This window comes from Coturnix japonica, chromosome 4 (assembly GCF_054131305.1).
Source record: "Coturnix japonica strain WE chromosome 4, WE-NBRP24, whole genome shotgun sequence".
NCBI lineage: Eukaryota > Metazoa > Chordata > Aves > Galliformes > Phasianidae > Coturnix > Coturnix japonica.
This window is the reverse complement of record NC_140666.1, coordinates 69217068-69361246: the sequence shown is the minus strand read 5'-3', so window position 1 is coordinate 69361246 and position 144179 is coordinate 69217068. Positions and strand designations below refer to the sequence as shown.

Here is a 144179-nt window from a genome sequence, read left to right as displayed (position 1 = left end):
TTGATAGTATAGATATCATAGAATTTACACAAGCAGACACAAAACGATTTGCATCACAACATTGTAAGGTGAATACCTGATAGGCCTCAAACAATCTAGTGATGAAATAGAGAAGTACACTGGCATCCAAATCTCCAAGTACTAGGAGGAAATGTCAAGGCTATTACTATCTCATTGGCTTTTTCAGCTCAGATAGTAAGGGAAGAAAGAGGGGAGAAATAGCAGAATTATTTACTGACAGAATTTTTCATCATTTCTTGATTTGCTCATTCCTACTTTGCGTCACATCTCTTAGAAACAAAAGTAACAAGTCAGTAACAGAGGTTTCAGAGGCATACATATCTCAGCACAGTTCTGTTTCAGGAAGATTTTTATTCCACTAGAAAACAGGGGGAGACTTAGAGATGAATTGCAGCACATCATCTCTTACATCAGGTGGAGAATGATTTCAGAAGCAAATCAGTAATGGGGGTGGAGGGTGAGTAATCTAAAAAGAGTTGTTAAATCCTCTATCTGACTTTGGATGTAGTTTTCTCTTCTCAATTCCACTCTTCGTTAATAAATGATTTTTCTCATAGGGTAACAAAGGAGGAGAGTACAGAAAGGAGAGAAGATGTAGGGAGTATAAGCCCAAATTGTTTATTTTTGGATATCAAAATTTGAGCATCTCAGCAGCTGGTGCTTTTCACCTAATAAAATAGACAATTATGACTGCAGTTCAACAGAGATTTTGTTTTCTGATTTGCAAATCTGTTTTAAGACATCTCAAAAAAATATATATTCAATGATTACTTTTGTAGATGTGATTCACATCTGTACTTTTCAGCAGATTGCCTCTTATTCACTGCTGCTTCACAAAGAAATGCTCTGTTATTTCTATAGAGACTTTCCTTTTTCAGGGTCTTAAGGAGACCACATATATCTGGAAGACAGCAAGATAGATGGTATTTGACTCCACTGAAATATAGGCATTTGTTATCCTACGCGTAGCCAAGGCCAGGAAAGCCATTCTTTCACTGGGTGCTTAGTCCTACATTTTGTTTGACTGTTCCTCATTTTCATTCACTTCCCCTGTAGTTTTTATTTATTTCTTTTCCCCCTTCTCAGAAATCTCTGCAGGACTCTGTTAACTAGAACATAGTGTCACTGACCAGGTTGAAAACATTTCTTATATAACATGATATATTGTTTGCTTTCAAATGTATTTCTTACCACCCCTTTTCAATGAACACTCCATAAATCCAGCTGAGGGCAGGCAAGATCCATGTAGCTCTGATAAAATGGGTAAACCTAATTTACTGAAGATTCATGAGTTGTTTCCTCACACCCTGCCAGCATTATGCCCAAGTATAGCATATCTGATAGAATTACTCTGAATGTGAAATAGTGTTTCTACTGCAACTGAATTTGAGAAAGATCATCACTAGTCTCAAAAGAAATAGAAATGCTGCCTCTTAATTTACAATAAAATATATAAGTTTTTGTATATGAGTATATGACAGCTTTATTTCTTCAAAGATGATGTTGCATTCCAGCCTTGCATGCTCTGTGTCCATTTGCATACAACATAATGCATTCCCTGCGTGCTCAAAACACAGAGTGCATGCAAAGCAAATCAGATCTGAATAAAATGGGGAAAACTGGTTCTGTTCCACTGGATTTGTCAGTGCTGATTTTGCAGCCATCTAAATTTGCAAGGTTTGTTGTACCTTTTTCCTTCCTTTTTTTAATTCTTCTTCTTCTTCTTCTTCTTTTTTTTTTTGTTTGTTTGTTTGTTTGATTTTGTTTCTTTTTTCTTTTAATGAGAAGTGCCTTGGTTTTCAGGTCCCAGCAGCTACAGAAGAGCAGTGCAGCCATATTTGCATGTATTGTGCATCCAGCTTGCCCTCTTCATTCCCACAAGGCAATCCGTGTCCATCCTCCTGCTGGTGTTGGAGGAAGTGGCCTGGTTATGCCATCTTTTCCTTGCTCAGATCTGTTTCGTTATTGCATTAAGAAGCATGTGTATCGGACCAGAAAAAGCAGCAGCATCCCTGTAAGTCAGTCAAGGGTATTTTCCTTTACTTTCTGTATTATATGGGATAGTGATAGAGGCAGGAGAGATGCTGACGAAGGAAAAAGTGAAGAATTCATCCTCTTCCTTTTACTGAGTTTAACACATCAACCACACAAGTTTCCCTGCTGTTTCTTACTTACTATTACATTCACTTTGAATCTGCATCAGATGTTAAGAAAACAGATATTGACAAATTATATTAACAAACATCAGTCTGGAGGAAAGCTAGATAAACTTTGATGGGAACATACTTAGTGATTTAAAATGGCATTATTTATGTGGGGGCTTGGGCTAAGAACAATGTTCTATGAATTGTGATCTCAAGCAAACAAGTCTTTTCAAGTGGATTCAGGGCACTCAGGTGGTTTGTATAAGAAATGTTGGCTACTCAACTGAAGAGAGGAATGTAGTGAGCTACAGCATAGGGTTCTGTCCGTTTCTGTATTTGTTTTGCGTATCCTTGGTGGATGAATACAAGGAATGAAATGTAGCTTTATAAATAGGTCTCTCTGGGAAACAAAGATGTTGGCCTCATTAAGTGGTTGCTGAACAGCTCTGCTATTGTTTTGACGGATGGAAGATGACTTTCCTTCTCTTCTTTTTCTTGAGGAACCCTCTGCCCCTCTTCCCTGTTTCAGTGCATAGCCCTATGACTCAGGCTATGCTGAAAGATAATTCACTGGCCCCACAAGGCTAGGTAATAGTTCTTGTGTACGCTGTACTGTTTCAGTCCTCTTAACACGGAATGATAGCTCCTATGGGGAAAAAGGGTGTTGATATTAAGTTAGCTTTCTTTAACAAGCCATTGGTCCAATCCAATATAAAAATCAATGTTTTTCAGAGCTTCACAATGAAGAAGTATAATGTATTTTTTATTGGTTCTTGCCCTGAGCTGTCTTGTCAAAAGTCAGCAAAATATTGTTCAAAATGTCTTATCTAATCAGAGGCTTATGAGTTTCACATGATGTTTTCCAAATACTGGGGAAGCTAAATGATTAAAAAAAAAAAAAAAAAAAAAATCTCTGAAAGAAAGAAAACAGTTTTTATTGTTTGTTTGTTTGTTTTGTTGTGGTTTTTTTTTTAAATCTTCATTGTTCATCTCTGGAAGTGGACAGGATTTTCCACAAACAAAGCTAACAACTAATAATATCAAATAAACTTAATGCTTTCCACAGATCAAGACAGGTTTATCTGTCATACTGGGAGAAGTAGTGAAAAATGTTTGCATGATTTAGGTCTGAGATTGTTTATTGTATTTATTAAAATACATTGTTTTAACCTCTGTCTCATGTTAAAATCTCTGTATGATTTTAACACCATCCCAAACAGAAGGGAACATATTTCCCTTGAAAGACTGAAGTTCTTTTAGGTTAGTTTGTTTTGGCTTGTTTCATGTACAGTTTTGGTCTGTTTTTTTTTTGTTGTTTTTTTTTGTTGTTTGTTTGTTTGTTTGTTTGTTTTTCTTCACCAGCTGGGAATTAAAATGTTATTTGGTGAGCATTTTTCTCTCAATTCAGGCTAAATAATTCAAGTTTGGATTCTTATTGAGGTAATTTCACTATTCCTTGCCCACTAAGACATCTTATCCTCAGATTTTTCAGTCAGTTAGTTATTCTGAGCAGTTTGGGAATAGCTGTAGCTATGAGGTGCTCTGTTGTCACTTCAGCCATCTAGAAAACTTGATATGCCATCTAGCAAACATGCTGGGTGATCAGAGTTGGAAAAGCAAATCTTCATTATTTTAGTTGAAAATCTGCTCAGAATTTTAAAATGGCATTGATTTTTGGTTGAATAATGTCTTTAAGTTTTGCACAAGTCCATCTTGTCATCTTTATTTCACTGTTCTTTTCTTTCTTTTTTCCATTGTAGCACAGCAAACTTTGCACTTGATTCCCAAACCTTCTTTGTATGTATCTTGGTGGACTCAGAACTAATGTACTTCTGTGTATTTTAAGAAAAACAACATAGTTTTGGGTCCAGTCCCTTAGCATGTCATTCTATGATTCTAATGTGAAATCTGATTGCCTTCAGTGAGACTCTGCTTTTCACCTAAAAATGCCTGCTTCTGGAAATACAGAAAACACAAATTAATGGCTTTTCAGTGCCATTTCAATATTTGTTTAAAAATAAAGTAAAAAACCTAAACACTTATTATGCTATAAACTCTTTCTACCTAATTACAAAAGAAATTTTCTTTCATAGGGTATTCTATTGAACAGATTCAGAAATTTCAGTCTTCCTGATGTCAGGTGATATTTCTGTAGCATTCCTTGACTAAATCACATAACCAGATATCTTCAAAGACACATTTCACAAAGGAAATGGAAACACCTCAAGAACTCTAGATGCCCAGTGGCAGTATTTCCTAATCCAAACAGGAATTTGGATTTTTCAGGCTGTCTTGTAATGACAAAATCAAGGTGGTTCTATTTACAACTGAAACAAATATTTGACAAAACTAGAAACAATGAAGAAAATTATCACTTCTGATGGATTAAAAACGCGAACTACATTTCAATCTGACTAAAATGACATGGAATCAATGAAAATCAATGGAATACACCGGATAGCTTTTTTCTATACAGACATTTATATGATTATCTCGTCTTTCACCTTGTTTTTTTAATGTGAATCTAAAATCTCATCTTCAGCTTACAAAATGTCATTTCCTGTTGCATTAAAATGGGATCTCTTACTCAATCATAACCTGTTTTCTTCTTTTGGGCTTATTATTTCAGACCAAATACATTTATTTTATGTAACTTCAAAAGTTTGATTATTTTGGGGATGTTGTTTTTATGTGATGTAGCTCAGTCAGATCAGAGAGACACTGTGTTCTTACTCCCAGACTTGAGTATACACAGTGGTCATTCCCCAAGTTGAACAAAATCTGCTGCTCTAAAACTACTTATGTTCTTCACAGGCAGACTGCTGCCTTTGGACACAGTTTCTTGCTACCAGAAGATTTCTGTGCGGGGACAGCAAATCTCTGTTCTGATCACAGTAAATAACTGTTGGTCTGGAAGATATGGAAAAGATGTGAGCTAAAATGGGAAAAGTGGGGAAAAATAATTAATTAAATAAATAAACAAATAGAAAAAAGTTGTATGCTCTTTTTTTTTTAAAACAAAAATCTTCATGTCTTTAAGAGCTTTTTGGTCACTCTTTGGCAACAGATTTCTTTAATTAAGAAACAGAATTTCTTTTGGCTTTGTGAAGCAGGATTTTTTAACAACATAAAATGTAATGCTAACATTTTCAGTAATCTACCAGTGAATAAATTGAAGTACAGTTTTGATTAACTCTAGAAATCATAATATTATCTTGTCTATTTTCATGCTCAGTAGAAGGCTTTAAAATGGTAGGATCAATTAGTTTTGATTTCCATACCAATCAGTCCAGATGGTTCCCATTATTTTCTGAGGATAGATGCAAATTGAATTTTTTGAGCCTAGAATTCACATTATGAATAAGGTGATATTTTTTGTGCAATAATCAGAACTGAAGACAAACTAAGCTCCTGATTTTTCAGACTTGAAAGCAAGTTTGAAATGTAACATTGACTAATTCAGAGAAATGAAAACTTTCTTTTGCATTCTTTTCAGGGGAGGTGGAAAAAGGTTTCTTTTGATAATTTTGTATATGATGTACATGCCATGTTTTTCCAAGGTATTAGAAATGATGGCAGATGATGAGTATCCTACTGTAAGATAAGCAATAATTTGGGCCATGAGATGTTAGCAATGCTCCAAATATATTTACATAGCTGAACACAATCTACTGTCTGATTACTGTTCATAGAATCATTTGAGTTGGCAGGGACTTTAAAGGCCATCTAGTTCCAGTACCTTGCAGCAAACAGAGATACCTACAGCTATATCAGTTTGCTCAGAGCCCCATCCAGCCTGACCTTGAGTGTATCCAGGGATGTTGGATTTAACCACCTTTTCAGGCAACCAGTTGTGGGGGTAGATTTAACTGTGAGCAAGTCACCAAAGAGCTTATCAGACTCTTTGGTAGACCTTATCACTGTGAAACCCTGGAAGATCAGAGTGTGAGACAAGAACAAGCAGTGTCTGTTTGCTTCTAAGGATGGACAGGACGTTCCACTGATATGCATTGTTAATCATGTTATTCTTAAGAAACCTTTCATCCCCTATCACCTTTGTTTGAGAGAAGCTGGGACCAATTAACTGATTAGAGGAACTGTTTGAGGAACAGGAATGTCTTGCTTGTAAGTGAATGGTATATAAATGAATGTGAAACACAATAAAGACACACTACCCTGATGCTACAAGAAACTAAGAGAGCTCTCTGACTCGACTGAGCACCGACACCAGTTCCAGTGCCTCACTACTTTTATTGTGGGGGGAAAAAATAATAAAATTCTTATATCCAGTCACTGTTATTTTTAGCATGTCAAAAACACCTGCACGTCTGCTAATGATATCAGATGAGAATTTTCTGAATATACATGAGAGGATCCCCCCAAATCCACCATGATGCTGTGATTTGCCTGAATAGCATTTAATAATAAATATAAAATTCAAACAGTTTTTTAGAGTATCTGGGTCTTAAATAGCTGCTTTATTTCATGTATTTATCTTTGATCCATGAATAATACAAATTTCAGCCCTCATAGAAGCCTATATGCATCAGTTTGGCCTGTGTCTGGTGTTGCAATCTTGATTGTATGTTACACTGTTACCCTTGGGAAATAGAAAATGCGAGAAGTGCATATGCACTCTTACTGTATATAGATGCATATTGAATATATACATATATTATCCTTGTATATATCTTCAGAATATATCTACATATAATATCTACAAATGTACCTTTATATTCCCATGAAAGGCTACTTGAAGTTTCTGCCTTTAAGTAGTTTATGAGCTGTCTGGAATTTTCATGGAGTTTTTCACAATCAGAACGTCAAAGCAATAGATATAGGAATGTGATCTGTCCTAGCTAAATAACTGTTGAATAGTAAGATAACGTTTAGGCAGTGATAGATATTAGCCATTATTCTGTGTATCTTTTAAAATCCATTTTAGAAATGTTTGAAGCATTAATCTTATAATTTGTATAACTTTGAGTTTGAAGCATCCTCAGCTGTCTTGCAGGAGACCAAAAGAATGGGAATTTCAAAGGATAGTAAAGCTAGCTAGCATTGGGCTTTGTGGTATTTGGCTTCTGGTAGCAAGTTTATCTTTGCACTCCAGTTAACTGTCAGGCATTTATTCCTCTTTTACTAATGTATGCTTTCCCAGTTCCATGATCCTTAGCCTGATTTTCTATGAAAACATGAGTTCTATGATTATATTGTCAGCCTAACTTTTTCTTTCTCTCTAATAATTGAATCCTCTGGCTAATTGCAATCCAAAATAGCTAGATGGATAGAGGTTTCAAAAATAATTAAATTCTTACAATCTCTGTGAAAGTTAACAGCCAAGGAGAAGGGTACAGAATCTGTGTGTTCCTGGAAGAAGGGAATGGCAGCTGTGAGTGTGCAGCTAATTAGACACTGGCAAGCCCACAGCAGTGAGGTATAAATGTCTTCGTGGCTGAAAAAAAGGTTCTGCAGGATCTTGTACCTTCTCAGACACCAAAATAATTGCAGCCCTATAAGTAGGAAATAGAGCTTGTTTTCTTGGAACTTGGGAAGACTGAACTATCTAGCCGTTATCATTAGAAGTACTTGGGTACCAGATGCTGTTCTTATAGTTGATTTTTACAAATTCCTTTGAGAAAACAACTATTAGTTGAAAAATCAGCTGCTGAAATCCAACTGTTTATTATGCTTCACAAAGTTTTACATCTGGATACTTCTGCTTAGGGGAAGCTATGAAGTAAATGAGATTTAGTGGAAAGACTAATTGAGCCCGTCAGAGACTGTCAGACCTGAGACCTAATAAACACCTCGTGATGTCAGTAGAGGTAATTGGCCTGCAGCTACTGAAGACTCTGGGAGATGGCTGAATTTTATGGGAAAAAGAAAAGATCAATATGCTTTGACCAAAGATCAAAATGTCTTGGGCGTGAATTATTGGGACCAGGTCATGTTATCAGGTACCTTTGCTTGAAGAGTGATAGATGACAGAAAACTTTCTAGAAAATTAAAAATGAAGGTTTGTATAGAAATAAGATATTATAAAATCTTAGCTGTGTGTAGGGCAGATAGAAAAGACCTTGTTTTGCAAAACTTTATTCATATTTAATTATTATGTGATAAACACAATAAAAACAAGTTACACACAATTTCATTCTGATACCTCACAATTAGGGTCATCCTTATAATTGCAACTCATCTGAAATACAATGTCCTGGAAAAATACAGGAGAACTGTGAAACAAATAGTATTATGAATTCCTGTCTCTCACGATAGTGCTGCAGTAGCTAACAGCTGCAGGGTTCTATGGCTCAGAGGTCAACGTGAGCAGAGTAGCCTACAGCCACTGGTGGCCGTCGGTTTAGGTAGCACAGTGTGAAGAATCCACCTCCCACCTGAACCAGGCAGAGTCAACCTTAAAGGACTTTTATTCTCCAAGGCAAACAAACCTCTTGCACTGATTTTTTTGGAGGATTCCTCTGAATTATATAGTGTAACTTCCAAAGGTATGAAGTATCCTGTAACTTCTGTAGTGCCCTTGTGTTTTTATTTAATTCCTGATGGTTGCTTCTCCTCTTTTACCTTAGGAAACAATGCTGCAGTTGAAAGCTATTGGATATTCAGGGTAATTAATACTCCTCGTATTTTACTTATGTAAACCAGAGCCAGGAGAATGCTTACAATAAATCAGCCTCTTTTGTAGTAGACATAAACAGGGCTTGCATGCCAGCAGATCTCTGGTATAAAATCAGTCACGCTGTGCCCTAGAGCTGCAGAGGTTTCTTGGGCTGAGCTGTGCAGAGCACAGCCTTACTTACATAAGAGCTACTGTTCCCAAGTGCAGGCGTGCTTCTACAGCAGCTGAAGTGCAGTAGCAACTTGCCCACTGTGTCCTTAGAAAGGGAATTTAGAGAAGAGCTGCAATCGCAGTTGATGCATAAGTGCCTACTTTTAGGTAATGTGTGTCACAGGGCACTGTACTGGCACAGCCAGCCTCTTCAACCCTTACTGGGGCATGGAGAAGAGAAATGAACTCTGGACACTTTTTGCATTCCCTCTCAGCTCTCTTCAGAGCCTCAGGGAAGACTGAGAATCCTGTCATAAGATGAATGTTTATTACAGTATAGTATAATAAGGGGCCTCATTACAGTTGGTTAAGTTTTTCATAGGTTGTCACTGCTCATGATGTAAAGCTGTAAATGTCTGAAGAATGCCTACCTGTACACCTGTGATGGACAGTGAGAAAATGGAAGACAGTGAAGAAGGTGGTGGGACATGAGGGGAAGAGTGAGACCAAAATCCTTAGCTCTATTTTTGGGTTTTATGTGCCAAAAAAATAACCCCCCAAAAAACAAAACAGTGAAAGGTAGTGAGTAATGGAGAGTAAAGCAATGATAATCTGTTCTTATTAACTCTGTGGCTCACTGTCTCTTCAGTGTTTTTTCAGGCAAAATTACTTCTCTCAGAACCTCAGTCTGAGGGTTGCTGTGTGGGAGTAAGACCTGTGCCTCATGCAGTGAGGAGTCTTGTACTTACTGGGACTCAGAGGAGAGGTAGATGCTGCAACAAGTAGGAGTGGATGAGGACAAGAACATAAGATCTAGGTGTAAAAGGTCTACCTTGGTGTAACACCTTAACACCGTGGTGTTAAGCAGTGAGAAACTGACATCTGAGGAACAACTAATAATTATTTAGAAAAATGTTATATTGTCATATGAGATTTTTTAGACTTCATGTCTTTGCCTGGTAATCTGGTTTGGACTGTTAGTATTGATTCTTGGATATCTGGGTCTAGGACTATCTGTAGCATGTACAGCAGTGAGTGACAGATGGTGAATGTCTGTAGAGGAAATAGGGACAATGAATGTTCTTTCTTTATCAACAATCCTTGCATTTCATAGTTCATTATTCTATTTTGCCAGTTGAATTGATTTGGTAGGTCTGTGGTTTAATAAAGCCAGATCTTTATCATAGAAGTTCATTTTATTCCAACAATTGAGATTATATTTTGTTTACTCTGAGTGCATAGCTGAAAACTTGGAGAGAAAATGTGAGATAAACTTTAGAAGTGCAATAAAACACTGAAAATATAACCTTGTCTTGTGTATTCTACACAGACTCATATGAGTTCACATTATTCACATTTGAGTATTAATTTATTCACTTCCTGTACAAGGTATTTCTACACATGAACTGTATTTGTTGTCAGTTCACAAATTATTGGCATTCTTTTTGTCCTCAGATACTGTGGTTCCTACATAAATATTTGTTCCTATTTGTACAATCTGTCCTTGAGTACCACTGAAATAGAATGTTTAAATGTCTAACTTTCTCTTCTGCTTTATCTGGAGACTATAAAAAGAATATAAACACGTATTTATGCATGATCTGTAATAAGTTAATTTTCATCATCCACAAAGTTAGAAAGTTTAGCTGATAGAAACTTGAACAAAAAGATAAATTATCCCTCAGTTTTAAATATAAAACCTTATGTGTAATAGATTATAAGAGCTCCTGAAGATGTTTTTGACCTGATCACTTTCAAGGAAACTCAAATGCATGAATCTTTGATGCTGAATAGAAAGAACATCAATCTGATTCACTAGAGTAGGAAATGATTTTACAAAGTAGCACTACTGTGATCTGAATGGAAGGGCTCAAAATAATGTGCACATGAATAGTAAACAAACAGTATTTTAGCACTATCAAATTGTATTATATATGTTATAGTCTTTTACTACCTATTCCATTGTATTTTGGCACTCATAGGCGCTAAACAAATGTTTAACTGCCTTACCAAAGCAGCAATAAAATTAAGCTACACTGCAAGTATTGACACTGCACATTTTCTGAGAAATCAATCAGTCTGACAAACTGAATATGCCAACTGGTTTAGCAGCCACATCCCTGTGGCCAAGGCAATGAACACAAAATAGAATGCATTTCTAATAGATGAATGTAGTCAGTTTTTCAGTCCATACCTTTATCTTATTTTATTTTAATAAATAAATACAGAGGAGGGAAATAGTCCCATATTCTGATGAACTGTATTATATTTCATTTTCACAGATCACAGCTATCACAATTTACACATCATTACTACAACCGAGAAGCACCTGGCAGGACTACTCATTAACCTTTGGTTCAGAAGTGATGAACACATGTTGTTCTGTAAGTAGGATGAGGTCAAGAACAATACTCTCCATTTAAGAAAGTAAATGAAACCTGCGTCTTTCCCTATAGGATGCAAATAAAACTGAGACCAACTGTGATACTTGAACAGCTCATGATTTCAAAGGTCAGGAAATTTGGAGCATTCTCTGCAAGCTTTGGAATTTGTGTTCTCAACTCTCAAACTGAATTTGACCTTTAGAGGACTAAAAAAGCCTTGTCTCTTGAAAACAGAGAGACTCCTGATGCCCAAGCACTTCCAACCTCTACCAGAGTTAATGGAGCAAATATTTGCTCATGGATGTAATCTGCTGCTGATTTAGGACTGCTTCTAGTATATACCCTCAGATGAAAGTTAATCATATTATGGTTGACTCATATGGATAGAATTAAAGTAAATAAGTTTTAAAAGGTCTATGGGAATGTCAGAGAATTCGAGAATGAAGTATATAGACTTGCTGGAAATATGCCTGATTTGATGCTTCTCTGAATTTTTCCCATAAGTGATAGTAAATTGTATTGATATTTTCCCCAGAACTCTTTGAAAGGAGATACTTTTCTTGTAATAAATATATATAGCCGTATTAAAAAATGCAATCTCTTTTGCAATTTAGGTAAATCTCATGGAGAACTTAACCTTATGTTATATACAATTTTTAAAGATCCTATTTCTCCTATTTCAGCAATATGATTTTGTCTACTTAAAGCTCCATAGGAATCAACTGAGTTGGAGGTCAGCTTGCTGTCATTCTGAATTTCTTCACCAGAACATGCACATTTCAATTCTGACAGAGGCAGAGTACCTCCATCTCTTTAAGACTTCTCAAATGTTGCTTCAGATTTCAGTTCTGCCATGTTCTATGCAGGCTTTGAAAGTGCAACTTGTTGCCCATTTTCTGAATCCTATCACATTTTGGCTGAAGTTCATTATTAATATATAAAAATAAAAACATGAACTCCATTACTGCTGTTTATCCTCCTTGAAGAGTCATATGTGGTAATTCTGTTAGAAGAACAAATTTCTCACACCAATAAAGAATAAGCCTATCCAATAAGGTGTTCTGAAGTATTTAATTTGATCAATACAAACACCAGTCTCTAACTTTGTTGTTCAGTGTGAAAGAGTAAGTTAATGGTAAGAAAACATTATTGCTGGCTGGCTTCATTTTAAAAGTCACTTTTCTGGTTGGAATTATCATCAGTTAAATATCAAAAGTGTATTTGTTTAGGAAAGTTGTTTTAGAACTAGGGAGAAATATTACATTACTTGCATCCAAACAGCTGAGAAACTTTGTTTCATATTACCATAGTTTGCTTTATATAGACAATTAAACACTTCAGTACTGATCTACAGAGGCTTAAGGAATTATTGCTTTCTCTGTATCATATACCAGAAGTGGTTAGGGATGTTTAATTTCTCAGATACTAATTTAGGTCCTTGGTTTGTATTAGTGATTTGAGATTAGAATATGGCTTTCTTCAACATAACATTTCATTTTTGTTTGTAATCTCTGACTGGAGCAGGAATAGTCTTTAGTTTTTTTAGACAAAATTCATGACTACCCTATCCTATTTAATTTTTCCTATTTCTGTGGAAAGCTTAGAATTTGTAAAACACATTTTTCTCACTGAAAACAATTACTTTGTAAAAATTATTTCAAATGGGGACTTGGGTAGCTGATAAAACAAAATTGATTAATAAATCAAAGGAAAATATGACTTGAAGTGGATAGCAATTTTCTTTCTATTTAGTTCAGGAGCCACCAAAAAGGGACAGTTGTAACTTGATGCATGTTTTGAATATGAGAATAGTGTTGTGATAGTATCTTTGATGTAAAACTGAAATAATTACATTTTAAGAATTATTAAAGTCCTGAATTGAAGCACGGAAACCTTACTCTAGGGAAGAACAAAGAGGCTGAAAAGAGAAAACTGTTGTATTATGTACTGTCACCAAACCCAGTCTTACTGGAAAGCAATATAGCTTAACAAATTGGCTCTGAGGCAGGGAATGAGAAAACCTAGTTTCTGCTCTCAACACTGCTGATGACTAACGGACTGACCCTACTAAGTCATTTCAAATCACTGTGTCTCTAGTTTCAGACTTGGGCTGGAAATGCTTTTGGGAAGTGACTGTCTTTTTCATTTCATAAGGTCTGCATAGTACCAGAACAAATCTGGGGATTCTGTGGTAATACTCTGAGATAAATCCTTTCCTAAAAATTGAGATGACCCTGAGCTAAATATTCTAAGAGAATCGCAAACATTATGAAGAAATCTTGTCCTTTTTTTCACTTTGTGCCCTTACAGACTGTTATTCCTGCCTCCATGTAGGAACAGAACTTTAGGCTTCAAAATGCCTCAGCAGATGCTGTCGTCACTATAGCTGTTCCTCTGCAATTTTGCACCCTAGTATATTTCAGTCTTCCGGATTTTGAGGTCTTTAATTACATGCTGTCACTGAAGTAAACGTCTGAATCTTTTTATTTTAGTTTAAGTGGGAAGTTTAAAAAAAAAAAAAGGTAAGGCAACTGTCGTGTATGGTTTTCCTGTTTCTGTCCAGAAATCACAGCAGTTCCATGATTTTTATTTTTATTTTTATTTTTTTAGATTATTAAACACTGAGTTCAAAATGCTATTTCTTCAGAGGCTTGTCTACCTTCAGAAATGCTGAGAGGCATTTCTCACTTTAGAAACATTTCCTCTTCAAATGCAAGATATTACACAATAAGCGCACAGAAAATTTAATTTCAGACAGTGAAAGGGTTTATCTGACTTAAGTTAGCAGGAGATATAAACATGACAGGGAAAAAGTGATGCTTATCTCATTTGATAACACTGCTACTGCTCTGCAAGTGGCTTGCAGTCTCTTATAGTTAAACCTCTGGCCAGAAAAAAAAGGAGAAAATAAAACCCTTGATAAGTTAAGGTTAGTCATACACAGCAGTGAATTCAGGATAAGAACACTATAACATCATTAACAAGAAGTCATTCTTAAAAGTCCAAAAATTTAAATTCCTTTGAAATCTGGAGAGAAAAAATGAAAGTTTCTACAACTTTCTTTTCCTCAGGTCTTAATGATTATATGATGCTATGAAATATATACTCCCTAGGAGTTGATTGAGGCTCTTCTGAATACTCATGAAACTCAGGGGACTTGCTCAGCTTTCTCCTGGCACCTTGCATGCCTGCTTGGGAGTATGATAGCACACAGTACTTAAACTGTTTTTACAAGGCTTCCTGGGACATCCCCAAACATCTACCCGTCCCTGCTGTGCTGTAAAGGAGATTGTTATTTCACACCCTTCTGGCTAAGGAGTTCTTTCAGTTCATTTTTACTGTATTTTTAAAAACCTTCGTGGTTTTGCCAAATTCCATCTCTTTCTTTGCTAAGCTGTTGGAAATGTTCAAATATACTCAAAATGATTGTGTCAGAAACAATGATTTCAGCGGGAATCCAAATGATCCAATTGAATCTCAGTAAACATGAAAACCACCACAAATTTACAATTTCTCCATAAGAAAAGGTATGAAGATTTTTTGTCTTAATATTCTGAGATATCAAGGAGTTCATATAAATATTTTGAATTGACTGAACGTTTGCAGGGACCGGACAGTGAAGTCCATACAGATTTTTACAAGTGCGGCATGCAGGTTCTTCTACATTGCCGGTGAAAATACGTAGCAAATAGTGGTAACTATGAAGAAAAATAGTGTTTTGTAGATGAGAATTTGCTCAGTCAAGCAGTGTTATTGTGCTTTTTGTATATGTTGTAGTTTCCATGGAAATATATAGGTCATATTACTTTTGGAGCACCCTACATACGTACCTCCATTGTTTTTTCTTTCCACCTCTCACTTACTCTCACATATATGTATCTGCTTGTTTCATCTTAGGTCCACTTACATTGCTTCTTAGCAGCCCCTCTTTTTGAGAAAATCAGCTGTAGTGAACACAGAAATTTAGGAATTTAGTTTATCAAATACATTAAAACAGATATTTTCATGTACATGTATATAATATGACACTGCATGCTTTTCTAACCGATGATTTACAAATAAAAGGGTTTCTGCTTTATAAGCAAGCATTGATTGACAAATATCTCAATTTTTAAATGCATCATGCTTACAAAAACCTGAAACAAATGTGATCATTAAGTAACGGCCCTCTATAGTTTATAAGATATTCTTGAATTCCTTGTATACATTGATTGTTTGCTCACATTTTCACTAGTGCAGGTTTTGTACTTTCTGCGGTTCAGTCCCATTAAATAGACATGCCAACACAAAAGTAATCCAACTATATGACATCCAGTTTTTCAAAACAGAGTTTTTAAATTGAGTAGTCTCTTTTTTTCCTTGGAAAAAAAAAATAATAATCTGAGTGAACAAATGGTGTTAGAAAGGAGATGTCACATTTCGTCTTAGAGATTTGGCTTTGGTTTAGTGCTTGTCACACGATGCCTAAGATTCTGTTTTGCCTAACTTTCTTCTACTTTTATTTCCACAGGCAGGCTTTTGACAGCATCATTTATAATAATGGGGAAGAACTCAACTAATTGGATAAAACTCTGCAAGTCTGTTAACAGCACTTGCATTACAGAAAAAGATCATTCAAAGACAAAGTGGTCTGTTTTGCAAGTCATATATACACTGAGAGCTTATCAGCACTTCAGGGCTACATTACACAGGAATATGTATTTTTAAATGTGATTTAATAATTCTAGCTATGCAGTTCAAAAACTCTGCAAATAAGTAGAATTGTGATGAACTGATGGAGCTGAAAAGTAATGCATCTAAAATCAGCTGATTAGAGTGTGGATATTCTTGCAGAGTACAGATCTCAACGTAGCAAAGTAACATATGGAGAAATGGAGAAACAGTAGTTTTTTGTTTTTTGTTTTTTTTCTCAGGGTGGTTGTTTAATTTACCTAATTTTGGAAAGGTCCTGTTTCTGCTTACTCTTTGAGAGAACATCTACCTGCTGGGGGAAGGCTGCCTCTTCACAGGTGGTTTCTACTGATACTTCTTCCACTTCCACTGCAGATTTTTTTTTAAACTCTCACATGTACCCATACCATATTACAAGGCTCTTCCTAAAATCTATCCCTTTAATTAGGTCTTCCCCGATTTCTTCTTCATTATGCTGTAAATTTGTCTCATTTTGTATACATTTGCTAGGAACTCCACAATATAAACTTATTTTACCTGTGATTACCCCCTCTTCTGTTAACTTTGACTTGATTTCCTAGTTGCCTCATGAATTGCACTAATTGTTGTTTAAATATTGTTTATCTACATTTCCAGTAGGTCATGACCATTTCTTAGTAATACATCTTAAATAGTGTCTTACAGTCCAAGCAGGAGAAACACAGATCCTTTGAATTAACAGTAGACGTACACATTCTAGTCACTGAAGTAATCCTGGGAGGAGGCTGGCTATAAAAACAGGTAACTTGCAGCCATGGTCAGAACTACAGAAAAGTCTCTCAGGATTCCTAGAAACCATGTTCCTCACTCTGTTCTTCACTGATTTATCCATAAATCCAAGAAGCTAATAGACAAAATCTATTCCAAAAGCTCCATACAGTCATGACTGATCAAAAAAGCAGAATTTGTTTTAAAATGAAGAATGTTTCCCACTGTATAAGCTTCCTCCAGTCTCTTATGGATCAACAAACTCGTTATTTCCCCTCACTTATCCTCTGTCTAATGAATTAAAGTAATTAAACTTGTCTAAAAGACTGTGCTTTCTGCATTTTGAGAATAATTTATTTATACCTTGAAGCTATTTTTACACAGTGTAATATTCGCCTCTGAGAACTTGTTCTGTACATTCATAACTGATTACTTGGTCCTGCTATGAGTATAGTCTACCACAATTATCTTAATTTATTTTATGTAGAAATATTTTTAAAGGTTGAGATTTAAATTGCCTTTTCTGTGTCTTGCTCCTCAGACACTGTTGTGTTGTCCCAGAAAGATTATTTAGTGGAAACAGTTAAGCTTGTCCACGACTTCTCTGGGCACTACCACAGACTACAGCATGTGGAACAAGTTACCACCCCCTTTTCTATTATATTTGCTCTGTGGAAGCCTATCTGTCTGTCACTGTAGATCTCCAGCCCTGCCTTTCCTTTTGAGGATAAGGGAAAATGACTGGGCCTCTTTGCTGCCAAAGCAGTTCTGACTCCAGCTGCTGTGGAGAACCTTTGAGATTTACTAAACTAGTACTAGTAATTACTAGTACTGTACGCCTTTGTTAATTCTGAAGAAGAGAAGGTGATGTACTTAAATGGGCATCTTTACAGAATGCATTTGGTATAGTTTAATAAACAGTGCATGCATTAGTTAGTACATGCATTTATTTTTAATTCAATAGTACTCATATCTGGAAATAGAAAAATTTGCACAATATTTAAATGGGGTCACTACCAATAACCTTGAAATAATTACAAAACATTAACTATAGGTATCAGTGGTTGATTGTCCAAGATTTTAACTAGGGAGTACTTTATCCATTTAGACCATTGGTCTTATTTACTGTTTATGTTGTCTTAGTGTTTATAGGCTTATATCATGTCTGTGCACTCCCGAAACTAACTAGGACTTAAGTTCTGTGACAAATGGATTTGGACAAGACATTTCTCACTGCAAATTCTCTGTATTGAACTCTGAAACTGTTGAGCTTTTTTTTTTTCCCTAAAATTTTCTTCCTACCCAACTTTGGAACTTAGAAAACTGACTTTCATATCCTTTAAAAATGTATCTCTCTTTGTTCCATGACAGGCTCTGAAGTATGACTTCTTTCACCATGGTTTTCCCTTTTATATTGATATATCTTAAAAAACATCAGTCATAGATGGCTCCCCGTGGCATACAGTAGTGTATATGGGATATAAGAACATGAAGTCACTTTGGGCTTTAGTTTAGACATCAGGACCTGCAAAGCTATTTTGAAATGCTACTTTTCTACAGGTTTATCTGCACGAACCATGTAAGTTCTTCATCACCATTACACCATCTTTTAGTACGCAGGGTCAAGGTTCTGAGTAAAGAACTATGTACTCTTCTGCCATGCTTGCCAAGATATGACTTGATTCTCAGTCTTTTGATTCCAGAAGTCTTTTGGAAACTTTTGAATTCTTTCTTTTTTTCTTTTTTTTTTTTTTTTGGTAACGTCTTATTTCTCTACATGCACAAAAATAAATATATGCTGATGGACACACAAGGAATATCTTCTACTGTCATCTGAATAAGTACACTCTCTCAATTTTTTAGTGGTTCTCTACAAGTCAAAAGGTGATCCATAAAGGTATAATAACACTCAGATTACAGGTATGGTTTAGTGCACACATATAATCTTTTTGGTTTATAGTTTACACTCCCCTACTTATGATATTGGTATTAAATGAGTTTGGATCAGAGACTGGTATTTTGTTTTAGTTTTTGTTTTCTAGCTTATAGTAAATCTTTAGAAATTTTATCCTCCCCAGTTCACATCCAGATTTGGTTCCAAACTTTGGGGCAAAAAGGAAATATAATTAGTTGCAAGTATTTTCAGACTGTGATCTGGTAAAACAAGAAATGTTCTTAAGTGTCCCTTTTTGTATGTATTATCAACCACATTCTTTGTTTGTGTTGTCTACACTGTCAAGAACAACTTACAGGCCTTTGCATTTATGAAGCATCTTTTCTTAAATGGACAAGATCACTTCCAGTTCAAAATAGCTTCTGTGACTGACATGTCTTCTGGCCATCTGAAAGACAGCTGCCAAGATGTGTCATCATCCCAAAAGTCCTCTTCTTCACAGCAGGGAGCAATGTTACCTCTCTGTCTGAGAGCAGAATCTCTCAATTGTTTTAGACCCTCAAGACTGAAGTAACACTGATGAGTATTTTAGTTTTTTATTGTCCATTTCAATCAGCAATGAAACCAAAATGATTAAGATCTTTATGTCATTTTATGTTATTAAGATAAAGCCTGAGTTTCTTCCAGTTGTACTAGTTAAAGGGTACCTTCATTAATGAGTGATGAAAGAGTAGTGCAAATAAAGTGTTTTAAAGGAAAGAAGGATGTCTGTAACTGTCACTCCCTAATTGTTTACACATATGCTGGAGAACCTCTGTGAATCATTTGAAAGGCGCTGGAATATTTTTCAAGCACTATAAACTACTTGTAAAATAGCTGTGGTTCAAAACTCAACTCCACAGTAACTTGATTTTCTAATGAATCACAAATACATAGAGATTAAAGAGATTTTATTAAGAATTTCCCTTAGTCATTAACAACTTTCTGAACCTCCAATTTTATTTGGTTCAAAAGATAGATCATCTGGTGTCTTCTAAAAAGTATAGGCCTAAGAACCAAAGTTTAATATGAGACATGTCTGATAACTGTGCCTTTAGGTCAAGTTTATATAATATAAGATGTAGATAAAATTAATTTTTCAGTACGGTTGAACTCAGTTGACATATGAACTGGCCAGAGGTAAAATTAATTCTTGAAAAATGTGTCCATGTAATTCAATTTTTGATGCAAAATATAACAGCGAGTGAAAAAAATATTTGAATATTCTACAGTTATGGAATTTTTTCCTCGCTGAATCTATTTCAAATTAGATTGAAAAACTCTATTATGTCATGATGTTGTGATATAAGAAACATTTTAGCACTTTATATAATTCCATGTGGTCAGATGTCAGCTTTGAATCAATAACTGGCTACAATCTGAGAATGCATTCTCCTGTATCTATGGGGATGGAGATGTCAGAGACAGGTTCTTCACACTATTGCACAGTGTGAAAAAGAGAGACAAGAGAACTTAACTGGAAAAATAAAAAATAAAAATAAAAATCAGACTGGATATTATGAAAAGCTTTTACTCTGTAAAGACAGTTCTGCAGCACAGTAGGATGCACCGAGAAGTTGTGCAGTGTCCATCTCTCAAGGTCTTCAAGACCTAGATAGGCCAGTTCCTCATGGAGCTTGACTGATCTTGGAGCTGATTCTGCACTGAGCAGAAGCATTGACTAGACACACTCTGTGGTCTTTTCCAACCTGAATTATCCTATGTTCCAATGAACCCACTTGCTCTCACACATAACACAGAACAGTTTTTTTTAAATACGTTATGTATTATTTTTATCCCATTTGTCAGTTGTACTTAAATTACATTGTAAGGACTTCTAGGACCTTGGAATCAGAAAAGACCAATAAGTCCTATGTTTGTCAACAGTGATGTCTGCTGGAAGGTCTGTGAGATCTCCCATTCAAAGTTATAATAGTGTAAGACAGTTTAACACCTTGATAGTTATGTGTTTTTTTCCACCTCTGATCGCTGTAGGCACACAAAGCTGAAAACACAGTTTGTAGCCCTAAAGGGATAAGAAAGTACCTTGGAGCTAAATATTTAATACTGAGAAGTTTAAGACAGGATCTTGGTCTGCTAGCTGAGCTTGAAGCAATGATATGAATTTCCGAACTGAATACTGTTCCTTAGAATTTGAATCATTTTCCATTGAGTACGGTTCATGGCAGATAGTCTATTTGAATGTTCTCCCAGCTCTTTAATCCAAAAGCATAAAGCTGATCCTACAGCACAAAAACTAGCTCTCTCCTCCTGAGATAAATTGAATTTCTAAGAGGAAAAATAAGAAGAGCTTTTGAGTTTATGATTTGCACCAGTCCTCAAGATGGATCCACACTTTAAGACATTGCTCTGTGAAAACTCTTAAAAAATTATGGGGCACAAATTGAATATATCTCAAGAACTTTTCCCTGCATGGATTGTATATGTTATGAATATACATGTGTATATGTATACACATATATACACTATATATATCTTCATATATGTATGTGTGTTATATACATGTGTATATTTATAAACATATATATGACAATTATATATTTGCCTTCCAATGAGTTTTATACAATTGTCCATACAAAAACTGCTTACAACATTGATTTAGAAATCATCACCACAAATATGCCTCTAAGTTAATTAATTTGTCTGAAATTGTTACTATACCTCAAATTCTGCATTAATGGGCAATGTACAACCTGAGCAATACTCAAAGCAATTGCTAGATAAAGTGTTAAACAGCAAGAAAGCTCATTTAGTTAAAAAAACTAAGACTTATGTGAACTTGGGTCAAAGTTACGATATTGCCATAGGCATCCTGTTTAATTACTTTTTGTTTCAATTAGCAAGCTGTAAACTGAGAATCATAGTAATATCTGCTTTCCTGCATATGAAGTCTTTGTTTTGATGAGTTTATCAGCTAAATAGGAAGACAGAAAGCTTTTTAACACAAGTGTTGCTGGACTACTAGGCATCACTGTGATAATCATTGCAAATAAGCAAATAACAACCACATTGAACATAACTGTCTAATTCTGCAGCTGGACTCATTTATCATAATTATGGGAAATCATGTAGGCATGCACCCCATTGGGAGTATCTTTGGAGGTTCAACTTCTAAAACTTCAGCAGTCATGTGAAAGTATGTCACACAATCTTCTCAATTGCTGGATAAATAAAATTTCTTTTTTCACAGTTAAGAAGATTAAGAAACATAACTATTTCTTTTGAACAGTTTGAATAATGAGGTGATTTCATAATGGATCTATGTAAATTGGTGCAGACCGGTTTACCTATGTACATGTTAAGAGTACATATACTGAGTAGAAGAACCTTAAAACATACAGTCACCTACTGCAGTATGAATATGTAAGCTGATAACTGGTTCATTACAGTTTCTTACAGAAAGGATTTTGAATACTCCAGCACTTTTTTAGATTGTTATTTGCCACCAGCACCCAGTGGCTCCAGGGATTAGACATGCAGCTTGAACTTTCAATTACAATTAGTCTGTCTTTCAAAAACATCCTTTTCTGCAGTCAAAAGCTAAGGGTACAAAGGTTTCTCTTCAGTCAGTGATTTTCAGTATCAAATTCATCTTTTGGTACACCTGAAATAAACAGTGTTATACTAATAATTATTAAAAGGCAATGCAATTTTGAATGTTTTAGTTTGATTCTGTGCTCAGTATAAAAGAATTGTTATTAATAGACATTATTGTCTTCGTACTTATCAGTTTGCACTATTTATGTTCAGAGGATAAATAGCCAATTCTATGGCATTCAATCAACAGCTTTGGAGGCTGAACTTCTTCATTTAGGCACAGACTATATGTGAAATGAGCAGCAGCTGCACAAGGACTGCAGTACTACCCTGCCAAAGTGGCATACATCTGGCCAAAGGGAAAATCCATTTAAAAGTCCATTTGATGAACATTATGAACAGAAGGCATTTGTCTTAAGGTACCTGGAAAGGTTCTGTGTTCCATTTTAGACCTAAGAAACTGCTTACAGTAGTCTTTGGTGTTGAGAGCATTTTCAAGGAAAGAGAGAATGTCTGTACCTTTTTTTTTTTTTTTCTTTCTCATGTGAAGTAGAATGATAAGATGATGAAAAGTGTTCAAAATGTATTGTCTTAGAGATGCTTAGTGTCATCTCATGACAATTTCAGTCTTTGAGATATTTCTGTTCAAAGGCTGTGACTGGCTGAGAATGGAAGTGTCTTCTCAACTTCTGAACTATTCAATTGTGTGAATATCTGTATCTGTACACAGAAAACCTGTATAATATAAATTTCCCAAAAGATGTCTTAAATATCTTCTCCACTCATTGTATAATCTTGTCTAAAAATACCTCATAGCACATTTTATTTTCAGAAAGGATCAAAATGTCAAATCTAGGAACAATTTTAGTACAGATACTATTGTTTCTCTTAAATTAAAAAGAAATGCAAAGGTCTCTGAATAAATTAGAACAGTTACCATAGAAACATACTGGGAAAGAAATATTTATAGTTGCTGCAAGAAATGATTTTGCAGTTTAATACTTTAAAATGTCAAGCAACACATAATCTCTAAGACAAAATAAAATGGGTTTGATTTGTTGTTTTTTAGTCCTTATATTCAAAATTTTCTTTTATAATATATTTTCATTTCTTGTCTTGAGGAACATAAAGAAACAAGAAAACAAATCCTGTATTTCCTCATTGGCTAAAAGCATTTCAACTGTAAAGACAAAAAATATCTTTCCAGACTTAAGACTGCTGTTATACATATGTGATATTGAAGCCAACAACTGTAGATTTTTCAAAGTTAATTAAGTTAATTTTTTTTTTTCAAGTATCTAAGCTCTAATGTTGATTGCTACTGCCAAAATGTACATTTCTTATTCACAAATGGAAGTTATCTAGTATCTGATACTTCTACTAATGAATGTTATTCCTGAACTTTAAATTTGAATAGTAAGCTAAAATAGCAGGAAACAACGGAAAAATAAGGAAGAAAAACGTTGATGCACTTCAAAGTAACACAGACGTTTGCACAAATGAAAATATGTCCTTAAAATAAATATTCAGTTCCTGTCCTGTGCACTATTCCAGCATAGTCTTTTAAATGGTAATGTGTTTTCAACTTTGACTTATTTAAATATTTGAGCAACTACCATACAGGTTCTGCATTCAAGTGAATCCTACCTTGGCACATCACTAACTATATGCACACTTGCATATGGATATCTCTATGGAAATCAGAAGGGGGTTAAGAAGATAGATGGAAGGGAAAGACTACAAAATAAAGACAAATAGTTTTTACTAAATTCCATGAATGAGAAATGAATCCCTATTAAATCAAGAGGGATTCTTTCCTTATATTGTTTGAACAGGGGCTAAAAGCTGAATTAATCTTACCTGTCACAAATAGTGATACAAATAGTGTGAAAGAACAGAAATAATCCAGCCATTTACTTTTGATGTACACTCATTTATTTTCAGGGATTCTCATTGCAGATAACTGCAAAATGATGTCAATCATAGCAGCAAATCATTTCTAGGAATGATGAAAGCATAACAATTGCATTGGATAGACCCATTTACATTTAAAGAAGGTCACTCCTTCCTAAAGTTCATCTCATCCTACTTAGCAATGCAGAACTTGAAGCATTAAGAGCATTAAATATAGGCAAATCATTTAGCAGGAGGAAGAGCTCATGTTTTCTTCTTTCAGTGAAATGTGTTTCTTCATATGACCATGTATGATTTTACTGCCAATAACATCAGGATCTGCTGTCTGCCTTGTTTTCCAAATTGGAAATGATTTTTTTCATTATTTATTTAACACCCAAGGAGAAGAATGGAGTTGATGTTTCTGCTTATACATTGAAAGTGAAACAGCTGAGTGCTACATTTGGATATAACAAGAAATTTTCTGTTAAAAGATTTGGATTTCTCAATTGTTTTAACTGTGATCTAAGTTGATTTAGAAGATTTTCTTATTTATGTCACATTCTTCATCTTGAAAACTATTGGTTTGCTCTGTCTTTTCCTGTGAGACAACTGTTTGCATATATTTGGAAGACGTGCCTGTAACATGATTTCTTTTGTTTTTTCAGTTCAAGAATATATTTAATTCAATTTTTCTAGAAATAAACAGATCTCTCCAGCAGTCTGCTAAATATTTAAGCTCTATGTTATCACCCATGATGAAATGTGTAGTTTTAATTGCCACTGCCATACACTATATTCTTAGGCATATCTTTTTTCTAATGGATGAAATTATTTAATGTATATATAATTGATATTATAATGTGTTGCATGTCAGCAGTGTATTACAAATGCATAGTGTCACTGATGATTAAGTGAATTGAAATATTTTTCAGTGCAGCAGCAAGTACAAAAATAATTAAATGTATTCAAGAAAGAACATCACAGATTTTTTTATTATTATTATTTTATAATAAATTTCACATTAAGCAGTGTGCTGTGAAGCAAAGAGAAGAATGAAAAATATGCAGCTTTGTCTCACTTATTCCAAATAATCTACACTAGGAAATACTGTCTCACACTTATTTACATGTCAGCCTCCAGCAGGATGCAGCTTGACCTCATGTTGACTCCACAGTCACAAGCTAAAAGGAACAGTTATGCAACTCAGAGTGGCTAGAATTAACCATACAAAACCCCAGAAGGCTGGAGTGATGGTACCCAGAAATCACTGAAGTTTAAGGAATTATGTTTGCTTGTTTCATTGAAAGAACTGGCTTGCATTATTGCAGCATCCATCTTTACTGTGCTTACAGACCATTATCTTTCAATTTATTGGCATAATTTTCTATTTGCCAGCTCATTTGTTGTAAAATACAATAATATTCCCTTCAGATGTAAGATGTTTAGTCAAGGCCCAGGAGCACTTCTTCCATTTAAGCAGAGAGACAGAGAGAGAGAGAGAGAGAGAGAGAGAGAGAGAGAGAGGGAAAGCGAGAGAGGGGAATAAAAAGACATAAAAATTCAACTGGAATTGTTCTTTAAAAATTCCAACTTTTTAATTATTATCAGTATTCTGCACTATTTCTCCAATGAAGGAACACAGATTCCTAATCAGGCAAAAAACCTCAGAGGCCATAAATGAGAGGAAGAGCAGGTCCTCCTATTGGTGACCAGTGTAAAGTGGGATATGGTAGAGCTATTGCTCCCAAGTACCACTTAGAAAAGTGAGACTTCTTCCCAAAGTGTCTGTCTTCATAATGAATAAAGATACTGAGAAATTCCAGCAGGTTGTTTCGAGACCCACAGCATCTCCTGAGATTCCCTGTGAGTACTGGCCTTAGAGAGCAGAAAATCAGAATTCTTATGTTAGAAAACAGAGTTAATTAGCAAGTAATCCAGAACAAACCCAAAAGGCTAGTCTGTCAATCTCTACTTTTAGATACCACTGCAAGGACATGCAACAGAATTTGGCAAGGTTTAGGTACGATTGCCAAAAATATACCTTTGGTCTCATGCCCCAGTTGTGGTACTGAGATCCATCCTGAGAGTCCTAAAGTTTTGCTACCATGGGAAAATAAAACCTTCTGAAAATGTTTGGCAAGAAAGAAAGACAGGAAAGACACCAGTGCTACCTGCTTCCTTGTCCTAAATAACACCTGGACCACGGGCCTTATGTTATTTCAGTCAGATCCTTGGATGCCCTTTCTCCACCAGTTTTTCTTCCCTCCTTCTTTCATCTTCTGTTAAATAAAAGTCAGGCTTATCAATTTAAGCTGCCATCTTTTGCTGTTTCTCTGTACCTCTGTACTACAGTAAAGGTACTGCAAGAAAAAGTACAATGCTGTAGCACACAGCTGGTGCTCCACAAGAGATGTTCTGTTAAAGCTGGTAATGACTTGTGCTGTATTTGCATGACTCCAGCACTGAGGTTCAAAGTAAGGGTCAGCTTTAGAAAAATAAACTATGTTTTCTATATTTGCAATACTTATATGTGTATATCTGCAGTGAGAGTGCAGTTGTTGAGATTGATGATAAGAAAGAGAACTATTATTCCAGGTCATTTTAGCTATTTCTTTCATTCCACCCTCAGGAGCAATAACAATTACTTTTAGGATCACAAGCAAGACATTCAACAAAAGCACTCTTCTATAAAACCTGCAGAGAAAGGTTCAAACATTTACAATGGAAAGCTTAATTATTTAAACTTAAAATACCTAACTTTTGGTTAGTTGGTTGGCTGGAGGGTTTTTTGTTTCATTTGTTATGGTTTGTATTTTGCATTTTGCTTGTTTCCAAGAAGTCTAAAAAAATTTGTAATGGTCATTATCTGCCAAGAGACTTAAAAAGTCTATCTCTATAACCAAAACTTCAAATACTTAATAATGTAGAATAAAAAGTTCATATAGACTGTTTTCTGAAAGGCAAATACTTCTTGGAAAATGAATATCATCTAGGGATATTAGCAAGCTGAAATTCACTAAATCTCTGACAGCAGACATTTGTTCTGGCATAGAGAATTATTAATTTACTGAACTTCTGACAGCGAATTAATGTTTTGTTTAAAATACACAGTACATCTGAAACCCAGAGAGTGAAAATTATACAGACTGATGGGAAAAAAATCAGTGAGACACTTTACAATATAATTTGGAGTTTAATATCAGCATATAAAAAACTTTGAGTTTTTTCTTTTTTGCTAGTAATGCAGTTAAACCTTCCCAGGCTCTCAATTTTAAGCATTTGTAAAGCTAGAGTATATACCTAAAAAAGAAACAGGAGTCCAATTCAAAATTAAATCATGATCAGTTTTCATACTCCAAGGAAATTGTTGGTAAGACTTATTCCACACTAAGAATTTCTTCAACAGACTTTTTATTAAACTGTTGTCTGCCTAGAAGTGCTGACTACAGTATCACAGCTAAAAAAAGAAATCTACCGAAGTCATGCTGTAGTAGTATTGTGCTAAGAAGTCCCACACATCAGTGGAAAACACCAGGAGCTTATTCTTTCTTCACTGATATCCTAAATGAACTTATATTTGGCATCATGCAAAAAAAGGTGCTGAGAAATTGCATTGTGCATTATCTTTTTGAAGATACATTATTATTATTACTATTATTATTTTTCCTTTTCTCTTTTTTCTCTGTCTCAGTAAAGAGTTGCCTTGTTTTATTTGTCTGTTTGTTTTAATCTCAACATTTTTAAATCTCCTTTGTTGCTTTTTTCCTGATTATCTCCCCTCCCTCATCACTCTCCCTTCAGGATGGGGGAGTGAGCAAATGGCTGTGTTTGTTTTGCTGCCCTCTGGATTAAATTACAACACCTACACACATATCTTTTTAGAAACAGTAGTAGACGTCTTCCAAGACAAACATTCAAACTTCTTTATTTTTATTATTCATTATTTTTTATGATTATGAAGAAAAGGCAAGAGTTTATTCGAATACTTTTTTTCTATCTAGGTAGAATATGTGCATGCAATAAAATAAAAAATATATGTGCAAGAAATAAAGTAAAAGTTATTAAGGGAATTTTATGACTTCACATACTTAATAGAAAATATTTGATAAAATGCTCTTTATTGCTGTATTAGAAGAAAGTAATACTTTTTGACTGAAAAGCTGTCCTTTTATTTTCTGTGCATTTTGCCATCACCATCAAGGCTTTGTAGAGTAATGAAACTCAAATTTTACAATCTTAACTATCAGAAGATTTGAACCGTCTGGGGGAAAATTGCCAATTAGGACACTAAGAAAATCTGCTTTTTTGGTGTGGTTGTGTATGTATATATCTGTATGTATATTTATGAGTTTGTATATGTGGGCAGTGGGTGTGATTGTAGCACTTGAGCTGGCAGCATCCCCTTTTAAGATATCTGGCATTCTTTCAAACAGCTTATGACTTTGCCAAAACTGAAATGTTTGGATTGAAATTTTCCACTGTAGGTTTCTGCATCAGGCAGTATCTTATTCAAAACAGTCAGACAAAATAGCTCAGCTATTTCAGAGAATGAGATTAGGCAAAGTATGTTGTTTTATCAGTGTTAAAGAATATTAGAAAACAATGCCTTGCAAAAGCTGGAATAGAACCCAGAAGCTGTTAGTTATGCCACTCATTCTGGCAGCATAGAAGCAAAGCCAGATGCTGACTCAGTGTCTGCTTTGCTTTCCAGTTCACAGAGAGGAAAGCAGAAAGATTTTGTTACCACTCTACCTAAGGCAGTCACTACAGGTTCATTACCTGAATGTTTTGATTGTGCCCCTTAACTACTGAATTTCCTTTTAAATGCGAGTTAGGAGAAAATGCAGAGAAGATGGAGCCAGTGCCTCTCTGCTAGAATGTAGTTCATGTTGCAAATTACAGAGAAGAGTAAATAGTGGATTTTATTATTTTCCTGCATTATATTTTTCTTATTATTTTTCTTTTTTTTTCTCCTTTCCCAACAATTGCTGTTTAATCCACTAATCAATTAGCTGTTGAAAATCCTAAATACTTATTCTCTTAATTATGTAATGGAAAAACTTTGGAAGACTTCCTCTATTAGATGACTTTTCAAAACTGTCTAAGGGAGATATATGAATTTGAAGAATATTCTTATTCAATAATGGAAGTCTTGACCAAATCAAAAGAGCAGATATTTCTGCCAAATGCATTCTAACCACTTTGTAGCACATTTCTGGTGATATTTCTCACAGGAGGACTTGGGGGCCATGGTAGTGATTGATATTGAGAATCTGTTCTGGTTTCAGTTGAGACAGTTAATAGCACACCTGGGGCTAGGCCAAGCTGCTCTGCAGGAAAGAGCTGCTGCCATGATGGTGCAGCATAGAGTTCTGGGTAGAGCCAGGACAGGTATCCTTAATGTGGCAGTATTCCATACCACCTGACATCATGCAGAATTCAACAGAGCTGAGGGGGCAGTCCTTTTTTAGGGATTGGCTAGGCATCCATCAGCAGATGATGAGACAGTGTTTTGCTAGTAGGGAATTGACTGGTGGCTGGCAAGTAATTGTATGGTGGGTGTTTGTATATATTGTTATCATTGCATTTTGGTTTTCATTTTCTGCTTTAGCAAGTGATTTCTATCTCAACCCACATGCTCTGTCCTGTTTCCAGTTCTCTTCCTCCATCTACTGGGTGGGGAGAAGTGATTGAACAGCTGTGTGGTACAGCTTCTTGCTTGATTAAACTATAATGAAGTCACACAGATTAGTTTTAGCGAGATCTATCACTTGCTGTAGCTTGGGACTTGGCTGCTCTGCAGTTGTTGCTATACTTTCTATCACATTACAGACATGTATGTGAGACAGCCCTAACCCTGGAAATGTTCAAGACCAGAGTGAATGGGGCTTTGGGAAGTCTAACGGAGTTGAAGTTGTCCCAGGCTATGGCAGGAACCAGATGAGATTTAAAATTCTTTTCCAACTCAAATCATTCTATGATGATTCTGATGAATTCTCTTCCAGATGTTTTAACATCACTCATTGTCTCTAAGTTTGAAGCTGGTTGACAAATCTGTTTCTGGCAGTCTAAGCAATGCTAGGGCTCAGGAGAAGCCATGTGTATTGCTGCCTCTGTTTGCAGAACACTATGTCCTAATTAGTTCATGGAGGGTTGGTTAAGCAGTCTGTCAAAGTCATTAACAAAAAGTGGGTGTATCTGTGTTTCAGACAATATCTCCTCTTTTAATGACTCTGCCTCCAACCAGGCAAGGTGGCAGCACTCAGTAAACTTGCATTTATCAGTAAAGCAAAGTATTTCTAAAATTTATTTGGCACCTTATGAGGTAGGTATGATTTCACTGGATAATGTTTTAATACCAAGATAATAGACAGTATAAAATGTTGTCAGCCAGGTTCCGATAATCAGTACTTGCAACTGCTACACAAAGCCTGCTGGTGTTTACTCTTTTTTTTTTTTTTTTTTTTTTTTCCTGCTTTGTTTTTAACTCCTTTTTAAAAACAGCTTCTTTTGAACTAAAAGTATAATTGATGGCTAATAAAAGAACATATTAAATTCTTCATGGTGCAAAATGTTATGGCACAAATGAACTGAGCAGTTTCAAGTAAGATTCAGCCATGAGCTTAATGGAATAGTAAAAAATGTCAGCAGACCACATCCAAAGAAACTCTGATAATATCAAAATAACTGAAAATTCATAAGTGAATAATATAAATTACTTTGCTATCTATACAGTTTGATCTGATAGGAAGAAAAGATAATGTATGTAAATATAGAGGACACTTCTCACTGGAAGCAGAACTGGTGCTTTATTTTATTCCTGTATGCTATTCAGATTGTTTAATTGGATTCAAGTTCTTTTCTATTTCTATTTTACATCTGATGTATTCCCTAATCCAAATCTTTTACCATTTTTATTTACTGACACTATGAATTGTATTGTACTTTTAAAATAAGATTGCTGTTAAATTTTAGCTTTGTATGTGTTTGGAATTAAACCTTATCCTCATCCCGTAGCATTTTGTATATAATAGATACTTAAACAGTGGCACAGTACTTCTCTTAGTGTCTGCAACATTTGACGATAAGAAAGTGGCAATTGATTCCTTCACTTCGTGAAAACAAAAAGAAGGCAAAGGCCTTGCTGAACATTTACAGACTTTGTTCTTCCAGAGCCTCAACTGCTTTAAAAAAGTCTGCCTCAGGTTGCTTGATAGCTCTTTCCTGACTTAGATAAATAGCTGACAGGAGATGGGATCCACTTGACCCAGTGGAGTAATAGCGCATTTGCAAAGAATCTTGCCATCCTGGTGAGGGTGCTTTAACTTTGGCATGCTGATAGCATTTTGCAATTAGGTGAGTTAAGAGAGATCAGTGGTAGAAAATTCACGAGGCAGAATAATGAAAGACACAGATCCCTCTGGATGAACAAAAGAAGTGGAAAAGGCTCACCTTTAATGTCTGTACATATGCAGCCTAAGAAACAAAAAGTAAAGCTGAGACTTTGTACGTAGGACTGACACTGCCAAAAGAACTGAGAAGTGGTGGGGTAGGTTTCATAATAGGAAGACTGTGGTGGGTTCTGGGGCTTTATAGGTTGCGGGTTGCCATTTACATAAAAGTATGGAGCTGAGTGATGAGAGATAGGAACTGGTCTTATTCATGCCTCTTCTGTTATGTACTGGGTTCCTTATGCTTTTCTGTAAAAATCTTTCCTCAGTGCTTTGAAACAGTCAATGTAATATTCACCAACAGCCTGCAGTGAAAATCTGTACATAATAGGATATGAAATAAATTAACACTGATGTGCTTCTGAAGATGATGTTGTTATCGCATCATAAAACCTCCCTGTGGTAATCATGTGGTGTTTGGGATTGCAGCCTGACATAACGTTTAAAAAAAAAAAAAAAAAAAAAAAAAGTAGAATAAAAAATTGCAGCAATAAATTTGTTATCTACGTATACATTTTTAAAGTTATGTTTTAAATGTATAACCTTCTCCTTTTCCTTCTGTTTGTAGAGCTCAAAAAAAAAATTGTGACTTAGGTAAGAACAAAATTGGATCAACTTCCTCCAGGGTGAATGAACCTTTAATCTTCTACTACTATTTTTATTCTTGTTAGAGGTTTTCTTTTTTCTTTTTATCCCTCCAGCCTCCTGTGATTTTTATTTAATAATTTATTCCAGCAGGTTTTTGTTTCAAAGACATGGATCTCTGAGAGAAAGTTATCTAATAAGCTATTTTTATTTAAGACAGTGAAAATATTACCAGTAAACTTAGATGTACTGCATGATATTTCCTTATCTCCAATGAATCGTGTAAAAATTTAAGATACTACTGCAAAGCTTATTTCAGTTCATAACTAGTACTTAATAGCATTTATAATCTTGTTTTAGGATAAGACAATGATAACAGTTGCAACTACTGCTAATACTAAGAGCAGTAGCAAGAACAGTAATAAGTGGTAACAGTAATACTACTGCTCCTATTACTACCACTATAACTGATAATACTAATACTGGCCATCATGTTTTTGTTAAGTCAGAAAGTAATTGAATTGTCAGTTCCGCTTATTTCAGAACCACTCTGTTTTGTGTTTTTTGTTTTTGTTTTTTTTTACTAGATGCGGATGTGTCCCAAAATTTCACAATCATATCCAAGTTCTTCTGTCTATGCACTTTTGAATGGTACTTTTCACTGAACTCAGCAATACCACTTAGCAGGAGTAAAAGCTGCAGAGCAAACTTCTGACATTGTTTTAATATTAGGCAAATGCCTTTGACTTGTCTGCTGTGTATCTCTAAATCTGGCATAATGTCTATTTCCTGCATTTTAATAAAAGTAAAATACATACTGAATTGGCAAAAAAAAAATTACATTAGAGCAATAAAGATATCACGGTACAGTACTGCATTATGAGACCTTTGATTCTGCTGTCTTTCACAGTAATGTAAAAACAGCTAATGAATTAAATAGTATGACATTACCTTATCATAAATTTAACTAAAAATAAAATCATGCTGCAAGAACAAAAATGTGTCATGTGTTATAAAGTATAAAATCATGGCATCTTTTCATTGTCTGTAAGTGAAAAGACAGCATTATATTAATGGTGGAAATAGAAACAAATTACACATAAGCAAGCGTGATGTAAATGTAGAAGAGTACATGGCAGGGGGGAAGAAAAATTTCTAAAGCAGTTTAAATGGTTTTGGTTCTCTTTCCTACAAGATAAAGATATATTTCTCACTCTACTTAAATTCTTAAATTTAGATCAATGTAAGCCCTAGATTTTATTTTTTAACAGTGGATAAAATCACTTCTTTTTTTTTTTAAATTTTTTTTATTTTTTTAAGCCTGGTAAGTTTTCACATAGTATTGTTTGCATGAAGAGTCTTCTTTATGAGTTTCTAAATTACATATTCTGATGCTCTTTGGAAGTCTGGTGTTAATACAGTGATATTAATGTTGTGTTGCGAATGAACAGTATGTGGCATTCAGCACTGAATCTCATTCCAAGTGTTTTCCTCAAGGCATTACTGACTGATGCTAAACTCTGGGCTAAAATCACCTTCTTCCTACTGAAGTAATTGAAAGAGGGAAACAATCAGCACATCACGGATAGAAAACCACTAAGAGTCCGTCTTTTGTAAGATATGTGAACTCTGAATTGTTACTGCAAGTTGTACTGTCCAAGTGCCTGGGGTGGAAAATACATGCGTGTCAGTCTATTTGTGTTCTATTCCAAGATGACATGTACGTGCACAAAGCTGTATAAATACACGTGCACAGCAGTTGGGAGACCGAGCTATGGAATCCCTGAAATATTCTTTGAACAAAGTACTGATATTCAGAGAACTGCATACAGAAATAAACAAATGCTGTTGATCCATTATTCTTACAGAAAATATAAGCTAACTACTTGAGCTAAAATTTAAGCCAATTTACCCTTTCATTTTTCAGTGACAGTCAAGGATTTGGGGTGAGTTTCGCACTGTCTTAGGTTTTTCTTACACTTGCAAATTGACTACGTAACAGTAAATGAGTCCAAACTAATAGATGTCCCTGGAGAATAGGAGTTACACTGCTTTCTTCTCACAAAATTTTATAGTTCACCAGCAAGCAGTTGTACTCAGCTGCTAGGAGAGTGGTTTTAGGAGAATGGTTAGGCCCTGGAACAGGCTGCCCTGGGAGGTTGTGGATGCCCCGTTCTTGGAGGTGTTCAAGGCCAGGTTGGACGCGACCCTGGGCAACCTGATCTAGTAAATGTGTATGTTTGATGGCCCTGCTACTCAGGGGGGTTGGAACTACGTGATCCTTGAGGTCCCTTCCAACCCGGGTCATTCTATGATTCTGTGTGATTCTGCAATCATCTGCATTCATTTTCTAGATATTTCTAGCAAATATCTTTTGATATTTGCTATTACATCTTCTGGATTTCATGTTATGTTGCTGACCTTTATAAGATCTTAGTACCTTCAAAGGCAGAGCTCCAGTGGTTAATCATGTGAGGTGTTTCCAGTTCTTAGCATTGGTTTTGCAAGCTTCCCAATCTACTGACATATCTTTATCTATTATAGAAAAAGATGAACTGAAGTTGTTTAGCTGCTTTCTCGGTAATGATCCAGTTGCTCTGCATTTTCTATAAGTTAAACAGTGTCTTTTCAGTCTCTGTTTCTAGAAGAAACTTCCCATGTAGCTATTTTCTTATAATTATGTCAGAAAGAAGGTCAGTGGTCTGAATGAAATCATTCCTTGGAATGATTTGGTTAAGTGGACCAGTATTAGCTAAGAAGGAGAGATAATAAATTGAGATACATAGTTTATATATTTAAAAACAATATTTCCTTTTCTGCTGTTTTCAACATTCTTCTAATTGCAATATAAGCTAAATAATAAAAATAATTTGTATTTATTTATTATTATTTTTTTATCTCAAAAAGATCAAGCCTAAGGAGAAATTATGTTAAAAAAAGTGCTTTGGTCTTGTCTGGGAAATTGGTAATCACAGCCTGAACCTCTGATTAATCAGCTGAGGCAAGTGTTGGGTCAGCTGTGGGAGCACAGGTGAGGGTAATTCAGCTGTGCTCCCGGAAGGGGTGGAGCCTGACTCCACCTCCTCTAGACCTTATTTAAGGGCTGACCAGCACTGAAGGAGCATCTCTTTGAGGTTGCTCCTTGGTGGAGATTACTTCAGTGTTTTCCAGCATACTGAAGGTCTCTATTGGGTGAGTCTTTCCTTAAAATAAACTTTTGAATACTTATCATCATCTCTCTTGTACCATCTTTGCATTATTGTCACTATACATCACTGTACAGGTCTAGAGGAACACTTACTCCTGCTTTTAGCTCAAAGTCATTTTGTCTTGTGTTTGACAGTAGAAATGAAGAGTTTATTGTGATTTTTTCACATGTGGCTTTGAAACTGACTATAGTAAAAGTTAAGACTGGGCTTTATAAGTGACGAAAAACTCATCATTTAAAACTTTTTGTGATTAAAAATACCCTTCAGTTTTAAGGACAAAATGAGACTTGCATAGCTTTTAAAACTTAGATATCCTATGGACATACTAAATGACTGTGCAGTTTAGCCTGAATTTCAGTCTGACTAAAATGTACTCATCTATCAAATTAGGTATTTCTAATACAGAATTGCTGTTCCTATCAAATTACTTACAATGAACTATCAAATTACTTATGAACTATCTATATCTTGAGTATATTGAAAACTCCCTATCATTATTTAAAACACAAGCTATGGAATGATATTCTACCTCTCTCATGAGGTGATTAGATTAGAAAAGGTATATGGAAAACTCAAGAGAAATATAACTCTATAATACAGTTCTTATAATGTAATATGTGGTTTGTCAAATAGAACTTCCTTGACGCTATAAACTAGATTTTTAAGTCCTCTGATTATGTCATTAAAGGATTATTTTTCCTGGTAGTTCCTGGTGGATACTGGAAGCTTCATACTGGTAAAACAGTCTTGGTTCAGAAGCTATTTTGTGAAATTGTTGTGAAGGTCAAACTACACAGTCATAAAGGTCCCCTTTTCAATTTAAAAAAAAAAAAAAAACTGTTAAAAATAGGTAGATTCAGATAAATCCCACCACTTATGTTTGACAGTACATGCAGTGATTTCCACATATTTTCTATAAATGCCCATTAATTCTTTGCTTATCCAAGAGTGTTTGTGAAGAGGAAATAAACAGTGGGTGGGAAGTGGCCATAGAAGAATACAGGTCCCAAGATGGACCCCTTGTCACTGGCCTTCATCTGAACACAGAGCCATTTACCACAACCTCCTGGCTCTGGCCCTCCAAATAATTCCTTATCCACTGAAAGAAGTCCCCACTTCAAATCTGTATTTTTCCAATTTAGAAATAAGGATGTGTTATGAGACCTTGTCAGAGAACCTTGCAGAAGTCCAGGTAGATGACATTAGTCATCCTTCCATTTATCTACCTTCACTCCATTGTAGAAGGTCACCAGACTGGTCAGGCAGATCTACACTTTGTGAAGCAGTTCTGATTGTCACAGATCACTTCCTAGTCTTGTGTGTGCCTGTCTATATATCTGTTCTTTGATCTTCCCAGACAGAGCGGCAAGGTTCACTGCCCTATAGATCCCCACGTCTTCCTTTCTCTGTTTCTTAAAAATGGGAATGATGCTTCTTTTTTTTCTTACTCTTTCAAAAAGAACAAATACTCAAAATTACCACTGCAGTGAGGAATTTTTAAAAGAAGAAATAATAGTAATAATAAATGTGACGTGCCTCTGCAAAAGAGTTGCAGAATAAATTTCAGTAAAGTATAATCCTGAAAAATAAAAACTTCTGTTAACTGCTTCCCTAAACAGAAGACTGTGATGGATGCACTTGTTAAATTACCAACTGTTTCATAGCATAGCAACTTGTTGAGCATTTAAAATAATATTAAAAATGTATTCCTCCTTCTACTGATAGAATTCTAAGAAAAATGGTGTCAAAGGCTTGGAATCCTTCAGCTGTTTAGAAATACAAAGAAAGTCTACAGAATCTTAAGTAAGGAAATTCTGAGAGACTTGTGAGGCAATATAACAGCTTGCCCAGTGAAGCTCTAGATGCCCAATCTCTGGAGGTGTTCAAAGACAGGTTGGATGGGGCCCTGGGCAGCCTGATCTAGTGTGTAGCAGCTATGCCCATGGCAGGGGAAGATGGAATCGGTGGGCTTTGGGATCCCTTCCAACTGAAGACATTCTATGATAGTGGAGCAAACAGGAACTGTCCACTATGCACTCCAATAGAAAAGCAAGGGCCATCATATAATGCCAGTAGATGGAACAGCCTGTCAGGCTTTAAAGTTTGGATTCCCATGCAACTGGCCAGAGACTTGCAGGACTTTGCAAAAAGATGTTGAAGATGTAAAAAGTATACAAAATTTCAAGGGGAGATTGGAAAAATATTTTGAAGAGCAATCTGTTGCCACTAAATGTGAAAATCATTTCAGGCTCTTTATCTCCCTTCAGCAGAGAGTTGTTAAATACTCAGGGATGTGACATATCTGCTTGACTATTTTTATTCCTTATCCAGTGCCTACTTCTATTGACAATATTTTACAATATTTTATCTTTAGTGGATAATTTTTTTATTTTTTTTTTCCCCTGGATGGCTGATCTCGTGTTCTATGATGCCCGGTTTTTTGATATCTGGTTAATATCAGGCAAGCTACCAGCTAAGGAGTCACATCGGTTCTTAGGAATACCATCATTTGTCTGTGTTTACAAAGGAAATTGTAGAGCTCTCACTGCTGATTTATTGTGTTTTTTGTTTGTTTTCACGGAGGGAAAAGAACAAAAGATCTAATAGCGTTTGAAGAACTGGAATGCACCTTAGAAATTCTCCTGTATTAAATGAATACATATATAGAGTGTATGTACCCCTGACATTCCTTCTGTCCGTGTCTGTAATCAGATGATTAATACTCAAGAAACAAAATCTAGTCTTCAGAGATTAGATGATTCAAACGATATATGTGCTAATGAGTAATATAAGCAGATTGTTTTTCTAAATTCTGCATAAGACAGTGTCACACGCTACTGTGTCTCCAGTTTATCTTCCTCATTTTGGAGGTTAACAGTGACTTTTGTTTCTGTTCAACTTTGAAGCTCTGAACTGATGGAAAAAATACAGTTTAGAATGTTTAGTTAGCTAACATTTGTGCACTAGTTTTGAAAATAGGCATCAGTCTAAACACACTACCTGAATTCACATTTCTTTCTTTTTAGTTTTTTATTATCTTAATAACACTGAAGACAGAGTGATGATGCTTTCTCAAAAATACATACTATAGCATGTAGTTTGGTAGGATTTTTGGATCCATCTCATACAACTCACTAGCATGTCATGCATTGCATTACATGTGCTACTGTATTTTAATTTGAGGAGGTTCTTCAAAATGTAGAATATAAGTAAATAATTTGCAACAAATATCCTTAAAGTAGTGCATTTTGTTTTATATGTTGATGCTTGTGTCACATATCTAAATTTAATATAAACTTCATGGAATAATACTTCTGATTGAAATACCAATGTTTTAACATCCTAAGATCTGTATTTTCTAATATTTATTCAGAGTCTAGTTTTTATAAACATTACTCAGCTGACTTATTTAGAGTAAATGTAGCTCTTCGTTATGCCACATGATCAGTTAAAATGAGTAATTTCTTTAAATGAATATTAATAAAGAGTATTTTCTTCCAACTGAATCCACAGTAACTAAAAGACTTAGGAACAGTAAGTAGGAACTCAGGAACAACTAACATACAAATTCAGGTATTACATCCTGTGTAAGGAACACCAGTCACATAATCCAGGTTATCCAACTGCTGTAACCAAAATCTGATTTTAAACATATGATAGTCTTTAAAATAAGAGTCAGAAGGAGTCATAAAGAAAATCTTCCCATGAGTTTATCTAAAAATATTATTGCTAAAAGTGGAAAAACTGTTCTGTCCTACAAAGCCAAGTCACCTTTGGAATTTGTCCTTTTCTTATGAAGGACAAAAGAAGATGGGAATAGCTTGTTTTGAAATCCTATATTAGATAAGCTTCTCGGAAATTTTCAAGTCAAATTACAATAACAGTAATGACAACACTAGTGCATACTGCTCTGACTTAATCATTCTTCAGGAATAATTCAGTTTAGTTTCCCAAAACAACTGTCTGGAAAGTGTAAGTGACATTGCTAGTTTTTTATTTTTTTATTTTTTTCCTGAGGAAATGCAGGGAATACAGTAAGAAAGAAGTGTTGGCAGTGAAGCTCTCCTATTGCGGTGGAAATTACAGCTGACTGTTTTTACTTGTTCACATCTGGATTTTTCAATTCAAGTAGATATAAGTGTAATTTCTTGGGTGTTCTCAGTGTTCAGACCTATTTTTCACCCACAAACAGATAAACAAGACTTAGGTGGGGGAAAAAAAAAGCTACTTTCTTTGTTCAAAGTGTTTTTTATCTGCAAGGCCCAGATTTATTTCCTAAGAGCTCTAACTTATGCCTTCCCTTCAGCATCAAAACAAACAAAACAAAACAAAGCTCAGCCTGCAATGCCTTTTTGCCTTTTTCTTCTAATTCTTTTTCTGTTTTTCTAATTCTTTTTTTTAAATGTCACAGTTTAAATGACTGATAATTTCATTATGTCATCTCTCTGTCTCTCTCTTTTTTTTTTTTTTCTTTCTTTTTTTTTTTAAAGTAAAATTCATTCAATTTACAATATCCATGAGATTCTTCAGATTCATTAGGTTTATTTGTCTTCGGCAATGAGTACCTATAGGAAATTCGGTATTTCAGTTGAGGTCTCTCAAAAACTTTTTATTCCTTAATATTTCTGTCATAATATCAATTCAGGATCAGTTATTTAATCTATTACTTCTTAGCCTGGTTTGAGGGAGCTGCACTGTTAGATCATCAGTTATAACTTGGCAAGAAATTATTCCTCAAGAAATTGAAATACAAGCAATACTGAGATTCTGACAGCTGTAGCAGCATCAGTTACAGCAAGAGAGAGTAGTGTATGCATTCACTTCTGCAGGGAGCATAGTGGCACCTGCCTTCCTCTCAATCTGTTCTTATGTGGCTCAATAAGATAATGTCATGACCTTGCTACAAGTATGTATGAATAGTTCTCCCTCAGTGGATTTTTTTTTTCTGACTTCTATTCAGGTTTTCTACTAAACAAAACCAACACAGTTTCATTAGTTTACAGTGTCAATGGTAAAAATTCTATGTACAATGGGATGTGTAAGATGTTATAAACTGGCTAAAGAAAACATTTTGAAGTTATATCAGTACAATTCATAAGTGAACTATGCATAGAAAATTATTTTTAAGGGTGTTATGCCATGGTTTAGGATGGAGAAAATAGCGGAAGGGTGGGAGGGAACAGCAGATTAGGGGCTAGATAAATTTTCATATGTAAATACAATTCCAAGAGGATTCTCTCATGTTACCAAGAGAGACAGCACAGTTTGTGTCCATCATCTATGAAAAGTCATGATACCCAAGGTCTCCAATAACTGGAAAAAAAAAACAAAACAATCCCAAAAACACTAATGTTGCTACAGTGGAAAAAAAATGTATAAGAACTCAAGGAAGCCTCTCCACAGTCTCTTATAAAGAAATATAACCTTTTAGAATTAATTTCCAAGCAAGAAGAAAATCAAACTACTTACCAAGAATTTTCCGGGGCAAATTTTTCTTGACATGCCTGCTTGCCTTTATGAACACAAGAGATGTGTGTGAGAGGAGAGCAGGGTACTGTATGTTTACTAGTAAGGCTTTTGACACCTGCTTTTATGCAATCTTATTGGAAAAGAGAGGAACTGTGGGCTGTGCAATAGGACTGTTACAGTGGTTGTAGACCATCTGGATTGCCAACATGCCAAGGTCATAGTGCAGTAATCAACAGCTTGATGTTCATTTGGCAGGTGTAACCGTACCCTGGGGTCAGTACTGAAGCTGGTATTACTCAATATCTTTATCAGCTGCCTGGATGACAAGGTAGAATTTACTCTCTACAAATTTATGATGTTACATCAGGAGGAAAAGGTAACTGACAGACATGCCAAATGGCAGATTTTCAATATAGTAGAACTTTAGTGATACAGAAAAATGGACCAACAGGAGTCTGATGTTCAGTATGAAGAATGCAAATGCCTCAGTCTAGATACAAATAACTGTATAAATCAGCACAGACTGGAAACTGACTAGTTGAGAAGCAATCCTGCTGAAGATGACCTGCGTGGTCAGAGTGGATGACAGACTGAAAATCAACTAGTATTGTGGTCTTATTTCAGTTAAAATAAACTGCACAAACCAAGTAAAATAAGTTATGTTAGGAAAAGCACAAGCAATGGATCAAATTTATCACCCTTGCTGTTTCCCTTTTCTTGTTACTGGTGAGATTACACTGGAAATTCATACTATTCCAGGCCCACTTTTCAAGAAGGATGTTGAAAAAAACCAGAAGACTGTCAAATACAGTGCTGTTAAGATGGTCAGAGACCCAGAAGAGAGACCTAGGAAAAGATATATCAATTTATCATGACTGTCAATAAATCTGTAGCTTAGTATAACAATGTTTATAGCCAATGCATATAGTTTAATTTACCCATGTTTAGAACGTGTATTTGAAGGTCTTATAATGCATATTTTATTTTCCATATTAAAGATATGATTTAAATATCTGTATTATGTTGGAAGGGACCTTAAAAACTACCTGGTTCCAAGTCCTCTGCCATAAGCAGGGTTGTCACCCAATGTATGAGGCTGCTCAGCCTGATCATGTAATCAGGTATCACATCAGGTGTCTTACCTTATTATTATACCTTGTTAGTGCCTTGTCTCCAATGCAGTGCTTTTGGTAATCACAATAGTCAATCAGCAAAGCAATGACCTGGTTTAGATAAAAAGCCATTTCCAACTGTACAGAACGCTACCAAATCTGGGTCTTAGTTTTACCATCTCAGTATAGCATACAGAAGAAAACAATATAGTCATGCTGAGAGTGGCCTACTTTGCAATGTGTTTAGGTACTGAAAGTGTTCAGCAGTGCCATTTAAATGCTGTGATTCACTTCTCACTGAAGTGAATGATCTCGGTGTGCAATGTGAAGATGATAACTATAGACTTTACAGTTATTGCTGTGACATTTGGACCACTAATTGTATTACCATCAGAGCAGGCACCGAACTGAGTTCTAAGTGGTCTGTAAGCCAAATTGGGACTCTCTGTGCATCTAGAATGTAGCTTTATATATTAATTCTACTCTTGTCATTGGTCATTATGTTTTCAATTGTCATTATGGACATAATGCTCTTATATTCTTCTTGTCTGAACACCTTGTTCTCTTAGTCTCATTCTTTGTTTTCATCCAATTTCAGAGGATCACGGAGTCACAGAACATCCTGAGTTGGAAGGGACTCACAAAGAAGTCCAACTCCTGGCTCCACGCAGGATCACCATTCAAACCTGTTGTCCAAACACGGTTTGAACTCCAGCAGCTTGGTGCCATGACCACTGCGCTGGAAAGCCAGTTCCATGCTCACTGTCCTCTTGAGAATAATCTTTTCCTAACACATAATTTGACCCTCCTCTGATGCAAGTATACACTGTTCCCTCTAGACCTATCACTGTTACCAAAAAGCAGATCTTAGTGCTGCCCTCCCCTTGTGAGGAGGTTGGGGCCACCACGTGACCTCCCCAGAGCCTGCTCTGTTCTGGACTGGGCAAAGCCAGGGGACTCAGCAGCTCTTCACCTATTTTTCACTCTAGACCCATTGTCACCTTTGAAGCCCTCCTTTGGATGCTCTCTAATAGTTTTGCACCCTTTTTTGTACTCTGACACCCAAATACACGTGCAGTGCTGGAGATATGGTTGCACTTGTTGGGAAATCAGTCAAAGGTGCTAATACTCTCCTTTTGGGATTTAATATGCTCTGGCAACATTGCCCAGGCTGTATGCAGCTCTACAAAGGACTTCAGTCTTTTAGAGGCTTATAAAAGTAGTCTGGCTGGTTTTCTCTCAAAGGACTTTGACAACAAAGTAGCTACCTGAGCAATCTGAGAAGGGAGATTTCTTGCTCTTACAGAAGCCTGAAGTATACTTGATGTTGGCCTCTGGCACAGAGCATCTGTTTTCCATCCCTTTTCTCTATTTCATTAATGATTCTAATACTCTTCAGCAAGCAGCCTCTTATCAGGGAATTAACAATTCATGTGACCACTTCAGCAATGAGCATTTCTTGGAATTGCTGTTTGTTATTTGGACCAAATCTGCAATGGCTGTCTGTAAGATATTTCTCTATACATGTGAAAGTGTCCTAATTTCTTCTGCAGAAGAAATAGACATGCATATGCAAAACAACTACCAAAGAGATCGGGAGGAGAAGGTAATGGTTTCAAATGGTTTTAAACCATTTAAACATATTTTTGTAAATAATTTTAAACCAGAACTTTGGAAAAGGCATTATTATATCTTAGTTCTTTGGTTTTATGTCCTCTCTGTATTCTAGAAAGCTAAAGGAATTACTTTTTGAGTATGGATGAGAAGAAAATGTGAAGGTTGTTATTTAAACTACAGAACAGTGTTTTTAGTTAGAACCATATGATTTTTAAACAAGGGAATATGGTCAACTGAATTGCTCTATGCTGCTTCTAATAGGTAGTTGAAAATTGACAAACACCTTGTAGCGCTATTCTGAGAGAGAAAGAGGCCTTCTAACAGTTTCTTTCTTTCAGGATTTTTGATAGTACATAAAATGCAAAATTTATTTTAAAAATGTATTATTCCTGAAGAAGAAACCATTAATGAAGTCAGCCTGCTGACTTGTATCTATATTATTTATAAACAAAGAATAATGGAAAAAAAAGAAGAAAAAAAAAAAAAAAAGGAAGATCTTACACCTGAGCAGATTAGACCCTTTATTTATTCCATAATGTATTCCGTGGTTTGCTTAGAACTAGTGCTAATAAAGCCATTACTACCATATTATTGGCCATATTATTTAAAAGCAAATAAGAACTGACTTGGAAAATACTTATAAAATGCATAATATATTAATATACGTATTATATAGAGTAATATGCATTTTAAGACAGAAATCTCTGATAGATGTGTCGCCAATCATAAATCTCTCTATATATGTTTTCCAATTCAGAGCTGTTAAATATTTTCCATTCTGATGGTTCTGCCTCCCTGCCTTTGCCAGAAAGCTCTTGTTTCATCAGCAGCCATCTCTTCCTCGTGCCATGAAAGGACTTATTTCAAGAGAGATCATCCTTGTCAGATTATTTTGTTCATATTTCCAAATAAAACTTAAAGAATTAAAGGTCCTTTTTTTCTTAAGCATTCATTTAGATTGGAATTCAAGAGTTCATATACTGTAATAGGCTATTTCACTGAACAGGATTATCTGCCCAGGGAAGTTGTGGATGCCCCATCACTGGAGCTGTTCAACACCAATTTGGATGGGGTCTTGTGAAACCAGATCTAGTGGGCAGTAACCCTGCTCATTGCTCTTGAGCTGAACAGGGTGATTTTTAAGGTCCCTTCCCACCTGAATTATCCTATGATTCTGTGATCTTCAGTTTAGAAACTTCAAAAGGCAATTTGATAAACTTTTCCAACATATTTCCTATCAGATAGCTTAAAAGTTCCTTGTTTCCAATTCCTGTCCAGAGCTCATCTCCCTTACTATGTACACTGTTTGCTCCTGTGTTCTCTTTTGATGTGAACTTATTGGAGGCTGAAAGATAAAATCCACATGTGTTTCTGCAGATAGTTTTGTCCTATGATTTTCCACAACTGGAGATACAATCAAGATTGCAGTCAGCTACCTGGAGAAGCTTATGTTTTCAAACTACTCCACACATCCTTTAGTCATACCACTGGACACATGATAGAGACCTTTACTGCCATATTACCAAAACAGCACTGTTTCTCTGAACAATGGCTCTCCTATAACTTCACATAAAGAACTCTGGCCAAATGCTGTGCAGCATGCAAGTGGCCCACCTGCTGCAAAAAGAAGTCACTGTGAGGGCCTGCCTAGAACCAGACATCATAGAACTCTTATCTAGATGGATATAAGTTAAGAATTTCTTATGGGAGGGTGATCAAAAATTGAATCAGGCCTCCTTAGAGGTCTGATTAATGCCCTGTGCCTTGTGTTCAAGAGGCATTTAGATAATATCCTCATTAATGTGCTGTGACTTTTGGTTAGTCCTTAAGTAGTCAGGCAGTTGGATTAGTTGACCTCTGATGATCCCTTTCAATTGAACTATTATTTCTATTCTAGACAGACTTCCAGAGCTTATAAACACTAGAACTTAAAATGTCTGAAAGGCTAGATTCAAGCATCAAATTACTCATAGTTGTTACATCTTTGAAAGGAAAATTAAATGCATGCTCAGAAGACTTTATCTTTTCATTTTATCCCTAGAATCATAATTCAAAAAACAAGCTCAGTACAGCTGCTGAAGTCATAGCTGGCTAAGGGTAGAATGGTATGTTTCTGGAAGCAATAATTATTGTATATTTGGGTTATGATCTTGTCATGTACTTAGAATCAGTTCAGTTATCTACTGGGAGCTGGAGCCTCAGGGGAAAAGTCAATACAGGTTCAATTCAGTAATTGCAACTGGAGAGTTTCCTATGCATTGTTACCAAGCTAATGACTGTCATTGCAGCTTTGAGCATTTGGGGCATTTCTTTAAGAATAAGGCTATGATCTTAATCCTGGGCAACCTGTGAAAAAGTGAGCTGCATTCTCATAAATCTGGTTCACTAGGAATAAGTAAATCCTTATGTGTACAGTCCCGTTGATGGAACAGGAGCCACAAATATAAATAATGAAGAATTCCAAAGGAATGAATGGTTTATCCTGTTGGTCAGGGAAAAAAAAAAATAAATACTGAACCAATGTTGTGTACTTTTATAAGTAAAAAATGAAGTTTTTGGTAAAGGAGAAGTGACAGAGTGTGATGACCAGAGGTGAAGGAACTGAGAGCTACAATCTATGTGAAAAATGAATCATTCTTAAGTTCCAAAGGAAGGATCAGGAGTCAACTTAGATGAAAATTAAACAAGGAACTACAAGAAAGAATCAGAGAAGATTCTGGTGTCATCAAAATATCCTAAAACTGAATTAACAGTAAAATATGTAAACTAGTGGATAAAATGAAAGACTGATAAAGGACTGGTTTGGAATTTCCAAAAAAAAAAGGTAAAATGAAGGAAGGGTTGGACTCCTAAGACATGCTTTGTGAGGAGAAATGTACAAGCATGAATGTGAGAAGAAATAAACAAGGATGGGTAATTCTGGCTTTGCAGTTTAGTTTCAGTAACTGGTGACAGGAAGGAAGAGATGTAGAAAAATATATGGAGTCGTGTCTTTTGAAGTTAAATTTTAGAGTTGTTATTTTAATGATTTGAGAAAGGAAAAATAGAAAGGCAATCCAAGGAGAAACAATAATGTCAATCCTGATTAAAGGCAGAGAGGTGATAGAAGTCAAGCAAAGAAGACAGTGGATGACTGCAAAATTCATTTTCTGAGTTACTCCACTTTGCTTTGAAGATACAAATTATAAGAGTAGTATTAACTGCACAAAGAAGTATTCTGTACAATTTGTCTTATTGCAGTTATGAATCTAGAGTATCAGATTAAAATTCTGTGGTTTTGAAATGCCTATTCCTCCTAGATATAACAATTACCATGCACTTTTCTAATTTCTATATATACATATTTAATTGTTAAGGAAATGGCATCACTGTAGGTAATGACTTCAGAAACTGGTTCACAGTTATGTCAGCTTCATATTTGATTAATGTAGCTTCTGAAAATGACTAACACATACATAGGGGGATGTCAGTGTAGGAGAGAGAAGGAAAGAAAAGGCCTAATTCTTTCTGCTGCTGCTCTGATTGCTGGAGGGAGACAAGTCAGTTCTGCAGTTCATGTCTTCTCCATTCACTGTGGGATTGTTCTTATCTACTGCTCTGTCATTGCTCTATTTTATTTCAAGTATGAGTAAAGCAGTGGACAAAATGTTTCCTACATGAACCGTAAATTTGAGAAACTTAAAAAGTAGATGTACCTAAATAGAAACAATTGTGCAATTATGATTTTTGGCATTAAAAAAAACACACACACACACACAAAAAAAAAAAATTAAAAAATCATCAGCTGTGAATGCATTCTGGTGAATTGCTTATCTATAGCAGATAGTCAGAATGTCTATTCCCAGCTTTTACTTCTTTTTCTGATATGCTCCTTGCCAGTACCAATCTCTAGCTCATCAATTCTCAAAAGTAAAATAAACCTACTCAGAATTCCTGATACTACTTCTCCATAATAGCTGATAAGCTGGAGCTGTTGAGAGAAAGATCAGGACGAATGGTTGCCTTTTGGGGGGAACTTGTGTCCTGCAGACAACTGTTTTCTGTCTATGTTTTTACATCAACGCTTTGGTAATGATCAGAGAAAACTACTGATTTGCCTCAGGCATATGACATAATCCAAAATAATTTGAGATGGATATTTTACCAGCACAGACTTTTTAGACTGCAGAGAACTTGAAGGGCTGTGTTTTCATTGTCATTCCATTAGCGTGAACAGAAGCTGTACTTGTAACTCCCCAAGTAATTCGAGAAACTTCAGTGAGAGCAGTAAACAACCTGTCAAGCCTTCCTGACTTTTAAGATTTTTTTCATTCAACGCAGTGAGGTTTCACTCCACAGTTTCAACTGCTCATTTTTCTTTTTGCTAAAAGTCTATAGGGTTATTTTTCTGTAAACAAAATTGAAAAGGCCAATTTTCTTCTGTCTAAGCTTGATTAACTTTTTGTCCCTACCCTAGTAAAATTGATTTTCTGTACAGTAAAATTTAACAAATGATATTAATTTAAATACACTCAAAGCTATGATATTTATTAAAATTACAGCAAATGTACCTCTCAGCTTGCAAAATATAACTACTTAATTTCACAGATCTCTGCTGGATCATATCCCAGAAGTGGCTATGTGTTCTATGAATTCTATAGAATGTATTTTCCATTATTCATTATGATTATCAAAATAGAAGCTTAGAGGTATTTGTGGGAAGAATGAGAAATCCTGGTGTCAGCAGTGTATGGGCTCATTTGGCCCGGTTCTGTGACTTTTGGGGTAGAGGGACACGAGGATCCACGCCCCAGAAAAAAGAAGCAGGGAAAAAAGGAGAAAAAGAGTAGAGAGATGGGCCTAAAAAAACCCTCAAAACAGTGGCAACGATCTGGAAAGAAACAAACTATTTTACTAAATAAGATATTGGAATGCAAGAGAACATACTATAATACAATATAAATAGAATTGAAACTAATAAATCAAATTAAATGAGAGTGTCTGAAAGCTGAAGGCCTTATTCTAATGCTGAGAAAAGACAGCACCTGCAACAGAGATGAGCCAAATGATTGGGAAAAAAAAAGATGTAAGTGAACTACCAAGGCTTTTTATCTGTTCCCCCTGTGCAGAAATGATAACAGAACACCAAACAGTCCTCTGAGGAAAGTAGTAGTTCTCCTCTGGGACAGATACCTGGAGCATTAACTCTTTAACTCCCAGTGCACTCCATGATGTTATCATGTGGAATATTGTAAGAGATTATTCTGTTATACCATTGACTCAAAGCTTGCTGAAGGACACGAATGAACAAGCAAGTCCTGGGTAAGGGTTGAGAAATCCTTTGTCTGGAGAGCACTGATGGACAAGTCCTGAGCAAGGGTTGCAAAGTCCTTTGTCTAAGGGACACAGATGGACAAAGCCAAGGGCAATGAGAGAGAGAGATAAGCTGCAGATGAATGGCCAGGAAGCAGTCTTTTGTGTGGGCTTATCTCAAGGAAGATGGCCATCTCAGGGGGTACTGCACATGACTCTTACCCAAGCACCCAGGGATGTCATGTATGCAGGAAAATAAGGAGGATAAAAGAGGGATCAGAAACCATGAACTTAGGTTTTTTGACATCAGATTCCTCATAACATGATGCCTGCATGCTGAAGAAGAACAAGAAGGGTTTCTGACAACAGAGTCCTCACGACCTGAGACCTGCATGCTGAAGAAGGTGGCTGCCATCATATCCCTCACTATGAAAGTCCTGCTTGCTGACAGACTCTCCTGGACCAGCTACCTGAATCCTGCCCACTTGTTGCCCAAGGCCGGCCACATTGCTTCTGCTCTTCCCCCCCACCATGCTTTTGCCTCAGACCATCAGAATGTCTTGCAATGGGACTGCTGCTGGATCCTGGTGGTGATTATCCCTGCTTTACAAAATTCTTGCCTCTTTCTATCTTTTCTATCGCCTGCCTTCCTTTCCCCATCACCCTAAAACTGTCTGTCTTTCCCTTCCCTATCTCCCTGATTATGATTTGTAATAAACTGGTTGGACAAAAATTTGAACCATTGTTTCTTAATCTCATACCAGGTATACATATATCAAAGAACCTCTTCTCCGTCCTATTGGTGTATGACAAATAGTGATAACCAAACAAATCATAAAACCATGACACTTGGTGAAAAGTCAGTGTGTGGTACAGCTTGTGCCTGGAATGTTCCAGTACAGCTGACAGAAGTGAGGCAATAATCATAGGTTGGTACAGGTCTCAGCTGGAGACCCCTTCCTTCCCTTGCTGAGCATTTATTTTCACTCCAGGCATACCTGCTCCAGGATTCTCTGACATTTTGCATATATTTGAAATGGTAGGAGTGGGCGTATAGTCATGAACATTTGCTTCTGAAGAGGGGATATATTCCAATAAGGTGAGGAAATTTTAATATATATTGCAAAAACCCAAAACAACCCTTCTGACTCAAAGAATATTTTGTGAGCTAGAAGATGGAAAAAGTGTTTGTAGGACCTTTTGGTGCTACTAGACACTTGACATTGAGATCTTGGAGAGGCTTTTTTTAGATTAATTTGATCATTTTGGCTATTTAAGGCCTAATGTGATTTCATGGTGTCTTTTTTGCATAGGCTGTAGAGATCTAATTCTATTCTAAAGGTTGATTGGGGTCTGAAAACTGAACAGGATCTGAACTGTTTGTGTATTAGCATGTTAAAGACACGACTGTTTCTTATGCAGATGAAGGAATACCTGACTAATATGGAAACATAATGCAAAGCTCATTTATGGCTCCATTAGAGCAGGATCTGTGACTATAACTTGACTCAGCCACATTTCTATTTATTCTCTTATTTCAGTAGGATTCAGTCTGGTGGAATTTCAGTACTGCCTAGTTGTGATGTTGCATGTGTAAGTTTTCACTTATCTGTGAAAATGGACCTTTTCCATTTTCTTCTGGAAATAGCTGTTTGTTACTATGGTGTTTTCAATACAGGGCTCCTGCTTTCTTTTCCAGAGATAGCTGAAGTCTGCTACCCTGGGGAGTGACCTCTGTGTTTACTTTTTAAAGTACTTTGGTATCCTGAAATACAACTTGCTGTGTAAGATTTTCAGTTTCTGTTACCATTAAGTCAGAAGCTTGACAGTTTCACACTCTTACTATTTCTGCTTGTTGTTGCTGCTTAAAGGAAAAAAAAAAAAAGTATAATATGTGAAATGTCATAAATTTCACACTCAGACAATGCTGGACAAAGCCTTGCCTCTGGATTTGTAAATTCTTATAAAGAGCTGTCAACGTATCTTAAAAAATCTTCCCTTGTGGAGGTTTTGTTTCTGGTCTGAAATGGTTACATACAAAAATATCTTCTACACAAATATTTCTCACCTATTGGAAGTACAATAAAATCACCAAAATCAGGTTCAATTCTCATTTTACCCATTAAAAAAGATTATTTCACCAGGACAGAACCTGTTGTTTAATATAGAGTTGAACGTTGCTCACTTTTAGTTAGATACTAATAATTAACCCCTTTTAGATGAAAGATGGTTAATGAAAGGAATCTATTTTAAGTTAATTGATTTTAAAGAGAACATTTGACAAAAGCAATATGATCCTGTGGAATTGCTGCAAACCACTTAGTCCTAAAAGGAGTTAAGAAGTTTTCCTGAATGCAGCTGTAGTACCATTTATGTGATGCTAAAATTTATCTCTGCTTAGTAAGTTCTAGTTGTTGATGAACCTTCCCACTGCAGGAGGATTGAAACGAGGTGATCTTTGGGTTCCTTTTCAACCCAGGCCATTCTATGATTCTAGGAACTTCAGTTATTATAGCAGTGGACTGGGTTTCTAGTTATAAGATAATAACTGAAGTGGGATGAAAATGTACAGACCAGATACAGCTCTATATGCAGGTAACAAGGCACTCATTTACAGCCTGTTTCATTATTATGAGAGGAATTGCTCAGGCCTTCAGGACTCATTTGCCAAGGCAACTCAAATGCTACTGCTACTGATGAAAAGTTCAGATTGCAAGTACTGATCCTCCTGCTCACAAAAGTGAAAGATAGGATCTAAGAAGTAGGGTACTGAAATCTCAGTACTGAAGAACAGATACATAACTATAAACATATTTTTCTCTACATTCTACATCCAAGCCCAATAGAACACAAAATTTTGGCAAATTCAGATTCCTTGAACCCCCACTGGCCTCTTCTAGCCCCTTTGTCCTCATGCTGAGTTTTGACTTATATCAGTATGTATCAGTGCCTGATGGAGTATGCCTTATTAATTATTATAATATAATAATTATTATATAATGACTGTCCATTCTAACGCTGAGAACTCAGGCCATGCTGTTGAAAGAATGTAATAATCCCATGCAACTACTTCCATTAAATGGTACTTTCAGATTTTTCTCATCTATAAGAACTTCAAACTTGAATAACTGTGATTGCTGTATTTTCTGTATTTATGAGAAAAAGCATACAATCAAAGAGAACAATATTCTTTGAAGAACAGAAAGCTGTAACAATTCTTCTTACAATTCAAATAACTTGTTTGAGTTTTTACAGATGCATAACTCTTATTAGAAAAATTCTCACGTGAAAAAAGCATAACCAATTTTGGTATCTCAGCCTGTGTGTCATAAATATTGAGTCACAGTCTGAACCGCTGAATGAGAACCTGGGGAAAGGACTCGGTCAGCCCTGGGAGCACAGGTGACGGTAATTCACCTGTATGACTGGAAAAGGTGGAGCCTCAGTGCACCTGTATTAGACCTCATTTAAGGGCTGACTACCACTCTGGAATGATCTCTGGTTGGAGATCCTTTCTTTGTGCAGTCTTTTTTGAGTGTAGATCTTTGGAGACAGGTGAGTACTTTTCCTTTGTAACACAATTCCATTTTCTCTAGGTACTTTACTACTGCACTTTTGTGTTGCTCTTCCAACACGTTAATCTTTCCACTTGTAGTAGCCTGTAATTTCCATTTTATAGATGGTGTATATTTGTACACATGTACTTTCATATTCAAATACTTATATATTCCACACTGTAAGCATATGGTGTGTTGTGTGGTGTAGTGTGACTAGATGAAATAAGAGCTAAAATGAGAAGTAATGAAAACTAGGAGAAGAAAAGAAGAAGAAGAAAAAAAATGGCAGCATTTGGAATTTTTAAATATGTGTGATATCTCAATGATGTTTCGTAATTCATCTAAGCAAGACTTTACTTCCAAAGTTCAAATTAGGAAAATGTTCAGTGGTGAGAGTAGAGAATGACAGTTTGAGGAGAAGGAGTGCAGGCTGAAAATAAATTGTACTTTCCTATTTGTGCAGCGCAATTTGTATGCAGTTATGGTAGAAAAGGACATTTTGATGAATCTATGTTCTTGTTTGTCAAGCCTAGAGAAAGATTTAATCCCTGGGCTAATCTGTTCCAGTAGAGAACAATCTGCTACTCAAAAATGACATTCATTTTTGTATGTGAACTCATGTATCTTATCCACCTAAATGAAATTGCTGTTATTTCTGATCACATTTAAGATTTCTCCTACAATACTGCAAGAATGCTACAAGTTTTTATCTCAATATAAAACAGTGTGATTGGTAGCATTGTAGTTTGAAATTAAGAAAATAAAAAAATAAAAAAAAAAAAAGTACATTTCAAGCCCAGTGTTATAGTTTATATAATTTTCTAATATGTGTGTCAACTTAGGATGTGCTGTGATATGCATAGGTTGCTAGTACCATTTCAGTTATTAAAATTGCTGTATCTTGGATATTTGAGAATGTGGACCCAGCAGTAAGATGCTAGGCCTGGGCCCCAGGATGAGGGAGCTGAAGATGATGGAGATCACCTTGCCAGGAAGGAAGTTTGAATTCCTCCACTCAGCCCTCTGCCTCTAGAGATAGCAGCAAGACACACACAGAAGGTTTATAGAGATATAGAAGAGGCAGATGAGGATGTATTTTCATCAAAAGATAAATCTTATTTAATTATGGAAATGATATATAGAGGAGGAAACTGATTCCGTGCAGAAGTGTCCGTGTAGTGAGGATGCACATACAGCTGTAGGAGAACCAAATGTTCCTTTTTAAGCAGGTATGTTATAAACCTTGGTGTCTGGGTATATTGTTGGTTGTAGATGAAGCAATAGTAGCTATTCCTAATTTTGTGTAAAGCCAGAGAGGAGCTTCTAAAAGTTTTCAGGTAGCATTTTGTAGCAACTGTGAAAGATAAACCCTATCATGCTGAAGATACACAAATATATGCATCATAAAAATGTGGTCTGAGCTTAATAAAGAAACCACATCTTTGAATGTGCACAAAGATATTTTCAGTCTGTATGTTTCTTACTTATTTCTCAACAGAAAGGATTATTTTCAGAACCCTTATAGCCTTTGTAATTCTCCAATGCAATTATACTATGTCCCTGATGAGGTAAACTGTAAGCAAAATTATTCCAAGACTTCAGTTATAGAAAACATTGTTTAAACTAAGTATCTTAGAGGGAGCTTCAGCTACCTGTATCAGTTTCTTAGTTTCTTGGTTAGATCTCTCTCAAGCAGGATGTGAATGAAATATATGCGCTCAGAAGTGAACAGGAATGGAAAGAATCCCATGTGAGATGCTCTATTTTAAATTCATGTGCACAACTAGTATTCACACAGTACTATGTTCATTAAATTTTTACTAGCACATTGTAAATGCTATTAAATGCTGTCATTAATAATAAATTTGATGTTAACATTAATGGCTTTCTGCTTTCAAAAACTGCCCCACCAAAAATACTCCAGCAATACTCTTCAACACTTCCATCTCTCCAGAAGAGGTAATGCTGTGACAGCTTTAAACACATAATAACAAACCTTGCATGGAATTATGAATTTGTGTGAAAATAAATAAAATAAATAAATAAACAAATAAACAAAGCATAGCTCATGTGATGAGCAACCAGTTTGGAGTAGATTTTCTATAAGAATCATTGGTTCCTATCAAAAATTCATAAAAGCTGTGTAGGTACTGTAAGAATTATACATAGCTGATTATAGTTCCTTAGAGTTTTAAGATGCTTTATAGTCCTCTATACAAGGTCGCTATGTTTTGTGGTATAATGGTGCTCTGTGAACAGTTCCAGTTATACATTTAGTCGTATTAATGCCCCTATGTATTTTTGACTTGCATAGGAAATGGCTACATGAAAATCTTAGTCTGCTTCTGAACTTCAAAGCTACTTAAGTGTTTTGCATGCAAACAAAAAGGTCTCCCTTTAAGGTCTGTAGTGCTCCTACACATTTTCATTGTTAAATTCATCCTTGGAGTAGTGGGCAGTAATGTAAACTGCTTTTAAACATGTACTAATAACTGTTTTCCTACTGTGAGCCTCATCCAACAGTCTTTTGAAGTCACTGGGAGCTGTATCTGAAGCCTTAATGAGAAAAGGCTCCAAGTATTCTGTATTGTCAAGTTCACTTGCATTGACATAGAATTTTGCTAAAGCTAATTCTTGAATATCCCTGAGAGAAATGACAAACAAAATTACTTTCAGATTTACTTTGCAGAGTTAAGTCAGAGATCTCTGATGTTGTGATACATCATTTCCTTTTTAGCACAAAAAGGAGCAATTTTTCTAGACATTCTACTGCCTTATGCTGCAAAGAGATTGAAACTGTTGAAAATAAATATCTTTAAGATATTTGGAGTTATAAATAGAAAGTTACAAAAAGAAATGAAGTCTTGACTGTAAGAGGAAATACAGGTGTGAATCTACATGAAGTTAACTAGGATGGCTCATGTGAGTCATAAAACAGAAAATGGGCAGTTTTTCTCTATACAGATGCAAATATCATGTTTTCCATCAATTTTTTCCTCCTTGCTACAGTGCAGATTTACAAACTATTAAAAAAATAAAATTTAAGTCAGCATCCCATTCAAAGAAAGATTAAAATGCAAACATATTTGTGAAAGCTATATATGTATATTTTGTATATTTATTTGCCTATTCATCCAGGATAAAATGATATTTTGATATCTACTTGCAGAAGCAAGCATTGCCATGAAATGCACAACATTTAGCAAAATTAACGATAGGATATTATATGTAAAAATGTATTGTGCCCTCAGCTGATTAGGGGTGCCAAAAAATAATTTGGGGGTGAAGCTGTCTCACTACTGTGCTATGCCCAGAACATGCCAACAGCATGACAAGGTCTTAAACTAGAGAGTGCTAAGCAGAAGCTCTGTGCCAGATGAGCTCAGGTCAGTCTTTATTCCTGATAAGTACTGGCAAACAGCTTTGAAGTCATAGTCTATTTTAGTGCATTCAGTGTCTATTTGTAAGGTGACAAAGTAGGAGGGGAAAAAACATGGCAAATGTGATGTTGGAGTTTGTATACTCCACTGACTGCACATATTCATCTGGGAGCAAAACCTCCCATGCTTTCCATGCTCTTTGAAGCTCCTGTTCCTTGCAGAAGGAAAGCTCCCCAAAAATAGGTATTGCCATCTCTTCACAAGCAGCTTGTTGATTTCCTGTCTTATAAATTGTAGTGTGAGAATGCTTTGAATTGAAGGAAATGTCAGCTGTTAAAAACTGAAAAAGTGAGCATGCAGATGAAGCTATAATATTCGTTGTCTGTTTCACTCTTTAGGAAAAATGGAAAATCCTTATTGTCAAGCGTGTATTACTGCAGTTACTTATCAAGCCAACTCAGATATGCTGAATGTACTCCTAAGAAATGACTACGTAGCAGTTCTCCAGCAAGGAGTAGGATTAGTTAGAAAGGAAAGATCTCATTTTTTGAAGTGCTTTCAGGTCCAAATGTTGTTTTTTTCCCTTTAAATACAGGAATGATATTCAGGCTTCATGGAGTATATGAGAGAGAGAGAGAGACGTCTCAATCATTAATAACCCCAAACTGTTGTAATGCTATGTTGGGCTTACCTACTTAATGTAAATTGTGAATGCCCCAGGACAACTCTTTAGGAAAACAAGCTGCTTTTTAGACTGGGACACTATGGTCTACATGAGTCACCAACTGAAATGTTTGCTGTTCATGAGCCATGTAAAAGTTCTATATGTCAAATAACTTCAAAGGAATCTTTGAATTAGTTTTTCCATGTTGTTCCTCTGGTAAAACTTTTGTATTTTGCTGATTCCTCTCTAAAATTCAAAATGATGTATTTTATGAAGGGGTATATGACTGTTCAGATTGGGGCATATTGAGATAAATATTTCCAAGGTACTTATATCCCTCTAGTTATTTCCTAATTTAATTTCTTTTGAAGAATCTACTAGTACAGGCTCCAAAAGGCTTTAATGCCTAAAGTCACAGAAGAATTTTCTTACATGGCACCTTAACAGTTTTGTTTTTAAGTGCTTCCCTAGATGATTAAAAATCTTCAAACCAAAGAAGATTGAACATGTATAATCCTGGTACTGAGTTTGTACAGCAATGTGAAATGCTCGTGTTAGAAGTAGAAATGTTTATGATTAAGAATGAGGCAATAAAGGTATCACTGTCCCTTTATTTTAGTACAAGAGATTTTCTAAAGCAAAGATTAATCTGTGGTGTGAGGCATTTTTATTATCAAAGGTTTATGATCATTATAATCTTCTATTAAATGTCCCTATACATTCAGCTGTATAGACATGAAGTGCTGATTCCACTGATTTTTTTTTTTTTTCCCAGTGTGCAATATAGTATAATCATTTACATAAAGCATCAATATTTATATAAATGATTATATGGATAGAATAAAAACATGACTTGGCTTTCTAACTAAAGATGACACATCATTTTGACAGACACCACTGAGACAGTGGAGTTTGTTTCCAAAAAGTATTAATTTTGTACTTTTTTTTTTTTTATAGCATACTGACAAGAGAATTGCTAATGAAGGTTAAAAAAAAAATGATGAGTGGGTTGTGAAACAGACATTTGGTTCTGGAGAAATTTGAGAAAGATACAAAGCTCTGATTTATTTTCTGGTGTTGTGTTGAACACTGTGTTACTATTTAAAAAGAAAGTAGATGCCCACTGTGCAGTAAATAAGAGAATCTGATTTTTATTTCTAGAAGTTATGAACTGTATCGCAGAATATTCTAATTTCCAGGGTGTAATTACAGCACAGATCTGATCTGATAAGTGAGTTCAAAAAGTTTTTACAAATATATTTATGGAGTTATTTAAACTATCTCTTTGATTCCCTGATGAATCTATTACAGTGAATCACAATTTGGTTATTTTGTTTTGATAAAATAAAAAGAGTGGACTTGAGAAGAGCTTGAGGATGTTGTTCAATGAGAAGTTCAACATCAGCCTGCAGCATGCACTTGCAGCCCAGAAGGCCAATGATATCCTGGGCTGCATCAAAGGAGAGGGGGATAGCAGAGAAAGGGAGCAGCTGTCCCTATCTTCTCTGCCCTTAAGAGGTCCCATCTTGTATCAGAAGTATTGTCTGGGCCTGTACAGGAGTTCAGTGCAAGACATGGAGCTGATGGAACATGTACAGAGTAGGGCCATGAGGATCATCAAAGGGCTGGAGTACCTCTCCTATGAAGAAAGATTGAGAGAGTTGAAACCTTCAGCCTAGAGAAGAGAAGGCTGTGGGGAAACCTCACTGTGGCCTTTTACTATTTAAAAGTGAGCTTGAGGGAGAGATGGAGAGGAAAGTGAAATGACAAGGGAGATAATTTTAAAGCTGAAGTGAAGTAGGCTTAGGTTAAATATAAGGAAGACAGTTTTCACTATGATTTCGTAAAAAAGTTTCGTAAAATAAGAAGATCCTCTGTTAAGGATTAGTTGTCTACATTTACATTATCAGAAAGGAGATCTATTAAGCTTTTCATTGGGTTGTATTAATGTAAACAAAAACTAAATAACTTCAACAGAATATAACATTAAGAGAAGAAATGAATTTGAGACAATTAAAAAAAAAAAAAAAAAAAAGGATTTTAAGGAAGTAGCATGTACATAAAAACAATGACCATTCTGTTATTGCACTAAGTTCCACACCATCTTGGATTGTGTCACCCAGGTTATTGAAGACTTATGAATCAGTTTGACTGTCTTTGTGGTGACCATGTCAAGTAATATCAATCTAATGAGCCATGTAAGTCATTAGGAAATATATTCACCTCCAGAAGATCATAGCTATTTATCTTATATATTTGTTTTGCAAGTGTCAAAGTGTCATACACAGTCTGAATACACTGGTTTGTCTGATTTGAATTAATTTTAAGTATAATATTTTAGATTAAAAAAAAACAGCAGCACCTAGTTAGCTGCAGGATTCTGTATTATGTCTTAATTGGTTATTAAATTATAATTTCAAAAATTCCTTAATGACTTTCAAGCCTAAATTCAAAGATAAATTAATAAACTAATTATTAAATTATTATTAAATTAATTAAATTAATTTAATTTAATTAAATTAAATTATTAAATTAATAAACTAATAGATTTTAGTTCTAACTTCCCTTATATACTGTTAATGCTTTACTTATTATATTCAAAGTTGTTGTTGTTTTTTTTTTCCTCCACAAAAAGTAAAGTATCTAAGTTATTTTTTCACTCTTTGTCTCAAAGCGCAATAAATCTGTCATCTGAATAATTTAAATAAGTTTTCTTCTAAATGATCTACTCCAGTAGAATTGAAGCTCAGGAATTACAGGGTGACAGCATATCTCTTCTGATGCAAAGCAGAAGTAGTGATGATCTTAATAACAATTCCGGTCCTATCATCTCTGGTAGAAATCTTGTCTCCACTCAAAGCAGTGAAAGCATTGTCATTCAAGCAGTGAAGGGTTTCAGCCTGTCAATCTATAAGCCCTGACACAACAGCATTTCCCAGTCCTTCATTTAGCGTATTAACAGTTTATCATTTTATGGCAGTGATTCTTTACTCGTTTGAATGCTGATTTTAAAGTTGATTGACCAGCACAGAATGGCTCACACCTTTGTTCTGTGGTTGCAAATACTTATATTGCCTGTTTTTGTTTTGTTTTGTTTTTCTTGTCTGGACTACACTAAAATTCAGAACTTCTCCCTCAAAGTCTTAGAAGGAACTTTCAAACATAAAATAACTGTTTATTTTTTTTTTATTTATTTTTTAATGAGATGAAATAATCAGACTTGGATTTCCAGCTAGTTTTGTTCAATTACTTGAACTTTGTGTAAGTTATATTAATTGGGCACAGAAAGTTTTCAAAACCTTGCAGTATTTTCAAATTTAGTGTGTGCAAAGCTTCCTTATCCACTTTTTGCAGCTCTCCTGAGAGAGAATGTTTGAGAGAGAATCCAGTGATCCTGCAGCACATTTCCCCATGTTCTAATTAAAGAGTAGTGAGATTGGCATTCCAGAACTTCAGAGATGTGACTGTTTATTATGAAGCTGTTGTAGAAACCTGAAGAACACCTTATTAGAAGACAGAACAGGGAATGCAAGAAATTAGCTGTATTGAGTTTATAACTGCAATATTATTTTTTGCTGGTAATTGTAAAAATGCAAATAGTACCTAGTATTGTTTCTAAACCTAGATTAAAAACACACATATGTTGAGAGGAGGTTATCTCTTACTTCTATTGAATATCTGAGTAATGCTGGGGTTTTTTTGTTTTGTTTTTTTCTCCAGCAGATGCTTTACTCTAAACTCAAATTCAGACTACAAGGGAAAAGTAAGGTGCATTATTCTGGCAGTACAAATAACTTGTTCCTTAAAAGAAATTCTTCAGGGCAAGCATCCCTGCCTCTGAACACATTAATAGCTCTGACAGCTACCAGAAAGCAATTGGAAAAATCTGCAGGCAGCAGTTTACTTACTCTTGCAGATAGCTGCACTGGTGACCATTTTTATAGAGTATTAGTCTGAATTAGAAGTCTGGGGACCCCAACTTCAGGGTATATGCAGTTTCGGATTAGTCAAGACTGCCCAGTATGGCACAGAAAAGTAAATCCAAATAACAGAAGTGACAGCTTCCCTGGAGTTATCAGAATACTTGCTCACAGATTCCTTGCTTTTTATTTCATGTAGTGCTGTGTTTCCCCAGGACACATCATTCCTGTCTCAGTGATACCTGCCATTCAACTTGTTCAGCTTCAGTTCAGGGCCTTTCCATCACTATGTGTGGAACTGACATGTATCCTTCTTCCAATCCCTTTCAGAAAATGTGATTGCCATCACAATCTGAAGCAGAGAAAGCTGTAGAGAACAGAGAGAAAAAAGGTCCAGATAAGCAAATAAATCTTACATGTCAATGGAAAATCTAAATTAATCCTATGGGCTGGTGGTGTTCATCATTAATGCTGGTGACTGCAAGAACACTCATGCTCCTCCCAAATTCCTGACTACTAAATAGCTATTGAATTCTGTGTGAGAATTCAATTAAAAATCCAGGTCAATTAGTTTCCTAAACAGGATGTCAAATGGGGATGCTGTGCAGAGAATTCACTGGTGACTTGAGGAAGGGTGAACTGCACAGTGACATGACAATCAGATCAGCTCTTCCTTGGACTCCTGTATGATGTGAATCACACCTGTGCTCAGACACAAGTGGGAGCACTCAGTGTAAGGCATTCAAAATCAGGTTTCCATCTCTTTATCAAATATAATGGCACTCTGCTACCATTTCATAATTTTTTTTTAATTTTTTTTTTTTTTTTTGAATAAGCTTATTTTCCATAGAGATTTTGTCTCAACTTTACTTAACACATGGTATATTACAGCATTTAACAGATACTTGTTCTGAGGTCATCATGCATTTCTCATCCTACTTCTTTCCTTCCCTTTAAATAACATTGTGTGATTTCAGGTTTGCTGAATGCCTCAAGAGTCTTGAATTCTGGCTGCTCGCAGGTTCACTTTTTCCATTTGGTAATGATTATATAAATATTTAATTAAAAAAAAAAAAAGACAAAAAAAAATATATAATTCTTACCTCACCGAAGTATTTTAAAAGCCCATTCACTTTTCTTTATCTCTTTGAGACAGGACTACCTACTCCAGAGTAGAACAATGATTGAGTGTATGTTTGTATATTTTAAATAATTAGTTTTCTAACTGAATTTTACAGATTTTACTTGGAACTAAGCATGTTCTACTACGCAATGTTCCATTAGAACTAGCTGGGAAACTGAGTTTGTGCTCTGCAAATCTGAAACCTCAGTGAAACGGGGGTGGGTCTTGGAGTTCATTACAGGGAGTGGTGCTAGCTGTACTGTTTTGAGAGGCTCTGGGAAGAGATAGAGTTAAGTTTGGTGGAAGTAAAGCTGTAGTGAGCATAGTGTTAAATGAAAGCTAGTCAGTAGAGATCAGGACTGAAAGTCTGTTGTGTTTCTTAGAGTAAGGCATAAATAGAAGTGTTCAAAATCATGAAGACAAGGAAAAGATAACTGAAGAAACAGTATGTACTAATATGTGGCTGACTGAAAAAAATGAAGTGACTATTCCTTGAATGATAGAGCTGTGTTGATTAAATGCATTTCTCCCATTGAAAACATTACTTGAAGAAAGTCTGTTTGTTTTCCTTTGAAAAACACTTTGGCTGTGTTAGCTATAGTGTGTAGCTAGCTATTTTCTAAGCATGACATTGAGATGAGAATATGTTGTCACAACCTTTAGACTTTATGCAAGTAAAATATGGATTATACTATGCATTTTTTTCAAATTATTTGTGCAAATATTGGTGAAATTTAATGAATAATATAAGCTGAAATTGCTGATAATGGTGGCTTTGAAACCTTCTATGTCTACACAATTTATACATAGCAGATTAAAAGTCAATTACTAATTTCACAGATGGAGGGATTTAGATCCAGAGACATATAAATAATAAATATTTTAAACTAGTAGATATTACATATATACCTAAATGGCTTTGTTTTTATGGTTTTGGTTAACTTACTTATAACTTAGAGTCTGAATTGTTTCTCGTTTGGAATTAGCTTACCCTGGTGTTACTGGGCTGTGTTTCTTATTCAGGGCCACAAAAAAAATTACACTGTTAAAGAACAGAAGCAGTCCAAAATAAGTTGAATGTTGCTTACAAACCACCACTATTTTATATTGAATATCTGACAAAAGACATGAGAGTATTGCTTGTTGAAAGATCACTCAGATACACAATGTTCCATTGCATAATGTTTTAAGTAAGTCTGCATTCGCTAACTCATTGCTGTTTCAATCCAGTGCCTGAGTATCAAAACCAGATTTTCCTCCCTCGTATTTATCCTCTGCTTACCCTGGAGGATATGACTGAATTAGTGACAGAATTGCACTACTTACTTATGTCCTCTGGGGACTGAACTATCAACAACTCGCTGCTTTCAGAAATCTTCACAGCTGTGAGTCAGAGATGACCTTTTCTGAGACAGACTGAAGGCTTCAGCAGGGGAGTGAAGTTGACCTTGAATTGTGAACTAAACCTTTTCGCTTTGATCTCTTGTGACACTTATCACTAAGATATGGGTCTGTTTGTGACATGCTGTGACAACCGAGTTTCACGCAACTTTGAAGCCAATATTATACATACGCTTCACAACTCTTGTTTTCTTCCTGTAATAAACCTTGTATGAAGAATATCTGCAGACACTTAATTGTTTCCTCCAAATGTTGATCCAAACAAAATCTTGGTGGGAATTTGAGGAAAAACAGGGTAAGAAACAATATAAACAAGCAGAACTTGTGCTTGCAAGCAGTTGCATTTTACTTCTCTTGCTCTGTGCTTGGGCACCACATGCAAGTGCAGAGAGGGGAGTCTGCTGTGAAAAATATTTTTGAAGGTCCTTATTTTGTGACCTGACTCCAGCTCATAATCCATAAGAAAGGTTCATCAAAGACTGTAAAACATAGGCTATAGGATGAACTGGTCTAATGGGAAGACTGTTCCACAGCGTTTCACCATTAGTTTAAAGTTGGAAAGAAATTTATCACATGTGAATATGGCACGAAAAGTAGAGGTTTACTTTCTGTCTCCTGGTGAGTTATACAGTCTTTGTTGTGAGAGTGGGACCTTGGACAGGCAGTGCTCTTCAATCACTTTTTGACCACACTAAATGTATAATTTTCCTAAGTCAAATAAAATTTTAAAGAGGGTTCTTGTAAATTTCCTGATAGAAGTTTTATATTGCTTCTGTTCCTACCTTGGATGAACTATTTCCACAAAGAAGTTTTTTCAGTATTTATCCCTGATAATATCTTTCAGAAGCTGCAGGAGCCCTATTTTTATTCTACTTAAGAAACAGTTTTGCAGGCTGTACCACACTTTGCTTTTACTGTGGAGCTCAGGAATTAAATAGTGTACCCCTGAGGAGCTATTAAGTAATACTCCTCTGTATTACTATTATTGAGTAGAATGGATGTGATGCATTTTTTTTTAATGTCCCATTTCTTAGTGTCCCATTCTAATTAGATAGGCACATTATTCTATATATATAAACCTTTATATGTGGATTGCAGCTTATATGTGCACAACAAAAAAATGGTGCACAGTGAATAAAAACATAAAAGACTACTCAGCTGAAATACTGTTCCCTGTTCTGTCATCTCACTCCAATAGAGAGTCAAATCCACTGGAAGCAGTCCAGATGAGAGAAGCAAGAATTAGCCATTTAAATATATATATATATATATAAAAGAAGGAACATAAAAGATTCCTGTAGGAGGACATATTGAACAAATTTGTGATATTTTTAACTTGTTTCTCTGTTTCTTAATTCCTGATGAGTTTGACAAGAAGCAGTGTGATAAAATTCCAGCATGAAAAATTCAGATTAGATACTAGAAGTGCTTCCAGTCAGGAAAAAATGATCACTGCCTGGGGAGGCAGAGAATTAGCCATCACTTGAAAGAGAGAAGCATCTGTCAGGAGTGGAGCAACTCATTTTGCATTGAGGCAGACTGGTAATCTAAATGATCTCCTGAGACTGCTTTCAGTCTGATTATGCAATGTTCAATCATAAATCTATGGCAGCAGAAATCAGTTGTATCTTGCAGACATAATTTTATATGTGCTTGTGTTTGAATTGTAACCAACATTGTTCAGAAACTTCAGATCTTTCACATTTCACAACCCCAAAGTTAGAATGATCGGAAACTTTTCAGATACACAAAAACAGAAAATCTTGTAACCTGTGGTATTTGAGGCTATAGTTCAATCTTATAAAGAAGTAAGTAGCAGAATCTCATCTGTAATCCAGTTTCTCTCTGTGGAAACTATTTTAATCCTAATGCTCAGTATTTTATTATTCTTGGGCTTTACTGCTGATATAACATTTTCTTTTGAGTATTTGGGGAAACAGTGAACCATTATATGGAAGTCTGGTGACCCTGCCAGGCAGGGGGGTTGGAGCTTCATGATCCTTGAGGTCCCTTCCAACCCGGGTCATTCTGTGATTCTGTAATTAAGCAAATATACTCTTTTTCTGGAATTTACTGGTGTTGAATATTAAGGGTTTATTCACTTAAATGGTCTACTCTGGTTACTCTCTTCAAGAGTATTTGGCAGTGCAACTCGGAAGTACTTAGTGGGATAATCAAAAGTGGTTTTTATACATTTATATCCGCAAATACTAAATGGTAATACTGTATATAGTGGTTGTCAGAATCACTGGCACCAATTTAGTAAGCTAATGGGTATAAAAGCTCTTTTGTATATATATATATATAATGTTAGTAGAAAAAGGAGTTTACAAAGAGTTATTTATTCTAATAGTGAAGAACACATATCTATTTTTTCTTGTCTAGTGTACTGCCTTGTTGACTTTATATCCAGAATTAGATAAGAAAATGATCATTGGAAATAATAAACTTGACATTCAGAGGTCTTCATCAGCTGCTAGTGTATTAGTAGCAAGACAAAGCCGATCAATTGCTTCCTTTATACTTCCAAATGTTGAATGACACATATCATTTTTATACAATGTTTCATTCACAAAATATTAAACAGGTTAGTAATTTGTTAATATCTATTATTATCTTATATATAATATATAATATATAATATAATATATATATATATATATTATCTAAGTAAAACAAAGTTTTTAATTTAGTTACTCTTTATTTGCCATTAAGCCACAAATCCCAGTCAAATCAATAATAGATGGACTGTGTTAAACCAAAGAGGCATGAAATGTACTCATTGGAGATTTGCTGTTTCTGCTGGGTGGACAATTCCTTCATTCTCTAGAGAAACTGGTCATCCAAACCGACATAGGAATTTTCTGACTGGCTAAGTGAGGACACCTCACATTTCTGAGTACAGCGTGACATTTTGATACTCATTATTTTAAAAAGTCATCTGGAAAGAATTCACCTAGTATTTGGCACTTACGAATGTTTGAGGGTTATTGGCAGTGAATACTTTTTGATTAGTTTTAATTTCCTTTTCACTTCTACTGAATTAACATATAAAATTGTGGAGAGTCTTTCTATAATTGTCTGCTATAAATAAAATTAGGGTCACCATAATTCTTTCATACGTTCTCTAAGCTGATATGTAAACCAGGATAAAATGGCACAGATCAAATATAAGTTCTCCTAGTTAGAGAATCTTCTCAGTGTACTGTTTTGCTAACTGATAAAGTGAACCTTTTCATCTTCCTATATTCCTAAGATCAGAACATGGCACAGTGCATGTTTGTTTGCCTTATTTAACTATTTTAAAAGCTTGGTTATATGAGTTGACTTGTGTGCAATCAAAATAACTTATTTTTTCTCCTTACTGCATGTTTTATGGGCCATATTTAACGGTGACAGAGCAACGAGGTCACATGTATATACATACATATATATGTGTGTTTTTGTGTATTTATATGTATGTGTGTGTCTGTGTGTTTGTGTATGTGCTTTGGACCTGGATGATGTGAATAATGTGATGAGGATAGCTGTTTCATTAAGACTGGACAGCAAAGGAAATGCTGCCTATGAAATTACAAGATTATCCCCTGTAGTATTGCGGAATGGAGGCTGGAAAGAGTCTTTTCAGAAAGAATTAGAGTACTCTTGAACAACTGGATGGGTGCTCTAATAAAGGTCCAAGTGTGCTTTAGTGCAAGATATAGCAGCCCAGTTCCTCCTTTCTCAACAGCTTTCTCTAGCTTCTGTTTTTATACACTCAACTTTTCTCTGCATGTTTTCTATTGTTTCTTTAAACTGGTGATTCCTCTCTTCATTTTTTAAGTAGTAGGTTAGTGAGCCTTCTAGCTCTGAGATTGTTACATTGCACAGGGTCTGAAGGATTTGGTGTTGCCATCATTTGTAAAAGCCCACAACAAGAAAACAAAATCCTTTCATTAGAAATACAGACAGTTCTGGCAGCCTCTCAGAAAAATGAATGTTCCAATTTTCTCCTATGCAATTTATTACTGGAAGCCATACGTTTTGCTGTGATTAGGCAACACAGTAGGAATTCAAGGGGCAAAGAAACTGTGGTGAGGAAAGGAGGGTAAGATACTGGAATCCAGTTTCCTAAAATGGCCATTGATCTGCTGTGTTTAGTAGGCCAGGGTCTCCCAGTCTTGATGTCCTTCCTCTGCTTGCTTTCTGTATTTAGTCTTTAAGGAATCATGAATGACATCACATTTATAAAATGCTGTGAGGAAGAAAGTCTTCCAAGTAACATTCTTGCCAAAAGAATAATTGAAACATGCAATATGAAAGATTTTCTAGTTTTACTGTGAAATGTCTTTTTCAATCAAGGCAAAAGCTAATTGCATGTACACTTTACATACATGTACACGAGTATGTGTAGACAGATCCAGAAAGGTCAATTCAGCTAGCACTGAGTTGTACTTTTAAAAATTCTTTGCTTTTTTAAAATGTGTGCCCTTCTAAGTTATTCATCCTTCATAGTGCCTGGGGTAGTGATAATGTGCAAGAAGGCTTATTTCTGTGAACTGTCTCACTGCATGTTATCAATCCTCAGAAGCAGAGAAATAGGGTAGATATCCTAGCCAGATGATTCTCTCATTAATTTAGATACAGGGTTTATTTAGTCAGCTAACGAATAAACTCATGCTATGTTGGCTTAGCCTCATGTTGCAAAATAGCAAAATTCGGAATGAAGAAAAAGATTTTTTTGTAAAAATTTTAATGATCTTGCATTAGTTCAAGCTACACGTGTAGGCTTTTTTTTTTTTTTTTTTTTTTCCTCCTGTTATATGGTGGATGGTGTGTTATCACAGTAATTCAGTGTGCCCCCAAAGCCAAAATATGATTTGTTTTGTCTGAAATTTTACAGCTGACTGTGTTCAGTTTATTAGCACAATATTCCTTTAAGAAATCCTCAATAAAACCAGAAGCTTGAAATAATTTTGCAATTACAGTTTAAAGCTTTAGGGCTAACCTATATGTTAATCTCAGAATAAAAAACAGCCTTTGCCTTCAGTGTGGGCTGGTGTCCTGGGTCTAATTGAGGAGTCTGGTTTTACATCTTTGGAGGACCTTCAGGTTATTTCAAATTATCAATATATGAAACAAGCTATACAGGAAAATGCAACTCTTAGAAATAGGCCAGAATGTGCCCATACCTCAGATTTATTTATCAGATTTACAGAGGAAATGATAAATATTTTAATGAAATATATTATCATATGGAATATTGATACAATCATAATCTTAAATAATCTTGATATCAATAGAAAGACAATACCTGAATTGATGTTATCCACATAAACCTAATTGGCTCGCTGTTCCTATATGGGTATATCTTAGCTATAATGGTATCACCTATAAAATATTTTTCAGAAGAATACCTTTTCATTCCTTAAAAAAATAAATAAATAAATAGATGGTGTTCTCTGAAAGAACAATCATTCCACTTTGTATCCTCATTAAATGTATGCCACTTGCCTGTTTTGCTTCGCAGTATATAAATCCTGAATCCTCTTGTGTGTTTCAACAGCTCCTATCACTAACATCGGGAACTGTAATGAATGTGTGTTCACTGTGATCCCAAATTGTTCCTCACAGAAGAGGATTTCAGACATGCAGATGTCAGAAAAGAACAATCCTTTGTGTATCCCTTTCAAGAGAATAGTTTCCCAGATAAGTTTGTGATGTCTAGTCCTAGAATACTTTAGAGTGCAATCTCATTATCTTTTAACTTGAATTACAAATCTTCATTGCTTCTGCAGATCAGGCATCCGGAGTTATCTGAAGGCAGCAAACCAGCTATGGGGAATACAGAATCTTGGCAGCTGTGAGTGGGTTAGTTTAAGCATTGTGGTCATATTCATGTAAGCAGGATACTACTTAGCAGTGTGCAACTGCCCTGGACATAGGACTCTCTAACTTCTACAAGAAATGAAACAAGAATGTTCCAGGTATTGAGCTTCATTAGTTCATACCTCCCACTCATTTGCACCTTTTACTGAAACAGCACTGGAATGGATGTGCTCCAAGTTAGTAAAAACTATTTCACGTGACCTTGCCCATTCTTATCTCTACCTTCATTTGCTTCCAGGATACTAAATATAAAATGCTCTGTGATACCAATGGGACAAATACTGCAGCACTGTGTTCATCACTTCTTGGCATTTCTTAGCTTTACTTCCTCTAACCAATACATTTTTACTGTATGTAAGCAAGCCTGTGTAGAATTAAAATGATGTTTGGGAATAAAGTATGGATTTTAGACCTTTTTCTACTTTTAAGATTTAAGGCAATCTTTCTTTAATACTTCAACAAAATATTTTCTGAAATGCATGCACATGAATTTGTTTACTAGTGAGTATTATTTTCTACCTGCATATTGCTTCCTGCTTATGAAAACACTCCTGGGATAAACTGCTTATGTTAAAACATTTTGCTCCAAAGCAAGTCATAATGTAGGAAAAGTAAGTATTGAGAGCAGTGATGGACTGCACTGATGGAGTTATTTGTTATTTCTCTTCCACTACTTAGGAACTTTTCTGTGAGAGTAACATACTGAATGGCCCTGGCAACTTGTTAATATGCTGGACCATCTTCTAAATTGGTGACAACTGTTTTCATCAATCATGAAAAAAAAAAAAAAAAAAAAAAAAAGATGAAGCAGAACAGATGAATTTAGAGGAAATAATGCCATTATAAGGGATAGAAGTTTCAAATTTAACCCACAAATCTGCAGGGTTTTCTGAATCTTAAATGTTAAATGCTTGGGATTTGTAAACTCTTAGAGGCCAAAGTGTAAGGATAGCATTTGCAAAGGGGATTTACATACTTAATCTCTATTAGCTAATCCTTTAGGCTGTTTTGAAAAATCTCTGCCTTACATCACAGAGGCCTCTGAGGAGCTGGTTGTTAACAAAACCGATTTTGAGGCAAAAAGAGGGGATGATGCTTAATTTTGCTTTACAAGGGATCTACCAGAAAAGAGGAGCAAGACTGTGTGTTTCTATGTATAAAATGCACTGTGTTAATTTTGTGTATCATCTTCATCTTTTGTTCTCCTATTATGTTGTTCTTTGTGTTAAGGTTTGATTTTTATTTATTTATTTATTTATTTATTTTTTAAACAATGCGGTGTATAGCACTGGGGAGAGAAGGGCACCCTCCTTCCTTTACTGTCAGTAGCTGACTCTCTTCTAAATTTTCCCCCTGGTCTGGAAGCTGGGGAGGAGATCTCCATTTTCTGTCTTTTCTCTTTTTCTTTCCTGCATACCAGTACAGGAAAGCAGAATGGGTCTTTAAAATTTAAGAGCCAAGGTTTTCTGACTATTTATAGGGGTACAATGTACCCTGATAGTCAGTTCTATGTGAGGCAGAATTATCTGACCTCTATCACAGAGGCAGAGATATTTGAACTTATTTTAATAGTTTAGGCACCTAGGGAACTTCATGCTCAAAGATGAACTAATGTTTGGACTTCACTAGTGGTAAAGTAACTCAACACTATGTAGGTCTCTCTGAGGTGTTATATCTGAGTTTTTATGAGACTCTTGGCATGTAAGGGGCACAACTTTGGGGATCTCCCAGAATCCATCTTTTTTAGTAAAAGGGTAGCATGTGACAGAAAAAGAAGATCTGAATGAGTGGGTAAATGGATGCTTTCATCTGAGTTTATTGAACATATGCTTATATATGGAAATTTCTCGCACTTCTCAGTACAATACCCACACCTGGTTTAAAGGAAATTATATAAATGTTTATATTCAAATATTAATATTTGAATTAAGTGGGCCATAAATATAAACATTTGAATGAAGTGGGCCCAAAACTGACCTGAGATCACAAGGTAATTTACTCAGGATGTAGATTAGAAAAAAAAATATTTTTTTCTGACAAACTCTTCATGTACTAAAGCTAAAGTATAGGAAAGAGAGTGGAGAGATGTCAAAGGAAAATAAAGAGGGGTTGTGCCATGTGTGTGTACAAGTGACAAAGGCATAAATAGTGACATTAGGTGTTGGCAAAAATTTTTAAAGAGTAGGTGGGATGGAAACAGGTAAGTCTAGCAGTGATCTGAGATGTGAACAGTTACTCACATTTTCACTCAGAGGGTGGTGATACACTGGAACAGGTTGCCCAGAGATCTTGTGGAATCCCTATCCCTTGAGACATTCAAGACCAGGCTGGATATGGCTCTGGGTAGCCTGGTCTACTGGTTGACAACCCTGCCCATGGCAGGGGGGTTGAAACCAGATATCTTTGAGGTCCTTTTCAACCCAGGCTATCCTATGATTCTAGGATGATAGGAAAAGTCACAGAATCACAGAATGACCCGGCTTGGAAGGGACCTCAAGGATCATGTGGTTTCAACCCCCCTGCCTAGCAGGACCACCATACACCTTTACTAGATCAGGTTGCCCAGGGCCCTGTCCAACCTGGTCTTGAACACCTCCAAGGACGGGACATCCACAACCTCCCTGGGCAGCCTGTTCCAGGGCCTAACCACTCTCCTAGTGAAGAACTTCCCCCTAACATCCAACCTAAATCTTCCCTCTTTTAACTTAAAACCATTTCCCCTAGTCCTGCTATTGTCAGCCCTTTCAAAGAGTTCACTCCCCTCCTGGGAGTAAGTTCCCTTCAGGTATTGAAAGGCTGCAATGAGGTCACCCCGCAACCTTCTCTTCTCTAGGCTGAACAAACCCAACTCAATTCCATATTTATTACTAGTAGAGGAGCATGATATGTGTAGCTTTTGGTAATACAGCACGCTGGCTACTCCACTAAAACAGGGAAGTATCTAACTATCAGTTAAAGTGAATGGCTATTTCAGTTTTAAGTATTAATTATATCAAAGATGGTACATAGAGTATACAGTTTTTCCCCCAGCATTAGGAAGTTGACATTCAAAGGTATTCTTCTCTTGATACAATTCTATGTCTTTTTTTTTTTTTTTTTTTTTTTTAGTACAGTAGTTCCTGTAGAATAATAAATAGCAAATCTAAGCATGGTAAATTGGACAACAGTCCATTTCAGCTTTTTGATAAATGCTGCTGAAGTACAGTTTAAGATTAGAGTAAGGAACAGGCAGGGAATAAGGAGAAAAGTAAGTTGTTTGATCTCTCAAGTCTTGTGAGACTTGTTCTAGTCATAAAAGTATTTTTGTTTGTCAGTTTTTCTCCACTCTCCTTGACATATGTAAATCATAAAAAAAATGTATAAGGCAGTATAGAGACAAGTATACACTTGCTGATGTGGCCCAGGTTGCTGACTTCATGTTTAAGCAAAATATTTCCCAAACTCACTCTAATCCCAAAGCAAGGGAGTAAAGATTTAGCAGACAGTGATAGTGACTATACGAGTCCCCAATAATGTTCACCTTAAAATTAAGCAGCTTTCAGTGTGTTCCACAAAGTCATCATTTGTAAATATCAGTAGACCTTAGTCACAAATCCAAAACACACTTTTTCTATGAAGAAACCTAACTCTAACCCTGAAAATACTCCACAGTCATAAATCTCTGTATGAAACAGGTTTTCAAAAAGTGCCCAGTGTCCACTGATTTAATATAGCTAGCATTTTTCTTTCCCTCTGTTGATGTTATAATGCTCTTTCTTTTTCTCCCATCATTATTTGATCAGTGTGTCTTGTCACCTACAGAAATGTAGGCTCTTGCTTATTAGCAATGTTTAATTTATTGGAAATTTATGTACATATTATGCAAGAGACAGATGGTGAAAAATGCTTCCTATGTGGAGAAAACAAAACTAAACACTCTCCTACATCAAATGAATTTGTTCCTACCAAAGTCAGAAACCTAAGAAATTGCTTTAGAATCACATTCAGTTTAGTACATTCTGCAAATGCATTGTATGGATAATTATCAGGCTGGCACACTGTGAGTGGTGGGGAGGCAGCTGGGGATGCAGTGAGGTGATGCTGGATGCGATTATGAGGGATATTTAAGCTACCAGCCCATGGATGGCTTGCATGATCATCATGCCTAAGGTCAAGGAGTTACCTGCACACAGAGAAAGTGACTAACTCATGTATTATGTTTCTGATAATGTGGATCTGAATTGTTTTCAGACTTTTGATAATATCTTCTGCAAATAGGTTCTATGCGGCAACAGTAACTTGGAAAAAAAAAAAAAAAAAAAAAAGCTGCCAGGGATTTGTGTTTCTGTTGTTGTTATAAAAAGATTTTCCTGTCTTCTCTTAAGCAGTTACCCTACTTTCCTTTCTTTAATTACTGTCTCAGCAATAAGAAGTCCAAACTATTCAAGCAAATATCATTTTAATGAATGCTTGACTTGTAAAATGCCAGCTTATGTACTAAATTATTCAGATAAAAATAAACATGGCCAGTTTGGTAACAAGCTGAATAATGAGTTCATGAAAAACAGTGTAAATATTTGTAGGTAAATCTTACTGTGAGGATTAAGTAAAAGGGAAAGAGGTAATATTATTTAAAGTGAAATACAAATTAAAGACTCTTCCTTGTGTTAGGTTCACAAGGAAGATAATATTAACAGATTATAGCTGTGCGTACAGAATTATTGCCTAGGATTATTCTGTTTCAAATGACTTTATGGTCAATCCATAGGCAGTTCAAGTTATACAAGGAGATTTAAGGTTAAAGTTGTTTCTAATTAGGTCATTTCATCAATTAATTACACTCTAAAAATTGCAAACCATTTGTCACAAAGACGAGAAACTTCTGGGTCATCCTATCAACACATATATTTTCTGTCTTGTTGTGCACGCAGAGGGGTGCACTGCTGATTTTTAGATAACTGCATTTTTAGCAGTGATTTAGTTCTTTTGCTCCTCAAAAGTTACTTGAGGGCCAGCCAGGTCTTAGTGTCACAAGTTCATACTTCATCTGTGCAAAATGCACCTCCAGATGAGATATTCATATTCTGGACTCTGAACACTGCCTGTATGTCCAGCTGGTTATTGTAGGAATTCCTGCCAAGTCAGACTCTCCTAGAAGGCACCCACAGCTGACCACAGGTGCTGCTATGCCTGATGAGGTCATATACCTGATGAGGTAAACAACTTTGCAGAGGAAATAGTGCAGCAGCCAAGGGGGTGCAAACAGTCCTCATGACAGCTGGGCTCTAAATAGAAAGTTGGTTCCTGTGCCCCCAAAGCTAACAACATCAATCAGACATAAACAGAGGTGTATTCATCAAGAAGTGAATGACATTTTTCTACAGATATTTATGTTGGACTATGTTGCACCACATTACCCAGGAATTCATTCATTAACAATTAATTTTGTATTTGGTTATTTCAAAGGAAATGTGTTTTGACTTTTTTGATCTCAGCAGGATAAATCAGGGAGCCCAGGATCTGAGAGCTCCTTTTGGAGAGGATATTTTTTTTTAGTTCTCAAAGACAAAAATGAAGTATGACACTAAAAACAAAGGCCTGACTACAATGAGAAGGGCTCTTTACCAACTCTGATCAATCTCAATGCCCACTAAAAAAGAGAGAACATGCTTTTAATGTTCCTACACATTCCTCCCTTTGCAAAGTTTTCCAAAGACAGATATACTGTTTGGTATGATTGCTTTGCTTCTCCCACAGAAGATTTTTGTTTGTTTTGTTTTGTTTTGTTTTTTGGTTGTGCTTTTGTTGCTTTGGCTTTTATTTGTTTTGTAGCAAGGAAAGGTAATAAGGAGGAAATCCGATTCATTTAATTACAAAAAATATAGTAGCCCAAGTAAACTACTGCTATAAATCAAGAGGACAACTGGATTTTAGTTTCTCATTGATAGAACATTATTATTGTTCATACGGGTTTGGGACTCACAGTAGTTTTCATCTGTCCTCAAATTGTGAAATATGAGGTAAAAGACCAGTGAAAAAATTTCCAGTTTTTCTTTTGTAAAATCCTACCATCATCTGTGCCATGCTTGCCCCTGTAGCCTAATTCTACTTCTGAGCTGTTTAGTTTTCACTCAGTTTCTTTGTTTTCCAGTTTTGAGAGTTTTAATAAATTTGCATGAGTTTCATTGTAGTAAAAAATATGATTCTAATTACCAACAAGCTATAAAATTCTTGGCTGAAGAGGAAAAACTAAGAACTACAGAACAAGGTGGTGTTTGCAAATGAAGCACAAAATGGTTTTAAGCCTGTTACTAACAAAAACTAATGACCCAGAAACAACATTCTGACATTTTGCCTAGTCTTATGTGGTAATTAATAAACTTTTTGGTTTCTGTAAGCATGATTCAGTAGAAAACTTGTAGTCCTTACCAGGTCTTTGGTCTTTGACCCTTCCTTACAAATTTTTCTTGGAAAGGTATGATAGGAGAGGTATTAACAAAACTTCTGCTCTTACTAATAAGCTTTGAATGTCATCAGAGTTGCGTTTCCTACCATGTGATCATATTATCAATCACTAGAAAAAAGAAATATACAGATCTTTATAAATAAATTACTAGCAAAATAAAAAAATCAGGAAAATTAACCAGTCCACAATATAGATTTTTTTCTTTAAAATTAAGAGTATACTGGTATACTTACATGACTGAAATGTAACCAGTTCTATCCCTTCAATAAATTCAACTTATTCAATGTGGAACAAAATAGAAAATGCCTGCAGTTCATGTTTAAGTGCAGAGATCACTGTAGTCCTGCAAGAAACATGTGCCCAGTACTTGAATTCAGAGTGATGATTTACAAAAAGGCTTTAATTTATGTAGAAACTGTATGAATATGAACTAACTAGCAAGCAAGCAATCAAATATGAGTGGGTTTGGTTTTTGTTTTGTTTTCTTTTTTAATTGTTTCACATATCTTTGATTTTGCTTATATGTTGGCTTGCTTTTAAACTAAAACCTGAAAAAAGTAAGAAAATATGAGACAGATTTGCTCTTCAATATGTATAGTATGGTTTTCCTTCAGTATATTAAGAACTCTTTCCAGGTACCACAAGTTTTATAGTATTTTATTATTAAACATTTTCTTCATATTTAAAGCATAAATTTGGCCATGTGCCGGTGATTCACTTCATTCAGGGAGCATGATCTTCAATTCACTTTGTAGAAATTTTGCTTTGGTATTGCAGGGATTCCACATTTTCATCTTTTGAAGCAATACAGATCAATAAATAGATAGCTTTGCATATATTATCCAATTTTGTTTATACAGTGAAGGAGGAGACATGAAAAAGTGGGAAGAATCAGAGGAAACTGATGAATTAGGGGGTCCAATTCAGGTCTGATCAGACATGACAGATTACTAGGAATACTGGGATTCCTAGGCATCTTTCTAGCTTAGTGAGAATGGTAATCATCTGTAACCAGTGCTTGCATTAAGGGTTTGACTCAAAATAACATTATGAAGATAAAGATCGAAAGTATGTGTAAACTGCTCCTGTTATATAAATGTATGCACTGAATTCCTTAAATTGAAGCATATAAAATTATAATAATTAATTTGGCAGTCCCACTTTTACTCTTCAAAATCTCACTGAAAGGAATAAAATTGATAAGTGAGGAATCTAATGAATCTTCTGGCTTTCTGTGTTTTAATATTTGTTAATATGAAATTTGTTCTTTAGATAAAACTTCGTACTCTTCATAAATCTTCATTATTCTTTTAAAGGAAATCTTATTAACATTGAAAATGAGTGTTGTAATTCTGTTTTGTAAAGTATGCTCTGTTTCTGTACATGAATACTATAGACAGGCCCAACAGATAAACATTTTACCCCTGTTGAATGAAGAATACAATCTCTTTACGCTGTTATTTCTTACATATGGTCATACCCATTGAAATAAACTGGTTGACATATGACAGAAAATTCTCTTTCATATGTCTCAGATTGTTAATATATGTACTTATTTCTCTTGTGGACAATACAAACAAGTTCTTTCTTTGATTTAGATGCTGTATCTTTCCAGTTATGAAATTCTGGCTTTGGTTTAAAATGTATAAATCAGTAAGCACTATCTAGTAGGGAGTATGAAGCCAGTTCTTCAGATTGGTGATAAAAGAAAGGAGAACTCCACCATCTGATCTTCTCTGTTTTCTCTATCATACCTTGGTCATCATATCTGGCTTTTTAATTAGACAATGAAAGGCATGCAATTTTAGCTCCCACTGCTCACCCATTAGGACCAAAATCTATATTTATCTGCCTCCAATCCATGTCTGTTTTCTTCAAACACAATACATAACTGGTAACTTTCAGTGAACTTTTGCACTAAGCAGTTTTGTCTTTTGGGGAATAGAGATTGATTTTTCCTTATCTTTACATGTGAACACCCTTGAGTGCATTCCTTTTTCCTCTCCGTAGGTGGCGTTCAGTAAAACCAGTGGTGCAGGATAAGGAGGTACTGCCTTTAGGGCACAAGAAGAAGCAACTTCTGGTAAGGCTATTGTCTCTAATTTTGAGAGAACCTGAATCACTAACCAATCACAAAAGAAAGGAATAAGAAATGTACCATTCAGTTGAAAAATATAGTACATAACTTGATATTGGAAAGGAAAAATAAAAAGCCTGTAAATGTGACAAAAACTCAATGAAACATAAAGTTTAAATATTTTACTAAGGTGAATTACAGTGATAGTATGCATACTTTTTTTTTTATAGGAAAATCCTTTTACTTCAATTACTGACTGTCAAAATTTTCCTTGTGCACAAAGCATTGACAAAATATATTTAATAAATAATTCCATCTCACTATTCTGAACTACTAAAGAGGTTTGTAAAGAAATGTGGACATTTTCTTGGCCTTTTTCCACTGACTGGATTTACCCACCACATCTGCCTTTTCTGAATCTAAATATGGAACAGCATGGTATAAGATTAATTCATCCTAGATATATTCAGCAAATATAACTGCCCTATAGCTAACTGCAGTTAGCAGATGAAGAAATATGGGCTTAATGTGCTTTCTCACATTAAGTCAATAATAAAATCCTCCAAGTTTGCACAGAAGTAAGGATTTCACTCCTTGTTTTGCTACATATTTTTTTAATATGCAAAACACAGAGGGTTAATTTAAGAAAAATTGTTTTCTCAGTGACCTTTATGCAGGATGACAGGAAATTAGACAGGTCCAAATTTTCTGTCAAATGGTCATAGCAAGACTGCTAATGAAAGTGCAAAGATCAAGAATACTTAGAACAAACCTTGAGGTCTCATCACCCATGATCTACAGGTGGTCCTTGTAGTGTTCCATTTATGGTAAAAAAGTAATAGAGTTCAATTCTTAAGATGGAAAGGAAATGTATTCGACAGTATAAAATATGATTATTGCCAGTGCAGATGAGACACAAACAGATGTTAAGAAGAGTGAGAATCATACTTTGTAACAAATAGCTGCAAAGAAAATGACTCACATTCTGGATAATAGAAATAGCAATTACAGTATAGGATACAACAACAAAGGAATGAGTCATAAACAACTTTTACCAGAGGAGAGAAATGTAACTGACAGTTTTGCAGTGAGGAAAAATGCAGTGACTGAGATTTCTGAAAAATAATAACAGAAAAGATTGCAAATTGTGAAAAACAGTTCTCTTAGAAGAGGCAAGAACTGTGACTTTCATTTTATTGCCTTAAGAGCTGTCTCTGTCATTCTAAGTTTGTGGTCACATAGTGACAAATTTCTCTCTATTTACCTTCTTCTCACTGAGCACAAAGGGTGGATGATTATTCATTTGTACTGTGTAAGTCATGAGCAAGAACACTGAAATATCAATTATGGTGGCTAAATTAGTATCTGAAAGAATAGACAAGATGCATCTGATCAAACTTTTCTCTGCTGAGTGGAGCTTAGAAACTGAATTGTTTCATGAGCCTCAAATACTCTTCAGAGATTTCTGGTTTGTTTACTGGGAGCCCCAGACTTTCATGTACTGAGAGGCACTGGCCAGAAAGCAAATATGAATTGCATGCTCTGCTTTGGTGTGCTGGTATGTATGCAGACTCACATAATGGCACACCTCCCCTTTGACTCTCAGGTTTCTCTTCAGCAAAATTAATACAAGTGAAACCTGCTGGGAAAATCCTTCTATCAGACCCAGGGAATGACAGAGTTGTCATTCTCCATAATTCCAGAAATAAGAAATAGAATGCAAAAAGATTGCATTACAGACCAGTATCTAAATAAGGAAACAGTAACTTAAGCACCACTACTAGACAATGATGAGCAGTAGCTTTAAACAACTAATTTATGCAGGCTTTGCACTTATTCTTCATGCCAAAATGCTGCTTTAGATCTTCACCAGGGATATGAAAATAAAGACAGTGCCATGCAGTGTTCAGAATATTCCAACTAATGACAAGATGTGAAATAATAGATTTGCATGGGACTCTTTATTTATCCCAAAAGATATGCAGATTCTATTAACTGATATTTTTTTAAACTAGAAGATGTTTGTTTGTTTGTTTCCAAATGGAGGTAGTGCAAATTTTGTTTTATTTAGCCTAAGTAATTGGATGAATTCCTTCTAGCAGACTGTACCATCCTTTTAGAATTTTTTTGTTCCACTCAGCAGGAATTTCCTTTGTGTATATGTCCATAGTGCCAGAAGATGTTTATAGTTGCTTTATTTCTGTTTCTTTGTTCTAAAATATTATCATTACCCCAGGACAATCAGAGAGCAAAGAGGAAATACTTCTGAACTAAAATGGTAATTGATGAATTATATATATTTTTCCCTGTTTACATTTCCTTGCTTTCAGGTTGATTCCTACTGTGTTGATAACATTTATGAACTCAAACAAGGTGAAATGTAAATCTGATTTTTATTGCAATAGAACAGAAAAACCTGTATGCAAACTGAAAAAATAAAGCGTGTGATTTTCACTTGCACAAAACATCTTGCACAGTTCATGTAGAAGGGTCATTTACAAACAAAGCCAATGAAACAGTACATCATGAAATTTTCTTCAAGTTATTTTTGGTAAAAAATTTTTGGTGTATAAGTATTGTTAAAGATGATGCCGTTTTTTGTTGTTGATGTTGTTGTTGTTTTGTTTGTTTGTTTTTTGTTTTGTTTTAGTTAGTTAGCTAGTTAGTTTGTTTTCATAAAATCATAGAATCCTTAGAGTTGGAAGGGATCTTTTATGGTCATCTAATCCAACTCCCCTGTAACGAACAGGGACATTCACAGCTACCCACTCTCTGGATTTGACCCTGCAGTCAGTTCTTCATCCATTTAATAGTCCACCAATAAAATACATATCTTTTCCATTTGGAGAGAAGGATGCTGTTGGGGGCTGTGTCAAAGGTCTTTCTAAATATTAAACAATGTTTACGTTTTAGGAAAAATGCAAGGATAACAGATGGAATTGAGGATGAGAAGAAAAGGTAGTAGGAAAATATTGTTTTTCTCTGACTATTCTTATCAACTTTTATTTACCTTTAGTATTTATCACTAGATTTAACTCTCAGGGGACAGTATTGAATTGCTTATGAAATATAGAATGTAAAATCTCTTGGAAATCAATGTATTGTGCTGAGGCCACAGGTGTGATATTGGGTAGCAGACTCTGTGTTTGCTTTATTCAGGATCAGATATAAAAAACAGATAAAGTCTGAAAAAAATAAAATAAAAAAATCAACGAATCAAAAACAAAAAAATGAAAGCTTGTAAAATTTGATGTTAAAAGAGAGTAAAATCAATAAGGAAAATTTTTATTACTGACCCAGGCTTTGACATTCATTGACATTCAGACATGCTTACTACATGAAAAATAAAGAAATACTCTGAAATTCTTGGCTTCTGCAGTTCTACTCTGCAAGGATTTTAGCAAGGAAAAACTATAAAACTGCTTTCAGTTAGCCCACAGTTTGGTCCTGTGGGACAGTCCAGTGTAACAGAAATTTATCTGTTGGGAAAAGGAATGCAAATCTATCAATAATATTCCTTGATAATTTCCCCTGCTTCATGTTGAGCACCCTGAGGGCATGGGAGTTTACCATCAGCAGTGTAATACATATCTCTGTTCATCCTTTAAATACCAAAAAAAATCTCAAGAATAAAAGAAAGCTCAAGAACTGACTGGGGTATGTGCGCCTCAAAAATCAAGGAGGACCTTAAAGTCCTTGTGCAGTACTAGGGCTCCCTGGGTTGACTGACTAGTTCCTTCATGCTGATTTCACAATTTTTTTTAATAATGTTACTGTTTTGAGTGGAAAACAGGTTTTCACACCTATAATTTTGTCAGTGTGCTGTGAAATGACAACAAATTACATAGAATAGCAAAGAGAATGGAGTTAATGGGGGAAGTACTGCAGAATTAAGAAAGAATGCAAGAGGGAGTGGGATGTAGTTTCCAGGCACAGTAGGAAGTCTAAGTCAACATTTTTTTTCCCCATAATTGGATGAAAAATAGATCACTCATGCATGCTCCATGCTGGTTTTCAAAGTACTTGCACTGAAGCACAATTTACCTTTATGGACTAATCAGGAGAAAAGAATTTACAGAAAACACCTTTCAAAAAAGAAAAAAAGTATCTGTTGCAGTCAGTGGAACTCTGTCTAATCTATCTGCCAGCTTTTCACTGTAAGATGGAATAGTCTTCTATAGGATCTGAGGGCACAAGCAGCAGGCTGACCATTATTGGTTGTAGCATTTAGTCTGGGCTTTGTGAGGAGTTGCATAAGGTTCGTGAATGTCTTTGGAGAACTCACAGAATCACAGAATTATAGGGGTTGGAAGGGACCTCCAGAGATCATAGAATCCAATCCCCCTGCCAAAGCAGATTCCCTACACCAGGTTGCACAGGTAGGCGTCCAGCCAGGTCTTGAATATCTCCAGAGAAGGAGACTCCACAGCCCCCCTGGGCAGCCTGTTCCAGTGCTCCATCACCCTCACTGTAAAGAAGTTCTCATGCACATTTTTGTGGAACTTCCTATGCTCCAGTTTCTGACTGTTTTCCCTTGTACTGTCTCCACGCAGTGCTGAAAAGAGCCTGGCCTTGCCACTTTGCCCCCCACACCTCAGATATTTATAGACCTGGATCAGGTCCCTTCTCAATCTTCTTTTCTCTAGGCTAAACAGACCCAGTTCACTTAGTCTCTCCTCATAGGGGAGATGCTCCATGTCCTTCACCATCTTTGTAGCCCTCTGCTGCACTGTTTCCAAGAAATCCACGTCTTTTTTGTACTGGGGAGCCCAGAACTGGACACAGTACTCCAGATTAGACCTTACCAAGGCAGAGTAGAGGGGAAGATCACCTCCCTCGACCTGCTGGCCATGCTCTTTTTAATGCACCCCAGAATGCCATTGGCCTTTTTGGCCATGAGGGCACACTGCTGGCTCATGGCAGGATATATTTTAATTAATTAAATAAACAACAAGAACATACAATAAATATGACTGAAAAATGAATACTGGACATTTGTTAGACTGTTATAAAAAATGTATTCTACAGCACTCTTGCAGACATAGGTAACAGAACTCAGTGAAAGTGTTTGGATGTAAATATAAATCCTTTGCTTACTTAGTCATGAACCTGGAAATCAGAGCTTGTGGTATCAGTGAATTTAACCTTTACAAACAACTGCATCTAAAATCGTATCATAAATTCAGTGGAATTCTTTTTATTCATTTATTAGTTTGTTAAGTGATACTTTGTAATTACATTTTATAAAGGCCAAGATTTTTTGTTCATTTACAAAATGTAAAACCAAGAAGTTCTAAATTTTACTTTGAAAAAAGAAGTAGTAAATAAATAAGTAGATAAAAATCCTTCAAAATGGTTAATTTAAAAAATAAGAATTTCCAGATATTTATTTATTTATTTATTTATTTTTAAGACTTGTATAATTTAAAGATGTGTATCACACCTGAATACCTCTAAAGGATGTTGCTACTGCTATTCTGAACAATTATGTGTGTGTTTGTATATATGTGCATAAAGCAATTGGTGCATTTCTATAATCAATACATGCCATTATACTCAGTAAGATGTACCAGGAAATAACAGCCTACATTCAAAATAATGAATCTTGTCCTGAAGCATGAGATAATGGTAATGTTTGTTGGATTCTGAAAAGGTATTAACTGGAAATTGTTACTAGTTGCAGTCTTCAGAACTGTGTTGCTTCTTTATCCTGTTCTATCCTTTGTCACTAGATTTAATAAGTTATCAGGAAGCTGTAGTCTTTGATAGAAAAGGCAGCTGTTACAAATGTAACCTTGCTGTGGAAAACTGAATTTCCTGTGAAGTAAAACTCTTACTTTCACATCTATTTGTTATCTGCAGTAAACATTAAGTGACTAATTTTATAGTAAGCAACTTTCTGCACAAGAACATTGGCCATCTCTGCACTCCTTACTGAAGTGGAGGAACAATGCCCACCCAGCAGGAAAAGGGAGCTGCATCACTTTCTAACACATTTCCTTCTTGGGACTATTAATGGAACATGCTGCTTTTTTGTGAGACGCACTGTGGAGAAAAATTGCCATTGAAGTTGGAACATCCAACAACATATTGATTCATTGATTAACCTAAAAATATCTGTAGACAGATTCTCCACAATGAAAATATGGTGATGTGAATCCTTTTTTTTTTTCCTAATATTTTTGTAATAATTGTAAAATGTAAATATTTGTACAATTTTGTAAAATTGTAAAGATGATATATATATATATTTCAGAAACTATACTGATAACTCTCAACCTTTGCATAGATAAAGCATTCCTTGTTTCTTATTCAATATCTTTTCTAGCCATAGCCCTCCTGCCTGCAGCAGGACTCTTCTCATGAAGAGAATAGAATCCTGAAGAATTTGACTACAAGAAAGCTCATTCTTTCCTCAGAGCAAATGAAAGATAATAGTATAATGCAAAAGTGCTGCTCATGCCTTTTTACATTCTCTGGTCAATTTCCCCAGTGAATTCTGCTTCCCTTTCTGCTAATTTTAGCAGAGGACATAATATCAGACATAATCAAGGAACATATTTCAATAGAAAACATATTCTGCTAATTAACAGATTAATCAGTGAAAAGTAGGAGGAATTCGCATTTGTAGATATTTCTGTTCAAATTATTGCTTTTGTATGCTTCACAAACATACCACTTCTTTCATCCATCCTTTCATATCAGATTGGACAAATCATTTAGTGTCTTATTTGCGTATTTTGGTTTTTTATCTTTAAATTAAAAAAACTATATTATGATTTTTGATCCCTCTCTGAGGAGAATTATCCATCCAAACCTATTTAGGATTTATAGATAGCATTTTTGCCTAGTTTGTTCTTTTTTATTATTTATCTATTTATTTATTTCCAGCTAAGTCAGTGTTGCCAAGTTTCCTGGCAATGGGAATTAAATTCATGAAAGTCCTTCCTAAGTCTTTTAATTGTTGAACCTCTGTTCTCCTGTACAGACAAGTAACAGTTTAGAAATACTTTCATCTTCTGCAGTAAGATGTTTTCAAACACAAGCAGCATGGCTATTTCTTCTGGCGCAAGATCAACAAACTTCTTCGAAGGATTCAAATCAAACCACTCTGATGAAGCTTTTGAATTTCTGTTCTGGTGCAGTTCAGGCAAATAGGAAAATTCAGTATTCAAAATCATGTTAGAATTCAATATGCCACTGTTTGCTACTGTGTCCAACATTTATTTAACAGATATTCTATTAAATAAAAACTCTTTCAGGCTTTTCTGTCTTGCTTGATTGCAGATAAGTATTAATAGTTCACTCTGGACATATTTCTTCCATTTCCGTACCTGCCATCTTCACAAAAATATTCTGAGTTCTTTTTTCTTTTTTTCTTTTAAAATATTTTTTCCTTCAAGTGATGATGGAAAAGGATATTCATTGACATCTCCGAAGCTATTAGCTAATATGAAAATTAACACACTCAAGAACCTTATATCTAATACATACATAAATAACATAATCAAAATGACCAGTGGGGGCTGGGGGGGAAGACGGGGAATGTGGCCAGGGACTGTTTTTGTACATTAAAAAAAATAACATTTTCTCTTTAAAATATTTTTAGAAATTGTGACACTTCTCTGGCAATAAGTTACAGATTTTTAACAGTTTGGCAAAGTCAACATATTTAGCACTGCTTCAGAGAGTTGCATCATGCTCTGTCATGCTGAGAAAAACTTCTAATCCGAATACATTATACCAGTGTTTAAATATTTTATCACCAAGTCATAGGACGGTAGTGTTTTCTTGTTTTACATCCATATACACCAATATGAGCTTCGAGGGCTAATTTTACTTCTATTGTGTTTTAAGGATCTATTTTGAAAGCTTAAAATAAGCACTTCATTTGAAATGATGATCAAGTTTGGGTCTTCATCATTTGTGAGAGTCCTTGTCCTGAAAAACTTACAATTTCTATAGCAGATCCTCCTCCACAGTAAATTTGTATTTCTTTTTGAAACAGTGTCTTTTAGAAGAACTTGAAATAGCATCTACATGGATAGACATCTGCATTTGGTTTACATAAACCAACAGGAAAATAGGTGAGAGTTGCTAGAAAAGGAATACTGTAAATATAATTTGATTAAAAAAAGAAAAAGAAAAAAAAAAAAAGCATGCAAAAATCACGACATCTAAAACTACAGATTTCCTTTCCTTAAAAAGAATGATTTATTCCATTTTATTGTGCTTCTATGCTGTTTCAGATCCCACAGCATCCTGTATCCTCCTCCATCATGGAAAATACTCTGTGCTCATTGTTCTTCTAAGTCTCTGCCCACTCATTAGATTCCCAAGAGACGATAGGTAATAGTCAGTTAAGCAGAAGTCTGACTTTCATGATACTAAATAGAGAATATTTATTTTTAAGTATCAGTCAGATTCTTTAGAAAGTCAATGGACTGTATCCAGTTAGCTTAAGGAACTAAAGGTATCCTTCTGTTGAGACCTGGCAGCATTTCCACCTACTGAATCTGTATTTGACTCCTTTAGGCTGTATTCTAAGGCAATATCAGAATGAGATCTCAGTGTATGCTTTCCTCTATTTTCTTTGATTCCTATATGAAATACACTCTAGGCCATATACCTGAAAACCATCATGGAAGTCTCCAGTGGGAGACAAGGATTCCTGTTCTTCCACAGAAGAGCCAATGCATGAAATATCTAAGCCTGTAATTGCTTAATGCCAGGCCCCCCCTGGCATGTCACCTATGGGTGAAACTGTCTCCCATGCATCAGAAGATTTGTTTCTGTAGAGATGCAGAAATACCTTTATAGGACTCAGCAACTTCTGTTGTCATTCTTGCCAAAGCCAGACTTTCCAAAAATATGACATCTTCTGCATAAATCCTGTTTTATATACTAAGTGAAATAGCCGTTGGCTACAACACATCAGATGACTTCTCCTGGGATTATATTTTTTTCCCCCACTCTTTTATCTCTCATGCTTTGGTCTCATCAAATATGATCATTTAAGTACATGAGCACCACCACAGTTCACACTGTATTTTAGTAAGACTTATTCCATGAAAGGGTATGGGAGAGAAGATTAAAATAAGGACATAGTGTTGAATGTGGGGAATGAAGGGCAAATAAGAATTAAAATCTTGATTCCAGGATTCCATGTATGGTGTAATAAAAGATGGCAGTCTATTGGATTAGGGTGATAAGAGCTTTTGAATTTAATCCCTGGAGGCAGAATGAAAAGTTTTCTAAGTGTGTGGTTCAATTTTGAGAGTAAGGTGCACTATTTTCCTCCTTCTTAACACAGACAGCAGCTCTTGCCTTGGCAGCAAGAAAAACTATGAAAATCAAGGAAGTGTTGAAGCTTAGAAATCAGCTCTGTTCTTTTTCTTTTCTTTCTTTTCTCATCTTTTCTCTTCTTTTTTCCTTTCTTTCTTCTTCTTCTTTTTTATTTCTTTCAGTGTTTTCAGCTGACTACAGTAAAGTGAATATATGTCATTTACTTCGATCTGTCCAAAGTATTTTACAAACTTCTGTCTCATTTCAGTGTTCACAAGAAATTTACTGTTCCTGGAATGCTTTTAATGTTCTTATTCTGTCGAGCAAATTATGACAGGAATCCAAGAGAATGAATTAGAAGATGATCATTCTTGTTTAATTTTTAAAGTTAAAAAATCCTTACCAAATTATTATTTAAGTAGGGAAAGTTTGTTTTTGTTTAATTAATGTAAAAGTATGGTAAACTTAATGGATGGCAAGGATTCTGAGGTCAGAAAAATTAACCTAGCTCTTTCAGAAATATGGGTGAACTCTTTGGCTGTCTGTTTGTGATGAACTGGAACTGACCTCTTTTGATCTTACTGAACATATAGGCAGGAACATTTGGGTTTTATTTTAGGGAATGAAGAGTGTTATTTTTGCCTGTTCTTGAAAGGGGCAGGTAAAAAGATAGTAGTTCTACTTATTTATTTTTGGATGTGAGGATGCAAGTGCACAGTTTCTATAGATACCAGTGGGTAACCCAGCAAATATGTAGGCTCTCTGTGTAGAGAGCTCAAATACAAGGCCGGTCAACCTGCTTGGGAGAGCTTCAAATCTCTTTTATTCTACCTCTATGACTCATGCTTTGAGCAGTACATTTGCTGCTAAGAAGTTTTCAGATGTTTATTCTGAAAGCAGCTTACATCCTCCCAAAACTAATTTTGTTCTGCAAATTTCAGCATAGTGAAGCATACACCTGTCCTTTGCTTCAAAATGAAAAAAAGAATTCAAAACAATTTTGTTGCTGCTTCTGACTGCCCATGTTTTAAAGAGATCACAGGAAGTACATGTTTTTATTGATTAAAATGTTCTGCCTTTTCTTTCTTTTCACTTGTGTTATTATATTGCCTTTGAAGTCTCAACTGGTGACTTGAAGAAATTGGATAATTCTGGGAAATTTAAGTGAGATGACTTAGAAATCTGACTCACACTGGGTTCAAACTATTCCTCAGCTAATTGCAGAGAAATCCCATTCTCCATTCATTTGGATTTTGACGAGTTTGCTCATACTACAGTAATGATTTATAATAGTGCAGAGAACAGTATTGTGATTGATATTCAGGAACTTTTATTGAGGCAAAATTTCTCTGAAAACACTAAGTTCGTATCCCTGGAAAAGATGAAGTCCACAGACACTTCCCATCAGTGCTGGAACTGAAGACATAACACAGTGAGGATGCCATGCTCTTTTTGTCATTTATCCATTTTGCTCAGCACTGAAAGTCTCCCAAACCTAGACGCTGTATAATGTTTGATAAGTAGACCAGACTCCTGCCACCATTAAGAACAAGCACCACAGAAAGAGAATACTGGCAAATACCAATTTCAGATTTTACTGTCAGTTTACTAGATAGTGGACAGTCATGCATAAATGCAACTCAGTCCTCCAGAGATGAAATAGTCTCAGAGGTGTACCAGTTAGAAACCTTGCTTTTTGCCAATAAAATACTGTAAATCACAATTAGAGGATACTTCAACAAACAGCACTGGTACACTGTCGGTGTGAGTATGACATTCTAGCTAGTCATTTTTTATATGTAAACTCATTTTAACAGAACCAGCAAAGAATGGCTTAGAAAGTACTCCATCAAACATTAAATAGGAATCAGTCACTTTCACTTATTTATTTATTTATTTATTTATTTATTTATTTATTAAAAGGTGTTATTTATAAATTGACCATGTTGGGTTTGGTGTTTCTCAGATTTAAAAATCAGAGATTTTTTTTAGTACTCCAGTAAAATACTGCATTTTTTTTTTTTTTTCCAATTAAACAGGCTAGCAGTATTCCCTTTTTACATTAAGAGATGAGGAGGCTGAGAAAATTTACTTCAAGATTAATTAGCTAATTGATATCCATTGCCTTTGACTTCTGCCTTCTTTATTGCTACCTTACATTTACAAATTTATCTTTGACATAAGTACATTGACCTGTGGCCAAGTTATATTAGAAAATTCGTTTGGACCTCTCCATTTAAAGGAGGCTGTAAGCAGTCGGAAATTGTATGGAATACCTTCAAAAATAAATAAGATACTATAGTTTAAAAAAAAAAAAAAAAAAAAAAAAAGGTGATGATTCATTGGGGGTTATTTGATTTGATTTGATTTGAAATGCTCCTCAGCATCTATGCTAATGTAGATTGTATTTGAGTGTAACTTGACTGTAAGATGCAGACTGGCTTCCATATTTCATCCTGGGCTGAATGTTCCAGGGATACAAAATCCGTGTAAATGAGAACAATACTAAGAGAACATTCCATAGCAGAGAGATGGCCTTGGGAATTCCTTCTGTACTGGAAATGGCCATAGGGGGTCTCTCTCTTGCCAAGCAATCTTTCTTCCTGGCCTTTCCACCAGGCCAGTGCAAAACAGCAGAATAGCAGAGTGTTCCTTTAGCTAATTGCTGCAGAACACTAGCAATTTTTGTATAGCAATATATGTAAAACACACATTAATTTGTACAGATAAAATACTTGCCTATCACATAAGTGTTTTTATTATAGATCTGCACAGTTACCCTGTATTGCCCATATCTGTGACATTTCCAAGTTTGAATCATTCAGGAGTTAACATCCTATTCAGTATATGACAAACAAGGAGTCAGGGTTGACAATTGCCATCCTTTCTGCATAGTGCCTAAGGCTAGGATTTGTCTCTGGTTTCATTTATTAGTTATGTAATCCACATGCTATTTTTAAGCTAGTAAAAAAAAAAAAAAAAAAAAAAAGAAAAAGAAAAAAAAAAAAAAAGAAAGAAAAAAGCCAATGTAGAGAAAAAGAAATCCCCACCTGGGAATTACCCACCAGGTAGCCAAATGCAATGGACTGATCCACATATGCATGCATTAATTTTCATTTAAAATGTTCAAGCCAGTGCAAACTGAGCCAACAAAGCCTTTTAGGGTTATGTAACAGTGATAAATGTACTGTAACAGTTCTAGGTGAGCACTGGGCCTCTGAGATTTATGGGTTGTTTGTCTCTTTTTTTTCACCTCTTTATCAGAATATCTCAACTGCAGTGCAGCATCTGTATTTTGCAACATGATCTCGCTTTTTTTACCTTATGCTTTAGTTTGGATTGCCTGAACCCTGTCAAAGACATAGAGTGAATCTGAATCTCAGATACTGTCAGCCACCACCTGACTCCCAGTTTATTCTATTACATTGGTTGGGAGTGAGGAAAACAACACACTCAGCCATTAGATGTGTTCTGAGACCATGTCATTACTGAGGCAGAATTCTAGGCCAATCTGAGGGAGAGCAGTGAGGTTAACATGGGAATATGAAGCTGAGTTAGATAATGCAAATCAAGGTACTTAATCTAAAAGCAGACAGTTTCACTGTTCACAGCTGCTCAGATGCCACAGCACCAGAGCCCACGACTCTGCTCCCTGTCACAGGACAAAAGCAGCAGCGTGGACAAAAAGGAAACATGATAAAATTAGGAAAATAAGCCTGGGAAATAACATCAGAGGTGCTGAAGTTTTCTTCAGTACAGTGCACCTGACAAGCGTCATTCCTCTGTGGGATAAAGCAAAGATTTAGTCCCATAGAAAGTTCTGCAGCCCAGCTCTGCTCTCAGAGTGTGTTTGAAAGCTCTTCATTGCTCACTAGTAACTGCAGAAAAAGTTAATGGTTTTGAAACAGAAAGTTTTGCATTACTAAAGTTTTATACAGGTTCAAAGAAGGTCAGATAGATTTTTCTCCTTAAAGTGAAATCTTCAAAAATATTTAAATTTAGATTATCAGTTTTGGAGCTGAAGATAGTCTAGGGAACTCAGGATATCCAAGTTAGTTTCTTTGTTTATTGTGAAATAAATTAATTATACAAGACAGAGCCAACAGAATAAGTCACCTTGCTTTAAAACTGCCTGTCACAGCAAGATGTGACTGAAAACCAGAAACATTTCAGCTTTGTCAGCAGAGGAAACCATGCATTATCTGTTACTGAAACTAGCATTTTTTGCACTACCTAATGATTAAACAAAGATGATGGCAGCAGTAGGGCGCTACTATTAGAGAATGGTTTAAAAATGTAGCTTCTGCAAAACTCTCAGTAACAAACTTTCTGATCATTGATACAGTCTGCTTTTAGGCACTTCAGCATAGTGAAAAAAGTGAATTGGATTTTCATGTTCAATTGCTTCATTATTTTGCCTTCTTTACATTTCCACCTACAGGAAAAGGAGTAGATTTTCACTCACCCATTTGTGTGTGCAATGTAATACCAATGTTTTCAAGTTGATAAATGTGTTTTCTACACACTTTCATATAGTAAGGTAACTACCCTGCTGGTGACCTTAATTAAATCATGAGTTTTAATGTGTTATTTTTTTTTTTAAATTTTACATTACTTTGTCTTGTTGAATGGTAGATTTAATTATGTAAGCTGCTAAAATATACTCTGATATATCAGATTAATTACATATATATGCATATATAAATATATATATGAACACACAAAATAAACTTTGCATTAAAATTTATTGAATATTTATGCTTTTAATAAAAACAATTATGGCCATATTTACTGCACTGTTTTTGTCCAAATATCCTGCTCTTGTGAAATATAACCAGGGTGCTTTCCACAGAAAACTTACTTGTTTATCCCTATGGAAAAACTTTGTTCTCTTCTACCTCTGCCTGACATGAAAGGTAAGACCCTCAGTATGCTCTTTTCATTTCTGTCCTGTACTTCCTGCTTAGTAAAGGGGAAGCCAAACGGAAATGATCGATTGCAGAACGTCTATGTAGAGCTCTGATTTAATTGATTATCCCATCTCATATTTTAATGTGCCCTATTTTTCCTTAGAGTTCTAAAATCCAGGAACACACACTTTGCAGCAGAAGAAATCATAGTAAGTTGAGTAACTGCTCTTTTGAGTACAATACAAGCAAGGATAAGGTTAGCTTGAGTTTATATCCTGTACTAACTGCATTAATTCAGCTCAATGGAATAGCACAGCTAATTATTTCAATACACTAATTCTTCTATCTGAAATACAGTCTGGTGATTGTCCACATTGTGATGAGTATTTGGCAGCTCATCTGTGCCATGACATGCAGCTCAGTCTGGTAATTTTAATAGTCTACAGCTAGCTGTTCCTGTTTTTCATGGTTTTTTTATGACATTAGCTATCAGTCTAAACACTGCATGCCATATGTAGTATGTATATGTATATGTACCCCCCTAAAAAAATCAAATCAAAAAAACCCCAACAATCCAACAAAAAAAAACATCTCACCCTTAACATAACACATCTCTTTAAAATACCAGTCTGTGAAAAAGGTGGTGTAAGGGAAGCAAGATTTTAGCAGTGTAAGGCAACATGGATCTAAGCCATATTATAATGCCACTCTACCTAGAGGGGGAAATCATTTGGCAGTTTTCAGTTATCAGGCTGATATATAAGACAAGACAATCTGCATAATTTTTTAATGATGTTGCATACAGTTTTTTGTTTGTTTGTTGTTATTGTTGTCTTTTTGTTTGTTTGTTTTTGTAAGAAAAAAAAAGACAGATATCATATTCCATAAGTCTTTTCCCTGAGAAGGAAAGCAGCCAGAACCCACATATAATTAATGTAGGAATATGCTGGCATTCTTCACCACTGATGGCTTGAAATCAGTATGGTTCTAATGGCCTGAGCTTAGGGGGAAAATAAAAACTTGTTCAAAATGCAGATATTTATGGAAAAAATGTGTTAATTTCTTGAAGAGATTGTGAGAAAAATAATATGCAGGAATAAAACATGAAATTTGAGATTTGGGATGGCTGTCTTCTCACTGTTTTTGTCTGTGTTAGTTTTCAGCAGTGTTTCTCTGTGTTCACCTCTCTAGTGAGAGCAGAAGAGAGCAGCCAAAATACAGGAATCATACAATGCTCTTAGGAGAGCTGAACCAGTAGGGAAGCTCATTTGTTGTAGAGACTGAATGAGAATAGAAAGAAAACAAACAGTATGAAAGACAAGGCACTACAGAATCCAAGCATAAAGGAAGTATCGGGGATTTGTGCTGGTTCTTTTTGTTTTGTTACAGTTTCAAAACAAGAAGTATCTCATGAGGAAAAAAATGAAATAAAATAAAATAAAAATGACAGCTTTGACTGAATAAAAAGGAGAGGAAAACAATTTAACCAAAATCAGTTTTACATCCAATACTTCAAGACAGGGATTTTTCACAGCCCATACTTGTGTATTGCACATTCTGCAGAACAAACATATAATGAGTGAAAAAGTCTATATATAGTTATCATGTATTGAATGTGTCTCACTGTATTCAGTATTGTTCAACTTAGTAGCATTTTACTAAATAATTCTATTATGGCACATAACTCTGGTGCTGGAGGTATATAAGGAGTTCCTTCAGAAATGTTGTATATACGCTTAGATAGAACGAAATATCTCTGGGAGAAAAAAACATATAAACCTGACAGACCACAATTGGTCCTACCCTTGCCTCAATCTGGTCTTGCCTCAATCTGCAGATATGGAAATAATTTGATTCTTGCTTACATTCCTGAAATAGAAAATGGCATCAGAGCATTCTTGCTAATAGACAGTAATGCGTGTTTTGCTCATGCACAAAGAAAACAGCACAGACGATCATGATGGGACCCAAAAGATGAAGTGTCTCCATAGCCTCCTATACTTCTCCTCCCTTATACCATTTCCCTTGCCATGGCAGAGTACCTTCTTGAGGTCAATATACACTTCAAAAGTGAGGATTATCTTCATAGAAGTCTCATCAAGGTCACACAAACAAGTAGATTCTGTAGTTCCATTGATCCTAAACACAGTGAAAATGATGCTGGAGGATCTAGTTCTGTACACTGTAAAGCCTTTACAAGTTCTGACTTTCATATAGCTGTGCTCTCTGTAGCTGTGTGTGGATTTGTGCTCTACAAATAATAATAGAATATGGCAGTGCAAATATTTGATTTAATTTTGCCTCCAGAGTAATTTAAAGACACTATGACATACTCAGATCTTACTTCCACACTCTGATTTCTTTAATTAGAATTTACCAGCTGCAGTGTGTTTAGAAAAAAATAATATATATATACATTATTTCAAAAACAGAGAGTATACATGTAAATCGATGAGAATTTAATCTTACATATATAGCAACATTTCAATTACTCAGAGTATCATCTTAAGCCCAACATTTATAATTTTTCAATTATTTTATTTATTTTTTTGCATTAATTCATTTTCTAAATTAAAAGAACTATATGCCTGCAGTACTTAGGATTAGCAAATGTCAGTTACTTTCAGTGAAGCTGGAGTTCTACACAGATGTTCTGAATAGAGGAAAAATGAATTTCAACTGCCTCAGGAACCAAGAATTTCAAGTATTCATTTTGATTTTCTGGTGGCATTAGTGGCTAAGCAAGTACATGCGTTCTTTTGTCTATTTGCCCACCTAAGTGTCCAGTATAGGCAGGGTATGTGAGTTTGGAAAAGGTAACACTACTTGATTTTCATTATATCTTTCATCATGGCAACACCATGATGTATCTGCACTTGACAATTCCTATATAAGTAAAAAACCTCATTATGTTATTAATAAATGTGGTAAGATCAAATAGTCATATTTTCTGTTTTCTCAGTAATTCATTTTACCTTGATGAAGGTCCCACACTTGTTTGAAGTGCTCTCAGCTGGGATTTTCTTATCTCTGTATCCAGCAGGTAAAAGCTAAAGTGATATCTGTAGGACATATGATCAGAATAAGCTCTAAAAAGATAATACCAATGTATTTAAAAGAACAACAACTTTTTTCAAAGGGGGACAATTAAAAAAAATATTCATAACTTTGTCTTACACTGTGATCTTTGTTCCTAGGATGAACATGTGCCATCAGGTCTTCAGAATTTGTCTTTATTTAACTGATCTATCTCATTTAAGCTCTGAAAACATGTTGCTGAGAATATGTCAACTATATTTCCCCTGCAGCTCTCTGATAATCCTGGTTATTCTCCTTGCCTCTTCTGGAAAAATAATTATTTTGGAATTGTCTCATCTCTGGCATGCCTACTAGAATTGCATGAATGTTTAAATGCTCATGGTGGACTTCAGTGCCTCATGAAATTTCTTGCAGCACTTTATTTTGTTTGGACATCATATGATTATTAATGTAAAATAATTGTATGAATTAGGCAGCTTGTTGTAGTCACTGGAGCTGAGAAATTAAGGTCTAATTATCCACAGAAATAGCTCTCAGCGAAGCTACAGTAAGAGCGAATTTGTCTTTTGGTGTCGTAGGTAATATGATATTTCTGTGAACTTTGTAATTGAAGAGAATGCAAATGTTACCAAATCTCTTCATAAGCAAAGCTGCTGTACAAATGCTAACAACTTCATCTCTTACTTCTTGTACAACAGCACTAATGTCTTTTTTTTCTTGTTGTAAAACAAAAACTCTGTGAAACTGCCTTGTGGTTACCAACTGCGACCTAGTAAATTTGAATATACATGGAGGTAGTGTGTATCCTTTAACTTAATACCACTAAGCTTCATTCCACAAGCTGCATTCTCTGTACTTTCTTTTGTATTATAATGTGCGTTGAAGTAAAATATTAGACAAGTCACTGAAATGATGGGTATGGGACTATGAGAAATTTGGGATATCGTGGTTTGAAGACTCAGCTGGTAACAATGATGGGCATTTCTCTTCCCCACTCTCCCAAGAAATCTCAATCCTTAATTTTCAGAGATGCAGTATTTTTGTAGAATATGTAATTAATCAGGGAACAAAATGTAATACTAATTATGGCTGTTTATTCAGGTACTAACACTTCTGATACAATATCAGTTGCTTAAATAAATTTGTGACTGTGTATTTTGAATCCTATCAATCCAATTACTCAGGATCAGTTGCAGAATAATTTTGTATGGACAGTCTCCTAAGCCAAAGCAAATTACTATTTAAGTTATTGAAACTTCTGAGATGAAATCAGCTATGGAAACACAACAGCATATCACAACCCATTTGTATTTGAGATAATTATTTTTCTCCAGGATTTTTAAATGAGTGCTTCATCTTTAATTTTTTATTTTTTTTTATTTTTTTTTAAATTCATGCTTCCTATCATTTGGGACTTTGATGTTTGATTTAGATATTCTGAGATAATGCACCACCTTGCAATGTGGCAGTAAAACAACATGTTTAACGATGTCATCATATTCTGTGTGATTGTTTCTGTGAAGATAATGATTGATTATGTTTTCAGATCATTATTTATCCTATGATATGCTTCTGTATGTCTGTTGTGCCCTTTTCAGTGTGGTGCTTAGAACTGATGTGAGGTTTGGCCACACTGAACCTGAAAGAAGGAAGGAGAACTGGAGTGTACCATGAAATTCTCAGGTTGGGCACAACGTGTAAAAAATTTCCAGCATAAGTGGATTGAAAGTGAAAGCCTATGGAGATTGTGATACTTCTTTTCCTTTCAAATCCAGTCTTTGGTGGAAAGGAGTCCTCTTGCATTATGAGCACACGGCCCTTTCTGGACCACACTTGTCATGGCTCTGCCCCACGCATAGAAGCTGCAACAAACACACCAATTTTGAACAGCTTCCTTTCACATTGGCATGCATAAAAATAGGTAGCAGAAGAACCTCTAAGAATACTCACAACAGAAATAAAATCTCACTAAAAATGATAGTAGTTCTCCTGTGAATTGGTCCCAGGTAGCTTTTTTCCACCTATGCATTTCTGTGCTTCTTTCTAGGCTTACCCACACACCATCTGCTTAGTGTTATAGATGTCCTATGACAGTTTCAGCTCATGTACTGACTGGCCAAAGAAAAAAAGGGAAACAAAGGCTTTCAAAAATCAGAGGATTTTGATACTTTTTGTCCAGCACATTTCTAGTCTGAACTTAATAATTCAAAAAAGCCATTTGCTTGGATTTATTTTATTTTATTTTTTTAATTATTTGTTATAATGGGGTGGAGTGATTTAGGTATTTTAGGAACTTCATATTCTATCTGTCCTTGTTTTTAAAATGCAAGATGAGAATATTTTAAGCTTTAAGTGTAGGGTGATTTTAACCCTGATATGGAGCAAAACTCATGAGGACATTAAAAAAAAAAAAAAAAAAAAAAGTTCAGTTGAGCTTTCTTATTATTGCATGAGATACAGTTCAGATATAACAAACAGAATTTTCTTTCAGTTGAAAATTGTTGTTAGTGATAATTAGTGATCATAATTCAAATTTATAATGTATCATGCCTTTCCTCACAGGACATCAAATTACTTTGTGCACTGACCACTGAAATATCACATTTTCATGCTGGTTAAGTGAAATATTTTTTCTTTTGCACATTTCTGAAGTGGAGCAGTTTTTACTTTTAACTTTGGTTTTGTTACCCAGTCTGGTCTTATCTGGTGCTGAAGTCTCATGATCTTGAAACAGGTTTATTCTCAACAGGTAGTAACAGCTTCTGGATGTGTTTGGTGGCACTGCTGTTGTCTAAAACAGTTGAATTGTTTTCATCCTAATCAGTTTTTAACTTTTGATGGCATTCTGTTTTCTGAGTATGGATGTATTTCAGCATTAGGTAACTGCATATGTGGTAGTTGCATAATTCTTGTTGATATACTTTCTTGAAAAGGCAAGCTTACAAAAGCTATGAAGATAGCTCGTAATATATGCAATAAACAATGATGATCTGGAGTACTATTAAAGATACAACTAAGCAAACTATTGCACAGTTGTTCTGACTAACTCCAAAGTTTTCCATAGAGTTCTTTGGGTGAAACAGAAGTAGAGTTTCAAATAGGTTTACAAATTCTAAGACTAAGATATCTAGTAACATGAAAGAAAGACACTATGTGATGCTGCAACTATTCAAAGAAATATAGGAAAAATTAGTAAGCTCTTGCAGAAAAAGAGCTTGAGGGAAGCAGAGGATGATAGGTGAAGCTTAGATTTATAGCTACAGACTGAATGAGTCAACATCATTTGCACTAATAAGAAATCCTGTTTAACCCAGAAGTGTCAATACTAGTACTAATTTTGTCCAGCAGATGATAAGTCAAATTTAGAGATTTCTTTCTGAAAATATAGTAAAAGGAAAAGTGACCTCTTAAGGTTGTTTGCCAGTTTAGTCTCTCCTCATATACAGCAATATTTTTGGCACAGCAGAATTGCCAGGTCATGACTTAAACCAATGTTTGAGTATCAGGTAAGGAAGTATGGCTAACCCAGGGAGTTCAAGTGCAAGCAAAGCACATGAGTGACCAGAAGGAGTAGAGCCTGGATCCATTCCTCCTCACCCAAATTTAAGGGTAGGCTGTCAATAGAGAGGAATCTCTCTGAATAGTGATTGTACTCCTCTTGACTGCCATCAGTTGTTGGAAGGGGTGAGTCAATTTTTCTTATTTTTTGTCTTCTATTGATCCCACTTAAAGGCATTGCCATTGTTGTCTTTCATCATACAATTTGTTATTAAATTGAGTTTATTCACTACTACTATTTTCCTCTCATCTTTGAAATTGCAAGAGTTGCCCTGATTATAAAAATTAAACAATCCTGAGGATAGCCATAATTATCTCCCTACAAGTAGTATCATTTTGTATTTCCAGTCCTCTATGCAACAGAAGCTACTGGTCTGTAAGGAAAAACATTTTTATGTAGAGAGTGTGAGGAACAGATTTCCGCAGTCATACTTTGGCCTCCAGAAATAAACCAAATATTTTAGAAACAGATTAAAATACCTTACCTCAAAATTGTTACAGAATGACCTCTAATCAAAAGAAATTATCTTGTGATTCAAACTATTTTTGCTAAAAAGTATAACTGCTTATTCAGAATTTTAGTTCTGTACTGATGATGCTTAACAAGTCTAAATCATGCTACTTGAGCTGAAGATAGGAATCAGGAGAGCAATGTAAAACTGTTAAATTTTATTTAAGTAGTCATTAATAAATAAATTAATTAATTAATTGACATTAATAAAGTCATTAATGACCCTAATAAAGGGTCATTAGGGTACCTCACAGTGGTAAATTTGAAATACATCTCCAGTAATCAGAGCATAATTAACTCATTCCTAAAACAGAGTACTACTACACCTTTGTATGTTTGTACTGTACTTTTATTTTTTGTTATTAATGCTTCCAATTGATAAAACTTCATAACATCATTACAAACAGCTGTGAAAGTCAAGTGTCACTGTGACTACCTCTTGCTTGACAAGAAAGTTCTGCTTTGAAAACTGTTTTGTACTGTGAAATGCATCTGTAGGAGCTACACAATGGCTTTTAAGTTACAATTTTTTTTCAGTAAAACACCTTAATGATCACGTTTGAAATGCTGTTAGTTTATTATAACATTGCTTAGAGTATTCATTCATTTTCTTGTCTTGTAAAATATATCCTCTGTTTTCTATACTTGAAAAACAGTCACTCATAACTGCTGTTATTGAAGTTCAGGTGACAATTTCCCACTGAGAAACCAATTTGATATATCCTTATTGGTGTTAAATGTTTTGTACGTGTGTGTAGAGAACTGGTTCACCATGTCTCCACAAAACAAAAATGAATGTGCTTCTTCACTTCTAAAACCTTTGAGTTATTGATGACATTTCATCTCTGGAGGTACTCAAGGCTAGGTTGGATGGGACCCTGGGCAGCCTGATCTGGTGGGTGGTAACCCTGCCCATGGGTAGACTTTAAGGTCCCTATCAGCCCAAGCCATTCGCTGATTCTATGATAAGTTCTGCTCAAAATATTGAAAATAATATATATAAAATATAGAAAATAAAATAAAGCATACAGTTGTGGAGGTAGCAAAGTAATTATTGACAACTTTATAATTAAAAGCCCACAGAACAGGATAGAAAATGCACACCACACTTTGAACAAAATTTACTGTCACCAGAACAATGTTTGCAGCTGATGCAGATGAGCTTAAGGAATAAAATTTAGCATGATTATTTACTGCTGAGGACTGATCAGCTTTTCATATCCAGAGAGAAGTGGAACTTTTCTTAGACTGCTTGGCAATAACAGATTCAGGGAAACACTGCATCAGAAATTTCTGTGGTTTCATGAAAAGTGCAGATTTCTGACAGTCTAGAAACTGTTTTTAATGCTTTTAACTTTTTCTTTTTTTTTTTTTTTTAATGCTTTTAACTATTTTGGCAGTAAGAAAAGGTAAAAGATAGAACTTAATTAAACATTAAATCAGATTAATATTTAAATAATAAGAAAGTACGTTTAAGTGAAAACAGCGTTATCCTTCAGCTTTATGTAAAGCATGTCATTTTGTTGAGTTGCAGATATTGCAAATGTATTCTAGCATTAGTTTTTCAGCCACCATGTCAGCATGTTCTGAACTTTGCTAAGAACACCAGAATAGGTTAGATGGTGTATATGTTAAGCAAAACCATACAACCATTCTGATTTCGGTACATCCTTCTGAAATGTCTGATTTTGAATTGTCTGACTTGCAATGTAAATATAAAGTCATACAAAGCAGTTACAGGTGAACTTCATTGAAAATGAAGGTATTAGATGGGAAACCATTGTGAGAACCTTATTTTTAGCAAATAAGTCTACTTTTAGACCCTATTCTCAAAACTACTAATTTTCCTAGTGTAGGACTTTGTTTATTTGGATTTCTTTGTTTTTGCAGAAACAGTGGAGAAACTCTTGCAATTAGCTGTTAATGATAATAAGCTGTTTCTCTTAAAACAATTTTTTTTCTAATATTCTGTTCATTCTTTACATTTCAAGTTTGATTTTCAGTCATTTAAATATATTAGCCTTACAGTAGTGTGATGTCTGTATTAATTCTATTTAGTTATTCTGCTTCAGTTCCTATTCAGTACTCTTTCTATCCTATTTAAGTTTTCTTTTAATGTAAATGACTGACTTGAACACTGATTTGAAATGCATCACAGTGTTTATATATTTTGTTAAAATCTCAGTATGGCTACCCAAAATTGATTTTAACTACAATTATGTCTTAGGCTTGATTATTATTATTATTATTATTATTATTATTATTATTATTATTATTATTATTGTTATTATTATTTCTCCAGAAAAAGCAAAGCTTCTTTGAAATCAAAGTTTATATTTACATTTTCATGCTGTTCAGAAAGGATTAATCTGTAATTTCAGATTCCCTTGGTAAATTTGAAAATATTGTTTAGAATTTAACCATAGTTCTAGCTCTAAATATGTTAATTGTTCACAAAAGGATACTGCAAGGGAAACTGTTGATCACAGCCTGAACCTCTGATTAACCATCTGAGGCAAGTGAAGAGTCAGCTGCAGGAGCACAGGTGAATCCAGCTGTGCTCTCAGGAGGGGTGGAGCTTGACTCCACCTCTCCTAGATCCCATTTAAGGGCAGAACACCTCTAAGGAAGCATATCTTTCTGGAGACTGCTCCTTTGTGGCGTTCTGGTGGTGAGCCTCAACATTATTCATCTTGACTGAAGGCCTTAGAGTTGGTGAGTCTTTTCCTTAGGTATCCTCTGGCTATCTATTTACAACAATGCTCATATTATTCCAACTGTAGAAATACTAAAATGAATATAATTTTATTTTTAAATCTCTTTGTTAATGTCACAGAAGCTGTGACATATAAAATAAAAAATAACACTCTGACATATAAAATAAAAAATAACACTCTAAAATACATTGTCTGGGGGAATTTTGCCTAACTGTTTAGGCAAGCTATTGACTAATATGGCACTTCTAAGCTCAGGTAAATATGAAAATTCATTTTTCCACAATAACTAGTTCCAATTTAGTTTTTCCAAAGAATACTTTTCTATTCCTCGTCATTTCTCTGTGTGATTTCTTTGTGTGGGTGTGTTTAATTTCCAGTCTTTCTTCTCTCCCCAAATATTTCATGTTATACTGAAATAGTTGCATATTTATTTCTATATGGATGTGGTAGCAGAAAATGAAGGTTTTTATTTGCTGTTTCACAAAAAATTGCAATGTTTTCTGTCATGCAGTTTGACCACAGAATTGCTGTTATAATAGTGAAACATTATACATCATGACCTTTACTTTGCTTAGACAAATATGATAGTTTCATTGGACTTTATTGAACAATAGGGAAACAGCATGTCCATATGTCTACATAGATCATAATCAAAATACATAGTTTGACTTACACCCCAGTGCAACACTTCATTACAATTAAATGTTCATCTTCTGCTTAAACAATATATACTTAGTGATTGAATAAGCAAATAGATAACCACAGTTAAAGAGTTTTCTGCTCTGTTTAATATAACCTTTTAGATGGCAGGAAATGCAGCCACCTACAATAATGTTTCCTGGGGAATAGTATAATTTCACTGTTCACCCTGAGTAACATATTAAGTCTGTGTAAAAAATGGAATACATGCTCTGCAATATATATCAAGTGGATTGTGATTTCTTTCAGTAAAAATTGCATCATTTTCATCACGTTCCTGGTACCGTGAGATGGTATCGAAAGAAGGAATATAATTAACTATTTCACGTACTTTTTAACTACCTATTGAACCCAATATTACTACTTTTCCTTCTTTTTGGGGAAAAAAAAAGCAAAACAGACAAAACAACTATGGGCTGAAATGTATGGCTTTATCTCCACTTGTAGTGAGAAATTTGTACATTTGCAGCGTATAAATAATAACTTTAATTCTCTACTAAATTAAATCTGAACTTATATATCATATTTTATGATGGTTGTGTTACAGGCAAAATGTCAGGATATTCATGTCTATTTCCCTTATCCATTTAACCTCATTCTTCCTGTGTCAGCACACCGGCTTCATGCTACTTACAGCTCCAGCACTCCTATAAAACATGTTCTTCTCAAATCTCAAGGTTGTATCAATTTCTTAAAATTTTATTTATTATTGCCTTTCCACATGTGTTGTGAGTGAGAATGCAAAAGAAAACAAATAAAGAAAAGAGACAGATGTGGAGGAGTGAAAGACAGTGCAAATCATATAAATAACTTGAACTTTTCTGGAAAAGACTTGTGTAAGCCTTAGTCACTTCAAGCTGAATCTTTGGGTATCCAGGAAGGAAGACTGTAAATGCATCCTTCAGCTGTAATTTAGATATCTATTAAAAACATTTTTTAAAAAAAATCAGTACTTCCTTCTTTTTTTTTTCCTTTTTTTTTTTTTTTTTTTTCTTTTACATTTGGGCTATGAGTTAGACTTTTTGACACAATTGGTCAAAACCAGTAAGTGAGTGTGATCCTAGGGGAGCACGACTGTAGTTAAATGAGTAATTAAACTGCTGGAAGTTGGAGCAAGTGGGGTGTGCATCCAGAATGCCCCAAAATGAGATTTCACAACTTTCAGTCCCTTCCACCTTTAGCATGCAACAATAAAGTCAGAATATTTTAATTTGTTTGTTCAGAGAAATATGAAGTGACCTAAGAACTTATACTTGGCTGTTTGCTATTAACTGCAGCTAGAGAATCAAACAATTGTACAATTATGCAAAATTCTCACTTGTTTATTTTAGTGTCAGTTCTGTTTGTTAGGTGCCATGTAACTGGGGAAAAATGCTATGTTCCTAGCACTCCTAAAGCACAGTGAGTGCTGGGCAAGCAACTTGCATCCAAAAGATACTGGAAGTCTCAGAATTGTGTTAAATATAGATTTAGTACTTAACTTGCAGAATAAAAGATGTAAATTCAAATCCTCATTGGAATCCAGAATGTGGTCACAAACTCAAGTAGCTGTTTTCTCATATAGACTGATTGATGTGAACTGACTGATCTGAATGTCGGTGTAATGGATCATAAAATGAGGATGGGTGTAAGCAGTGTATTTGTTTTTAACTTTGTGTTTTTAAGTTTGTGGTTAGGCAGGTCAGAAATCTATAGATAATAGGAACAACAAACTTAAAGGAAAAGAAAGCAATCAATTAGCTATAGTTGGAGGCATGATTTGAAAGCCAATGTAAGAATTTTGAGTTGATAGTAAAAATAGAAGTTATACTTTTATTATACTTTTAATTTCAGTGGAGCCAAGACTGTCCACTACATCCACAAAATCTGTATAGAAAAGTAGCTATATTTTTAATCATAGATTTGTCTTTCTGATTGATTTTAGTATTTACCAGTTAATTTCAGGTTCTCTTAAGAAGACAGTGAAATGTTATTACCTTTATCAGTCTCTGTTCTTCCATCAGTGATTATAACTAATTTGGTGATTCATTTTTCACTGTTATTTATCTTTGCCTTTCTTTTTATCTTGCCTTTACCTTTTTTTTTTTTTTTTTTTTTTTTTTCCCCTTGGTTTTTTTGGGGGTTTTTTGGGGGGGGGGGGTTTTTGGTTTGTTTTTTTTTGTTGTTGTTGTTATTGTTTTGCTCTAGGGAAGAGAGCTAAGGCAAAGTAATCACAAGATAAAACAAGATAAAATAAAGACTTTTCTCTCGCATCTTCTTTCAGTTGAGCAATTTTGTGTTGAATGACAGAATGGAATTTAGTAGGTCTAAGGTGCTTTTTCCTGAGACTGCTTTTAAACCCAGAATACTTTTATGTTATCAAAATAATGATGTCAACTGAAAGCAAGCTTCAGAACTTTGTAACCAAAAGAATAACATTTAATGAGTTTTCTCTTACAAGGAATTACATAAAATAGTTATAGACTTCACAGTATGTGTGGTAAATTATTCCTCTAAATTACATCTCTCTCCCCAGAAAGATGAAAAATCTGTAGTATTTCAAATTTATATCTGCTAATGACAATTACTTTTCCACTGTAAATACTTTATTAAAAATCAAAATCCTTTTCTACTACACAATCATGCAAAAGTTGTTTCCTTTCATTCAGTTTTTTTTTCTGAAATTAACAAACCATCCTAACTTCTATGGTAAGTCAGTAAAAATATTCCTGAAAACCAAAACTCTTTATGTAGATAAATAAATGAATTTGTTATAGGTTCACTTTTTAACCACAAACACATGCAGCCAGGTCCCCATATAGCTGAAGTTTTTTGTGTCTTCAGAACAGCAATTAATTATGCCTACATCTGGAAATCTGTACAGAATACTTGAGTTAGCTTGGTCTGTGGAGCATGGAGCACCTCATCCAGAACAACTAAAGAACTTCAGACCAGTATACAAGGAGTGGCCTGATTAAACTGGTAGAAGAGAATACTTCCTAGGGAAACCTTGAGAGCACCAAATGTAATTATAATATTCTGCAGGTGGGGGTGAACACTACAGTGACCTAGGTGATGAGAAGGATGTTGTGAAGTTTAGGAGGATTCTTGGAGATACCTTGACAAGCTGGGATAATGAACTGGCAGAGACTGCTTGAAGTCTAACATAGGTAAATGCGAAGGCACGTGAGATGCTGCTAATTCTGGAAACTATGTGATTGGGACCAACTTATTGGAGAGCAGTCTTGAAGAAAATGATCTATGGAACATGTTTTGCAAACTGAACGGGAATCAAAAGTGTATCCTTCTGATTAAGAAGACTAATTGCATTCTCGTGAACGTTAGGAAAAGCGTATATACAGTAGGTCAAAAGAAGTGATTATTCCCTCTTATCAGATCCTCTGGGGGTATGTCTGGAGTCCTGTACCCAGTTCCAATGCCCCAATCTATATGGGTACTGATCAGCTATGAGTCTGGCAGGGGATGACCAAGAGGGTGAAAGGGCTGGAACTTGCCTTGTCATGTCATCAGGCATCTGTTCACCTTAGAGAAAGCTAATAGGGTTTAGGAGAGTCATTACTGTTACACTATTTTATGCCCCAGACCAGCCTCAGTGAAGGACAAGAGGTAACAGGTGTAATTTGCAGCAAGGGGAATTAGAAGTAGATATAAGGGGGAAAGTCTCTAACAGAAAAGGTTAAAATAGTGGAATGAGTTGCCCAGTTTTTTTGTGAACTTCTGAAGGAAAAATATTGTTCCCACACTGCAGCATGTATTGATAGTTCCCTTAGGAAAGTCAGAAGAAAGCTAAAGGAGTTTATCTTTAAAATATTGAGTGTATGAATTTCTTAGTCCTTTGCTCTGTTCAAAACAGTTCTGAATCTGAAGAGGAAACCATCTAAAATGTTGCACCTACATTTCTGATTCAGCAGATCAATGTTTTCTCTTCTGAAGTTAGAGAGGAAGACATGTTATGTTTTCTAAACCAAAGATGAGTATTTATGAACAGGAATGAAAGAATGTAGAGGAGATTTAAAACAAACAAAAAACCTAAGCATATGGTACAACAATGAAATATCATCAAGATACACATCAAGGAAAAAAAACCAAAGAAAAATAGACAAACAAATATTACAATAATAGGAAAAAAAGAGTGAAGTACAATTATTTTTCACTTTGTGGAGAAGCACTTTTCAAACCAGTTCTAAATTTCCAATTTTGGAGATAGCCTTAGATTTTAACTGGATTTTTATTTTTTTTTTTCCTGAAGTTCAGTGGAAGATGATACAGAAGTTGGTTAACTGAAAATAGCTTACAAAGTAAATGAGACGTTAAAGTTCAAGAGCAGTGAATACCATTGATAGAGGAGAAAAGCGACAGATTGGAAAGAGGGAAATAGATAACAGAACTACTAAAAACTTAGGGATGTATCTTTTCATCCAGCAGCTGGTAAAATGATACTCAGAACAGTAGTTGGATGTTATACATAACTTTATCTATATAAATGAGGGAAAAAATGTTTTCAAGTAGATCCACTGATTACAGTCTGTTTGATAAAGGTGATATAAGATGTAAATAAGAGCCTTATTTGAACGAATAATGAATGAATAAATCACATTCCTAGATCAAAAAAATAAACAAATGATGTAGAAATTAAGGAAAACTATTACTCTGCTGTCTGCAGAAAGAGAAGGTAAAAATAAAAGATACAAGGAAAATGTCTTTGTTCAGTTTTCATCACTTTATCATTACTATAATGATAATATTTGAGTGCTCAGATTCTGTTCTGCAGAACGATTGCTTAATTTCCTGTTCTTAATTTGCGTTGTTGATGTGTTTAGAATTTCCCACTTACTCGTTCCACTGAGTTTTGAGTTCAGTTCATCCAGAAGAGGCTTCTGGAAGATGAATGAAATGCCTTTTTCCAAGAAATAGAAAAAGAAAGAAGATGGAAGTAATGATATACTGGCTTGAATTTCTAGAAAATTGACAAGAACATTTTGCGTACACCTAAAAGAAAACTGATTAGATGAGTAACAACTAGCATGGGCTATTCATAATAATAATAATAATTGTGTTGAACACAAGTTTTTCTTCTTTAAAAAGAGAGATGAACAAATATAGAGAAAAGGATAGATCTTGAAATTAGCGAGGATTTTGCTCACCATACTCTGATGTGAAGTTCTAATAAACTGAAGCAATGAGCAGCAATAAGCTGTCATAGAAAAAAAAACTAATCTCATATATGTATCTGATTGAAAAAGTACTCAGAAGTATAAATGGATTATAGTAAAAATAAAAGTATAAAGAATAGGTTTACACCAAGTTCATCTCTGATTATGGTACCATTAGCATTTTCATTATTAAACTAAGTAACTGAACAGAGGGTGTGATCGTTATAGCTGCTTTTGAATGTGAAGCATAAATGTTTGGGCAAGATCTCAGAACAGTCTCAAGCTAGAAAAGAGCTGGAGCTCAGGTTTCTGTTCAGTAAGAGAAATGGAAAATTCTACAGTTAAGCCAAAACAATCAAGTGACTAAATATAGACCTGCCAGTCACAAATTGGCAAGAATGAAAAACTACAGGTACCACTTCCAGGAAGGACAAACCTTGAAGCTAATTAACCTGTGAGCTGAGGTGTCCCAGACTATGAGTGTGCAGAAAATTCAGAGCTTTGCAAACCCATGGGAGAATATGCTAAGGAAAGAGGAACAAAGGAGGAAGGTATAAAGGGAACTAAAAAGTGCTACTTCTGTGTAAAATGGGGCTGATATATCTTATCTTTCTACATTTTCTCACTAATTTTTTTCTTAATTCTGTCTTTTTGTGCATTCACATTTTCTTCTCATTTGTGTTTGGGCTGCCAAGTATGTCAGCTACTGGCAAAACCTATGTGTATGTTAGTGAAACTGGGGTCAGGCTGATATGTAGGCCCACAGGCTGTAGTGCCAGCTACTGGAGAAAGTGGGACCATAGCATCAGCTATGAGAGCAAATTGGTGTTTTCCCAAAACAACTACAGGGGGTTGGAGCAGCCTGAGTGAAGTGTGAGCTCTAGCAGTTGGAGTGGGGAAAGCAGTAGCCACGTGCGCCCCGTGAACCTAATATATTTTCAGTCTTCTTGTAAAAGCACTTGATGTGTTGATCTATTAGGGCATATCATTTAGCAGTAGGCACAACAAAAATGTAAGTTATATACTGCTTGTCCTCCATTCTGTCAATTACATTGGCATGGGAATTGTCAGTCTTTTGATGTTCCTGTAATTAAAGCATAAGACAAATGCTGTTATTGTATTTGAACCAATTGTGGTAAGAACAGAAATTTTTCTTCAGTTCTAAAAATGGTTGTGAAGATAAAAAAAAAAGTATTTACAGAAATTTTGGCATGTTAAGTACATTGCTAAGTCATTTAAGAGCTGCATTATTAAAAACAATAATAATAATAATAATAAAAAGATAAATAGTACAATAAAGATTTGTGTGTTCCTGTCCTGTTCCAAACAATTTAAAGTTACAAAGTTTAGAGTGACATATCTAGTAAAACAGGTGTGTGGGAAATGATTGTTCTTGAAGGGGGAAAAGAGGTGAAAAGTCCAGGATGCAAGTAATGTTTCAGTATTAGAAAGGCATGGCATAAGGAAAAGTATGAACTATGCTATTAGAAATAATAGCTTAAGCTGCTGGATAGTTTACCTAATTGCAGAAGTTCTAGAAGTTAATTTTTCTGTGTTTAGGGAAACTAACCAGCTGAACTGACTGGTATAAATTTCCTACTGACTTCCTACTGACTTTCATATCCTGAGAAACCTCAAAAATATTCTGGAGAGATGTTAGAGGCTCTCATAACAAGAAAATAATCCTATCTTTCTAGATAAAAGACTGATCTATGGGGAAAATAATATATCATGTATAAGAGGGTGAAGTACAGTAAACTTGGCTTTGGTGTATGAGTTGAAGAGGCAGAGAAACTATACTGTTACTGGAATGCAGATAACTGAGAGAATATCCTAGGTTAGAACACAGACTGGGGAAAAGCAGAAAATCTACTGCTGCAAATTAACTCTTCTCAAAAAACAACAACAACAACAAAAAGTATGAGAATAAAACTATAGAACTGTAGAGTCAAGACTCCATTAGAAATATTGTATATAAAGAGAAGTTACATTTTTCCAGAGTCTGTAGGTAGAATGAAATAGGTATTATACCTATTAGTCAGGGACGTCCACTGATCGTAGCTCTGGGCATTCTGTCTAGGTGTTAGTGGAATGTGATTTGTAGTTCAGCTTCACTTTCTTTTTTGTCAGAAAATCATCTCGCGAAAGCCAATCAAGTGTTAAGCACTAGTGTATTGTCAAGTAGAATAGAAATCCTTTAATTTGCACTTCAGATATAATAAACAAGCTCTACCACATTTCCAAGAGTAAGGCAAATATGAACTTGCTGGATTTACAAATTCAGAATCAGGCTCGTTTACACTTTTTATTAAACCATGTATACTGTATGAGTTAAAGTAAGCAAGTTGTGGCACATTCATCAAACTGAGATTAGAGAAGAGAAAAACTGAAGAGAAAATGAAGGCTGGAATTTAATCACACCTTATCATTCAGCTTATTTCTACATTTCTGTATATGAAGATGCTAAAAGCAAGCCTTAACAAGCTACATGAGAACTATTGCTGAACCTATTTTATGCCTTTCTTTGATTAATCTTGCTTTTTGCAGTAGTAACTGAATGACACGTTTGGACTCTGAAATCGACTACAATGTTAGAATAATATTATCAGTTTGTTGCCTTCTCAGTGTGAGTTTTCACCAATCACATGAAATCTTGAGTTTGATAAAACAGCGGGAAGTAAATGAACAGTTTGTTAAATGCAGAATGAATTCATCATTTTCTTCCCCATGTCAAGACTGTGAAGTATTTCAGAATACATTTTAAAGCCAATCTATGTTGAGTCTTTCAAAAACAAAACTAGTTGTTTCCTATGCTGGGAGTCAGCCTTTATGTTCCCCAGAAGCTCAGCAGCTCTTCACAGTGGGCTCCTATGCATGCTGGCCCTGCTGTGGTTCTCAGAGCTACTTTACTGCTTGGATACCATGCTGAGCTGCTATTTCAAAACCTTCTTTGATTCTGTAGCTCTGTACACATCTCTGCTGTTTGTAACCCTTAGCTAGATCTCCTTTCAAGTCCTTTACTTCCATCAATTACATTTCATTCTTCATTTCACAGTTAGCCCTTTTCTTTCTCCTGTTGCTGGAATACCTCTTCTGTTTTGACCACCTGATTTACCAAATTTTTAGACTTTGATCTCCCTTAATTGTCATATGTTTTTAAAATCCAGTTAATATATCCAAGATATAAGGGAAATCTCATCATTTTAAAACAAAATATGAAACGGTTTATGCAGCTTTATACCAGTTTTTATTTGCGTGTTCTTCTGTGCAGCAAATATCTTTGAAGAAAGAGCCTGACTTACTATAGATTACTTGACAAATAGCAGCTATAAGAAGAACACTCAGGAGAGCCAAGTTATCATTAAATAAAGATGTTATTGGGTACAACTCCTGGGTGACTGTTTTTACCATAACAGGGTATGAGCTGTAGCTGACAGAAAGCATCAAGATTCTATTTCTGTTGAAACTGATCTGAGTGTGAGGCCAAAGTAAATCCTCCTGCATTTAATTTTTTATGTAGAAAAATAAGAATAATAATAATCAAATTGATTTCAACTGTGCATGTGTCTTGGAAAGAGAAGACCCGACCTGATTAAAAAGCATTGCTTTTGTTGCTGTTTGCAAAGATTATAATATAAAATGGATAAAAAAATTATCTGACCCTAATATGGAGAAAAGCAACCACAATGAACAAAACAAAACAAAAAAAAAAGAAAGAAATTCAAACAAACAAGCAAAAAACCAAAAAAATTATGAAAACTGATCTACTGATCTGAAAATTTGCAATCCAGAATTATGTAGTCGTCATAAAACCTGAATGGTGTATGCAAATCCAAAGAAAATGGCTCCTATCGATTTTCGGGGGATCTACAACAGATACAAAAGCACAATAACACTATTTGATAAAGTGAATTGTCAGCTATAAAATACTATTTTTTCAGCATAGTCAAGACCATTAGCAATGCTTTTTCACCAGAGATGAACAAGAATACCCATGCTGCTCCTGTAAGCTTCTGTAATAACATATGTCTCTGACACTGTGTGCTGCCATAAGACAAGAGGCACCTTCAGATCAGCCCTTCTAAATTTAAATGTCATACAAAGAAATATATTGTATGACAATTCTGATCGTAGAATGCCTTTTTGCTGTGACATCAGCTTCAAAAATAAAAATAAAATACAGTAAATTGCTTTTAAAACTGAAATATCCAGGGACTAAGATTAATAAAGAGCAAGTGTTAGGGCTCAATATTTTTCACTTCATACTTAATGTGTGTGATCATTATGGATGGAAAGTAGTATAAAGCATTTTAATTTTTAAATATATGTATTCATAATTAGCCATATAAAATGCATCCCCTCATGCGATTAATACTTTAATTTCCGGTGACACAATAGACCTTTCCAATCATATTCATTTTTAATACTCAGGCTAAGTTGATAGATCCATGCAGGTCAGGCTGTCACATGTGCCTAGAATAAAAATCATCTAATCATTTGCTTTTGTGGATTAAGATAAATGGAAACACTAGGCAAGAATCTGTGGTACACCTCTATTAGCCTCTCAAATTCCTTCAGCATTCTACCTTTTAAAATGACATTAGGATAGTATGTAATTTTTAATTAAAAAAAATGTGAAGTCCCACCCCTTTCCCATCCTACTTCATTTATTGCGATGTAAAAGCCAAAATTTCACTTCAAAGCTCTCACACAAAATCAGATACTTCACGTGTTCCTAAATGGGGAACACTACTTTCAAATATGATAGAGTTAAAAAAAAAATAAAAAAAAAAAAAAATAAAAAAAAAAAAAAAAGGAAAAATACTTGCTTGTTGCTTGCGTTCTGAGATATAACTGTGCAGTCAACAAGACAAATATTGACTGTATTTCTGTAGAAGCTATATTAAGTTCTCTGTGCTTTCTCTTTTTTCTTGTGTGATATTTGTGTTTCTGAGAGAAAAAGCACTATCACTCTTCAAGATTCTTCTTAAAAATTCCATGTCTCAGAGGAGCTGATAGTTTCAAAGATTTGCAATAGCTCTTCTGTCTCCTACCAACTTATATTTTGGAAACTGAACAACGTGTTGCATATTATGCCCTGGATTGTTTGACAGCGCAGTAGGCTCTATGCTGTTCATATTTTTTCAGGGGAATGTGAGATGTGAAGTGTTGTTTTTAAAAGTATCTTGGCAGCAAATTTTTCCACTAGTAGTGATGACTTAAAATCTAAAATGAAGTTCTTATTTTTTGAAATGTAATTGCTTTTTTAACAATTATTGAGGCTGCTCTGAAAGTAATGCCTCCTTTTTAATTATATCAGCCTACCATGCCAGAGGCAGATGTGTGACAGATGTCATCAGAGGGGTACTGTCAAAATGATGTCTGACACGGAAGTTTGTATGAAGCAGAGGTGTGACACTGAATTCCTCCATCTGAGATAAAAACAGCACCTGCTGATGTTCATTGATGCTTGCTGAATGTTTACGAAGACCACACAGTGGCTGTCAGCAGAGGAAGCAGTGGGTGGTGCGTTTCAACAATGGCGACAACACCTCTGCATACATATATTTATAACAAGCATAGTATGCAGGCTCTTGTTCACTTCTATTGAAAATGCAGAGTTGATGGTACTGACTACAATGCAAGATTAGTGTTTTGTAGCTGAGAATTTGCTTCATCAAACAGATTTGCTTATCTGCTGTAGTTTCCATGGATATTAAAAAGGAGACATTACTTTTGTAGTGACCTATGTACACTCTCACTTTTTCTTTATTATTGTATGTGTTGGAAGCGAGATAAGTTCAAGTTTTATGTCTTTTTGTGATAAATTTCAGATTTATGAAGACAGACTAATTGTATTTGCTTGTAATGTTCACTGAAATGGCACAAAAGTAAAACTTCAATAATGGTTCAGTGCTACAGACACTGTTAGTGTAATGATTACAAAAAAAAATGACATAGAGGCAAGGCAGTTCCAAAATAACAGTGTTAGTGGAATGTTAAAAACGTTCAGAGGAACATTTCTGTACCCCAGAACACCTTCATACTGGTATATTTTTGCTCATGGGAAAAATTCAGTTTAGAGTGAGAGGAGTACCTACAGGACTAAAAAGGTCAACAAATAGAACTTCTTTGGTGTAGCAGCTAAGCAGTTTTATGCAACAATAGGCAATTTGATGTAATCTAGTAATTGTACTTGCAAGAACAAGGAGATTACCTTGAATGAGTCTGGTTGATAACATGCATGAAATAAACAGTGCAGTAATAGAGAAGCATTTGTAAGTAAAAAAGTAGCAAATAGATGATTTTAAGACATAATAATGCAATCTCCCCTCATTTTTATAATCTTTACTCACTGTGACGGCAGCAAGACCAGCACAATTAGAGAACATCACAAAAAGAATCTACTTACCACTCTCCAAAGATCTAGGCTTACAGAAAAACTCCACAAAGGACTGATCTCCAGAAGAGGTCTCAGTGGCATTCAGCCCTCAAAAAATAAGGTCTAACAGGGTTAAAGCCAAGCTCCACCCCTTCCAATTGCACAGGTGAATTGTCTCCACCTGTGCTTTCAGGTCTCTCTTTCCAAATGCACAATCAGTTGTCCAGGCCATGACTCAGCAGTTCCCATACACTTATGTCAAAATAAGAAATCCATGTAGAATCGTACTGTGCATTACATACATACCAGATGACAGATGTAACATTTACAATAAAAAATTCAACAATATTTCCAGGACCTGATATAGTTCCTCTAGAGTTTAACTGCTTGTTTCTTTAGGTATTGCACTGTGGTATGCCAGCATAACCTGATTGCCTATTAACAGGAGTACAAATTGCACGTCTGACTCTTAATGGTGAACTCAGTGTTCCAATGAGAAAAATTACTTTCCTTAATATTAGGGAGAATGGAAGAAGAAACGTTCAGACATTCTCTGCCTGTAATTAGGCTATTAAAATCACAATCAGCTGCTTAAATTCTAATGCATTAATTTTAAAAAATCCTGCACACCAGTTTCTCAATGATCATATCTGAGAACACTTAAATGATTGACATCTCTGGAAATTAAACCATGTATTTAATTGCCACGGCTCATAGTTTTCATAAATCAACATGCAAGGTATAACTGTAGTCTGTGCGATATCTGAAGACTGTGCAATGATCTCATGATCATTGTGCTTTTGTGACAGACAGCAGTTAAGTGCAAGTTTGGGTTATGCTGGGGAATATCTGAGCTTGCCAAGTCTCCTCCTCCCTACCCTCAAAACTATTTGTTCTGAAGTGATGTCAAATGGTTATCTCCAAACAGGCAAATGATCTAGGGTCCTTCCTAAAGGATCTTATGCCACATAAAGCAAAGAAAAGTGGCCTTTGCAGGAAAACAGACTGCTGTCAGAGGGGAAGAATGAACAGTGGGTGAAGGATCACTGATTACTTCAGTCCACCCCTTGACTCAGGCAATTTATGACTGTATTGACATTGCCTAGCAGTTAATTTAAGCTGCTATATATGGAATGTCAATTTTCAGCTTGACTCCTGATTTTAATTGCAGTTCTGTTCATCAAAAAAGCCCACCTCATAAATAAATAGCTTAAAGGTTGGTGCGAACACCAACCAGGAACTTTGGTATATTTTTTTTTACAGTGGGGCAACTTACTCATTTCCTGGCATGATGGATGCAGACGGATGTAGCCTTTCTCCAAGGGATAAGAGGATCCTAGCTGAGGAACTGGCGGGACTAATTGAAAGGTCTTTAAACTAGGTATGAAGGGGGGAGGGGACAAAATGAGGGCATCTGGGTTTGAGCAGGTAGTTTGAGGCCTCCTACCAAACTTGATGGGAAAAGAGGATGGAGTACAAAGAATGGAGTAGGGAAAGGGGATCTTGCTTTTCTAGGGGATCCTAGATCCTCTATAATGGCAGTGAGACAGAACCCAGCTGGAGTGCCTTTATACCAACATACACTGCCTGGTTAATAAGCAGGATGAGTTGGAAACTACATTGCACTTGGAAAGTTATGACCTTGTTGCTATCATAGACACATGGTGGGATGACTCCCATAACTGGAATACCACAATGGTGGAACAAGTCCTAGCCCTTCTCATGAAATTGAAAGTGTATAAATCCATGAGACCGGATGATATCCATCCTAGGGTTCTGAAAAAGATGGCTGATGTGGTTGCTAAGCCACTCTACATCATATTTGAAAGATCTTGGCTGCCTGGTGAAATCCCTGGAGACTGGAAAAAGGGAAATATTACTCCCATTTTTAAGAAAGGGAGAAAGGAAGACCTGGAGAACTACAGGCTGGTGAGCCTCTCCTCTGTGCCTGGGAAGCTCATGGAACAGATCCTCCTAGAAGCTATGCTAAGGCACATGAGAGAAAAAGAGGTGATTTGAGACAGCCAGCATGGCTTCACCAAGGGCAGATCTTGTGTGACCAATCTGGTGGCCTTCTATGATGGAGTGACAGCTTTGGTGGATGGGTGATGGATGTCACCTACCTGGACTTGTGCAAAGCCTTTGACGTGGTCCTTCACCACATCCTTCTCTTTAAATTGGAGAGGTGTGGATTTGAAGGATGGACTGTACAATGGATTAGGAATTGGCTCTGGGGAGACCTCATTGTGGACTTCCAGTACTTGAAGGGAGCGTTTAAACAGGAGTGGGAACACCTGTTTACGAGGATGGATAGTGATAGGACAAGGGGGAATGGTTTTAAACTAAGACAGGGGAGCTTTACATTAGAGATTAGGAGAAAGTTTTTCACACAGGGTGGTGGCACACTGGAACAGGTTGCCCAAGGAGGTTGTGTATGCCCCATCCCTGAAGGCATTTAGGGCCAGGCTGGATGTGGCTCTGGGCATCCTGGTCTAGTGGTTGGTAGTCCTGCATGTGGCAGGGGGGTTGAAACTAGGTGATCATTATAGTCCTTTTCAATCCAGGGCATTCTGTGATTCAGTATCTGCAAGTGGCAACATACACCTTTTATTAGAAATAAATCTGGTTTAAATATTCTTCCTTTGTGGCCATAGAATATGGTAACTACGATAGGAAAAACAACAGCATTAGCTTAGAAGATGATAAATTGGACATTTTTTTCAACTTATTGTGCACATCATCCATGAAGGCCACCTGAGGAACAGTAAATCAGATTTAATCCTAATGTCTGATTTAAACAGGTAAGTTACTCCTTTGCTGGTATCCTTAAACCACCCAAATACTGAGTTTAAAATCTTTAAGTATGTCAGTGGAATGTACTTATGTAAATCCCTTAAGTGGAAGGAAAAAAAGATATAGTCTGCTTATAATATACTAAGTAGGCAGATGTCCCTAAAGTAGATTTCACTTCAATGCAAGGCTTTGTAAAACCAATTAGAAAGTGTATGCTGTATTGCCACAACATCCTGTTACCAAGTGCTGTTGAAAATTAATGATCATAAATGAAATATGTAAAGAAGCACTGAAAATAATCTTTCAAATTAAAGGTGTTAAAATATATACTGTACAGAATGTCCTCTGGGTGTTCAGCAATGCAGGCTTTCAGAGATGTATTTCTCTGTGTTTGCATAGTACAGCAATAGATTTATACACCTTCCTAAGTGCTGAAAAGCATTTCCACTGCAACATTTTCCCTGTGAACATTAGCACCAACAGCAGATGCCCGACCATATTTTAGTAAAGTATTCAGGTGTACAATAGACTCTGTTAGCAAAACTGTGGTTGTGTATTGGTAAATAGACTGATTTGGAAGCAGAGTGCCAACCAGAAATGGGATCAAACAGTCTTTGTAGCTCTCACTCTCCCTGCACAGACTGCTGCCAATGCTGCAACTTCCTTCCTGCTCCTGTTGCAGGTACCTCTTGGTGTCTGATCTTGACAAAGGTATGAGATAACAATTTGGCAAGCAGAGAACCTTAAGATCAGGGAGAATGCTTCAGTTCCACAATTAAGATGTGGACAAAAAGACAAAGCACTGAGTTTCCCAGGAGTTGACTGGTTACTAATATATTGCATGTGCCACATCTTAACTGCAAATCACTGTAACTGATAAAGGGATTATTAAGTGGAATACAAAGTTCTCCATTATGGTGTTTTGACTAATAATGACAATATTTTTGTAGCTTTTGTAATGTCTCAAACTCTTATTTCAAGTACATTGGAATATCTAGTCAAACGTATTGAAGTACATGGACTGTTAAATGTCAAACTATTTTCCCTCCCTATTATATTGAGACCAATAACCTGCATTCTCAAAAGGGGAAAAAATATGACTATCAAGACTGTTCAAGACAGAAAAATCCATCTCAATTATTCTGATGGTTATCACATTCAATCATAAGAATAGCAGTGTTTCAGAGTTTTTCATTAAATTCCCAATGGTCTTTGTGTTGTCTTTAAACACTAGATTAAAGAACAATTATCTTATCTAGCAAAACTCAGCAGATAGTAATATCAAGTTAACTTAATGTTAATATTCTAAATAGACATAACTAACAAACCTAAATTTTCAATAGCTCTTAAAATATACTTATGGCTTTTTCATTTCATTTCCATTTCAATTCTATTTCATTTATTTCCATTTCCAGCTTTTTGAAATACACATATACTAGGAATATTCTCAGTGTTTGGCATCCTTTAATAAAAACTGAGTTGTTCCTTCTTAGTTTTGTCATTGCTAGCCCGTAAACCTTGTTAAAGTCACAATCTTCTGGAATAAGAATTCAGTTTTGCAGATACTTCCTCCTAAATGCCAGTGGAAACAACTAAATTCAAAAATTATTTCCCACTTTTGAGAAGTCCTTTGGATATTTATTATTTGCTTTACCTGAATTTTACCAGTCTTATAGTGTGATTTTTTTAATTAATATTCCATGGAGCAGTAAGCTAAGCATACTAAGCAGAAAGAATTTGTTATAAGTAAATGACCTGTCCTATGACAGTTTTTAGTAATGTACTTCTTTATCAACTTCTCAGTTATTTAACCTGGAATAACTATAATTGTAGACAACTTATACATAATTGACTCTGAGACCAATTTACATGTTGTCAATGGGGACAGAATTTTCAGTCAATTGGGAATTCTCTTTCCTTTCCTCCTCCCTTCCTTCCTGTTATTCCTTCTCTTTTCTCCAGGACAAAATATAAATTTTTAAAATGAAAATAAATGGTTTGTAATAGTTAATTTTCAAAATCTCAAAAATATCATGCAAAAACTACTATTTTATTAACATTCAATAGAATCATAGAATGGCCTGAGTTGAAAAGAACTATAATGATAATCTGATTTCAGTCCACCTGCCATATGCAGGACCACCAGCTGCTAGACCAGGATGCCCAGAGCCGCATCCAGCCTGGCCTTGAATGCCTCCAGGGATGAGGCATCCACAACCTCCTTGGCTGACTTGTTCCAGTGTGTCACCACCCTCTGTATGAAAAACTTCCTCCTAATATAGAACCTAAAGCTCCCCTGTCTTAGTTTAAAACCATTCCCCCTTGTCCTACCCCTATCCACTCTTGTAAACAGTCATTTTCCCTCCTGTTTATATATTCTTTTCAAATATTTGAAAGGCATAATGAGGAATAAGTTATTTTGATGCTATCATTTTGCTTTTGTGTTACATATACCTTTTTATGTTACGATACATTGAAAGTTTACAATTTAGAACTTCAAACTCTTTCATGCATCCCAACAAAACATTTTGGTTTTGATGAATCAAACTGAATGATCAGTTGGTAATAAATTCCTCTTTTTCACCAAATGAAAGCATACATTCTCACTTCTTTTAACATAACGAAGTATTCACTGAGCTCATTTTTATCATTTATTATTTTATCATATACATTTAATAATGAGGATATGTAACTTGTGGGATTTATTACACCTGTAATATACCTAAAGTAGTGGATACTATTAAAAAGTGTACTGATGATGCCTCCTTTCATCCTCAGTATTTCAAATCTATTTTGTTCTTATTAATATTATTAATATTGCCTTTTTATGTTTTCCCTTCTCACATTGTTGTTCTGCTCTTTGTTTATGTCTTGGAGTAGCTGTTAAACCATTTTATTCCCAATTATTTTCTATATTTTTTTTCTCCCGCTTCTTACTTATTTCAGATTTTCGTTGGTATTCAGGAAAAGACTCAACAGAACAAGTTGTTTCCATACAAATTGTTTTTTTTTATTGCTGACTTAAATGAGAAACTTAAATAAAATGTGCAATGCAGTTTTAAGAAGTTTAGGCTGAAATTGTCGTAGTGGATCAAAGAAAAAGTATATATGTGGAAACCAAACAAACAGAATAAAAGAGAAATGATAAGTTACTTCTAGATAATCACAATGCAATCTAATCTCATTCTGCATGTACTGACGCTTCTGCCTACCAATGTGGGGTTACTTCCTGAAATTTCTATAAACCTCCTCATTTGGATATTAAAAACATAAGAATTTTTTTTATTTTTTTTTTTTAAAGTGTCAAACAATTATGAAGTGTAGGGTTTTGGTCTTAGGCTGTTATAAGTCCTTGCCCTTCAATAGATGGAAAAGGAATTAGCTTAAAATATTGATGCACTACAAAAGATTATATCCACCAATGACAATAGTAAGACACCCAAAAGCTTTGCAGGATATCTTTTGTAGACTTAATCTTACAGCAGACTTTCAAGGGTTCTTGCATAATCTCTAATCTGGTCTGAACACGTAACTTTATATGGTGTCAATTAACAGTTCAACAATCATTATATATATTTTTCTCTGTCAAATTAATAAGGATTACTTAGATTTTTATTATTAATATACTTTTGCAGCTATGAATTATTATAATTATTTTAAGTACAATATGCTTAATTTTGTGAATTCCTGTTGTTGGATGTACATACCCATTTATAGATTCCTTTATTTATTTTAATGTCACTTGTGGTGAATCACTGATAACTGATTTTACATGGTTCTTCGTGCATGTTCAAAAAATATCAGTTACATTTCTGACTTTTGCTGTCACAACAAAAAAAAAAAAAAAAAAAAAAGCTGCCAGGAAGAAGGTCTTCAAATATTGTTGTTTACTGTCATCTTCACTACCCATCATGATTTCATTTGTCAAAGATTTGCATGATTTCATCACAATGATCTGCAAGTCTCAGATATTCTTAGAACACATAGGTTACTGTGCTTTCATATAACTTGAGTATATATGTATTTGATCTCATGTTTGTACTAGAAATTATTTCCCAGACCTTATTTCAAAATGTATTAAAGTTAATCATTGACTATGTTTAAAATCTTGTGCAGTGTGGAAAATATAAATGCAATTTTATAAAATGAAATTTTAATTATCCTAGACTAGGAGATTTAATAATTCTAGGCAGGATTGTGGCCAGCAATATTTAGCAAAGCTACTGATGAAGTTTATATTACATTAGTTGAAGGGGAGGAATGCAGGAAAGCTAAAATCTACAAAGTCTGGCATATGCTTTCCCTTATTTTTTTCTCTTCTACCATGGTTTGATTACACAGCTGCATGCAGCCAATTCTGTCTTGACAGCAGGAAGGAATTTCTTCTCACAGAGTAAAGCCTGCTAAAATCTAGTCCAGTGATAGGATGCAGATACCTGATAAGTTATAGCATGCTCCAAGACTCCAAGACAAAAAGAAAAGAAAAGAGAAGAAAAAAGAAAAGAAAAGAAAAGAAAAGAAAAGAAAAGAAAAGAAAAGAAAAGAAAAGAAAAGAAAAGAAAAGAAAAGAAAAGAAAAGAAAAGAAAAGAAAAGAAAAGAAAAGAAAAGAAAAGAAAAGAAAAGAAAAGAAAAGAAAAAAAGAGAGAAAAGGTCTAGCTCATTTATTTATATCTGATGAATTCCCCATACGTGACTACTGTAGCTGAAGTGGATGAAAAAAATTTATCTTAAACCATGTTCTCCTTGTTAATTTAGGAAAGCTATCAGAATTATGCATGTAACCTTAAGGAGGGCCTCAGGTAATAAAATCCTCTTATGCTTCCTATTCCTCTTCCATTCTGTAACAGTATATATTCTTCCCATTACCCACATATCAAATGGAGATTTTAAATTTTCCCCAGGCACCTAAAACATGGCGATATGTTTGCCTGTACTCTGAGGCAAGATAGGGTTGGAGCCTGTTATGCCTTAGCTTCTCTTCAAAGATCACCTATTCCCCCTTCTTCCTCCCTGTTGCTGTAAGTGCGGTAGATTTAATCACTGCATAAGGTACTCTTAGTCACCTATGTTTCTTATGCATGTGATGTCTGTCTTGCCTGAAGCTTATGTGACTTTGATTTCCTGTCTTCTTCTGTATACCCCTCTTAGCACATGCTAGGTTTCTCCTTTGATTGCCTAAGTCCACTGCTGTTTCAGAAAATGGAGGTGCTTATAAAGTTACTTAGCCAGATATGCTACTTTTGGAGCAATATAGCTTTGTGTCAGAAAAAGTTGAAAGAGGTATTCTTGATCTAGCCCTCATTTCAACTTTTATGTGCAAGAAAGAAAAAGCAGTTCTATTAAATACTTGTACTTAATTTTCCAAGCTAGTATTATAGATATTATCTTAAATATTCATATGTAGAACTAATTACATGACAGATCAGATATCCACTTTTAAGTGAGTGTTTAAAGTACATGTGTTTCCTTAAGGAAGAATGCAGAATTGTCTGGTAATAAGCCCTACAGCATGGATTTTCATTTCTGTATGTTTCTGTAAACACTTTCTGAATTAGCATCACCACTACACTTTTAGTAGCAAAATAAATGTATTTTTGTTTTTTTTTTCTTTAATTAATTTTGTCATTGAGAAGCTGGAACTGTAAGAAAAGAACTAGATTAAGGTCACTGTCAGAAAGATGTCTGTTGAAATAAAAAAAAATTCTGTTATTTAGATTATCTAAACCAATTTTAAGTCTTGTCTCATTCTTCATAACAATACTGAAGCAAACAGAAGTTGTTAATCCAAAACTCTGTCAATCATCTACCAAGTGGAACAAAATTCACAGGATATTAAGTTGCAAAACAAAATAATAAAAAACAATGCATGGAAAAACTGACAGAAACTGACTCTGAAAATCAGTGTTAGAAAAACCTCTCTGAGTGTCAAACAAGTCTAAGCTATAAAATGAGTCTTGAGGAATTCTGAGACAAAGGTTTTTAAGACTTCTCTTATAAGAATAAGTTACTTGCCCTTCGAGCACTGGATTGGTCCTAAACTACCAAAATGATATTTGCCAAATTATATATGTATATATATATACGTACGTATATATAGTTTTATAGATGCTGGCTCCTTATGCTAGTTTGCTAGTGGACTTTTTCCCATTGCCTTTTCCCAGTTTTTTAAAGTCAATAAATTTTGTGATAACCCTTTGTGAGTGAAAGGATAGACACTTTATGGAAAAGTACTGCTGCAAGCACAAAATGAAAAGTGAGTGAATATTTTTGGGCATGATCAGGTAGAAAATACTTAGAAATTCATCCCTATAAACTAGATATTAGTGGGTTGTTATGCAGAAGTTAAAGCATATATTGGGTTCATTTTCAGAGAAATGTTTGAAATTGTACATATTGGACATTAATTTGTACAGAGAGAGTTATCATTTATTTAGTCACTCATTTATTTCATAAAATAGTTGTGCAGAAAAGGAAAATAATAGAGAATTGACAGTAATGTTAGTTAAATATTTGTGGCATCAACATCTTTTCACCTCCAACCACGCTTTCCCCGTACACCCCATCCTGGTCCAGCAGACCTGCCTGACTCCTGTCTATGCCTTGAGATTTGTAGGCACACTTTGATTTCCATATCTGCCTTCTCACATACTGCAGTGCTGGAAATTCTCCTCAAATACAGTTGCTTCTAAATTGGAGTCTCCATGGCAACCTCCACAGAGTTGTACATTTGAGCCAGCTGCAAGGGGAAGACAGATGTGCCATATAAACATAGAGGATTTCTCATTCTGTTTGCCATCCTGAGATGGACAGACAGATAGAATGTAAATAATAATGATAAAGTCTAGTAGACCTGATTAAAATTGTTGATGACACAAAGCAGACTTAGAATAATTTACAAGCAATTTTATAAAGCACTTACATTCATCCTTGTCATTGTTTTAGTGTTTAAAAGCAATCTACAGCAACAATATGAAGTAGAGAAAGTAAGATGATGGGAACATCAGCTCTATGTCTGTCTACTGCCAGCTAAATTCAATCTTTCTGTCAATCTTGTAATGTTGGAAATAGATCATAAATTTTCTGTCTGGTGATACAGAGTAGATTTTGAAAACTGTCGTTGCATTTCCTAGTATAACTGTGAGGAAATCAGTGTGAAAGCTTGGAACAGTGACTGGGTTTGGAGCTGAGAAGTAATTAAACAGGAGTAACATGAGAGAAACTACAGAGACCAGCTTATTCATCATTCATATTTGAAAGGACAATATTAATCCCATCATCACTGAAAATAAGTAAATTAGTTAACAGGCCCCTATCATTAGAAGAAAATACTTGATGTTCCTGTAAAATTTCCCTTTTCTTATACTACAGTGTAGAAGAATATGTATTTTTTTTCTGAACTTAGATAGACATTTGTATTGCAATCATTGATTATTTAAGTCCCAAATAATTTTGTTGCTTTTTTTTTACCATGACAGCATCCATAATATGGTATGCCCATAATAATGGAAATAGCATTAAACTTCAAATAATCTCAAATTTGAAAAAAAATGAAAATGTGTCTAACAGAAAAAGCATGAGGGAGGTGTACAACTCTACAGCCTGTCATAGTTTACCAAATTCCAAATTTAATTTATGTCAAGTGGAAATTTGGCCAGGTACAATGGCTTTCACTGGATTTGCTACTCTTGCAAATGCACTTATGCATGTAATTCCAAGAGAGAGAATTTGGGCTGAATGTACCTGGGCATACATGCCGTCTTTTTATGTCAAATTACATTTTAATACCATAACCACAGGAGCTCTTAATGTATTTTTAGGGTGACTTCACTAAGATCAAGATTGGCAAATCTGCCAATGGATCTCTGTACTTGCTAAAAACCTGATGCAAGCTCATCAGAAATTCTGACATTTCATTTTTGCTTTCTTTTCAAATCCACTTAATGTAGAAATGAATCAGACATACTGGAAGAAATAAAAAACAGCAGTGCTTAGCACAGTCAATTTACATTAGAAAGTACTTATTAGGTTGCATTTGATACTTCTGAGAAAGAAGTGATTATTAAGTCTCAGTGCTTGACTGAGAATGAATTTTGTCAATAGCGTCAGCCAAAAATTAGGAAAATTATGAAAATATTTCTCTTAGCTTTTGTACTGGTTAAACATGTCCAGCTTTCCCAGCATTTTTTTTCTTTGAGAAGACTGGAAAGATGAAGAGATGCAACAAAATCAGTCCTTTCCTGTTATCTAGAACTCATTTTTTCTTCAATATCTTCAGTTTGTCACCTAACTTGAAAGAATCCTCTCTACCCCATGTTTCCTTCGGCAGTGTTTTAGAAGTAAAAGACTGGAGAGTAACTGAAGGCTCATCTCCACCTCCTGAATGGCACTGCAATCTTTTATGGCATTGTTCTGGATGGGATTTCTCAACCAAGATAGATTCTGACACTTGAGGCCCCCAGCAGCAAATCACAGAACTAGAGAAGAAGAGAAAGGTACCGGGGGTATTCCACAGTATCACTTTGCCAATAGAGCATGTCAGTGGTTTGCTCCTCCAGGTGGGACTTGTGGGAACTGAACTCCATGCAGCGGGATAGGCCCCAGCACAGCATAACACACTGCAGTTCTCCATAATTTCCCATGCAGTAGATCTTGATGCCATAGGCATATTTTTTACTGTATGTAAGGTGGTAGTCCAGAATAGGGGATGGAGCCTGTCACCTGTAGACTGGAAGATCTGTACTGGCAAGATGAATATGGTGCTTAAACGATGTTCATTAAGATATCAAACAGCTATAATTTTTATTTCCAAGGTATAATTGTTAATGTGTCAGCCTTTACCAATAGGCCAGATTACAGGTCCCTCCGCATGCGTCTGAGCAGCTGAACATTGCAGGCTGCAGAGAATATGCAGGGAAAGTCTATTCCACGGGCAGTGCTTCAAGAAAGAATTTTCACACTTATTTATGCTCCTGTGTTCACACAACTGAATCACAGCATAAGTAAAATTTCATTTGAGTGGCAATTGGTAGGCAGCCTTCTGGAAGTAACAGTGAACATCATAGAATTTATCTATCTCTTGTTGATAAAATCACAGGTAAGTATCTTATATTGATATAAGGAAAGTTAGTCGTCCCAAAGGTAGAACTGGATTGAGGATGTCAGGCTGACATTTTGTCTTTGAGTGCCTCCCAACTACTGAGTTAAAAATTCCCTGACTTGGATGAGGCATGTTAGAACATTGTGCAGACTTTATTTCCAAAAGCTACAGCTCGTACCTTCCTAAGTAGCAGTCTTCCAAATGTCTCAAGTGAAACATTCCTACTGAAAACAATTTAATTTTATCTAACATGGAACAGAAACTATTTATCATGCCCCTCTCTGACTGCCTGCATAAAAATCAGACTCAAGACTGACATATAGAGAGCAATTTTGCCTATAGCTAGTTCTAGAACTCTACGTACTTGTATCTCTGCAGTCACATTTTTACCTTCAAAATGCTTTTTCAGTGGCAGGAAGGAAGTGCAGATCCTCAATGAACAATCTTTATTATCCTTTAAATTTCTATTTTCTGTCCCTGTATCTTTTTTCAGGTGTAATTTTACCATCTTACCTTGCAACTAACTAAGTATTTTTCATTTTATATTTAGGTTAATTTAAACAATGGTATTTTGTGGCAATGAGAGTATAGAGAAAATAATTTGTTTGGTAAGACCCATGTTCCATTTCTGAATTGGATTCAATCTTTCTATCTTATCTTTTCTTATTTGCAATTGTAATTTATCTCCAGAGTACCTTGCTTTCACTTATCACTCTATAGTAAATATCATTCTGTTCAGGTGAAAAAAATACTCCAGAAACTTTTAAAAAACATTCTACCATAGACAGAGTAAACATTAAAATCCATATTCTCCTATCTCTATCTTTATCTATACATTTGCCTAATATTATGCAATTGCTAACATAACTATGGAGGAATGAGCCTACTATAAAGGACTTGGCTTCATATTTTCATGTTTATATATTTATCATTTTACAGGAAATTTCAGTACCAGGGAAAGGTGCATCATACAGAGTTCACTAAACAGATGAAGAAGATATAAGAACACAATTCCAGAAATAAATGAAACACTTAATGTTTATCAAAGAAATACCTTATAAATCTCTTTTAAGTGATCTTATCAGGGTTAAAACCAGGTTTGAACCATTAAATGTCACACTACTGTGAGGTTTAAGTGCAATATATGCAACGCTTACTCTTTAAACCAGGAATAGCCATAGGCTTGACTTTCCCCTGTGGATTATCCAGGATAAAAAAAGCACCAGCTGTAAATTGCTTGTACCTGAAATTCTCACCCCCAGTGGGAAAATAATAACAAAAAATAAATGCACAAATATATACTAGAAAAGCAGTGCAAAGTTTATAGTTATACTGATAGCTATTTCCTCTAGTTTAATATTTATCGCAATGTATTGTAAGTACTCTAAATAATATTGTGTTCGGTACATCCATAGTATCTGGTGCAATCATGAATTTTATATTCCCGGATCAACTATAATCTAACTTACTTAAATATGTAGTTGGTAGAGGTATGGCCAACAATTACATAGAAAAATATATAGTATTTCTGGCATTTATATTTACCTGGTGATGTTGATGTTCTCCTGTTTTCTTGCATTATTTCCTGAAGAAAAATGTCCCCAGTATATCATTCTTGAATGTGCCATAGTACTGACAAATATTAAGTTGAAATGTGTTTCTGAATTGATGTTTGGGGTTTCACATCATGATTGCTAAAAAAATCACAGTGTATTTTGGATGGTGGCTGAAAGAACTTAAATTGCGTGACATACACAGTTTGATGTTTACTAGTTTTGGCTGCACATTGTAGCTATGGCAGCATTAGTATCAAGTGACTGGTTCAAAGTGATTAGTAACTGATATAATTCATTGCATGTCATTCAGCATCAGGAAGTTATTGACATCACATACGCATACACATGTACACATGCCCCAGCAAATACATGTATAGAAATGCCTTATTCACACAACTGCTGCTCATACAGTTGCAAAAGGGCTAATTCATGTTTTCTTTGGAAAAACAAATTGATAGGAGTGTGTTCTGATTTCAGAAAACAAACTGATAACAGGCATAACCGCAGCTGTTCAATTGATCTAGGAAATGGAAGTGAACATCGTACGTAATGTGAAATTGCTAACACTGGTTGTATCAGAAGTAGCATGAAGATATGAAATACGTTGAGAAGCCCCTTGTTTTCTTACTCACTTTCAAGGTTTCAAATAGGTGAAACAACTACTGAAACTGTGTGAAACTAAATCTTTGATTATTAACAGCAAAGTTTTGAAGTTAAATTACTGAGTAAATATTTAGCAATACTTGCTGCATTTATGTCTCTGCATTTGCAAAGAAGATGCTGCTTTTGTATGGGCTCTCTGAATGCATTCAGAAGCCTGTAGGATTATTTGTATAATATTTCAAGCTATTTTAGGTATTTCTATTGCTGTTGTATAAATTCATGAGAAAGACTAAACCAGAACTTCTTGTATGCATTCAGGGACCAAAACCCTAGTAACCATGTGATAGCTGACCACCTCTTCAGTGCAAATTTCTAATATCCCAGCCTTATGACAGTAATTGTTTAGAAGCCCAAAAAGTTAATGGTATTGATGGTGACAGTATAAGTTAAGTATATGAAGGTGAGGAATGGGCAGACCTTTTTCAGCTGATTTTGTTCAGCAGTTGCATTAATTGATATTTTAAAGGTCATCCATGGTTCTTAGGATTCAAATATTTTTATAATTACAATGGAAAGCATTCTCTGTGAATAGAAACAGTAAGATGACAAACTATACAACAGGTAATCACTTGCTCAGACTAGTACAAAGAGCAGAAGTGAAGCAGAATGGGTATTTTGGATGAGATGGCCCCTTCCAAGTCAGGATATTCTGATTCCCAAAACAGTCTTAGGTAGCTCTGAAAAAAGATGTTTAGTCCTCTCAACAGCTCGATCTAACTTCAATAGTGGCTTCTTTCCTTCCTGGTGTCAGCATCAGGTTATTTGCACTATCCTTCTGCAGAAAGTATGCATGTGTAAAAATGGGTGTAGCAGGCCAGAGCTTGGATCTTGTTGATTTTCTTGGCAATTGTTGCCCAGAGCAAGTATCTAATCACAGTTTAACAGCAAACTGGTAAGAGCATCTTTGTTTTTCTTGACTAAAATCAGAAAGAAAATAGCATACTTAGCATAGAAGAGGCATTTGATATTCTATAAATTATGCATTTCTCATTATTATGGAGTTTGAAGGATTTAAATAAAAAATCAGGTTCTCTGCTACTCTGTTTTCTTTTATATAACTAAACACTTGGGTAGAAGACAAAAGTTTAGGAAACACTATTGAGTAAATCTTCTCAGATATTTAGTATTTATAAGTAAATTGTTCCCGATTACTAATTAGTTCAAAGTTGAGAGTAAAGGAGACAGCAGCCTCATGACTTTAAATATATACCCATCACTTCAGAATGTTTAGGACTCTGTCTCAGAGCTTTTCCATTTGGAAATGCTATAAGTCAGCAGATTTCATTTTACTCTATGGATGGAAAGTAATCATCAATCCACTAAATTCTATTGCAACATCATGTCTTTCTTCAGTCCCTGATGATCTTCTTATCTGCAATATATGCCAGCAAGAAACTGCTCTGATGATCATCTTCAGATACAAGATTATAAAGTTTTTTTTACTTTCAACCTTAAAATGAAATTAAAGGTATTTTTAATTTTCTCAATTAGTAGCAACAGAGATGGACAAAGGAGATTCCAAAGGGTATACTCATACATGATAGACATAGCCTATGTATGGTCAAGAGTTTGTCAAGGGTTTTGTGTGTGTGTGACCTAAGCTGTGCCAAATTCTGATATTTTGTAAATTTGTATGTAAAGAAACATGAAAGTGAAATAATGCAAATTTTAAATATGCTTTGTTTCTATTTTAATTCTACCCAATCCAAAGGACACCATCTCCAAGCCAAAAAGCCAGGAAGGAGCCACCCTGTCTGATCAAGAGAAAGGAGAGCCAATGGCTGATGGCATCAATGAGGATAGTGCTTCATGCCTCTTCTGCTTTAGTCTTCAGGAAAAAACTAAAAGTCAAGTTTCAACCAGGTGAAGATTATAATTAATGCAAGAAAAGGGGGGGCAAATCTTGAATGAGGAAATAAAAAATTGGGAGGGTCCAGTTATTCTAAGGTAATCTAATATCTGTTTATTGTTATCTCAACAATAACAATAATAAGGGAGGAAGCCCTTGAAGCCCAGGAAAAAGCAATTTTTATGTCTATGCTCAAAAAGAGAGAAGGTAAGAAATGATACAGAATGTAATTTGTGAATTATTTCAGATGACTTGATTGAAGCAGGAAATGCAAGTCTGCTGATTTTCAGCTTACAGTTTAAAACAAATATCAAAACAATTGTCACAGTGTCAATAGGAGAAAATATAAATCATAAACATTTTGGAAATATATCTTATAGCCTACAGTAACAAGTGGGATCTGGGGATCTGAGAACTAATCACAGCTTTTAATTCCTCTTGTTACACTGCCTAAAGAATTCCAAGTGCAATGTTTTGAAGTGTGTCAATTTTCTCGGTTTCTACAAATCCTCCAGTAGCACAAATGGGCAACTCATAATTACTACCTTTTCATCTCGTCCTTTATCTCTGGCAAGTTTTCATGAACTGTTGAATTATTTTAATGATGAGTTAAAAGGTATTACTTCTTAGAAGAAACAGTGCATGTGTTCAGAACTATTCTTACACTATGTATTTAAAATTTTGTATACTTTTGTATACGTTTCATAACTTTTGTATATGTTGCTTTACAAATTCTAGCAGCAACAGCAAATTCTATGTTTTCAACTGCTCTTTTAGCCTATTGAATTGGAAAACAGTATTAATTTTATGAAACCTCTACCACTATCAATTTCAGTCTGAATACATTTATGAAATATATATGACTGCATTGATTTAATGGGACTTTGAAATAAAGTCAACTTACACTAAATTCCCAAATTGTAACCATTATGAATGGGTCACCTTTCAGATAATAATAAAACAATAAAAAAAATTGCCTGCCGAATTATGGAAAGCAGAATGAAAATCATGTGAAGTTTTGAATATTTTCAGTCAAATGTGATGTGCAAGAAAATCTCATCTGCACACCTGCAAAGCATGGCAGAATGAAATAGATGGAGAGACCAAATATATATATATGTATATACATATAAGTATATAAACATATATATTTACTTTTTATATAAATATTTTCAGTATGCATATTCTCATCAACAGACCCTTCATTCTGTTTAGCCAGAGAGGGGAAAAGGAGGGTGCAGCTGGTGCTCTCTGTATTCACTGTATCTGTAGCCTGTGTGACAGGCAGAGTTTGTATGAATATCTGTTGTATATTCAGGTCTGTGTGATGCCATATTATCAAAGAAAACAGTGGAGGAAAAAAGGTATGACTTAACATAGCTTAACGTGAAACCTTAATGTCATTAATTTTTTCCTCCACTGTTTTCTTTGATAATATGGCATTTTTGTACAAGCAGATAAGAATGTCAACAGTCATAATCATCCATCATTTTTTGTTTTTCTAGCAGAGGATATGACCTATACTAATTCAAACCACTTTTACTTCCAATTAAGATGTTGGCTAAAAAAACAAATGTGATTGCATAAAATGCCATGAAAATAATGTAAAACTATATAGAAGAACTGAATGATATCTCGTATGTAGTTCTGGTGTACTCAGACATGAGGAAATAGGTAGAGTACTATACTTCTTCCATGGCAATATGCCTTTTCTTCAGCTTTGATAATTTATCCATCCATTCATACTGTCATGCTCAGTATGTTGTGGATAGAGTTATTGGCTAAACTGGCATTCATTAAGAGTGGAGGACCATTGTCTGAAGATTAGCAAAGTGGAAAGGTTATTCTGAGGACCTGGCACACATTCCAAAGTCATTCCAGATTTTTTTTTTCTTTAAACTCACTCTAGCAAGTTCCTGAGAATTGATGAGTGGCTGAAATGTTGCTTTTATTTATTTTATCCAAAAGAAATATAATTTCTTCTCTTTCATACAGCTCCACTATATGTTTTACAGTAATGCATGAGGATAATGAGATTGGATTCAAAACTTCTAGTTTAGAAACTAAAACAGTACTGTTAATTAATGAACTACTTTCCTTGATGCTTTTCATCAGTGTTTCCTTGATGTCTGGGATAAGAAAGAGATCTTTTGCATCTAGATTTTCATTTATTTATTTATTTGTTTTAAGTGCGTACAAGTACCAAAGCTTGATAGACATTCATGATGATATTAAGGGACAAATTATATAAAGAGTCTCCCCTGGAGGACTTCCACATAAATTTAAAGATTAAAACCGTGAGAGTTTTTAGAGCTTAGAACACTTAACCACCAAGTGTGAAATAAACACAGTACTTTAAACCGGATAACAGAGCTGCTAAAAAGTTATAAATTTGCTTACCAGAAACTTTAAGCAATTAACAATATTAACCAGAAAAATATCTGATGATGTTTCTAAAATATTTTCCCACTTTTAAAAAATACTAGGTCAGATAAAAATTTCTCCAATGAAGTACAGTCAGTCATTCATATTATAGTATCAGAATGTAGATGTGTAGACATTGATTTGAAAGATGTCTTGAAATATATAGTTAGTACAATATTTCTCCAAATCTTTATGAAAAGAGTGATGAGCAGATAAATTTTACTGTCTAAGTACTGATGGAAATATGAGGAAAACTTTCTGAAACCAGTATGATTGTTCTGATCTGATGTCTGTGGAAATGCAAGCAGGAAGTAACCATAAAAAATAAACTATAAAAAAAAATAAATAAAAACAACAACAAAACAGAAACATCACACTGCAAAGCAACCTCCTTAGTAGTGATTTACCTCTGAGATAACTAATGGTTTTAAAACCAATTAACGTTCTTGAATGCAGTCTTTTCCTCCTTATTGCTATGAGTTCTACGATCTGGTGAACTGTTAAACTGCCAGTTTAAACAAGTCACTGAGTAAATCTTCACATGAACAGCTGTGAGGATGATAGGGTTATCATTAAAATATGAAAGCTACAAAGAGTTTTTTGTTTACTCATAGACTTTTTAAGAATAAAACTTCTAATAGTCAATTGTACATGAATGGTAACAACTTGAAGGAAATAGGTGTATCTTTGATACTTCACATATATATGGACTTATCTAAGAAAATTCTATATGGATGTCAAAGATATACATATGTGAATGGGTTCATGCCCTCCAGTTCACCAGTAACTTATGGAGGTTAGATGATGCAAAAAAAATTACAACTGTGTATCAATTTGCTTATGTAAATAATACTAGTGATCAGAAGTACCTTAAACAGACAAATACACTGCTCTCAAATACATATGCTTTAGATATCACAACACAGTTACAAAACTGATTGAAGTATTCCTTAGTTTATTGCACCAGCTGAAATAATAACAATTAAATTAGATTTAAAATATTTTGTACTAAATAATATATGTGTATGCATATATTTATAATAAGAAAGAAACAATACAAAACTATTGTAATGAAAAACCTTAGACAAATTATTCTACTTTTAATGCTGAAATCAGAGTGGGAAAATCCAGGACAGCATATTATTTTCTTCTAATTGCGTTTCATAAACACAGGAGTTGTAAAAAAACAACAGATGCTAAGAATTTCTAGAGATGTGAATCTTTGATTTGTTTTTATGGCTCTGACATTTAGGCTGTGGGATTCAAGAGGAGATTCCAAACCAAATGTTTTCATCTTCTGACTCATTTTTGCCTGAAGGAAATACTAGCTCAAAATAAATAAATAAAAATAAATGAGGAGCACCAGAGGATTAGTGTTAGTCACAGTTTCCTCTGGTGGTTCTGCTTTTTTAATCATGAAATGTCTAACAGTTACTCTCACTTAGCATTATTCGCTTTCTCACACGCACACTGCACTGAGCTTGAATTGCCTTTATTTGTGGCCATATACAAAGGTTCACAAAGTCCCTATAAATCATCTCACTTGTCTAATACTGCCTTTATGGGGAAATTACTTGTTCACTGGAAGTCAGCAGCATGTAATAGGAAAAAGATAGCAAAGAAAATAGGGAGGAAAAAAAAAACACTAAAAAACTTACAGGCAAAATGTCATCAAGTTCAATTACTCTGCTCAGCAATATAAGCACATTATAGTTTCTGCACATAGTGATGAATACAGCATATATTCTGCACTGAACTGTAAAGGCATCTGCTCCCATGGGGAACAGATCAGGTTACAGACTAAATCCACTACTAGATTTTTGGAAGATCCTATGGTGAGTCCAAGGGCACCAAAATGGGGATTATAGTGAGCCCTTATTTGGTTACCTTTCAGGCTACGTTTTGATTTTGAATAATTGGCAGTGCTGGAACTTCATTTGCTCTTATATTTATAGGTTCCACTGAAAAATTCAAGGATTCAAGGTCTTTGTCCCCGGTAACATCCTTCTCTCCACACTGGAAAGATATTGATTTGATGGGTGAGGAACTGGTTATGAGACTGTACCCACAGACTATTGGTCAATGGCTCAGTATCTGGATGGAAATGAGTGATGAGTGGCAAGTTTGCAGATATTGTTAAGCAGTGGTTTCAGTTATGAAAAAGAATTATGTATTTTCCAGAGTAACAAAGCTCTGAAATGGTATGATTGCAGTGGAAACTGACAGTTGGTTTGATTCTGTCAAGAAGTCATTAACAAAGTGAGTTCAAATCACATATAGAAACAAACTTGGATGCGGTAAAATTATATACCTGTTTGCAAAGGCGTAAATAACTTAATAATGTGCTAACCAGTGAGAATCAAGCTCATTATCTTTGATAAAGCCACTAATTTCTTGTTTGTATACATATATTTTTCTCTACTTCAATTCAATATCAATATTTGTTTTACTTTTTTCTTTTTTTTCTTCTTTTCAGTTATTTTCTTTTAGATATTTCCCAGATACATAATCTGGAAGAAGGAGAAATAAATACATAAAATAATAATGGAATTTTAGTAGTTTTCTGACTGCCATGGAGAGTGGCTTGGAACATACATCTATTGAACTGTTAGCAATTAAATTTAGTGTTTTCTGTAGCAAAGATGATAGACTTTTGAGTTTATGAAGCCCTATAAGGCATTGGGAATTGTGAATTGTGTGAATCCATTTTGATTATTGGATGGTGCCACACATTACAGGCAGTAAAGTAATTTGGTGAGTTTTAGCAGGTAAACTTATCAAATCACACCACTGTCAGTAGAGTTTGTGTGGAAATGTCTTTGCTGTCAAAAACCTGTGCTCCTTTTTTGTTTTTTGTTTGTTTTTTTTTTAACCAAATATCCTTCCAGTAAGTAGGTTTTTGTGGGAGATTCCCTGAAAAAGCATATGTCTAATCCATACTGAAATACAAAGGTGGATACAGCCAGTAGTATACATCTTGTAATGCTTCACTGTGTGGGTTGACAACCCCACCAGTTTTCAGTATACAAAACATCTATCCAATCGTTAAGAGAACAGATATTTTGCATATGAAAATTTGATTGCAAACCACATGTCAGGGGCCAAAAGCCACTTTTATGAATCCTTCTCTTTGTCTTGAACCAGTGACTGCACCATTCAAACTCCTCAGCTCTCACTCATTTATTTACCTCATAAAACAGAGAAAATATTCTCAGGGGAATTCAGTGACCTTCCCTCCTTCCCTATCTCCTTCCATACACGTGAATAAAAAAGTGCGAACATGAAAATAGAGAATATAATTCTACATTGTCCAACTTAAAAAAATCATGAGTTAGGCCTCAGAAAACTGGATTCAAGTTCAACTGATTAAATAATAAGTATAGGGGTAGAATGGCAGAGGTGTGACTGATGTTATTGTGATTAACTCTGTAGAGTTTACATTATAAATTTTACTTAATGCTTTCAGATCTAAAAATAAGAAAAGCTGGAATCTCATACAGTAATAGCATCTCAACATCTAGTGATTTTATTGAAAAATACAGTATACCAATACTTTCATTATCACCTTATAAGAAATTGAACTCTATGATGATCGTGTCCTTAGTACTATCATTGATGATCTTTGTAGTCTATTTCTAAGAATAATGAAGGCACTGGACCATTAGCTCTCTACTCATAATGTTTCTCAAACTTTATGATGGCTTTTTATACCTTCAACTTGTTGACATGTGAACTATGAACATAAAATTTCAACTGAAAATCAAAAAATACCTGTATGAAAAAAAAAATAATGCATTTTTACTATAAATCTGATTTGTGATTTTGGAAGCTGCTCACACTAAGATGAAAAAAGGACAACATGTTGTGATTAAGGGACATGAATGATATGAAAAGCAATACCAGAATATTGTTTTAGTAATGCTACATGGCTTTAAAAAACACATGAATTAGTACTACGAAGCTTTTAGTAAGAAATTCTAGTAAATAATATCACAATCTGTTTTCAAACCCCTTGGAATTATAGAGTAAAAATATTTGTTAACATGAATTAATTATTCGAGTTATTTGTTTAGACATTATTATTCTCTCAGTCTTGCATGATACTACTCAAAGGCTAAGCTATGTCTTCTTGATATTTTTTTTAAAATGACTTAATGTAGGACACCCATATTTAAGAATCGTAAAAGGTGGTTTAGATGGTTATTTTCTTTCAATATTATACTCTATTGTTTGAGTCCAGGGTAACATGGTGGCTGTCAGGTTGAGAGACTAACTCATCATCCTTGCAAAAAATATTTCTCAGACAACTGATGTCATACAATGCCAAGTTATCCTGAGATTCATTGTTGGTGTCTGGTCAAATCAAGAATAAAAATCACAATGCAAGACTTCTGTCAAATCAAATAATCTCTTTCCGTTTCCATCTTTTTCTCAGCTCTGCTATGGACACCTCATCTTTATGGATGGTTAAGAACTAAAGAGCATGGTTTTCAGGTCCATTCTTTCCACCTCCAACGTAGTAGAAGTGAATAGTAATAATAAAAGAAATTGCAACAATAACTGTAGCACATTATTATTAACTGTAGCTTATATTATTATCTTTTTTTTTTTTTTTTTTTTTTTTTTTGCCTTCTCCCTGTCTCCCAAATCCTCCAGCATCATCTAAGCTAAATGCCTCAACCAACATGGAGACCTTAATTTAATCTTCAGTTCCAATACATGCATTTGGGATCTAATGCTGAATTTGCACACATAGTTCTTTCCCCTTAAATATGGCTTATTTTTTATTTCATTTTATTTTGCTTTTTTGCTTATTACAGGGCACAGAGCAGTGGGATGTCTTCTGAGTCATACTTAGTAATAAATAGATGTGTATATCCTTTTACCTTTCAAGTTATTATGGTTCTCCAGCTCTACACTGTTTCTCAAAACTGTCTTGAGTTTTTAGAATTGAGTAATAGAATTATTTTCAATTCTTTTCATGGCATCTGATATTGGTGGCATCTTATTTTCAGCAACCTAATCTGAACCTTGTCTTTCTTTTTAGTGATGTTTCTAGGTTTGTCTGGAAGCTCTCTAAGTTAAATTTTTTTCTACTCACCAGTCATTAACATAAAGGCTTATGGAAGTTATTATCATGCGAGTGTTGAGTCTTACAGTCTTTCTTTAAGTCCCCTCTACCTAGCAGAGAGCTGTATGAGAAGATTGACTTCTTCTAGCTTTTCTGAAGATGAATGCCAGTGCTCTATTTCATTCTTCACAACCTTTGAAGATGGGTTTCTCCTTTCAAACTTGTACATTAATTCAAAATAAAGAAGGTTAATTAAACAATTTTCTTGTTCCTAGCAATAATCTTTCTTATCACAGAAACACCAAGGCTGGAAAAGACCTACAAGATCATCCAGTCCAATCATCCACCTATCACCAATATCTCTCACTAAACCATGTCCTTCAATACAACATCTAAACATTCCTTGAACACCTCCAGGGTCAGTGACTCCATCACCACTGCTTGACCACTCTCTCAGAGAAGTAGTATTTCCTAACGTCCAGCCTGAACCTCCCCTAGCACAGGATGAAGCCATTCCCTCTAGTCCTATCATCATTTACATGAGAGAAAAGGTCAACACCAGCAACCTACCTTCAGGTAGTTATGGAGAGCAATAAGGTCTCCCTGAGCCTCCTCTTCTCCAGACTGAGCATTCCCAGCTCCCTCAGCTGCTCCTCAAAAGGCCTGTGCTCCAGACCCCTCACCAGCTTTGTTGCCCTTCTTTGAAAATGCTCCACGGCCTCAATGTCTTTCTTGCAGTGAGATACCCAAAACTGGGCACAGTATTCGAGGTATGGCCTCACCATAGGGGGGCAACCACTTCCCTGCTCCTGCTGGCAATGCTGTTTCTGATACAAGCCAGAATGCTGTTGGCCTTCTTGGCCACCTGGGCACACTGTCGGCTCATGTTCAGCCGAGCATCAATCAGTACTCCCAGGTCCATTTCCTCCACAGTCTTCCAGCCACTCTGCTCCAAGCCTGTAGCATCACCCAGGGTTGTTGAGGCTGAAGTGCAGGACACAGCATTTGGTCATGTTGAACCTCATCCCATTGGCTTCAGCTCAGCTCTCCAGCCTGTCCAGATCCATCTGTACGGTCTTGCTATCCCCAAGCAGATTGACACTTCCAGCCAACTTGGCGTCAACTGCAAACTTACCTGTGATCTAATTTTCAATCTGTAATCAATTGGCTAGAGATTTATGGAATATTAAATTTAAAAGAGATGGGGGGGATTAAAATCAAACTTTTCCTAATTTCTTACTGTTTCTTTCATTACACACAGGGTACTGTTAATGCTTTTCATCAAAAGTATTTTTACATCCTGAGTCAAAATAACGTATCTTCAAGAAATGGAAAGTCTTCCAGGAGGCTTTCATTTCATCCACTTAGATGCTATACTAAGGGACGTGGTTAAGTAAGGAAATACTGGTGGTAGGTGGATGGCTGATGATCTTGGAGGTCTTTTCCAACCTTTGTGATTCTTTGATTCTATGAAAATGAAATCTTGGTTTCTAGTTATTTTGCTGAAGCTACCCGGGATGTGCATATCTGCATATGAATCTGGGATAACTCTGTTGCACTACTCTACTTGCAGAAAATAAACAGTTTAGGCATTTCTTATTTCTGTGTGTGGGGGAAAAAAAAAAAAAAAAAAAAAAAAAAAAGTATAAGAAGGGCTAGAGGGAAGAATAATATTTAATGATGATTTTATGTATGTACATACAAAATAACTAGCATAATTTGTTTACAAAATGTTGAAATTATTTTTATGCACTTTAATTTTATTTTTTTTTTTATTTTTATTTCTCATTAATATCCACATGACAAGTCAAGAAAGTGAAGAAATTGTTGATCTGTTATGGGTTGGAACTTTTTATACCATGATTGTATGGGTATTGCAGTAGATAGGCAAATTGATTATAATGAGACACCAATTTAAAGCACTGACTTACATATTTTCAAGCATACCTTTGGGAACTTATCCAAGTCCTATGTGTACTTACAGAAATATTCATGCACACTATTTGAAAATGTTATGGTCTGGTGCCCATGATAATTATACTCTATTACCATGAAAAGAGAATGAATCACATAAAAGTTTAAAATATGGTCTCACAACTGGTAACAAAAAAAAAGCACCATAAGCTAAGTTCATAAACACTCAGAAGATTAACAATGTTAAATACAATATAATACTTTTACAGAGACACTTCTTAATTCAGTACTCTCTAATTGCTACACCAAACAGTGAAATGTTTATAGTTCATTTAGTGACACATAAATAAATAGTGGAAGCTTAAGGATAAGAAATGGAATGCAATAAACATATTCAACCCTTTATTTTCTAGAGGAATTTAAACATCACAAAAATATATATTTCTGTTGTTATGGTGTAGCTATTCTCTGAATTTTAGAGCACTTGGGAAAATCATGGTATGAGGGAACAAGAATACAAAATAGATTATTGTAAGGTGTTTTTTGTTTTGTTTGTTTGTTTGTTTGTTTTATTTGTTTAGTTTTGTAGTTTGATAATCTACCCACAAACTATATCAATATGAAAATTTTGTTTACAATGCCTTCTATTCTGAACACAACACATCTAAGATAAAAAAAGTTCAGTTATAATATGTTAATATGTTGACACATACACAGGTATAATAATGTAGAGAAATGCAAAAAATTCTTGAAACGTTCAATGCACTGATAAGTCATATATATAATATAACAAATGTCAGAATTGGAAAGTTTTCTCATGACTTCAGTTTTTCCACATCTGACATATAAGCTCAGCTTTTCCAGGTCTGTATTTATCTGCATGTCTTTCCTAATATGTGTGTGAATGAATTCAAAGGCTAATATTATTGCTACTTTTATCTACTCACTTCTCCAGTAGGACAAATAGGAGAACAAGCAGAAAACTGTATATGTTTTTCTACTTCACACTAGTTAGCATGCTAATGATGTGAAGCTGTCAGAGCTACCAGCACCTCAACTTGCTAATGAATTCCTGTACCACCTGAGTTTGGATGAAAGGGATAAGTAGACAAGCTGAAACTCCAGTTTCCAAGGAGACAACCCTGGAAACATGTAAGAAATATTTAAGCAGGTCTCCAAGCATTGGAAATCTGTTTTTCTTCATACAATTAAATATATATATATGTATATATGCTGTGTGGAAGAGGAATCTGTGCCCTCTGGGCTCCATTTTGAAGCTGAGATCTTGTGAGTTAGTGTGGATTTTGTCACAGAGTTACACCGAGGCTTTTGTTGGTGAATGATGCATTCCCTGGAATATGGAGTTATGTGTTGAATGGTTATCATTCACAGGGACAGAGCTGAACTCTGTTCTGTGCATAGTCATCTGTCTAGCTATATATTTGTTTCATTGTTCTTATTTATGGCCACAAGAAAGTATGTCATCCTCACTTAAAGTAACCTACATGAAATGTTCTGTGCTAACCTGCACTGTGTATGAAAATAGAAACAAACTGTAGAGGGATGCTGCAAAAACATTTTATGATGCTTGAGAAAAACATTAATTCCCTCAGGCTTCTCTTTCCTTAATTCAAGGTGCTGCATATGGGGAGGTTTTTAACAGTACTGCATTCTGCTTTTCCATTCCCACGTTGCCATGTGCATCTGTTGTTTCCTGCTAGCCTGCTTTACAACCAATGCTGCAACATACATAGTCTGTAATGGAAGATTTCAGAACTGTTCAACCAAATACTTCTCCAACTTTTTGCATATTCAAGGGAGAGGGAGAAAGTGAGTTTCCTTCCAATCTCTCTGTGACTTCATGTTTACAATATATATACATTTGAAAGATGAAGGACTGTTAGGTATAGTTCACTTACAAACACCTGCATCCTACTGGCATCAGTTGGTTAGACACATAATTACCTTAGTGGATCAGATCTTTGTTCTTACACAGCACAGTTCATATAAGTAATTGTATAGGTTCATATAAGCTGTTGAAACTACTTCTCTGATATGCAATTTTGAGAACTTAATAGATTGATCCCATCTATACTAGTCTTCTCCAAAGATTTTTTTTTTCCATTTTTTATCTTGGATACACAAATTATGAAGAAGCTTGACAATAGCAAATAAATAAATAATAATAATAATAAGAAAATAAAATATATATTAAAAAAGTTAAATATAATTGATCAAAGAAAAACTATACATATAGAACAGAAAACTATACATATACACAGAAAAAATGTATGGATATTCTTTAAGGCTAATCATTTTGCAGAGGAAAGATTACATAGCAAACACCTACTTCTTATGTAACAACACTGTATGAAGGGAAATTTTTTTTAAGTAAATGCTTTATTTGAAATATTCATTACAGCAGTTGAAACAGAGAATTTAACTTTAATATCCTCAAAATGTAAAGACAGCTCAGAGTACAAATTTCAATTAAATCTGACAAAGGATCCAGGATATAGAAAACACAAATATGACCACTTTATCACATTCAAAAAGAAAGTTGGGAGGTGACCTTCTGTGTGCATAGAAAGGCACTAAATCATAGCATAGACAAAAGGTAACAAAAATAACTTTTAAGAGTTGTTTACCAATGCAAGAAGGTAAACTTTTATTTATGACATTTATTTATGAAATATTTATTTAAAGTTGTTAGGTAAAGCTATATTTATGACATTTTGTAGCAGTGATGACAATTACTGAGTTCTGAAAACTGCAAAGATCTGCTTAAAACCAGTTCCAAAATGTATCAAAATAGTTTTCATCACTGTAGAAATTAAGACACTCCTGTCAAGTTGTAGTTGGATCTACTGAGGACTGGTACACTTTTCTGTAAGTGTGATTACTAGCTTCTCCATTAGAGAAATTTACTATCCTGTGAATAATCAAAGCAAGTGATCTAATATTTATTTGTGATTATAATAGCTTCACCTTTTGAATAATCAATTAACTGATTGATAGAGCTGTATAGATTGAAATAACTGATAAAAAAACTATGAGCAATGTTTATAAGCATGCTGCAGGAGAATTATCTTTGTTTATTCATCTAACTACTCAACAATAGTTGTTAAATTTACTTTGTAGAATGCAGTATCATTGCCAGGTCTGTTGATTTCCACAGAAAGCTGAGTTTACATTTGATTTCCTCCTCAGCTTTTGATTCCTATAATTTCATTTTAAAACCATGACTTTTTGCTAAATTTAATCTTTTTTAAGATTTGGACTCATTTTACTATTTGAAAGGAAAATCACAATATATTTCCTTTCTTGCAATTCCTCAGATACTTTATAAAAGTCTGAATTTAAATGATTACTTTTGTCTTCCTCATAGTATTTGGGAATTTTTCTTTACAACATAAAATACAGTGTATTTCGTAAACATGTAAAGTAAGAAAATCATAAGGCTTTGTATTTTGCTCATGGTTGTGTTTCCTCTTAAATTGATTTTGACATTATAAAAGCCAGGTGTTACGGGTCACAGACTCATGCTGGTTTATGAATACCCTTGTACAACAAATTTCTCCAAAACATCTCTCACCTTTTCTTCAGTTTGCAGTACTTCACTTCTATTTTTCTTTTTAACACAAGGAGCATTTGCTACCTTTCTTTTACCAGTAAGTCTGCAGAAAATCCCATAGCCATGTTCCTGATCAATAGTGCATGCACCATATAGTACCACTGTGCTCACAGAGATCAGAAGATTATCTCTGTTGTGTGAGGCATATACATTTACATACACTCCTCCTTATTTCTCCCAGCTGGACTGATGAGTTTATCTGAACTCGGAGTAGCTATTGTGTACTGAGCCTATAATAGTCCAGTAATAAGTCACACTGATGGACATGAGCAGAAAAATTATACCATGGTGGTAATTTGGCAATAATTTTGTGCTCTTCCGCAGGAGAAAAGTGGCATCTTGAAGTGCTAAAGGCAGAATATGGGTTAGAAATAATTTTTACTTAGAAGAATTCCTGTATTCCATACCTAAAGACAGGAGCAAAATAGAGTTAGCAAACAACAGCTACTGAGATTACAGATTGAACTGTTGAAGTGAAGCATTACTTAGAATTCCTCTTGGATGATTTTAAGGAATGATAGTGTATAACTATCCCTTGGCCCATGAATACAAAAAAAAGAGAGACCATGCTCCAAATACATTTTATTTGTTCAAAGTTCATGTGTTTGAAAAATCAACCTATATGACAAGTACATATCAAAAATCCATTTTACAGTCCAGATCCACATCATGCTGTGACTGCTTTTTGCTTGTTCCTCTTTTCATAAAATTATTTTGAATCTGTTACTGTATGAATATGGTGACATTGAGGAGCCATCACAGGACATGCTCTTAAACAATCACATGGTCCAAGAAACCATAAACTTAGTCATCAGTATAATCTAAAAAACAGCAACAGCAACTAAACAGAATATAGAATCTGAGCTCCCACCTACAAGGAAAACTTTCACCCTAAGCACTCACCAGGCAGAGGTTTTAATTGTCAGCCAGGAAGTTTCTTCTGGCTGTGGGTTTCTCCTGAGCTTGAGGAAACTAGGCTGGTGAACAAACTGATTCTTTTCAAGGAAATATTTGATTTTTCCTCCTGAAGAAAACAACATGCAAGACACCCCCCTTGAAGTCATTCCAATTACTGAGATTCAAAGCTTTGGTTGCTCAAACGAAAACCTACACTAGTTCTATTCCAAATTCAGAGCAACTATAAAGATTCATAGCTTCAGAAATGTCAGTAAACTTGCCCAATTTAACCTGTCAGAGACCATGATCAATCAAATCCAAACAGTTCTGTGAGAAAATGGCAGAAATTAATTCTGAAGATACATCAATGTTCTTATTCGGTTTCATCATATGTTGTTTTTCTATTTCTTTCTGAGGCCAGAACATCAAGATTCATCACTTTTTCTTAAGAAAAAGGATGAACTTTCACTTAAGGACACTGGTAAAGTTCTAATCAAAAATACTTTTAGGTGACAGCTTCCCAAGGAGTAGTTGATAGCACATATTATTCCATTACAGAGCAGAGGTTTTCTGGCACTGGTCCTAACACTGCTATTCCCAAGGGTTTCAGCTTATGCCCCTACATTACCTAGCAACCACAAGAAATGACAAGGATATAAAGGAGCAAACCATGTTGACTCAAAATGATTGGGAAGGTGAAAAAATACTTTGGTCA

The 144179-nt window shown here is 35.1% G+C and overlaps 1 long non-coding RNA gene across 4 annotated transcripts; it reads left to right on the top strand.

The window, feature by feature from the left end:
* Nucleotides 1-101228: 101228 nt before the first annotated feature.
* LOC146761118 (uncharacterized) lies at nt 101229-138396 on the top strand. 4 transcript variants are annotated; one of them, XR_014945454.1, is made up of 4 exons: nt 101229-101329; nt 114829-114946; nt 129387-129538; nt 133904-138396. It is a non-coding gene; the product is annotated as an uncharacterized LOC146761118 (long non-coding RNA). The 4 variants fall into 4 exon arrangements; XR_014945455.1 differs by lacking the exon at nt 114829-114946 and adding an exon at nt 126007-126064 and having other exon boundaries at nt 101231-101329; XR_014945456.1 differs by lacking the exon at nt 114829-114946 and having other exon boundaries at nt 101238-101329; nt 133904-133987; nt 136384-136559.
* The last annotated feature ends 5783 nt before the right edge of the window (nt 138397-144179 follow it).